The 140,576-nt window shown below is 41.5% G+C and overlaps 7 protein-coding genes and 1 long non-coding RNA gene across 11 annotated transcripts; 3 read left to right on the plus strand and 5 right to left on the minus strand.

Annotated features, from left to right (window-relative positions):
* Positions 1 to 345: 345 nt before the first annotated feature.
* Positions 346 to 4,185, plus strand: bcl2l10 (BCL2 like 10). The gene is made up of 3 exons (XM_041938478.1): positions 346 to 434; positions 1,301 to 1,771; positions 3,214 to 4,185. Exons 1-3 carry the CDS (start codon positions 402 to 404, stop codon positions 3,334 to 3,336), a joined length of 627 nt encoding a protein of 208 aa, XP_041794412.1. The 5' UTR covers positions 346 to 401; the 3' UTR covers positions 3,337 to 4,185.
* Positions 4,186 to 6,444: 2,259 nt separating this feature from the next.
* Positions 6,445 to 9,898, minus strand: LOC121606387. The gene is made up of 4 exons (XR_006006839.1): positions 9,751 to 9,898; positions 9,435 to 9,529; positions 8,900 to 8,976; positions 6,445 to 7,980 (listed from the first exon to the last, which is right to left on the minus strand). It is a non-coding gene; the product is annotated as an uncharacterized LOC121606387 (long non-coding RNA).
* Positions 9,899 to 11,268: 1,370 nt separating this feature from the next.
* trpm7 (transient receptor potential cation channel, subfamily M, member 7) lies at positions 11,269 to 51,272 on the minus strand. Of its 2 annotated transcripts, XM_041942662.1 has the most exons (40): positions 51,129 to 51,272; positions 41,679 to 41,758; positions 40,494 to 40,532; positions 39,222 to 39,429; positions 38,661 to 38,874; positions 37,279 to 37,403; positions 36,980 to 37,151; positions 35,370 to 35,544; positions 34,176 to 34,299; positions 33,506 to 33,578; positions 32,155 to 32,255; positions 31,530 to 31,664; positions 31,354 to 31,407; positions 31,120 to 31,260; positions 30,713 to 30,847; positions 30,305 to 30,582; positions 29,970 to 30,198; positions 29,261 to 29,416; positions 28,712 to 28,855; positions 25,444 to 25,572; positions 25,063 to 25,314; positions 23,415 to 23,589; positions 22,385 to 22,511; positions 22,094 to 22,272; positions 21,772 to 21,904; positions 20,532 to 21,334; positions 19,363 to 19,457; positions 18,463 to 18,559; positions 18,271 to 18,347; positions 18,131 to 18,168; positions 17,986 to 18,014; positions 17,562 to 17,615; positions 16,404 to 16,448; positions 16,136 to 16,201; positions 14,661 to 14,944; positions 14,130 to 14,212; positions 13,543 to 13,748; positions 13,225 to 13,276; positions 12,711 to 12,817; positions 11,269 to 12,257 (listed from the first exon to the last, which is right to left on the minus strand). In XM_041942662.1, exons 1-40 carry the CDS (start codon positions 51,129 to 51,131, stop codon positions 12,145 to 12,147), a joined length of 5,730 nt encoding a protein of 1,909 aa, XP_041798596.1. In that variant the 5' UTR covers positions 51,132 to 51,272; the 3' UTR covers positions 11,269 to 12,144. The 2 variants fall into 2 exon arrangements, with proteins under 2 accessions (XP_041798596.1, XP_041798605.1); XM_041942671.1 differs by lacking the exons at positions 11,269 to 12,257; positions 12,711 to 12,817; positions 13,225 to 13,276; ... (17 more) ...; positions 25,444 to 25,572; positions 28,712 to 28,855 and having other exon boundaries at positions 29,287 to 29,416; positions 29,977 to 30,198.
* A 1,262-nt stretch (positions 51,273 to 52,534) lies between these two features.
* zgc:123258 (uncharacterized protein LOC641502 homolog) lies at positions 52,535 to 64,820 on the minus strand. 3 transcript variants are annotated; one of them, XM_041941803.1, is made up of 17 exons: positions 64,615 to 64,820; positions 63,317 to 63,427; positions 62,695 to 62,877; positions 62,160 to 62,249; positions 61,890 to 62,023; positions 61,360 to 61,511; positions 61,161 to 61,257; positions 60,718 to 60,819; positions 59,424 to 59,505; positions 59,054 to 59,128; positions 58,670 to 58,726; positions 58,051 to 58,104; positions 56,715 to 56,814; positions 56,221 to 56,301; positions 55,493 to 55,653; positions 53,802 to 53,835; positions 52,535 to 53,110 (listed from the first exon to the last, which is right to left on the minus strand). In XM_041941803.1, the coding sequence occupies exons 1-17, from the start codon at positions 64,666 to 64,668 to the stop codon at positions 53,070 to 53,072; spliced, it is 1,608 nt and encodes a 535-aa protein (XP_041797737.1). In that variant the 5' UTR covers positions 64,669 to 64,820; the 3' UTR covers positions 52,535 to 53,069. The 3 variants fall into 3 exon arrangements, with proteins under 3 accessions (XP_041797737.1, XP_041797756.1, XP_041797746.1); XM_041941822.1 differs by lacking the exon at positions 58,051 to 58,104; XM_041941812.1 differs by lacking the exon at positions 53,802 to 53,835 and having other exon boundaries at positions 52,536 to 53,110.
* Positions 64,821 to 73,621: 8,801 nt separating this feature from the next.
* Positions 73,622 to 77,687, plus strand: LOC121609205 (gonadotropin-releasing hormone II receptor-like). Its single transcript, XM_041940815.1, has 4 exons — positions 73,622 to 73,746; positions 74,886 to 75,489; positions 75,991 to 76,195; positions 77,161 to 77,687. The coding sequence occupies exons 2-4, from the start codon at positions 74,941 to 74,943 to the stop codon at positions 77,685 to 77,687; spliced, it is 1,281 nt and encodes a 426-aa protein (XP_041796749.1). The 5' UTR covers positions 73,622 to 73,746; positions 74,886 to 74,940.
* A 3,446-nt stretch (positions 77,688 to 81,133) lies between these two features.
* wdr93 (WD repeat domain 93) lies at positions 81,134 to 87,266 on the minus strand (the record flags this gene model as incomplete). The annotated part of the gene is given in 15 exon segments (XM_041940100.1): positions 81,134 to 81,242; positions 81,430 to 81,616; positions 81,815 to 81,971; positions 82,082 to 82,142; positions 82,256 to 82,457; positions 83,779 to 83,910; positions 84,129 to 84,218; positions 84,339 to 84,409; positions 84,633 to 84,786; positions 85,104 to 85,188; positions 85,741 to 85,826; positions 85,910 to 85,988; positions 86,314 to 86,378; positions 86,648 to 86,849; positions 87,159 to 87,266. Coding segments are annotated over 15 exon segments (1,788 nt in total), but the record flags the coding sequence as incomplete, so codon positions are not given.
* Positions 87,267 to 88,983: 1,717 nt separating this feature from the next.
* LOC121605641 (RNA polymerase II elongation factor ELL2-like) lies at positions 88,984 to 116,732 on the minus strand. The gene is made up of 12 exons (XM_041935644.1): positions 116,589 to 116,732; positions 115,919 to 115,966; positions 101,210 to 101,337; positions 99,972 to 100,135; positions 97,613 to 97,857; positions 95,318 to 95,442; positions 94,709 to 94,823; positions 94,051 to 94,528; positions 93,345 to 93,396; positions 92,706 to 92,877; positions 92,535 to 92,579; positions 88,984 to 91,866 (listed from the first exon to the last, which is right to left on the minus strand). The coding sequence occupies exons 1-12, from the start codon at positions 116,724 to 116,726 to the stop codon at positions 91,756 to 91,758; spliced, it is 1,821 nt and encodes a 606-aa protein (XP_041791578.1). The 5' UTR covers positions 116,727 to 116,732; the 3' UTR covers positions 88,984 to 91,755.
* A 19,153-nt stretch (positions 116,733 to 135,885) lies between these two features.
* On the plus strand, positions 135,886 to 137,795 carry LOC121607044 (small EDRK-rich factor 2-like). Its single transcript, XM_041937706.1, has 3 exons — positions 135,886 to 136,041; positions 136,871 to 136,979; positions 137,365 to 137,795. Exons 1-3 carry the CDS (start codon positions 136,035 to 136,037, stop codon positions 137,435 to 137,437), a joined length of 189 nt encoding a protein of 62 aa, XP_041793640.1. The 5' UTR covers positions 135,886 to 136,034; the 3' UTR covers positions 137,438 to 137,795.
* Positions 137,796 to 140,576: the final 2,781 nt, after the last annotated feature.

The raw sequence follows: 140,576 nt of genomic DNA on the forward strand, positions 1-140,576 counted from the left end.
TATTTGACTGGTCAAAATTGATCGATTATCCCACTAATCATTGTAGTGCTACCCTGCTGCCACTCACTGAAACACACACATACACACAGCTTTCTATATAGCTACATATTGGGCCTATATTAACAACTGAATGCATTAAAAACAACTCACGTTACAAACATTCCAACAAATTCATACTTCTCATTTTTCGGTGTGAACAATGAATGAATCTACGATCTCCAGTGATGTAGGTGTCTTTTCCACGAGTGCATTATGACGGTACTTTTGTGGGGGGTTTTTTGCGGGGGGGGGGGCAGACGGAGGCGTGAAGTCGAACCGGAGGCGGAGTCGGATGATAAATGTGCAGCCCGTTGAAGGGAAGCTGCGAGTGAGTGTAACGAGGTTCTCCTTCCGCTGTCCGTATGTGCAGAGAGCAGTCTGATATCGCTGGGAGGGTAAGCTTTTGTCTCTTCCGCGCTCGGAAAACTGTGCTTTACCTGTTTCAGTGTGTGTCCCTGTGGAAATGTAAACCTCTTGCCTCGCAGAGGTGTTCGCACCGTGCTGTTAAACGGCGCTGGAGGTGCAGACGAGCCTCTCGTAGCGCAGCTAGCTGAGCGTAGCCTGTGTGAATGTAGTCCTTTGTGTCCACCATTGCTCCGGTGACAGATCAACGGTTTGTTAGCGGAGAAAGACAGCCGGCTAGCTGCAAGTTCGCTAGTGAAAACCCCGAACAAATGGCTCATTAATGTTACGAAACTCTCACAGTGCAGTGTTATTTTTGTCGGTGTGTCAAGCTATTAAGTTAATGTAGCCGTATTTAGCTTCCTGCATCATCTTGTATTATTAGCTGAGCTAACGTTAACGCAAACTGCGTCTCTGCCGTTCATAACGCCATTGCTAGCGCTGCCGTTAGCCTTTAACGCTGCACATACCCGGTCAACTTTTACGTTTTTGACGGTTCAGAAGCCACAGACGCACGGACAAGAGTTTACAATTGGCTTTTATTTGTGTTTAACAGATAAACATACTGAAATTGTCAAGTAGTAATATAAGAATAGCGTTACTATAAGCTGATGCGGACTGGCGGAGTTTATGGGTAATGTAGTTGACTGCATGATGTGCTAAAAGGAAGTAACAGCTAATGTTCTAAAGGCGAAGGACTAAACTAAGTGGAAAGGGTCGTTTTTCAGGATTAAAAAGATTGTTCGGTTTTTTTTTTTTCATTTAAAAGGAATAAGTTGAAGGTTTGAACTGTTGGTTTGATAAAATCAAGCATTTGAAGGCTTCCCTCATTTAAGTGAAGTCTTATTTCCCCCTGTAGAAAATGTCGTGTGGGCTGTGGAAAGAGACCCTGGCTCTGGCAGAGGACTACCTGTCTCTGTGCTGCACAAGCCCCCGGCCGGCCCCTCCACCTCCCAGCGAGTCAGCGGCTGCCATGAGGCGCCTGGCCCAGGACATGGAGACGCAGCACCAGGCTCGCTTCCACTCGCTCGCTCAGACATTCCTGAGACAGTGCGGGCCGGACACCTGCTCCAGCCTCAGGAAGGTGATGGAGGAGCTGGTGGGAGACGGACACTTTAACTGGGGGAGGGTTGTTTCCCTTTTCACCTTTACCGGGGTGCTGGCCAGACAGCTGCTTGAGCAGAAGGGCACAAACCCAGGGCTGGTCCCTGGGCAGGGGCAGGGGCAGGAACTGGGACAGGGGCCTGGAAACTGCAGGGGACTGGCAGAGACCATAGCTGATTACCTGGGAGAGGAGAAGAAAGACTGGCTGCTGGAGAATGATGGCTGGGTAGGTTGTCACATGTCTCCTCTGAAACTGACTGACTCACCCAGATGATTGTGCTGAGCTGATCAAGTCAACATATACGTTGTAGATAAGAAGTGTTTTGTGAGGGCAATGGGCTAGTTTCAAACAGAACTGTAAAAATCCCAGTAAAACATAAAAGTGAAAGTGATGTTTTTAGCCTTCTGGCGTTTGGAAACTACCTGGTGTGACAGGATTACGTTTGCTTCCTGCTCGGTTATATATTCAGATGTACGTGTAAACGTGGCTTAAAATGTGGCCAGGGCTTAGTTTGGATGCAGCCTTTCTGACTTAACTGTTTGTTGATGAGAGGAGCTCTCAAATGTCTCATGTGGCTGCTGTGATTATGTGAATTGTAGAGTAGCAATTGGCCAGATTTTGAGGAATGTATGCTGCAATAAGACAAACCTCAGCAGTGTAAATCCAGGACTGTGATGGCCTTTAGATTATCAGAGTTTTTTGTAATGGTAAAACAAAACGCTGTGTTGTCAGGCAGCATTGGACTGTGTACTGGAAATCAAAAGGGCAAAGCTAATTTTAAACCTGTTTGGTGTGGCTTATTTCACTGGAAATACTTAAAGGGATAGTTATGATGGACTCTTGGTAGACTAAGGTCCCTGAAGCCTCACCAAACCGAACACAACTCCACTTGAATGTCTGCTTTTGTGAATGGGCTTGCCCTGGCCCCCTTCCAAACACCCACGTAAACATACACACACACACACACCCCTCCTTTCTTCAGCTGGCAGCTGGTTTCAACAGACACGTAACCCGCGCAGCCAGATGGACTGTAGTAACAGTCAGAGCTTTAGTGTGTTGAATTTGGCATTAGCGTATTGAAAGTTGCTGTCGTATGACCAGAAAAACAAGCAGCTGTAAAGCAGCAGAACACCTGGAGCTGAGAGCAGGTGCACTCACACACTGTCTGTGTGTGTGCGTGGCCGTTGGAGGGGCAGAGCAGCGTCTGACTTTTTTTTACTGTGTGGTCTCGCTAAAGTAGCAGCAGCTACAATTAGATCGTAAAAAATTGCGTACAATTGAATAATTTCTGCATATTCTTGAGACGGCCACATTTTTTCTTTAAGTTCAGCTTTACAGTTCCACATAATTTCTTTCTTTACTGTGCTGTCAAACTATTTGAAAAGTCGCAGATATCAGCAGCATCCTCGGAGGACAAATGTTTTTCTGTGTTTGTGGAGAAGCACGGGACTGTCACTGACTGACATATTTTCCAAAATAATTGCCACCAGCCCTCAGCTAAAGCCACTGTTAGTGGGAATCAATTTGGCAGCTCACACTCTCTCTTTTGTTTTGTAAAACCCGCAGTATATGGAGAAGAACTGAAACTGGCAGATAAATATTCTCTCGTTAGTAAACCACCATCTAACCATTTCTTGTGTTCTGTTTTTTTTCTCTGCCTCTTACAGGAGGGGTTCTGTAAGTTCTCCCGCAGTGCCAGAGAGGTGAGTCAGGACTCGTCCATGAAGACGGCGCTTTTTGCAGCTGCTGGTGTGGGTCTCGCTGGACTCACCTTCCTCCTGGTGCGCTAGCTAGCCTTCTATGTCATTAACACATCCTCATCCATGTTCTCCTTTCATTTGACACAATTAAGTAGACATTTGAATTATAACATCATGCTGCAAAAACAGGCTTAATCTGTAGTGAATTCAGGGTTGTAATTTCAAGTCATCAAATGAATGTTTGCACATACTCAACCCCCCCCCCCCCCACACACACACACACACACGCGCACACACGCCGACATTTTGTCACTTGCTCCTTAAGATTGTAAAAATTATTTCAATGCCTTCAGAAATTTTGGAGTAGGTGGCATCAGTTTGCATATCTTAGACAGGTTAATTACTAAAGCACAGGTTTCCAAGTTTGTATTTTCAGCTGCGCAGCTAAAAAGACTTCATTTCAATTTTCCCACCGCTTCTGGTTTTGATTTTGAAAATTGTCAGCTGCCTTTTTATTCACGTGTTTACCTGAGTTGTGTATGTGGTATAATGCCATTCTAGTGTACAATGTATAAATTAATATATTATATTTATATGAAATCAAACTGTAACTGTGGCCCTTTTTTCTAACAGCACATCCACAGCAAATTCAGTTGTTTCATTGTTTTCAAATCTGTCCTTCATTCATGTGAAATGTCTGTGATTTACATGGGTCAGCAGAGCTGAGTACAGCCCTGATGACGACAACGGTGCTATGATATGTTGTGAAATCAGTCTAACAAACCAGGGACCAATCTGACGTCAAACATATTGCAATTAGAACAAACCGTTGCTCTGGCATTTCCCCCCACAGATCTCAAACGTTATATTTTTACATTGTTTTATTCTATTTATTTGTCACTGTTTTGTTTTTTTTAATAAAAAAGATGCAACCATGAAGTTTGAGAGTCTTGTGTGAGTGCAGTGAAGTCTCGTTTTGCTTTTCTGTGTGAGCTACATGGTTACGTCTCCTTTACAACTTTGTTTTCTCCTAAATATCTCCACAGCAGGTCAAGAGGGCGGAGGGGAATATGAATAGTAAACGATTCTCCCTCCTTTCATATCCAGACATATTGTCATAAATAAAATATGTTCTGTTGTCTGCCTCTGCGCTGCTCTGACCAGCACAGTGCTCACGTTACACAACAAGGGCTGCATGCACAAAACATCTTCAGGCTAAAATTGGCTCCTAAGTAGCTGTGTTAGGAGAAAACAAGGCGTGACTTGTCTTTTGGACTCACAAGTTTTTAAGGCAGTTTAACACTTAGAGGAGCTTCTAAGTTTGAAACACTGCAAGTTGGAGGTAGTCCAGAGTCTACCAGACCTGCAGCATTCATTAATTTCACACTCAAAGTCCTTTTGCTTGTCCCCCCTCATCAGATTTAAGCAAAACTTGGCGTGTATGTTCAGGGGACAGCGTGGGACATCTCCAGAGAGTTTCATTGGGATTGCTCAAAGGAATGTCGAGTAACGAGCAAATATGTGATAGGCCATGCCCGCCAATCAATATGGCATATGTGGCCCCATTGAAGATTAATTGGACAAACTGTTAATGAATTATGTTTAAACAAATAATAATACTAATAATCAGCAGCACAAACACAATAGTGTTCTGCACCTTCGGGCCTCGAACCCTAACAAAAAACATTGGTGTAGCTGTGTTAGGATACAGCTTAGCATAAAGACGCACTGAGACTGTCAACATAATTTTACTAATGAATCATAAATTAAAGCTTATTAAAAGCTTTTTCTAGTAAATAATGAGATGGTTAAAGAAGCAGCTCATAGATTGACTGGTAGAACTGTATCCCAGTGTTGAATTAAAAGACTAATTTAATTACAGATAAACAACAATATATTCAACTAACAGAAGAGATTAAGTCACAAACTTGTCTATTACAAATGAACCCTGTGTGTGTGTGTGTGTGTGTGCCATGATACTGCAATGAGGCCATTGTGCCTGCATCTGTCTGACTTCTCATACACAAAGAGCCCATGTGTAGGTCTTTTCATTCTGCTGGAGCACTGAAACTGACCATTTCCCACAGTTTGCAGTTTAGTTCCAACACACACACACTGAACACACACTCTTCCACTTGAATATTTTCTCCATTAGTCACAGCACAGAGCGTCATTCACACTGTTTGAGAAACAGAGAACTGCAACTGCTTCTGATGTGGGGACCTGTGCTTCTTGTTGATGGTGTTTTACTCCACCAGTGAAATGCAAACCAGATCTCTGGTTTTATCATTACGTTGGCTTTACGGATTACAGGGGACACAGATTAGATGCACAGCAGTCCTCTGGAACTGCTGGACAGATCAAGCTAGAGGGCTTAAAGTTTAGAGCCACAGTGTATGTGGTATAGTATAAGTCTGGTGATTTTTTTTATTGTCAATAAATCCCATGAAAAGACTGATCCATCAGTGAATTGACCCTATTAGCAGCTATTGCAAAGCTGGAGTCACAAATACTCTGGAACAAAAACACCATTTGCTCCAGTTTGAGTGGTGTTTGCTAAAAATGACAGCTGTTTTCGGAAACTATTTAGCCTTTTTAAACTCTGAATCTATATGGCCGTCCGGCAGAGATCAGTGTGGCTGTAAGGCTGTCAAGACCCTCCATTAATAGTGATGAGGAACAAACTCTGTGACCTCAGGGCTCACCAACCCAACAACAGACAGCTGGTCCAGCTATCAGAGCTCAGTTTTTTTTTTACATGTTACAGCAAAGATACTATACTGAAGTACAATGCAGAGGTACTTTAAATGAATCCTTGCATTTTATAATACTTCTCGTACTCCAATACATTTACTCCACTACTACTGCAGATTCAAACCTAAAAACACACGAGAATATAAAACCTTAATTGTTTTTAAATCCATGAACTGAACTAACATTCAGTGGAAGAGTCAAAACAGGAGGCTCTGCATCGCCATCTCAGCCACGTCGGGGACGTGATTTGATTTTATCTGATGGAAACAGAAAGACGAGTGAGCGGGGACAGTTCAGGAAGTCTGGCTGAGCTCTGTGGAGGTGGATGATGGTATCAGCCTGTACTGTCAGCGCTGATGACCACACAGAGAGAGATTTGAATACAGACCTGCCCGCCGTGTAGACGTCTTTTCCAGAACAGAGTCATCCTCAAAGAGCAGATCATCTTTTTCAATGATATTTTATTGCTTTTCAGGAAAATGTTTTTGCTAGAATTGGTTAAAAATTAGATAAGAGCAGTATAACAGTACAGTATGTTTGAAAAATGAAAATAAATGTTTAAATGGTATCTCTAAATATGGAACATTATTGATTTACTGTTTATCTTGTAAGATGTCAGAATAGAGACAGAGATGGCAGCACATGCACAGTACGACCCCACCTCCAGGTTATAGTCCAGGGGGAGAAAAGTAGGATGTATATGGCCATTATGAATCTAAAATACATCTGATGTGTTAGAAAAGGGCAAGTCTGTGTTCATGATGTCAGAGTGTTTCAGCTGTAAATCTAGAAATACAGACAAGAAGTCGAATGGGGCTTCACCCACACAGGCAGTAAACACATTAATGCTGATGTGAGGTGTCCAACTTTGACACAATCATGATTTTTTTCCAAATCAGACAGGAAATAAGCAACGTATGTTATGTCTGACCACACAAAGATTAAAACAATAAGTAGATATTTTCAGAAATATGCGCATTCGCTTTCTCGCCAAGAGTTAGATGAGAAGAACGGTACCTTTTCCATACCTGTACATTGAATATGGAGCTACAACCAGCAGCTGGTTAGCTTAGCTTAGCACAAAGACTGGAAACAGCGAGCCTGGCTCCATCCTGAGGTAACAAAACCTGCCTAACAGCTCCTCTAAAGCTCGCTCATTAACATGTTTATCTTGTTTGATCAGAAACCAAAGTGTGAAAATGACAATTCACCTTTTTCATGGCGATGTGATGGACTATTTCTTATTTCTTCATCTGGACCAGTAGTGGGGACTCCAGGAAGTAACTGGTCCCGGCCAAGAATTAGTCCAGCACATAACCTCCCGTCAAACAGCATGTTGCCATTTTTATACTAGGGTTTTTGTACATATTAACCAAGATTGAACATGTTAATTAGTGAGTTTTAGAGGTGCTGGCAGTTGGATTACGTTGACAGCCAGGCTAGCTGTTACCCCCTGTTTCCAGTCTGTATGCTAAGCTAAGCTAACTGATTGCCGGTAGCTTCATATTGACCAATCAGACTGGAGAGTGGTATCAGTCTTCTCATCTTGCTAACTCTTGACAGGAACGCTAAATAAATGAATTTCTAACTATTGCTTTAAATTTGTGCCCCACCATGTGACAGACCTCAGACTTTAGGAGACAGAGAAAAGCTAAATATGATTGATTATATTTCCTGATTTTCCACTCCTGCAGCTGTATGACAGACGAGAGGAGAGCAGTTCCTCAGGCCCCGGCCGGCTGAAAGCTTCTGGAGATGCATCGTGTGCACACCACGTGTGTTTTTTAGTGCGCACATTCATGAACAGAAGGCAGATCAGCGGCTGGCTCCTCAGAGCTGCTCTCATCATCGCCTCGTCGGTGTCTGCAGCAGTGTGAACGCAGCTGCTGTTTCCTCCTCCATCTTCTCGTGGTATGTGCAGATGCTTTAAGTATTCTTCACTTTTCCTCCGTGGATGATCTGCTTCACCATCTCCACCACCTGGTCATGAAACATAGTGTGATTTTGTAGAGCTGTACGGCTGTTTTTTTTTTTTTTTTTGGCTCATTTGTCGCCGTGCTAGCAGCTCTGGGGATCAGCCTCAGTCAGTCACTTTGATCCAAACTGAACTATCTTAACAAGTGAGGGACGGATTGTCATGAACTCAATGGCCCCCTCAGCATGACTCTTCATCACTGCGCTGATCCTCTGACTTTTCATCCAGCGCCACCATCATGTCAAATTTTTCATGTGCGCAATACTTTGCTTTTTATCTAAATGAGCTGCAACTAATTTGCAGATATTAGCAAATTTTAACATGCTAGCATACATCTCCTAAAGCATCGTCGTTTTGAACATGTTAGCATGCAGACATTAGCATTTAGCTCAAAGCACATGCTGTGCCCAAGTACAACCTCACAGAGCTGCCAGAGTGACTGAAGACTCTTGTTTACTTTGGAAAATAAAATAGGATAAATAATAAATTAGATTATTATGTATATTGTATTCTCTCTCTATTTATGTGTGTCCTGTGACGTCAGGAACCACATCTGTGATCAAACAGACTCAGTCCTGGCATTAAGACTGTCTTTTTTTTTATTTGCCACTCTGGATTACAGGTAGTTCAGCTGCAAAACAACTACCTAACTATGAGATACCAAAACAGAAACTAAATGATCAGTGCAGTGCGTGGGTGTAGAGCAACAAAACCACAATCACATCGCAATCACACACCTCTGTGAAGAATGCAGTCAGGTATGAGATGTTTCCCGGCAGGAACCAGCTTTGTACCAAAATAACTTTCTCAATCTTACTTGAGATGCAGATGTTATTCTGACACATTAGCCCGTCTGTTATAATATGAACAGCTAATCATCACATAGAAAGTGTGTGTGTGTGTGTGTATCATGAAAACACTGACCTGTTCAGGAATTGGAAACATTCCCCTCTCAAGCTTGGAGAAGATCAGCTGACCGTTCACCTCCACCTCAAAGCTGTCTGTGGGGGTGGAAAATAACACAGAAAAGACGAAAATGCACCCAAGTCAGTTCAATGTAAAGTGGTCCATGACGTGTATTTAAACTTATTATGTGTGTTAGCATTAGAAGCAGTAAAGTGGAGAATAGGCACAGACACATAAAGACACATAATAAGAAATAACAGAACAACTGCGACAAAGGAACAGGTTAGGAACCGATCTTGGGGACATTAGGAGCCACTATGTCTTTAAAAGGTTTGATTTAGTGACTCCTGCTTTGTCATGAGGAGGTTACCTTTCTTGTCCCTGAAGGATAAGTGTTTTTTTTCCTACCACTGCATCTGTTGTTTGTCTTCTGGAGGCAGCAGACGACTGCTTGACACATCTACATCTTAGAACTATTCAGTGGTTTTTGCACCCCCCTCTGTGTGTCCTGCACATGTGGTTTAACAGACAATAAAGCTGACTTCCAGCTTACTTGCTCTCCCTCTGCTTCCCGTCACCTGCACACCAGGAACCTGCTCGAGATCGCGGGCTAGTTGCTGGTAGCGCCTCCCATAACCTCATCCTGAACTGCAACACAAAGCATGGTCACAAACACACTTGTAGGCTCACTGAACTCACAACACTGAGAGAAGTATCTGACAGGAATATGATGGATTACAATCTGTGCCTATATTAGTAGTTACAGTTTGTTTCAACTGGGTTCCTTAATTCTCCATTAACCCTGTGAATCTGTTTTACTGCAGTGTAACTATGAGACTGATCATCAGAATAGAAAGTTAGGAACTCACCAGTATTCAATGGTAACTGCAGCCATTGTTTTGCGGCTCTTTTGAAGTGTGCAGTCGCTGCCGAGCTGGAACCTTTCAGCCTGAAGAGGAGCTGAATAACATGCAGAGTCATCATGAGTGGACTATTTTTAAAGCAAACCACACCCAGTGGGAGGATAAACGTGCCTGCTTCGTTCATGCATCATAACTCAGTCTGAACTGACCAATCTTAGCATCAACTGTTGAAGTAGTTGAAAGCAGACGACAGAGCGCCTGTATTTGACGCTCTGGGAACGACGGTGAGCTGTAATCATTCCTCCTGTTCATGCTGGCTCATGATCCCTTCCTCATGTGCCAGAGGACAAAATCCACTCATGTCTAGTCTAGTCAAACAGTGAATCTGCAGTTAGTCTGGTTAGTGCAGCGTTCACATGCTTTGTTGCTGTAGCTCAGCAGTGAAACATAAAGAGGGAACTTCACACCAAATACCCAAACTCTGCAGAAAAGCTCAGGCTGCTGAAGCCTCATATTAGCTTCAGCTGAGCTGGTCTAATATTGTACACAGATAGACTTGAATTAAAGTGACTGTACAGAGGCAGCATTTATAAAAAAAAACAAACAAACATAGTATCATTGCTGAGTAGAGACAAAGCTCATGGTAAGCTCTTCCTCTCCCAACGAGTGTCCACTGTTGATCGTGTCATGAAATTTCTCCCTTCACAGCAGAGATAAGCAGCACAGTGCGGCACTTCATCACACAGGTGCGCGGCTCAGCGGTCTATCAGTTTGGCGGGCGGCAGCTGAACAGAGGTTGTTGTGTGTGGACTCTGATACCAGCAGCTGCAGGAGTCTGAGGCCTCTGTTCAAACAGCAGACCCACTGTCTCCTTCTGCAGGCTCAGGAGTTCACCCTTTACCTGCACTGCTCCACTTAGGGTGAGCTCAACGCCATGGCAACAGTTTGAAGTGAAATATACTTTACAGCGATATCACCACTAGGGAAGCAGTTTGCGTGCATGAACGCACAGGCTGTGGACGCGCATCGTACACATGGCATTTCTTTTAACAAGGGGCAGCAAATAAAAATGATTTTCTTTATTCATTTATTAATTTAATTATCGTTTTATCAGAAAATAGTGAGAATTACCTATCAACTTCAACTTCCCCAAGTTTAATGTGCTCAAATTGATCGTTGTATCTGAGGGCAATCCAAAATATGTCATTTAGTATCATAAATGAAGAAAGGCATCCAAACCAAACACATTTTTTGCTTAAAAATCAGAAAAACGATGATCAAACCACTTACGGATTCAGTTTCTAACAATTGGCTAACCAATTAATTGTTTCAGTCCTATTTTTTTTTTTTAACCACACTGAATGTCAGAGGCTTGGAATAAAACCTTTCAGACATGAGTGACTGTATCTTCTTCACAGGCCACAACTGAACAGCTGCAGGGAGAAATATGTGAAGTATTGAGATGTTAATCTGAGGAGCACGTGCACTCAAACAGTCATTCTCTTACAACGTGAGTGATGTTGCTAAAGCTTTTTAACATTTTATTTGTTTAAAATGATATCCAGTACAAAATGTATACAGTAACACCCTTACGTTTGCCAGCTCCCCTGAATAAAATATTTTAATCTGTTCAGCTCATGCCAGATAACAGTATCTATAAGATACACTAGATTGTGATTTGCTCATACAATAGTTGATGACAAAGATATAGCAATAGTACCTTTGTGACAATAAAAACTATCAACAATATTTTAGTGGACACACTTTCAATACAATAAAATTACATACATTGTTCTGTAAAAGTTGCATTGCAATCTGCCCATATTTTACAAGATTTTCAAATTCATGTATATCTTTTCATTAGCTAAGAGACAAAAAGTTGTGATACAAGTTTTTCTACATTTATAAAAATGCTCTGGTGGCAAACTGCAGTGTTGCAGTGATTGAATCCCAGCAGGCTGTCCTTCCTCTCAGAAGCTGCTGTAACAGATGTACAATGCACTTAGATTTGTTCTTTTTTTTTCTTAAAACAAGGCAACTTCTCAAACTTCATAATAAATAATAAACCCTCTGCAATGATACTGTACCTGTCCATATATCCAGTTCTCATATATATGTATTTTGTATATAGACAAAATATGTTTAAAACCTTTTTTTTTTTCCTCATTTATGTACTAAAAAACAAACAAAAAGATGGTTGAATTGTGTTCGACACAGCATTTTGGCGGGACCGACACAAACATAACTCAGTCTGCATGCACTGGTTTCCATGGAAACACAGGTGTGATTCTTCCAGTTGATTGGGCGTGCCTCTCTGCTCCTTGGCTTTGACTAAAAAAAACGATCAGAACAGTGTCGCTTTGTGATCATTCACTCCCTCTCTTGAGCGGTTTAAGCCAATCACAGCATCAGTCTCATTGATTGGCGGGACTCTTTGACGCTGCCCCCCGGGTTGGGAGGGTCTTCTTGTGGGAAGGTCACCTTGTCTGGTGTGTAGTCGTTCCGCTTTAGATCTGACAAACAACAAACGAGTCAACATGCTGCATCAGACTAGAATATTTCATATCTTCATATTAATCTGCGAAAGAGGGAATGTTTCTCTGCAAGTGACATCACAACCTCACTGGACCAATCATGGCCCAGTACGCAAATAACACAAGAGTGATGTGGAACTTAAACGTCCACAGCACACTGACTACGGATGGACTTTACAGTGAAGAGACATCTGTGTTCAGTAGTTTTGAAACAAACTATATGGACTTAAAATAAGGGACAAGCAGATGTCACTTAAGAATTTTAGCAAAACTATATCAGACATGATTAGCAATCAACGCAGAGTATTATTGTACATCTTGAAACACAGCTGGAGAGAATCTGGTGCCTTGAAGCCTGAGGATTTTGAGCACATTTGTAATGTAATCTAGTAAAGGAATCAGGTAAGCAGGTAAACGGGTAATATTCCTCACCAGGAAGTTTGAGCTTCCGACAGCAGGAGTTGCAGTGGTGTTTTGCTCTGAAGTTCCTGATGGCATCATCCCCCAGGTTGGCAGGTCCAAATATCATATCATAGGATCTGCGAGAGTGAAATAGTGATTGTTTAGTAAAATTACTAGAAAAAACAAGCTTTTTAATTTTTTTTTCTTTTTTCGCTGAATCATTTGGTCTACAATATACATGTATAGTTTACAGTGAGTGTCAGAAAATCATGAAACATGCCTGTGACTACTTCATAAGTAGCTTCCAAAACCAAACAAATACAGTTTATGATCACACAAGGGGTAAAAAAGGAAACTTCTTCTGATTCTGATGAAAGTGAGAATCTGGAACTAGGGAATATTATATTTTTGCATAAAAAAAGATTTCTGTGATTGATTATCTCAATAGTTGCTGCTGATTAGTTAGCTCATCAGTGAATTGTCTCAGCTTTACAATAGTGTGACACAAGAAGCTAAAACAATGAATCAAAGGTAAAAGACTTACCCCTTCTCACCACTCTTAATGACTGACGGATCTGTCAGAATCTCCCCAACACCTACACACACACACGCACACAGGCTTCATCATCATGACATCAACTATAAAACATCGGTTTAACTATGCTAAGTGCACAGGAAGTCAATGGAGAAAGGCCACTCATTAAAACTCATTTGTAAGAACAACAAGCTCATTTGTTTTGCAGTCTCAGGACTGATTCATGTGAGTAAGTGCCATTTAAACAGAAAACTTCTCCTATAAATAACTTGACTGCATTTTAAGGGCTTCAGTGTGGCGACATGTAAGCAGGCTGTGACTTTTTACCCTGCAGGTCGAGCACCAGCAGCTCTCCGCGGGTGTACTCATAGGTCCAGTGGCTGAAGGCCAGCATGGTTTCCTCCAGGAGGCTGGTAGGGACGATCTCGTCTCCGTTGTTGTTGTTGAACTTCCTGAACTCCCCTGTGATGCACTCTTCTATAGCAAACCACTGTCCGGCTGAGTGACAGTAGAGCAGAAACACCTCCAGAAACCTGAGCACACACAGGACTCAGGTTTCAGGGCACTGACCCACAGGAAAGGACATGCTTGCAAATAGAAATCCAACAAAATTCTCATCTGTTAACTGATTTTTTTTGATTATGACGAAAGAATTCTGACTTTAAAAACTGCATCTAAAGTGACTTTACCCATCATGCATTTAGAATGATGAAATATTAATTAGAAGTTTGATATAAGGCTGCAGCCAGCTATCAGTTTGCTTAGCACAAAGAACAATAGCAATGTCAAACCACGATGATTTAAACACACACACACACACAAAAAAAAAAAAAGATATGAAAATGAGGCCATTTCAAGGTCCAGTGTTGTGTGATTGGGATTTCTGTGTCTGCAGACACTGTGTGCGTGCTGACCTCGGTGAATAAGGAATAGTCTTCGGCCTGATTTGGTTGAAGGCAAATGTCAGCTTCTGAGCAGCTCGTTGTTGTTGAATTTCCTGGAACGACACAGGAAAACAGCACTTAGACTTGACACTAAAGGCCTCACATTAGTGACTCATATTTTAATAATGCAGTGGACACTCGTTAGTGTAGGTGTGAGGGTTGTGAACAAGAAAGTGCGCACTGTGAACACTGAAATTATACTTGAATACAGGCCACAAATAAGACGCTTTAGCAGTTTTGTGGTTGAAAGGTTTCTGTCGTAGCACAGTTTTCTAGGTTTACGTATGTTTATGGTAATTACTGTTGCCTACACTAATATGTCTTTATAGCAAAAAGCAAGGACCTGATAACTTGAGTGAGTCAGATACAGGTTATTCAGGACATTAAACCTCCAAATAGCTGCAGAGAAAAGAGCTCAAACAGAGCAACACATCCTGCAAACTTTATCTTACTAAATCCACAGCGAGTGAGGTGTACAGCGGATGTGACTGTGCTCCCTACCCTGAGACAAAGGTGCAGCACAGTGTCCTCCTTGTAGATGCTCTGCCAGGTTTGGACCACCTCGGGAAGGAAGGATTTGACTATATACAGGTGACCTGGTTTCAGGATGTCGTACTCTGACCAAGTGCAGAGCACCTTGAGGGCACGTCTCAGTCCTCCGCCCATCTCCTCCTTGCTGAGAAACTCTATTTTGGCACAGAGGCCCCGCTGGGCCCAGGAGGACATGCTGTTGTTGATAGTGTTGGGGGAGCTCTCCTCCAGCCGGTACACAGTCACTGGCTCTCCTGAAGGAGCACAGAAGGGAGGGGGAGGTTACACACACTGATAAACGCAGCGTTGGTTTGATGTTGCTGGCTTTGTATCATTCCTGTTGCTGTCTCAGTAGTACTCATTGGTTCAAAGATGGTCCAATCATGCAGTATCTAAATGTTTAATTAGGTTTTACGTAACGTCTATGACAAAGATGCTCAACCAGCCAAAAAGGCAGGAAAGATTTAACAGCATACATCTGTTACACAGTTTAGCTGCGAGCCTTAAAACTTCAAACCCTATTTTCTCTCACTCACTTCACTCAGTGTAGTCACTGCTCTTTGGCTTTGTAATGCAGTGCAGATTCTTATCTGTTTATTCATTTATTTTTATTTAACCAGGAAGTCCCTGGAAATTGAAGTGTAGACACCTGGCCAAGATGGCACACTAGTTACAGTTTAATTAGAAAGAAGACACAGCAGGCAGGGAACACAAACATCAAACACGGAAGGAAGAGACCAAACCCAGCTCACATACAACAGCTGATTAATGTCATTTTTATGAGTTCTTGAACATTGTTCAAGACCGATTAAACAAAACAATCAACTGAAGGCAACAAAAAGCTGCAGGCTGTGGTCGGCCCGGAAGCGTTTTCCAACAGGAGTCTACGGGATTAATTGATAATAGCTAAAACGTTGCTTCATGGTGTTTGAGGATGATAACTGGTGCCGTGTTGCTGCCTGTTTCTGAAACGCACCGGATGATGCACTGTTTGAGAGCACACAGTGTAATCACCTAACAGCACCATGATGAAATGCCCAGAAACTCCCTGGATCGCATGACTCACAAGCATTTACACTTCAAGACATTCACAGTAACGACAACAACAAACTGTGACAACACCACTGCCACTCAAAACTGTAACATGAAAATGATGAAAGCCAGTAGTTCCTCTTCAGCAGGGAGATGCACACGAACTGTGAAGCCACACTAATTCTACAAAACAATACAAACACAGCACCTATTCTTTGCTCATTAATAGATTGGATGCGACTGTGGAGTAAACAGCTGCAGGTGTGGGAGGACAAAAACAACGTAGAAACCGCATCTCTTATCTGGCTCCATACTTCCCCATTCTCCAACTGCCTGCTGTTGTTTCTTAGAACCGTCGGCAGTGGTTTCACCTGACCGGACATGTCTGGGAATGCACCGTGATCCACACCTACCTCTGGGGGGCACGGGGGTGAAGGGGATACTCTGGGACAGCCTCATCAAGTTGTTGCGCTCCACAGCTACAGGGGGAAAAGTCCATGCACACAAACACACACAAATATAAAACACACAAACAGGTTAAGACAAGTTCAGAAGAAGAGTGAACAGAAAATAAACATTGAAAGCAATATTTCATTATAACAAAAAAAACTACGACAGATTTTGGAAAGCAAAATAATCTAAATGAAAACATTTTAATGCAACTTATTCTCCATGTCTCACCTGAGTACTGGTAGCTTTCCATGGGCTTGAAAGGAGAGCCAATAGCTGAAGAGAGAAAGAGGACAACTGTTAAGCTTTTAGCAAAACCAAGTTGATGACATTTAACAAACATGCCAGTGGTAATCATTAAGCTAAAATAGGACTTTATTAATCCCCAGCCCGGGAACTGCGGGTGTTACAGGCAGCAGGCAACAGCATAGGAAAAGAAAATGCCCAATTAGACAATCATTTGGGCATATTAATGCAACAAAATACCCTGAGCTACTGCAGCATCCATCAGCACCATCACCATCCACCAACAGATACCTGTGTACTACTTCATAACAACAGAGGCACAAACACAGCTCAGACAGTTTGAGTCCCTGTAAGTAATTTCTGTTGCTAATAGTGAAAATGGGGTGGGGGGCACTGAATGTTGCCTTGGGGTAAATAATGATGGCCCCAGATAGACCGATCAAATCACAGAATTCTGTACAAGAGTCAAGTACTGAAGTTCAGGACATCAGTTGTAGAAAGTCAACGCCTTACTTCTCATACACTGATCTCTCTCTCTCTATCTGGCACTCAGGTAAAATAAACCCATCGTATCTCTGCAAATATCATTTAACCAGGCCCGTCTTTTATTATCATCCTTTTATTGGTCTTCCTGTCATTAAACAATGCAAAATATTAGAAGTGAGGTTGCCTGGTTCACTGAAGCTACTATCACACATGCATGTCTATCCCGGAAATGCTCAGGAACATTTCCCGCATGGGGTCACGTGTGAATGGGTGCAGGGATCAATATACATGGAAATTTGTACCGCCGATTTCCCACCTCAACGTCTTTCACTCTGCATATGTGCTTCTGGCCTTGACCCAGCTTCGACTTCTGCTCAATTTTATTGTGATGGGAATCCAAAAGTGTTGCATTACCGCCATCTGCTGCACCTTGCCGCCTTGGTATGCATGAAAGGGCACGAGCCGGAATTGTTCCAGAACTATGTGTGAAACAGCCAACTATCCAATTCATTCTCAAAATAGTTGCTGATCAATTTTCTCTTGATCATTTAACCGGCTGACGGACTAATCAGCTGTAAGTGAGGCAGTCCTGCTATGAAAATAATAAATGTCACTGAGCCGGTTGCGCTGTTTGCTCAGTCGCTGTGTTTTACTCACAGTCCTTTCTGGCTCCCAGGTGGGTGTGCCGTGGCGTGTAGAGAGAAACCGCGGCTGTAACCACAGAAGAAAAAAAAGAATAGTGATGCTTTCATGCTCAAACATGAGTGAACATACATGTATTGTACAGCAGAGTTCACACTGTGTGTCCTGAAATCACATAATCAATCACAAAGTTCAAGTTTTCTAAAATGACTAAAAGATAACAAATGCTGGAGAAAAAAAAGACTTTTTATGCCTGTTACAGGATGGATTGTATAACACACTTGAAGCTTTGGGGGCAAAGTAAGAGAAAAAGTCAAATGTCACTATGATAACATCGTCCGTGTAAATGCTGCTGGACCAGCTGATCCAGCCAGAACAGAGTCTGACCCAAGCCTAAACCCCATGGATGGGGGAGCTGCAGTAAAACTACACATCTTACCACTGAGTGTATCTTCCCCAGGGGGTCGTCTGAGAGGGAGAAGAGAGAGAACACAGAGACATTAGTTTGTTTCTGGGTGTGTGTGTGTGTGTGTGTGTGTGTGTGTGTGTGTGTACATCATGCTGGCCAGTGAGAGGACACTTACAGGCTGGTGGCTTGGGCTGATTTGACCTGTACTCTTTCCTGGTAGAGAAACGAGAAGTGGTTAAATGACGACGAGCTACAGAATTGTGTTTTGTTTTCTTTGCTTTGTGCTGAAAGTACGCACATAGACATGAGTCTTACCAGCACTGCAGTCCTGGGGTCCTCGTGGATGAGGATGTCTTCAGCTGACACTCTGCTCCTGTCCTTCTTCGTCAGAGCTACAGAACACAATTAACAATTGACAACCATAATGTGTTATCAGTGAAAATGTAAGAATAGCGCTGCCGGTTTTTGGGCTGTTTGGTACAATTTGTGTTAAACTTGTGGGCTTACTGGAGTCAGGATGGAGAAAAGCCGGGTTTCTGTCAAACTCCGTGAAGCCAGCGTAGGAGTTGACTGCTCTGATGTGACCGTGACTTTCAGGCTGAGCCTGTGGCCCCAGAAACAGATCAGGACAAGCAATGAGACAAAAAGTGGGAGGAGGTAAACATTATTCTGAAACACTGATAAACTGAACACTATATTTCCTAAAGTTTCATCGTGCCAGGCTGAATCATAAAGTATGGCTGCAATAGACAAGATGGTAAAAGCAACAAACATAAAACACACAACGTCATGGTTCAGGGTTCAGAGTTCAGGTGCACCTGAAATAAAGAGCACCTACACTAAGGTCAGAGCAAATTATTACATGCGTATGAAACATAACGGCCAGCTTATTAAACGTCAGAGAAAGCGAAATTAACCTGTGAACTACACTAATTACGAGATGAGATGCACCAGAATCCGGTTCGGCTCAACAGGTGATGGATCGATCATTCACATCGTTGGTTCACAGTCATAAATCAAAGTCACAATGTTGGGAAAAAGAAAACCACAAGTTGGGAAAAGCAGAGACTAAAAGCCCAATAAAATCACAGTCAGCTGCTGATGTGTGAAGAAAGGAACTGGCTGAGTCACTACCGGTCAGACACCAGGCTAAAGCTAGTCTGAGAATCACTAGTTAGAGTACTAGTTTAGCAAACAGAGTCTGCATGAAGTTGAAGTTTGTATTACGACCTCTGCTAATCAGTTTCCTTGGAGAAACCCTGTGGTTAATTTACATGTGTCACATTTTGACTGTCACATGATAATATGACAGAAACTTTTCTCATACGACGAAACAAGTATTTGGTTGATCACGCACACACACATATGCAGGCGCGCACACACACACGCACAAACACACACACACACCTGCGATCTGGTCTGTGTGGCTGGGCTTTGCTGTCCGCTGGGGGTGGAGGTCTCTTTGGGTGCGGAGTGCTGGAGGTCCACACTGTCTTTGTGTCCTGAAACCAACAAAATACTGTCAGTCCACATTATTTAAACTACCCTATCACTCTGTCATATACTCAGAATAAATACAATAAATGTATGTTCTTTTTTTCCTCGTAATTCACATTTGCATCCTATAACAATATCCCACAAAAACAACAAGAAAGAACGATTTTCCAGAAGTATTTGACAGAGATTTGTTTACTGCTCCCATTGTGAAATCTAAAGCAATCGCTGTGTATATGCATATGCAGTACGTACACTGTATGTGCATGTATGGATATGTGTAAATATAATCACAGTTCAAACATGTGATTCTTCTTCCCCCCAACTTCACCTGCAAAACCAATTTTTCATCAATTACAGATCATGCTGAAAACCTCAACCAGTCAACCAATCATTCATGCTGCAGTCACATCATGAAAACCTCAGAACCACCCAGGACCAGAGAGTAAACAAGTCAGAGAAGAAGGTTCACATAGAGCAGAGACAGAAAAGGAAAGGCACCCGCTAAAGGTCTACAGGGATCCTGATCTGGAGATGGACAGGCACCAGCACCCGGCAGACGCAGCCTTTAACTTAAGCTTGGAAACTCAAACCTCTCGTTGTGTTCGGCTCTCTTGCCGTGTTCCTCATGTCAAGTGTGAGTTCTGACCCACTTTGATCCTCATAGCAGGATACTGAAGGGGCAGGTCCCGACATATTCCATTCCCTGCGCCTTCGTCTGCCGGGTCTCCTGGGGGCCACGGCAGGGGGATGAGCAGTACCTGACAGGCTGTCACCCGGTGATGATTCTGCTTCTGGAGCCAGTGGGACTTCAGTGTCTATAGCTTGTCTACTCAGAGAGCCTGAGCTGCCATCGTCATCGCAGAACGCCTCGTTCACATACCCCCAACTCACCTCCCTCTCCCCCTGTCCTAATCCTTCTACATTCTCAGGCTTTGCAGCGCAAGCAGGCAAGCAAGCAGGCCGAGCAGAGCCCGAAGTCTTAGAGACAATGACAACAGTGGGATACACACAAACATTGTTTTCATGCTCCACTTTTATCTCCTCATCAACACCAGACTCACTCTCAGTCTCATACTTACCCACAAACGCCCCAAACTCGACAGTGGTGCTGTCTGGCTGGAGGGGCTGCTGGTAAAGCCTAGCTAGGGCGAGTTCTGGGTGGCTGGAGCCACTGGGCTGGGAAGGGGTGCTGCTGATGTGGAACTGAGCCCCGGGAGAGGGCACGTTGGGCAGGCTGGATGGGGAGTCGGAAAGGCCCGGCTCTTGTGGACGGGTCAGCTTACTCTGGGTGAGAGAGTGGCCGCGGAGACGCAGCTCCGGAGGGGAAATGGCCACAGCACTTTGGACAAAGGCACTGGAGCCGGCACTGCCCGAGGAGCCAGCCTCTGCAGCAAGGTGCCCGAGCCCAAACAACCCCCTCCTCTCTGGACTCAATGCTGGGTTCAGGCTGGGATCCAGCCCCAGTTCTATTTCAGGGTTGGGCCCAACTCTCCGGTTACTTTCTGCCCCAGCTCCTCCCTCTACACCAAATCCAAAAAGAGAATCTGCCATGTTGGCTCCTGCCTGGGGAAAAGACGAGCCGAAGTAGGCCCCCACACTGCGTTTTCCTATCACGGACGATTTGGAGTGGGGGCCAGCGTCTGTTGCCACAGGGGCGATGCTGGGGACCACGTTCTTAGACAGGCTGAGCTCCCGGGTAATCTGATTGTGAACCTTGCTGGCCTCTGAAGCCCTCTGAGCAGTGAGGGTCTTCAGAGTGTCCACAGTCAGTGCTGAGAGGTCCTGCAGGTGGCCGATTTGGGAGTCCAGTGTGTGCAAAGAGCGTTTTATAAAGTTGACCTTGTTTCCAACCTCTTTCAGCTGCATACACATGGTTTCAACCCTGGAAATGACAAACAGTAGCTTCAGTTAACCACAAGTCAGCTTGTTGTTGCCTACTATTGTTAATGTTAAATGAAAATGTGAATATTATATTGTTAAAATGAAAATGGACTAATTTGGTCTCTAAAAAAATGAGTCCCATACTCACTGACTCCTTTGAAAATGCATCTCTTTATCTTACTAATTTCTTTTCATTTTAAATGCTGCATCTTTTGGAATGTTTACTTTTTTTAAGTGTTGCAAAATGCCATTAAAAAGGTGCCATGTGGAGTTTCTGACCTCAGTAGCGCTATGGAGCAGCAACGTGCTACAAACACAGGGGAGAGGAAGACTACTAGTTCCTTAACACGGCTCTAAACAATGCTGCATTTAAAAGACTGACTGTGACCAAATGTTTGTTTCTCCGCAGGGCACCTATAAAAACGAGAACAGTCCCACCTTTCTGAGGTAAGACGTATGCGCTCCTCACTCCCCGAGTGAAACTGATCATCCTTTTCATGAAAGTATGTCTCCACACACTGCTCCTCAAAATCATGAAGCTTCTTTTGGTCTTCCTCTGTGAGAAACAGCTCTGAAAGAAAGAAACACTTGTTGACTTGCTAATTGATTTTCCTTATCTCACCCAATTAAGCAGCAACTCTTTCTCATATCGTTTTGTTTTGTACCCATAAAACATTTAAATCCCTGACGTTTGTTTTTGTAAAATATTTATGAATGGATTGTAGGAGGCACGAGGTTTCTGACAGTAGTGTGGTCGTACTTGGTCCGTAGGTATTCTCCTTCTTCCTCTTTCTACACATACAGAAGAGGGAGTAGATATGGCAGAGGAGGATGAAGGGGGGTGGGAGGACAGGCTTCTCATGGTAGGCCATAATAAAGTGGTAGCGCTGGTACTTCCACACCAGATTAGAAATGGACTTCACTTGCAGATACACATTGCTGGAAAACAGAGTACAGAAATGACACTGAGGATGATGATGCTGTGGCCAGTGAGTGCCTACATTATTCTGCAGGCACAGCTGGATTTAGCAGTGAAATGTTGCGCACTCACTTGAAGAAGGCGATGAGGAGGTTGACCATTAGTATATACTGTACAAAGAGGTAGACTGCTTGTAGGAGAGGAGTCAGCCACACTCCTGCCGCACACAGGTGCTTTACTTCACTGTTATTGGCACACACTGTGAAGAAGAGGAGCCTTTTATGATATGCATGCACATACATCGAAATATCCTTAAGATATGTGCCCTCAACACACCGAGGTCTTCCTCCTGGGCACAATCTGTAATTAACTTCCTGTCCTGTGTTAGTACCAAATCTGATTCTACCTCATATGAATGCATTACAAAGAGTACTGCCTTTAAACCGTAATGAAACATGAACTGTTTCATTACAAAAACTTGTTTTGAGATTTATTTTATGTGTTTACTGTGATTTGTAACTAAACAAATAGCTAAACTGTGCTGTAGGTAGCATCATCCCTGTACATTAATGATATATTAAATAATTTTTTTTTTTTTCAGAGGAATCTTTTGAGAGTTTGTTCAAGGTCATAAGACACTGAGAAACCACGTGATAAATTTCAATGGTGCGTGAAATGTTGGGATGCCTTCTCAGGTTATGCGGCGCAGACAGGGGTTTTGTTCCACCTCAGCTTCAAATGTCCCCGACTCAAGTGACGATCACTCAATGGTTGATTTTTATCTGTAACCATTTTCAGTTGAGTCGAGGCAGTCCATGCTGTGGTGAAGCAAAAGGCCATGACCTCCTCAAAGAGAGCAGCTTTTGGATGCTTCTCTGTATGAACCATGTTGTAACCATGTTCTGTAAATTTGTCTTTGGAGATGAATAATGTATGTGTGTATGTGTGTATGTGTGTATGTATGTATGTATGTATCTATCTATCTATCTATCTAACTATGTTGTGGGAAAGAGGCCGTGAGGGGGAGCAATGATTAGGCCATCGTGGGTTTGATTTCCAGTGCTTGTTTGGAGTGACAATCAGCTTTCATGCTGTGGTAACAAGCTATGAGTAAAAATGCTCTTACCCTCATAGTCTCCCCTACCATCCTCATCGTCCTTACCGTCGATTTCATAGGCATACACTTCCCCGTACATCATCCAGTACGGCTGGAAGACCACGTCTTTGGCCAGCGTCCAGCTGGGCTCCTCTCCTGGGTACAGAATAGCTTTCCTGGGTACGCCATAGCTCAGCAGGACTATCGCCATTATTACCACAATATAAAACATGTTGGCCACCTGAAAGAAATGCATACTGAAGGTATTATCACTAATTGAAATAATAATTGAATTATAAAGAACATTCCACCGAGTTTCTTTAGTGCACACGTCTACTCTGGGGATCCAAAATCAGCACTAACTCACAAATTTTGCTAAGAAAAAAAACTTAATTAGGCCCCTTCACTTTTTATACAACAGTTCGTTAAATAACGGAAAAACAAAAACAAGGTAAACGTTCCTCTGTTCTTTGATTGGGTCTGCTGCTGCTCCTTTCAAATCAATTGTTGATTGGAGCTGTAAAAAATGTCTGTATTGAAATCCCCAGAGCAGACGCAGTAATGTTCATAGGTTTATAACTACTTCACAGCTATGAAGGTGTACATGATCGAAATCTTCTAATTAAATCTAGTTTCACTTAAAGGTGGAGTTTGATACTGTGGGAAACACACTTATTTGCTGTCTTGCTGAGAATTGGATCCAAAGCTACAGCTAACAGCCGGTTAGCTTACGTTAGCATACTAGACGAAAACAGGGGAAACAGCTACTCCTGTAAAAACCACAACTCATCATTTTTGCACTTTATGTGCGTATGTGTGTTGTTACTTAGTAAAATTTAGAAGTGATGGATTTTTTTTAAGCTTCGGAAAGAGCCAGACTTCCCCCTCTTCCAGGCTTAATGCTAACATAAGCTAATCTAAGCTAGGAAAGGCGATGCTAAAATAAGCTCATCGTCTGCTGGTTCTAGCTTCATATTTATCATAACTCTGCAAGAAAGCTATTAAGTGTATCTCAAAAATGATCAAATTACTTTCTCACATGATCTTAACTTCATTTCATCCAATATTCAGTTGAAGGAAGGCTATCTCTCAAATATAAATACTTGATTACAACTATGAGGTGGAGTCAGTGGAAAAAATAATAGCAGGACTGGTCTGTTCTAAAACTGATGGGGCTGCTCAGGATAATATAGTAGGTTACAATACCTGGTAACATCGTGTAGATGATTAACGCTGTTTAAACGCGAACATTCAAATTGATTTAATAAAAACATCAATATTAAAATGAGCAAGTTGTGTATGCAAAAAAAACACAGCAACAACTCTTAAAGTATGCTCAGACTATTAACTAAAGAGCTACAAAACAAGTGATGCCAGCTATTTTAAAGTTGACTGCAACACTGCCATGGCCTAATGCACCATACAATGATCAGTAATAGACATTTTCATTGTGTTTTTTTAGTCTATGCGACATGTTCTTGACATATTACAATTTCGGTTACATCAACAAAGTGGTGGAGCATTAAATGCTAACATATTATTCCTGTTTCCTTATGTCTCCCCCATGTGAAGACTATAAAGCGGAATTGAAATCAATTTTATTTTCTCTGTAAATGTGAGAGCATGCGTGGCTGGAAAAGCCATTTAGACTGTGTACAAAGACATCTGCTTGCTCTCCATTATGCAGCGGAGTGTCACACTCACAAGAACTCACCATTTTTGCGATCATCATCACATACGGTCCAGCTTGCTGGTTGACAGCCAGGATGTCCAGGAGTCGCACGTACCAGAAGATGATATTTAGACAATACACCGTCCTCCCGGGGGCAAAGACCCTTTCTCCACCCAACCTCAGGCCAAAGCCAATAAAGAAGGTCATGATGGCCAGAAAGTCAGACACATTAAAATAGTCACTGAACCACACTTTAACCTTCTGGCTTATTTTACCGGCTTCAGACATAAACATCTGCAAAAAATGAGAGAGTGGAGAGAGGAAGAAAACTGTGAACTAATGGCATTATATTATAATAATGAAATTACAGAGCCTGACAATATGTGTCTTTTACAAAGGGGCTATCAAGTCTGTTCCACATACCTCTCGAATTTTCTCAATGGCAGAGGTGAATATGTAGAGGATCACCACCCACTCCTGAGGAGAAGGCCATTCAGGCATTTTCACCAGGACCACATAGGAGTAGAACATCAAGAAGCCCAGGTAGAAGAGCTGAGACACAACAGTAAGACTAATAAACAACGTGATATAAAACACTTCTTCAAATCAAGTAAAGCATGAAGTTTTCTACCTGTGGGTGTCATAAATGTGGATGCAATGCAGATTTACAGCATATAGGATATGTTGGACGCAGATGATGACTGGCTTGTGTTGACAGAGAGCCTCTAAACTCAGACAGTTTCAGAGAGGGGCTTCCTCTCCCTGAAATATTTTGAGACGAGGTTAGATGAGGCCCTCCGAAGGGGCTGAACCTCATCACGGCACTTTGAATCTGAGCACTGCCATTTTGACTGAGCCCTCTGAGCCCTCAGAGCTCAGCTGGCGGTTAGCTGTGTGGATGAGGATCGCGTGTGAGACAAGAGAGACTTCAGCTTCTCCGTCTCAAGTGAAATTCACAGTTCCCGACAAAGTCTGCTCTCAGAAAGGAGGGGTGAGGGGGATTATGTAAGAAATTGAGATGGGAATTTTTAACCGGCTCGTCATAAAAAGCTGCAATAATTCATGTTTCTAATGTTGAACTGTTCGTCGCTGTCATCAGCCATTATAATTTTATGGTAATGTTGCTCAGTTGTTCAGTCCACCACTTTGTTACAGACTAAAATATCAACCTTTGGACATTCATGGTCCACAGAAGATGAATCCAACAAACTTTGGTGATCCTTCAGTGCCACCATCAGGTTGAAATTTGCTACACGACACCAAGACGTTGAGCATGGGAAACATTTTACCTGCCTCACATCAACATGTTGGCATTGTTATTGTGACCACATTAGCATTTAGCTCAAAGCATGTGCTCAAGTACAGCCTCACAGAGCCCCTAGCATGGCTGTACACCATACTATACTTTTTATTAACTCATAGAGTTAATATTTAGATAAATGGCTTTCACACATAAATACTATAAAACTATTTACATCCCAAATAAATAAGGTGAGAGATGTGTTATCTCCCACAAGCTTTTTTACTTTTCTTGTTGACCAAAATTTTAGATTTGACCCAGGCTCACTTAATTTAGGTACTTAATACACCTTAAAGTATCTTAGTTCAAGTGGAAACTCTTGTGTTTTTATCTTTTCCTGTGGAGAAACAAGTGCAAGCCACATGACTGTCTCCCAGTGGTACATGAACTCTTGTCTGAAGTTCACACAAAAGAGTTCCCATCTGTTTAAAGCAGTGGTCAACCATCCTGCAGACTGTGGGAAAGTTTCAAAATGTCCATATAGGTTGGCTGGTTCTTCATATAACTTGGATTCGGCCACTGTTTCAAAAACTGCTGAACCATGACACGTGAGGTGTGAACTGCTGGAAAATCAGCCCTTAACACTCCCATCTGATGGGCAAGTCATTGTTGAGTGCTGCATTGATGTGCTGTAGGGGTTGAACCAGGTACAACTGATGTAGATAAGCCGATGCACAGGCTACATTACATAGACCAGCAGTTTCAGTGATGGTATCAGCTCCTCTCAGTCTTAAAGAGCCTGAAAAACAGCCCTGTCCTTGCAAATAAAACCCTCAATGTCGACTCCCAGGCTCCTGAGAACCAGCCCCAGGCTTGTGTTTATATGTAAATAAACGTAAGAGCAAGTGAGAGAAGATGAGTGATAATGCTGTGCATGCGTGTGATAGTACAAATGTGTATACAAGAAAATGTATTTAAATTAAACTTTAACTGCAGCCGCTGCCTCTTTCTTAACAAGTCTGTGGTCCTTAAATGAGTGTTAAAGTTAACTTCTAAAGTTAAATGCGTATGCAGACATTCATGCTATTGATCTCAGATTTTCTCCAAACAGCCAACCAGAAGGAGTGCACTGTGAAGCACTGGCCTCATTTCCCTCCTACTCGTGAGCACTGATAGGGTTTAATGGAGCGCAGTACTAGTGGCTTTAGTTTTGTAAAGAAAAAGGGGACATGACGATAGACCAGCTTGACAGGAAACACACTGCTATGCCAGGGAAAGCCTATGCCAAAGTGCTAGAAAGGATATGGCAACCAAGGCCCGGTCTAGAACAAATACGTCTCACAAACAACTGGAGTCTTAACTAGATGTTTGCTGTGGATTGGGAAATGTTGTATCATCGTGTTCCCTGAGCTTTCCTGTGGGTGGTGCCGTGGGAATATCCATCCACCCATTAGGTGTTAAAATCCATGGCTTCACAGAGCTGCGTTTTCACTCTTTGCGCCTCGCTACCTTCTGTGTGGGTGTCTGATAAGACAAGTTTGCACCTTGTCCCCTTCTCCTCTTTGTGCCATTAATGGACTATTGATCACAGGCAGAGTCTGCCGGGCTTTGTGTCAGACAATGCTGGTGGAGAACCTTTAGCATCAAGCAAAGATGATCTTTATTCCTAGCACCACAAATGAGCACATTTAGTAGTAGGTACTAAGGATCAATAGGAAATACAGCAGGTAATAAAGTAATTTTCCACACTCCTTTTTGCATTTCTGCCACATTTGAAGATGAGACAAATTAGACTGAAAAAGGATTGAAATGTTTGAGATGCAATTTTCACAACTGACAAAACAACTACAGACTCACCCTGTTACTCTCTGTCTTCATTGTGACTTTTGAACAGATGTAATTGGGTCAAGCAGAGGTGGAAAAGGAGACTGAAATCTCCAAAGCTGTTTCAGGAAATCAAGTTTACTCTCTTGTTCACTCCTGCTCTCAGCTCATGGGAAACCTTCCTATTTAAGTAGCTTTTTTTAAACCAGTCAGGAACCCAACAAAACAACTAAATGTGCACATCACCCAGTGCTTCCTTATTTTGTAAATCTAGCCATACTGCATTTGACCAGTAAGTGATGTTTAGCAGTGCAAGCCACCCCAATAGTTCCTGACTGTTCAGAGAGCAACTAAATGTAGTCCCTTAACGATTGGATTTCTGGGAAAGTTCCCGGTGGATACGCCCTCCAAGTAATAATCTTAATAACATATTTGTATCTCTTCAGGATGGCTGGTTGGTTGAAAACAAAAACAGCCTGTGTTAAGCGACTGCTCCTGGGTGACAACATCCTCTCTTTGAAGATCCTTTTATCCAGAGTCCTATTCAGATAAACCACCACATAATAGATAGTTGTATATGACCTAATCTACTGTATGCGTGCGTGCTCTCATCTGTAATCTCCATACCGTGTTGGACCAGAACTTGACAATGGGAGCGTGGTAGAAGGCATAAATTTTCCTGGTTAAGGGCAGCTTCCTGGAGTGAATGTGCGGCTCCGTGTCGTTCTTGGTCTCCACGTGGTCGTGGGATCTGGCCTCCTTGAACACATCCTGCAGAGAGATTAAAATGGCTCAAATTAGACAGCGGGCCACAGTGTGGAGCGAAAATGAGAGAAAGAGGGAGAATGCAGAGTAGAGAGGAGAATGTGAGCGAAAGAAAGAAAGCAAATACATTGCAAAAGTTAAAACAAACACACACAAAAAAAGGAATTTTAGGTCAAAATGGCAAAAAAGAATTTATCAACACACTTTTTCTGTGAATATCTGTCTTTCTACTTTCTACCACAACAGACATACAACTGGTTCACAGCTCATTAACCCTTTAACATCACATAAACAATGGATGATTTATGAACTTTTTAACTCGTGTGATGACTGCTGGACTGCTTTAAATTTAGGAAGACACAAGATCTTCAAAACAAAAAAACAACTGGATAAAAGAGTGGTAAATGTAACCATTTGGATGTCTTCAGCTATGTTCTGGAAGTTGTGTTCGCTGTCCTCCATGGTCATCTGGTGGTCGTCCTGACTCTGAGGGATGTGAGCCATCTCGGCCTTGGATTTGTACTCCAACAGCAGGATGGCAGGAGGCACCAAAATACTCAGAATCACCTAGAGACAGATACACACTCATGTGGGTGGATGCTGCTTTATTTGTTGAAGGTGTCCTTTGAATTACGCACAAAGTAATGAATCCCCAAGTGCTGTGTGATAGCTGCACATATACAGCATACCACACTGTCCAAGTTTTGTGGCATTTCGCTAATTTAAATTTGAAACCAAAGTGCTGTTTTTACAGTGCAGAATGGAATTTAACCTAGATCTCAGGAAATGCTTGCACCAGGAGGTCACCTGAGATTAACAAGTTCATTCCTACAACATACTGTTTATTCCTTGTGTCCGTGAATCATCCAGCTAACTGGCATTTCAACACCTCAGTGAGCACTGAACTGAGATTGGGATCAGATATGAAAGCAGATCCATGTTCAAACCCCCAGGATCACTGCGCCTGTTGCAAAGGCTCCAGCAAACGTAATTATTCAATCATTCCAGGAGGGTTTAGCATTTGTATTAAAGTGTACACAGACAAAGCATGGATTCCAGCACTTATATTCCCCCAGCTTCTCGTTTGCTTCCAAAAATAAAATCTAAATGGAACATGAACCTTGTACCAGGAGTTCTTGCGCATGTTCAGCCGTCCCATCCACATGTCTGACAGCAGCATCTGGGTGCAGGTATGAGCCACAAAGGGCCGTAGGTGGGAGGACACGGCCAACTTCAAGCAGGTGGAGTTGCTCCAGTTCTTCAGCTCGTAGGTCAGCAGCTTCATGGCCATGGTTTCATCCTGCCTGAACGATTGCTCCAGCAGGTCCACCGCTAACGTCCCAAACTCACTGAAACACATCAGTACAGTGGATTTAGTTCATATCTTTGCTTTCATGGAGGAATGTTAGAATTTCACAACCAGCTGACATGTATCTAAGCCACAGACAAACTTACTTTGAGTACTCCTTGAGCTCCTCTGAGGTGTCATCCACCACGTCGCTCTTCTTGGCCTCGTAGCCCATAGATCGGCAAAGCTTACAAGCCACCAGTGCCTTGGCCATGTTCTCCTCTCCATGCTGCCAGAAGAACAGTGACATTTTCTGCCTCTTCATCAGCACAGCCCACACCAGCAGCTCATTGAAAGGGTAGGGGAACCGCCGTGTCTCTGGGTCGTCTATGTCAACGATCTCTTCCTTGCTTCTCTTTTTGTTCTGCTCGGTGGTGGACTCAAGCTAGGAGGAGAGGGAAGGTGGAGACTTTCATTTTTCCCATTTTGCAGTTCCTCCGTAAATGCAGAGACAGATTTCTACCACTTGAGGTTTTCAGCAGCCTCGTTCCTTTTATTGAACAACAGGCGTTTACCTTAGGTTTGTATGGCTGTGCAGTTTTGATGAAGTGGTTGTGCCTTGTCTTCTCCTTCTTGTCAGCCTGCATGCTAAAAGACTCATGGCTTTTCCTCAAATGAGAACCAGGACCTGCAGTGTGGCGCCCCGATCTCTGCGCAGCACATGAAAACATTTTCAGATTTACCTGATTTATCCTCTACTGACTTCTATTACAGTTCACAATACGAGTTGAAGGCCTGACATTATTAGTATATTGAATCAAATGTTACTGTTTTTTATATTACATCCACTTGAGATGCCAGGTTTTAACTCCAGTGCATTGCACCACTTCAAATAAAGTTCAGTTTCAAATATCAACACCATGAAAGACATTTTGCACATTTCCACAAAGACCCTGCAGGAATTGCAACTGTTTCAACTCACCCTACTGTTGCCATGGAGATTGTTGTAAATGATTCGGAAGCGTTTCCTGGTGTAGTTGCACCTGTAAGTCCCGCCCATCAGGTACTCAATAACCAGGCCCACATCAATCAGAGTAATCTTGTAATTTGGAGGCAGATGACTCTGCAGGAAGGCGCAGAAAAAAAATGGTGAATGAGGCTGAACAGACTCTGGTTAGCATCAACTGATAAAAACAATATGAAGTGAACTGACTACCTGTTTCACATCTCTAACCAGGTGGAGGAGAGTTGGGTTGTTGGTTGGTTGTTTCTGCAACAGAAGAGAATACAAAAAGTTTTACACTCAAAACCAGTTCTCTATACAGTATATCTATTTCTTTACAAACAGCTCATCATTTTTACTTAATGGCTGGTGCGTGTTCATAATGTTACCGTGTTGTAGAGCTCCTCCAGCCGACTGATTGTCAGGAAACGGTGCATGCTCACACCGTTTTCTATGAGCAACTTGACAAAGTCCACCCTGTCCATCACAAGGGCATCCAGCATCGCCTGCTCCAGAGAGCTCACCTATACACGCAAACAAAGATAACATGCTGTTATGAAGGACATTTTTAAAGCAAATCGTTATTTATAAAACAAACACAATGAGGGAGAAGACCAAAATATGGCCAAATTAAAAAAAACAAGAAAAAAAAAACAAGAAACAGAAATAAATATTATACATCCTTTCATTCACGCAAAAAGCCAGGATTCCCTAAGTTTTAAAATAAACATGAGCACTGAGGGCAGCTTAGGAAGACAACTGTAAGAGGGTTCATGTTACAGTCAAGACAAGCAGTTCTTGGCAGCCTGCCTGAGTCCAGTCCCTTGGCTCTTCAGAATGCAGATTGTGGTCAGCAGAGATTCTTGGGTCATTTTGGGCAAATCTAAAGGTTTGGAGCCAACGCTGAGCTAAGCACACATCCCTGGAAGCTTTGCCAAAAACACACACACACACACACACACACACACACACACACAAACATACACACATGGACAAACAAACACGCAGACGTACCAGGAGCTGCTGTCCGTACACAAACACATGATTCTTGGCAATGTCTACGCGGTCCCAGGCCAGAGTCAGGACCAGCTGATCGAAGGCAGACGCGTTTGTGCCTGAAATACACAGGTACAGCCGTGAGTAAACACACACGCATGCACAAACATATGAATTTCCAGGCACGTAAAGCCTTATTAACTGTGTATTTCCCGTTAGCCAGCAAGCAGGATTAGAGGGGGTTAGTAGAGCAGGGCCAGGGCAGTAATACACTCAATTACACACTAATACAGACTACAAAGTAAATCCCTCTTCAGTCTACTGCTCTCTTCCACAGTAATCTGCCTTATTGTCCTTCAAGAGCCATCTGAATATAGCGATCATAATCAGAGTGCACAGAATTAATTGTGTGGATGTCAAATAAGAACTTGGTTGGACTCAAATTACTAAAAGCACTTCCAAATGACCCAAGCTGTCTGCTTAAAAATCCACATGTGAAAGGGAGTATGTATTCAGCTTTTAAACAACACTGATGGCATTCCCAGTAACTCCTTCACACTTCTCATTTAATATGCAGCCTGCTAAATGAATTGAATCGTAATGGACGAGAGAAGGAGCAGCACTCAATATTCTTTAAGAGGCTTGACAGCTTTCGTAGCCCAGGGTCCTTTTGAGGATGAGTTACTGTTTCACCAAGAACACTTCGCCTTCGGCTGGCAAATATTTGCCTGGGTGGACACTTTCAGTCACGGGCAGTTTGTCTTTTGAGCATCTGAGATTGTTTCTCCAGACGATCAATCAGCTGCAGTCACTCACAAATTCCTTGCTTTTTGTCTAAATAAACTGGAACGAGGGTGAACAGCCAGCACACACTCAGTACGGCACACCCCTCCCTCTTTCAGGTGAGACATTTGTACCATACTTTAAAAGGAGAACGTGTGTTCACACAGCAGTGGGACAGAGTTAAAACAATCATAAAGTGGGTGTTTTTCCTCCTTTTCTACAGAATAATTGAAACAAAGTGAGAACTGCTCAGGTGAGCGTCAAACTTTTTCTCTTGGTCTACCAGCCTGTGGAGATGAAGAGGAGTAAGGCATGCAGCTGGGGGAACTGACTGTGTTGGAATAAAGAGGCCCTGTGAATGCGAGCAACATGATCTCCTGGGGAACACAAAGAGAAGGGCACACAGGGGGGAACTCTTCTCAAAGCATATCTGTATCAGAATGAAAACATGACCAAGTCTTGAAATCTTCATCTCCAAATGCCAACAACTTCAGCATATGAATAGACTGAATCAATTTTATGTGACTTTTACTCTCTCACAGAAGCTGAAGAGGGAAGAAGGTTCAAAGAGAAGTCATCTACTAACCTTGGAGCAAAGCCCTCAGAATGGCTACGTCAATGTCCTGGTGCTCCTCAGAGCTGATGTGAAACACCGTGATCTGTTTGCCAAGAAACGAGATAGCACTTATTAACATGTTCCCACAGACATTCTCCAGATGTTTAAGAGTTTCTGATACGTGATATGTCAATCTATGAAAACAAACAGTAGGACCATCAGCTGAAGTCGCTGATGTGTCAGTAAGAGGCCAGGATTTTTGCATCTTAAAATTTAAGCACTTTCAAGGTAAGATTTTTGGTTTACATGAGTGATTGTGCAGATGAAACGTCAGATTATGATGAAAAACAAGCATTTTTCCAAAAAGTATATTAAAATTATTGAACACTTAGTGACTAAAATTAAGCATTTTCCATACTTTCAAGACTTTGTCCAAACCCTGTAATTCACAGGGCCCCTGGGGCAGTGCTTCAATTGCTTCTTTTAGCTGAAACCTGCTCTATGTTCTCTTACTTCACCTGAAGCTTTTGTGTTTGTGTTTTCAGGAAGTCCTTTAAATGACTCTGACCTTTGCAAGATTGTTTCACTGCTGCACTCACTGCCATTGAAATGGAAATTAAAAACTCGAACATGAATAATAAGCAGTGTATGAAAAATATTAAAATATGTGATGGAAAAATTCAAATGTGCGTGAATGTACCAATTCTTTGCTTTTCATGCACTCCATCAGAGTCTGAAAGAGGTGGATGGCATCGCTCTGGCTGAAGTTGAAGGTTTTCTTGATGGTTGCGATGATGTCAGTCTCCACTCCATCAGGAAGGCCGCTGTAGAAGGATTACAGTATAACATGGTTGCAGTCATGCTGCTCAAACCAACACAGCTATAAAACACTTAAAGTATAGGTTTGATTCCAGCACACGTCCTGTCTAAAAATCCCTCAACAACACCGTGCAGCCGTACAATCACTTGGTGCATTTAAATGCTTTATTTGTGCAATTATGTAATTTTCTGTACTATTTTTATTTTTAGATTCTATCTCCCTTTTCCTGTTAACTAACCTTCAAAGGAAAAGTAAACCTCATGTTAACCCCACTGCTCTGGATCTGTGCATGTTTCCTGTGATCAGCTGTAACAAAGGCCAACCTTTTTATGCGAACATGCTCACAGCTGGATTGGAAACTCCTGGTCTGACAAGACTGACTGATGGACCGATGGAGCTCCTATTTAGTGTCAACTTAGCCGGGATTGTTAAAGTTTTTGCAAGCCAGCTAACAGGGGGAACAATGGAGAAAGGCCTGCACAACTAAATCATCTCATTCTGTTTTAGAAGCAACATTTCAGGCCTCAGGCCCTTTCTCAGGCCTGAGGAATAGATGAAGGAAGTGATGAACATCTATTTCTGTCTATTTCTGTCCCAGAAGGATTCCCAACCACAGCCCAGTCTGTTATAAAAAAGCTAGGAGCCACCAACGACGCTGCCATCAAAGGAACCGAAAACACAACAAAACAGGAACATCACTGTCTACAACACAGTAATGATTCATCACGAACAGCATCGGTGCCATTTGGCTTTACAAATGTTCTAACTTTAACAACTAAATATTTAATAAAACATGAAATGAAACCTTGATTTTACACATTTTAAAAATTCTCTGTATTCTCTCTGCTATATGTTACCATCTCTGCTTAATTGTTAACATTACTGTTTCTCCATTCATTCCCTCCTTTCCCATCATCAGTCATTTCATTTGTGATTACACTCAAACAAATCAACATTAAAACAATATTTGTTTGGCAGCACCCCACCCACCCCTGTCCTCTGTGTGTGTGTGTGTGTGTGTGTGTGTGTGTGTGTGTGTGAGTGTGTGTGTGTGTGTGTGTGTGTGAGGCCTACCCTCCCTCCTCGGTCTGCTTGTGGACGTAAGCCAGTATGTCAGCAGCACGGCCGGTCCCCTCACACACCACTACTGGGACAGGAGGGCTTTCCTGAAGGTACTCCAGCACAGTCAGGATCACATTGGGACCCCCCTCAAAGATCAGGGCCACGACAGGAACACCCTGACCGATTCCTACAAGGAAGAAGAGTGTGCTTATAGCTTCATTTTCCATTATTCCCTTCAACTCTAATGTCATTCACATAATACAGCTCCACCCAAGTGACAGTTTGTGAGAGGTTGTGGAGATAATGGCCAGCTCGCTGTTATCACCCAGTCTCCACCAGGCAAAGACAAACTGACTTCATAAGAATAACATCTTGGACTTTAGTTTAGTCCTATAATGTCTAACAGAGGAATTAATGCTATAAGCAGCAAAGTCACAACTCAGCCACTTTTGTATGTTCTCTTGGTTTCACTTCCTAAGCCTGACTTCTTGAAGTAAATTCAGCTGCAACCCACATGATACTTCACTGGTGAAAGAGCCATACTAATGATTATTTACATTTCATTTAATATACCTGAATATTCAAGAAAGTGGTCTTACCACAAAACATAATGTACAATGTAATGTACGACGACATTTTAGGCTGTAAGTCTTATTACCTCGTTCATAAAGTCAAGTATCATAATCTGCTGTATTTATCAAGAGGTACTCCCACACAAGTTAGAATACACATGAAAATGATCTGTGCTAATCAGATCTGACGCTGCTCTTCCAAGCAAGAGTTCCAGGCAGAGTATGAGTATGGCATGCTGTATTAATAAAACATCACGTGACTGTGTTTGAGCAAACTGTTGTAACACATTACAGCCAGCACAAAGCGTCAAAGAAGAAGAGATTATTTATCAATAATTCCTTTGAGATAATTCTATGACCTTGACCTTGAAACATGGACGTCCACTTGATGTGGCAAGTATATAAACTGTTCTTGTCTGTGGTCAGTGAAGACTGATCGGTTAAACTCAGACTTAACAGGTGAGAAGTGTTGTGTTTCGGCCTGTGGGTGATACTGCACTCATGTTCACTTCAATGTTTAACATCTCACAGAACTTAAAAGTGACAATTTTAAATTTGATGCAAATCACTAATGCAGAGAGCAGAACACAGAATTTAAGTTCAGTCTTTCTTGTCAGAAGGGGGCGCTCTATTAGCTTGGAGTGGAGGCGTACATTTTACTTTACATTCAGTACAGTGTGGACTTCAATCTTTCTGATGTGCAGCTTAAAAGCCCCAACAACAAAATCATAATAAATATAAGACAAGAAGAAGATTCATCGGGACAAAAACAAACTCAAGTTGAAGAAAGTTTTTTTTTTTTTTTTTCATTTACATGAGTTGTGGATTTCAGTAATTTAATGGGCTAAGTGTTGTGTTTTGATTGGGAGTAGATGAGTACATGAGTAAGGGGATGTTTTTGCCTTTCCAAGACACAAAAACAATGTCAGTGCATTATCTCAGAAGAAGATCCCCACACTGCTTTAGCAGATCCAAAGTGATCCGTTATGATCTGCTGGTTCTATGGAATCCAAGCGAACTGTTGAAGTTTATGTTTCTGCTTTCACTTACGCGCATGTATTCTCTGAAGGTTGATGTGCTTCTCCAGGTCCCGCCGCAGATTGACCTCAGCGCCGTACTTGCCCACTGTCCCATCATCCACCAGGAGGAAATGGGAATGCAGATTGTTGAGAACGTTTAGTTTGCTGAGAGGGTTCAGCAGCGTCTGATACGGAGCGATAATCTGAAGTGTGGACATGAGATGGCAGTGAAGAGGAGAGAAATGACTTCTGTGCCTTCACAAAGCAACCCAAACTGACATCAAAGTAGCAACATCAACAACAAATTAGATTATAAGAGTTGGGTCTTACGTCTCTGCCAATGAGATCGTTCCTGTTTTCTATGACTCCCCAGGGTGCGATCCCGATAGTGCAAATTTTCTTTGATGATCTTGAACAGTGCTCTTTAAGGGCGTCTCCCACATGCTTCGCGACACCTTTGAGAAGGATGCATTAAACAATCAATAATCTTTTATTATATGATGGACAGGAGTCTAAAGTTTCATTGCTATGTAACCTTGCCATACATACAAATTCAGACTGGCAGTTACATCATAAAACTGGCCCCTTAACATGTATGTTTCCGTACAAATCAATGACCAGTAATAGTGTGTCGATCCCATTAGCCATGAATGTGAAAAGAAAGAGGCCAGACACCTGAGGCTTCTATCTCCAAAACACTGCATATGGTGCAAGGCCACATCAAGTACATTAGTCCTGGGGTTGTTTGTGAACCACAATCCTCAGCTGATGGATCTCATGGATTCAGCAGTAATTTGTGAGCCAGGAGACCATCCCAACTGGCCAGGGTGCCAGCGAGGCATTAAAAGTAATCACTGGTCTGGGTAATTGACCCTGTGAGTAATGATTTTAAACACTATGATCAGACCACACCAACTTAACGCCGCGCTGTGGCTGCAGACACACCTCGGCCACGACACACAGCCAAATGACACGCTTAGAGCCCAGTATTAGAAGTTCTGCTACATCAGCGCATCACACTGATGGTGTCTGTGTGTTTGTGCAGGTCTGTGTATAATGTAAGTGGGAGTGAGTGGTCATTTAGGGAATCTGTGAGGGAGCAGGGGTGGAAAATAATTAGTTATTAGCTGCTATATCTATTCAATAACAATAATACCAGCTCGTCACTGAACCCAGAAAGCATTTTAAAATTGACATTGTGTTGTAATATTTCATTAATTTCCACATTACAATATTTACTCCTTTCTCATTTGCTTGTAACGTTTCTTTTCAAAAGAGATGCAAAGCACCTCAAACCAGTCTAAGATCATTCCTAGCCTGCAGAGCCACAGTGCCAACAATTTTTGGCCTGCAGTTTCAAGCAAATCTGTGCTGCCTCCACGCAAAAAGGGCCATGCCCAAATCTTTTTTTTTTGTTCACACGTCCACAAATAAAGCAGCTACAAATGCTAAACATGAATCTGTGAGTTTGTGACAGAACGACAAGGCAGCTCCATCCATTATAGTATGATCTCTGATTCTAATACAGCTGAAAACCAACATTAAATGCATTTGAAAATAATACATTCTGATATATTCTTGTAAATCCTCTGCTTTCAAATAAGAAATCATATGACTTTGACTGTCAGGAATACTCGGAAACTTGCTCAAATTCACAGTTTTACAGCCAGCGTATCCACAGGATGACTAAACTAATCCCTCTGACTACATACCTGTGTTGACCCCTCCGGTGAGAATCCAGGCCCCGGTGGTGACTGCAGCTTTGATGAGGCCCTTTCCCACCACCTGCTTGATGCGTGGGTGCAGCTCAAAGTTCTGAACTCCTCCATGGACAGAGATGAGGATCTTAGGAAGCTCCATATGCCACTCCTTCAGCATCAGCCGCAGGATGCTCTCTGGCCGCGAGTCGTAGGACAAACGCACATACTGCCAATGTTTGCACAGACACGAGAGAAGCACGTTCACATGAGCACATAAAGCAAAGAAAAGCAGCATAACCTCACATTTGAAAAGCAGAAACCAGCAAACATCAGTTAATCTAAAGCTAAATATATAGTTAAATTACTAATAGATTATAAAAAAAAAGCTGTCAATGCTTCAGCACAAGACATTAAGAATCTACATTGTTTCAAGCGTGCGTTGAGGAAAACACATAAAAATAATTTAAAACCACTTTGTAAGACCATTTTTACGAAATCTGCTGAACAATTATCAAGAATCACTCTTTTTACATGAAATACATGCCCGCCGCGCAGAAGAATTTGCCCTCCTACCTTGGCCCTGTATGAGTGAGACCCTCCCTGGAAGTTGATGACACCATAGGCGTCACAGGGGCTCGCCTCTGTGTGTTTTTCCACCGACCACTCCTCCACCGCGGGCATGGACAGGTTGGGGTTTTCACCCAGCTTCATGTCCGAGTACTTCGTGGCCAAGCTGGCTGTGAAGCCAACATGCTGCCGCACCAGCCGCCCACAGCAGCACCTTGAGGGTGAACAGAATCACTTTTCATTGATTGTTCTTAACAATAGTGGATTTAAATGATGCGTTCAAGTACAAGACACACTTCGTGAATGTCAGTGTCTTGAATTTTACATGTGGACTCACAAACCATAAACCATAACCTAATCACGCGTTACAGGCCAAGAAGCATTTCACTAGCTAACTCAAGTTTGTGGTTTTACAGGTTACGTTACATTAAAACCAAATAAACAGGAACAATTCTGTTTCTTTATTACATCAGCTGCTATCGATGCAGCTTTAGCTTCACTCTTTTACCACGCTATCAAGGATGTAGCTACCAAGTGCATATTTAAAAAGCACTTTACAGGATCCTTATTTTAAAACTAGGGAACTGGAAACAGTAAATAGTCGTCTGGAGAGGACGTTTTCAACCAACTTTTGGAGCTACCGCTAGCTTAACTAGCTAGCTAGCTACAGCTGCTACATTCTGCTTGTTATTTCAGCTGATAAAATTCAATGTTGCTGGATTGAAATGAGAGGCCTGCCTGTGTCTACCTCTGTCTGAAGTAAAACACTCATGGTTTCAAGAATCATTAAGAAATACAAATGGGAAATCTTTGCCTGTTATCACGGTGAACTGTGAGAATGTATAACCTGTATACTCACATCAGCTTTTAAACATTCAAATCCAGATTTTCATCCTCATAAAATATCTTAGCAATACAAATCAAAAATAAAACTTTTATCCCAACAACCAACCATGATGACAAGGTCTGACAGATATTCAAGACTGTAGGGGTGCTTTACTTTTAATGTGCCTCATCAATGCATTATAAACTATAATTAATGACCATCCCAAGCATTTTTGTTTCTTCACCTCCTTTGATCACCTCTGGCGAGCAGGTGCATCCTGACACACAAAGCCTGGAAGTTAATTGTTTCCTGAGGAGGGTTGCTGTTCAGTCGAATTACACTGTAAAAGAATTTGCCTGCAGGCTTTTTCTAGTGTGAAGTAACCGGTCAGCGCTGTCAGGCTAATCCTGTCAGGTAACAAAGAATGAGTGAAACAAAGACAGAATACCTACCGGACCAGCTGTTGGCAAATCTGACATCCTGGAAGGCATCTGGAGGGAAATTCACAGCAACATAATTAATCACTGATTTCAGTTGAAATTAATTATGACCTCTTAAATGTGGAGTACATTTAGACGGATGATAGATAGAAGATACGAAGACAGACTGCTGGTCTGATCTCTCGTTGTTAGAAAGAAGTTCTCTGTAGACACTGGGGGACATTTTGGAAGGTTATCTGTCAGCTGGGCAGGCAGCCTGGTTAGATTGGCCTTTAACCAAGAGAGCATTATGAAACCTGCCAAGGGGACTCTCACTGTGATCGCAGTCACATGCAGGCCTTTGGCCCGCCGTTGCGTGGGCCCATGTTCACAAACATCTCCGAATCATCTTCGACTAGCAGCACGTACTGTAGTTAGTGGAGAAAAGCCAGTGGCAAATAATTGATGTAAAAGAAAACACAGGGGAAAAGAGTAACCCAGTATCATTGTGAGCTTACAAGAGGAAAGGAAGGAATGCACCCTCTTAAAAGTGTAACTAAAAACAACATACAATGGAAGTGGTCACATTGTAAATGCATGTAACTGTGGGAAACTACCTAAAATCAAATAACCAAGAATTTTACTCGCAAAATGTTTCTTGCGTTTACTTCTTTAGAACTGGATGACTATTATACCAGCTGCTGTACCTTTTATGAAGGCTGTTTTGTGTGTGCTTCTCATGCAGACATGACACATTGTGAATGAGCAGCCTGCATGCTAAGTCAATAAAGGACTTCCATACAGTTTCAACACTGCTTTGTAAGATTCCAGTAGGTCTGCAGAAAGAAATGTCCATATTTGAGATCCCAGAAGTTCTTCACAAACACACACAGAACTTTTCTTTTTAAAAAAATGGGATTCAGATTTAACTGAAGTCCTCAAAATGATGAAATCCAAACTTGTGGCCGACTGATAAGAAATTAATAAAGAATCCCATCCCTAAGATTGGAGGAAGATACGATGCACAGCTTCATCACTGGTCTTCCCTCTCACTTAAGACTGTAATCACAGTGACAGACATAAACATTAAAATTATGTAGAAACAAACTCATTTACTCCTTGGAGAGTAGTTGTTAGGGTTTGGGCCTACTTTAACACACCATGCAATTACACCGTTTCCATGGCTATCACCACACGACACGCTACAGACACACATACCTGTGGGGGTCCTTTGACACTGGAAGTATGTACACACATTCCCTCTTGGTGAAAGTGCTTTCTATCCAGGGTTTCTGGGACTGCGAACAAAGAGAAACAATTGCATATTGTGAGCAGTGCACAGCAGCTGGAGATGCTGGTGTTTGTGTTTACGGCTGTATTATGTTTGCATTTAATCATTCCAGGCTGCGAGGCAAATTGTTCCCTGAGGAATGCTCCTCTGTACAGTAATTGAGTGTTTGTACAGTGCTGACACTACATCCATTGTAGTTTCACAAAGACGAGGAAAAGGAACATGGGGATAAATCAAAAGTGGTAATTTGTCCGTTTTTTCTTCAGCTAAACCAATTTTCTCTGAAAATCATAAACTCCAAACATCCTGAGAGGGAGCTTGTAACCCTTAATCCAGGATTTAGGCTATGAAAATAAAGGGGATTAGAAGGTTTAATAAATGGGAAAAAAAAAAAAAAAAAGATAAAAATTTAACTCTACAAAATGAGGATGACTCCAGCTCAGGAGGCACTTTAGCTTCAGTCTGACAATGTTTTAAACTGCAATAAAACAATCTCATCCTGTATCACTGTCCTTTTAAAGCCAGGATTTATGCCAGAGGAATTTTCAATTAATGCCTAATGCCTTATTGTTCCTCCAGCAGCTCAGAGGGACCATGAGCGATTAGCACCATTAATCCCTCCCAGCACAGAGAGGGAAACCTGCAAACACCGTCACCTGCTTTACACCAAAGCGTTTCAACTATTCCTGAAACTCAAACAAAAGTATTGCAACAACTGGGGAAGGAAACATTGTGAGTTACCAGCAGGTTATTTTCTGCTGAAACTAGCTGCAACTGAGTCTCACAAGTTAACCTTTCCATGTAGACAGGATAGAAACAGAATTGGCTTAGGATAAAGGAAGAGTGCCAAACTTTCCATCAAATTATCTATTGCTACAGGCACCCTCTGGTGCCAAGAGTCCCATCCATAGCACACATGGTTTGTAAACAGCGGTTTTACTGAAACATCTAAGCAAACTGGTCATGCCGCCGCTTGACCAGTGACACCGAGCCACTGAGCATGTACCTGGATGTCCTCCTCTTCATCTCTGTGTTTAAGGGCTTTGTACAGGAACATACCAAGGCTCCTTCATGCATCTCCCGGACAAACCACAGTCACCGCAGCCTCCCCTGAGCACCGGATCATCAGCAACGAATCACTACGCTTCTCGCAGGCTCCGTCTCTCACAAGATCTGAACGCAATTTCCATAGAGGTCTCAAAGTCTACAGCGATGCTGTTACCATACAGATCCGGCCTGAGTTAAAAGCTGAGTGATCAGTGAGAGGTTGCAGCCTCCAAACTCCATCCACTGTTAATCTGTAAGAAGCCACTCAGGGGGCAGATGAATGTGTCTGAGACCAACTAGATATTATACTTAGGCTCGGGAGAAAGAGACGAGGGAGGCGGGGGTGTGGGAGAAGATTAGTGGATGGGCAGAGGCCTCAATGATATACAGTATACCTAGTTGTCTAGTGAAGACACACCACCAACCGTGATTCATGCAGTACACACAAAACCTCTCCCAACAACTCAGGCCCTGCACTGACGCCTCAAGAGGCCCCCTTTATCTTGATACTCATTTCCAAGAGAACAGCATTAAAAAAAACTCAATCCAGATCAGACTGAGGGCAGCAAACTAATGTTAATCCTAAGTGCTACTGTAACATTTCTATATTAGTATTGATGTTCACGTCACATTAGGTCTCCCCTATGGAAAAATACTTAACCTATAGTGGCAGCACAACTGGAGAACATTTATGAGTTGGGAAATGATCACATCATCAAACACAAACATCTCAGGCATCAGAAAGGTTGCTTTAACAAAATAGTTTTAACTTCATTTTAAAGTGTATACCTACAGCTATTTATTTACAGGTTTTATTTCTGTTTTATCCTGTAAGCAATTGACATGTCTTCAAGTTTAGATCTATTGTGAGCTGGCTGATGATCTGATAGGTGTGATGTTTTTTGTGGGTGTGAATTATTATCCCTTTCGACATGAATTTATGTTTTTGCTGAATGTTGCCATGAACCCTTGGTTAACCACAGTGCAAAGACAAACCTTCAATTTAGTTGGACTTTATTATTAAAACCAACACTGGAGGTTACAACAAAAATGAATACTCCTGGAAGGTAAGATAATAATCCCTGAATTTACCAAAAATAAAATCTTGAGAGTTCAACATTGTGGCATGTTTTTTATGCTGATTTAAATTCTTATTGAGAGTTAAATAAGAATAGCACGCTCAAGTTTGTCCCTTTAATATGAAGCCAGAGCCAGTTTAGCTTAAAGACTAGAAACAGGGGGAGAAGCTAGCATGTCTCTGTCCAAAGGTCACAAAATCCACCCTACCAGCACCTGTGAAAGCTCTGACTTAATGCTAAGCTAACCATCTCCTGGCTCCAGCATACATATTTATGTTTGTTTATGCATTCATATTTAACAGACAGACATGAGAGTGGTATTAATCTTCTCATCTCTTTGCAAGAACGTGAATAAGCATATTTGCCAGAATGCCAAACTAATCCTTTATGTTTTTTATTTTAGCGCAAAAAGGAACATGTATCTCCCAAAGCACATCTTGTACACGGTCATTTCATTATCAGTACAAAACGGAACATCACATTACTTTTTTGCACAGTATACTATCATTACAGTCAACAATACACTATGAGGACTTGTATGTAGTGTACACTTTACAGTTCACAGCAGGGTAAACACAGCTTCGTCTAATAACGTTAATTAGCAGGTTTGATTCTGCTGAGTGCTGATAGCAATGCTATTGCTAATGCTTGCTTTTTAACCAAATTAAACATAGCAATCATCCTTATGAGCTGTGTTTATATGTGTTCATAAATCTTACTCTGTAGCCCACCTAACTTCTGTCAGTTACCTTGATATGATAGTTACTGTATACCGCAGGTCACTGACCTAATCAATGTCTAAAATGTAATTCACTGCATAGTGATTCACTACCTGTTGAACTAGGGATAGATGTGAGACACACCCTTAAGACATAAGGAGGGTCTCAGTATTGTGCTGTGAAAGAATTCTTTCAACAAAACACACTGGTGTCGTCCCCATCCAACACGATCTAACAATGTGCTAATGCGGCAGATAAAGGCGGGCTGTGCCCTGCTAACCTGTAACCATGGTACCTGAGAATGTCAGGCAACAAAAGACTTGAGCACTTTAGAGCCCCTGCCAAAAACATACACACACTCTCCCACTTCCTCGCTCCCTCCCTCTTCCTCTCTGGCTTCTTTCTCGGAGCTCCAAGTTTTATGATTACACTGTTCCTGTAGGAAATATAATCCAGCACCTTTCTACCTCTCTGGGGTCAGCAATGTAGGATGCTGTTAGTTTTGTTTATGGGCAAGTGTGTGTGTGTGTGTGTGTGTGCGCACGGTCATGTTCATCTACACCAGCACGTTTGTGGGAGCGAATGTGTTCCTATTGCTGGACACAAATTTGATCACATTGGCACCTCCACACACACGCACACAAAAACACATACTGAACTCAGAAACCTTGTGAACTGAGCTCTTCCTTCCCCCTCCTTTTTCCCAACAATGTAACCATGCTGGCTGGTCAACCCATCATTCCTCTGGCCCTGCCTGACGTAATACAGGGAGAGATAACATCTGGCTTGGCAAAAGCTATTACCCATTAGAAAGAGTGGAGGATATGGGGTCAGCACTTTAGTGTGAGCAGCAGCCAAAGAGAAGAGTGGTTCAGAACCAACAGAAAGAGCACAATTCATTTTTACCGTTTTATTTTTTTTCCCACTATTTACTTTGAGAAATTGCGATCAAAGCGTGCTGGCTGCTATACAGCTTTGAGGGGTTTCCCATTCTTTGCAATGAAGGAAAGAAATAAGCTTTCTGTTTGAAGAGATAAGGTTCAGATTTACAGGAAAAAACTAATGAAATGGGGCAGCAAATTTGTGCAACTGCTTCACCTTTCTCATACAGACTTGATTATTATAGATTGTTGTAAGAATTACAATGGAGCCACTGGTATGGCAATAGTTAGATAGTAAGCATGGACACAGAACTGGGGCATCCTCCACGGCACACTGAGCTGAGGCTCTTGTCAGGAGTTTTTCCACGCCATAACCTTAATTCCTCCCCGCTGTTTCTATTTTCATTACGTCACATCACATGGGGACTGCTTTGTACCACACAACCCCCCAGAGGTACTAAAAATCTGGATACAGACACAGACATTGCATATATTGAAACTGAAATCAATTCAAGCTGAAATCAATCAGGCACCTGACAGAAAAGTAATCAGCAACAATGAGTTAAATTAGTAATTTTTCAAGTAAAAATGTCAAAAATTCTATGGTTCCAGTTTTTTTTAAATGCAAATATCTGAGTTTATTCTTTCAATCATTAGCTTCAAGTCTTCTTCAATACAGCATCATGTTCATTTTGCAAATTATGGTGCCGTTAAGAGTGAAATAGATGCAAAAGACGGGTACTCTTGAGGGCGTGGCTACAAGGGTCGGGCGACTGGATTAATTTATCTGCAGTTACAGGGTTTGCAATTAGCACCCGTCACTCACCAAATGCAGGTCAATTGTTGGCAGTAGCAGCAAAAATCATTAGGCCATCTGCTGCTTTGGTGGACAGGGGAAACAGTATGGTTAACATGTGACTGGACACAGTTACACATGTGAAAGCCACTTGCAAATACTATATAAGAGCAATGGGAAAGAGCATTTGCTTTGTCTTTTCTCAGTTCATTGTCATATTAATTAGTCCGGCATTAGATTTCTTGTGATGCAGACTCTCTGGTATGTTTTAACATTATTAAATCAACACTACACTACATATTTTAAAGCAAGCTCTAGTTGTCAGGTCTATTTTTATAACAGCTATAACCAAACCACGTATCCTACAGTACAATTACCCATAAGTGTCACTGTACACAGCAGTTAAAGCAGTTACCTCATGAATTCTCTCTGGGGCTCTGTCTGACCCTGATGGCTGTTACTTGCATTCAGTGGGATACTTGAAAAACCTCCTCTAAAAAACACCTTTGAAAGATACTAAAAAATACAGAGCTAAAAGAGTCATTCACACATCAGTTCACTGATGGTGAACAAAATGAACGAGTTACTTTAAAGTACTGGTCTTTCTCTTCAGCAGTGCGGGGAATGGGGACTCCCACCTGCACAAAAATATTGGCAATCGCTAGTTGCTGGGCTGACAACCAGTTGGCATATGTTAACACCTCAACCAAACCTAGTGGCTCCCTTGTTATTGACAAGTCACTACCACAGTGTGTCCTCAAATTGTCAGTCAGATCCAATCAGGATAGAAGCATAGCAACCTCCACAGCTCCCCCCTCTCATCCAAATATGATCACAACTGGCTCAAAAAAACCAAGTTGGCGACGGCCATAATGCCAAATTCGAGGCTTCAAAAAGGCGGTCCAAAAACCAGTGGGTGGCGTCTCAGTGGCTACGTCCATCTTTTATCCCGTCTATGGTCACGACTCAAGTTTATAGTGTCATGAATACATTAATATGTTGGGAGCTGTAGCACGTTTTTCTTACATGGCCAAGGCCGTGTTTTAACGGACCTTTTATATGATAACTTTTATATGCTGTGCAACAAATTCATGCGATAAAAAGGATAAATGAAACAATGCTCCTTATTTTGCACACTTGACACTGGTTACTCAAACACAGGAAGGTCAGGAGAGCTCAGAACAAAATCATTGGTGGAGGTCCTGTGTGTCTAACCGTGAGGACACAACATCAGCACAATCTAAAGTTTAGTCATTAAATCATTTTCTGCAAATGTGAAATCTTTGCAATACATCTCACAGCAGACAGATCTCAAGTCCGATTTTAGTGAACTGAGTGTGGCTTATATCCAAGTCTTAGGTTTACAGCTCTGGCCAGTACCACCTGTAAAATGTCTGTGTTAAATTCCTGGTATAATATATTGTGCTACTAATACTGCTGTCCCTTTGATAAGGACAAAGCAGGATCAAAGTAGGCCTTTATATTGGATTCATTAAAAGAGATTAAGATCACACACGATGAGACATTTTAACACAGATAGGTCTTATCAATTGGCAATCCTTGCCACATCTTCCAGCAGTTATTCAGAGCTCTAGGCCTATAAAAGAATGTTAAATGGCGGCAAAGAGTTCATGAGAGCCTTCAGATAAGTTCCCTGGAAGGCTGCACACAGAAGTGAAGTCAGTTCATACAGTCATGAGACCAACGTGTGATGGCTCTCCAGCTCTCATGCTTGTGCCCCCTGGACATAGCTCTGAAAGACACAGCATGGGCTGATACCATGCTGGCATGCCACCCCGAGTCCTACCCCCAAGCAGCTGTATAACCTAGAAATGTAAAGCATGTGATATTGTGCTGTTTTTTTAACATCTGGTGCTCATGTTTAAGCGAGCCTATGAAAATCCTGGTTGACTCAGTCTAAGGATAGGAGATAGCAGCAGGGACAGTGTCAAGTTACTGCTTCTAAGCCTCTCTGCTTAAATAACAAATAGGGACTACTAGAAAAGCATAAACAAGCACAAATCATATAATACACTCAGTCCGTATTCTCTCCAGTAGTCTTTAGGTAGTACACAGTGCACCCAAGTCAGCTGCGTGGTTGACTCGGAGCTGCAGCCCTGCAGAGTGAAGAGAAGCAATGAGGAGGATCTGCTGGACAACAACTACAGGGGAGCACTCCATTCATAAAATCAACAAACTGAGACTGTGACGGGGTTTTTTTTTTTTTTTTTTAATACCCTGTCCAGGGCCACTGGAAAAACTTTATCAGTCATCTTCAAATGAGCCTGTGCGTGTGTGCGAGTGTTGCAAATGGATTGGAGCATGAGATAACAGAGCTCTGAAAGGCACACCACAGTCACTCCACAGGCTAAAACACACATGCAGTTACACACTCAAACGCACACAGTACACAAACACACAGACTAGTAGTGCTAGAGTCTATTCTGGAGCACAACACAGTGATGCAAGACCATTTTCTACCAGCTCCCAGAGCGCTAAAGCCCGAGCTGATGACCAGTTCAACCACCCACAATTACATAAGAGACTGTGACTTGCAATAATAAAGTTCTATTAGCGATTGGTGGCATACATAAAAAAAACATGCTGACTACTCTGACGAACCAGTAATTAGTTCATCAGGCCGCAATCAGACTCTTCAGAGCAGCAGCACAGGAGTGCCCCTCATCCACTATTAAGCTGCGGCATGTGACTGGCTCAAGCCGGCGCTGTGGGAAATAAGACGCTCTGCACTGAGGCAAAAAGCACCGGCTGCTCTGGCGTCTCAGCAAATAACATACTGCGGAGGAGATATATATCAGTGCTGCAATATGAGATTAGATACACTATCATCTGAGATTTGGGTAATGATATTTCCCCTGTCTTACAAGCCACAACACAGTTAAATGAAATCATCTACTGAATGTGTCCAACTGTTCAATTTGAGCTACAACCCGATTCCAAAAAAGTTGGGACGCTGTATTAAATCTAAACAAAACAGAATGTGATCATTTGCTAATCCTTTTTGATATATACTCAATTGAAAACAGCACAAATGCAATATATTTAATGTTTTATGTCATCAACTTCATTGATTTTTGTAAATATCAGCTTATTCTGAACTTAAAGGTAGCAACACGTGTCAAACAAGTTGGGACAGGAGCAACAAAAGACTGGGAAAGTTGTGGAACGCTCCAAAAACACCTGTTTGGAACATTCCACAGGTAAACAGGTTCAATGGTAACAGGTGATAGTATCATGATTGAGTAATGAGAGGAACATGGACAGGCTCAGTTGATCACAAGCCAGGATGGAGCGAGGTTCACCACTTTGTAAAAAGGATACCACTGTATGGGCTCAGGAACTCCTTGTAAAAACCGCTGCCAGTAAACACAGTTAGTTTGCAAATGATCACATTCTGTTTTTATTCACGTTTTACCCAACTTTTGGGGTAAATGACCAACAAATGTGTGTGTGGTCACCTCAACCACATTACTAATGACTTGTTTTGACTTTTAATCACTGAAATATGACAGGATTTTGAAAGTGAAGATGACTGAGAAATGAGTCTACAGCCAGAGATTTAGCCACACTCTTCATACAGAACATACTTTTATTACCTCTGGGTGTATGAAGCCACTGTGGGCTGTGTTCCAAATCAATGAGCAGGACTGACTGATAGCAAATGCCTGATTTTTGCGTCAATGTGATCTTTATTTATCAGGTCTTGGCGTCACTGGAGTCACCCAGATCAGATCACAATATATCAATATCATGATGGAAAATGACATCTTCTGTTTTAGGGGATTTTAACCACGTCGTCCACTCCTAAACTATCAACACGTTGTTATTATCCGAGTGCTGGGTATGAGTTCAGTATTACCCAGCCCTCACACACAGCGTAACAACAACACTGTGTGGTTAAGTCTGACTCACAGCTTTTGGCTACAAGGCATCTTCTCTTTCCATTCACCCTGAGCTCCTCAGACTGCTACACCAGAGAGGACCAGACAGGAAATTCTTGGGAAAAGAGGAGGCCGTGCTTGACACGAAGAGGAAGAGGAAAAATTACAACTTACAAACACCAATGTTGAGACAAGTCCTCGCCGATGTGAGCAGCGGGCCTGAAACATTTTCCTCTCACCAAATAGCAAACGGACATGAGTGGGCGCACTGTGGTCTAACAAACGTCTGAGACTATAAATGCGCTATTTCAACATCACTTAACTTTTCTCGACGCTGGCGGAATAAAGGGGACTCAGTCTGAACGGACTTGGCAGCCATTCAAGGTGGCATTGACTTGTTACTGCCGATGACAGTGTGTCTTGTCCGACATCTGAGACAGCTGGCAGAAATGTGTCTTAAACAAGAGCCGGCTGCTCTGACTTACAGCCTTTTGTGTGTTTAGTATCAAGAGGGCTGTCTAATGAAGAGAAGCTCTGGGTGTTGTTTTACAGAGATGAAACCGTTGCTAACATCAGCCAGCTACCGCAGCTGGCGTAGCTAGTTAGCTTCGGTTAAGTACCTAGCATTTAGCGCTAGCGAGCTAGCTATTTAGCCTGCTAACGTTACGCCCGTGTGTGATTTTGGGGTTTTCTTGCTAGACAGTGTGTCACCGTACACACTTCGCCTTTCACGTCCGAGTCGCTGTGTTTTAGCAGTGCAACCAGACAGTCAGCAAACACAGCAAAAAGCCAGCGGGATCCCGGCTAGGAGCCTGACAGGCAGGCAGGCAGCATGCACGGGGGGGACCTGCCACTCAAAAACCCCCGATCAGTCACGACGATCCTCAGCGCCAATTTGAGCAGACTATAAAACGCGGAGGAAATGATCAGACAGCTCAGCGACGATCACATACCATTCTCTTCACCGTTGAGACTCAGGAAGAGCTGTGTCGTGGCTTTTATCCATCTATCGGCGGTGCTCTCGGTTAGCCTTGGAAGGAAAGCCCGGTGGACGTTGGAGAGATCCGCTTCGGCTGCACCTCCAACGGAAGGTTGCTTTTTCATAATTGTGCGACTCCGAACTGACGCTGCGTGACGAGCCGGCTGACTCAGCCAGGACACCGTCACATGGCTGAGGCGGAGCCAGCGGCCACATGTGCGCTTTGTTTTACTTCCTAATAAATACAAACAGGCAGAAAAAAAGGCCGAATATTTTAACTTCCCTCTTCTGTCTCACTTATGTAGCCTGGCTGGCCGGTAATATTCCGACAGACCTGCTATGAGCTCATGAGTTCCTCTAAAAGACAGCACGGTCCCACTTTCTGAAGGGTAACAGTAGTAACTAATGTCTTTAAATCATTAATTATCATATATTTGTACTTTACAAATCAATCAGAAGCCACGTGTAAAACTCCCCGTGGGAAGTGGTAAACCTCAAACAATTGCTATCTATTTATGACTATTTAATTCATCAGCAAGACCCCTTCAATGGACCCTTACCCTCCAGTGACAGCACCTAGACCAAATCCAATCAATATACAACACCTGTTACCTGCAGACTAACTTTGCTCACAGTAAAACACAATTTATCAATGACCTATTAACATTTACAGCTGCAGATTTGATGTCTTGTTAGAAAGTAAGAAACCCTTCAGCACTTTAACAGCATATCTGTTATATTACCCAACTAGATAATACCAGAAATTGGATTTTTTCTAACATAAAGCCAGACTGTTTCAACCTGGCTATCACTATCTGCTATTTAAGGCTTCTAACTGGTCTATAAAGCACAAATAAATTATTAATTAACCATCATCAAAGGCTCGCGACGCGAACCTTATTAAGAACTGGTAGCCTGTGGGGGTTGTCTCAGTTTTATAGATACTAAGTCAACTGATATCAACGCTCATAAATGCCCCATATCACAAGGAGAACAAAATCCTTGCAGAATATTTCATATCTGCCTGTTGAACCTTTCTTGCCTTTTGTTTATCCTGATTCAGAAGTATGAATCTGATGAGTATGATGAGGGTTTTTATGAGCAGCAGTTGGACTGTGTTCATACCAGGCTGCTCCTCCTAAATGAAGCCTTCTGTCATTGTACGTTCAACATGACATTCCTATGATTAAAAAAAAGGGGTGTGGACTATTTTCTGGGAATCTCACAGAACATAAAATCTGCTGGAAGTCATTTAAAAAAAAGAAACTCGTCTTTTCTCTCATGCATTTAATAATAGCCATATGGATTTTTCTTCCCCCCAACAGACCAAGTCACTGTCTTTCCAGAGATGTGCGGTTTATCTACAGGAGGATTATATTCACTTAAGTATCTGTGTGGAAGCTACATCAAAGCTAGAAATACACAGTCAAGAAGATTAAATACAAGTTGTTCTTTTTAATGTAAGGCAATGAAAGAAATCACATCATACAAACAGGTTACACAGAAACCCTAATACAGTTATCAAAAATGTATCAATATTGTGGCTACAAGTAATTAAACCCCCAACCCCCGCCCCTGATGAAACAACCGTCAAGCTAAATATTATAAAGTGCTTTCTCATTTTGATTTATGCGATCATCACCAAGGCAAAGTCATTACAGTTTTCTGAACAAGAACCTAACAGACCTTTCAGGCACTAAACAAGCTTTTCACTTAAAACATCTCTGTTCGCCCTACACAATACTCCTTTCTCAATAGCCCTCTAACCAGCAATCACAGCAGTCAAATTAAGCCATACTATTCCATACTGAATCTGTTGATGAATAAAATGTGTTCCCTTGCTTTGCAAATGTAATATTAAAAGGTAAAAAAAAGAAAAACATCCAGCAGTTGGGTCTATTCACAACACTGCAAGTCAGCATTTTTCTCCTTCTATGGAGCAGTCAGTTCTTCCCTCTGAAGAAAAAAAGAAACAAAAAGTTAGTAATTCTTCTATGTTTTGGTTCACCAAATAGCAATGATAGACAAAGAAAGATTTGTGATGTGTTCTGTATTTAGACAATGACAGGCAAGATATACGTCCGACAAACACAAAAACATAAGATAACAGATAACACATCCCAAAATCCATGCCACAGCTCTCACAGTTAAACTGCAAGCAACAACATGCAGAGGGCGACACGAAACTGGTTGGTAACTGTGTGAAAGATGGAGTGAAACAAGTAGCCCTCGCTGGTTGGAAAAGATGGACGGATGGAGAAAGGGAGTGATAAAACAAACTGCAGAAATAAAGAAATGAAGTTAATGCTATTCCAGGGCCATGGCCTTAACACAAGCGCACTTTGGAGTGTGACTGACAAACACAAAAGAGGATTATTTTCAATCATCTAGAGACACCTACTGGTCAGTTAATGCAAAACACTGTGCTGCCAAACTTGGGTTCTCCGAGTTCTACGTATTCTAAAAACATAAGACATCTGTTGTGTCTTTGAATCTAACACTGACCATGGAAATCAGTGATTAAAATGCCACAGGAAAAAAGAAAAGTAGACAAAAAGAGGCTGGTAAGAAAAGGCACTGCAGTAAGCAACGCTGTAAAATGGCAGGAGAGATGCAGGGGTGGGGTCAGGACTGAGGAGAAGCACACCTGGCAGCAAAGGTTCCCTGGATGAGTCCAAGACCTGGTGAAGATGAAGCCAGGTTAGAATTATATCCCTTTCCTGCTTCTTTTTTTTTTTTACTCTCACATACACACACAGCGTTATTCACAATTCAATACACATCCTAGTTAATGTAGAACCTGAGGGTGAGAAATGCATAATTTCAACTACAAACTGTGTCAGTCTCTACTTCAATACAAAATCAATATCATAACATCCAGACTGCCTTTGATTCAGCTCATGCCAGCTGGGTATGTAAACCTACAGAGACTTGCAGAGTCAGTCAATATACTACAAGTGGGCGACTCATTGTAGACTTCTCAGGTTGAATCCTTTTACATATAAATGAACATCGGTTACATTCAAGCTCTTGCCAAAAGAGCTCACAAAACACTGATTCAGCCAATTAACACCAGGCAAATCTCTCTGCATTTCACAGTTCCTTAGCTTTTAAATCTGGTGTCTGTGGTGCAGGTGCACCAGTCGTGATGTGTTTTATACCAGGCAGCAATGATTGGTTTGCCAGAGCTGAAGAGGGGAGCCATGGTAGAAGCGGAGTATGCTACAGCAACTATTAGCATGGTGGAGCCTTAGGTGTCATAAGCATGTTGCCAGCGTTTGTGTAATTACTTTCACTGCCAGAAGGAGGAGACAAAAGCTCTGCACAGCAGGTTTAAGACTGCAGTGTAGTTTTTGCACTACACTGTATAACGACAGTGTAGTAATGCTGTAGTGCTTACTCAGTACTTCTAGCTGCAGAAAGGTAAGTGATGTAAAGTGAAGGTTAGAAGGCCTTTGCAACATAACTTAAGACTTAGTAACAAAAGGCGGAAAAAACACAGATCAAAAATTGTGATTTCTTCAAGATCACTCAAAATACTAAAAATATCTGACTTGTGCTGTGGACAATGTAGTATATACAAGACCGAAGCAAGATTTAACCTTAACAGATACAAACACTCATAGTCACAACTGAGTTTACATAATTTTCTACATCAAGACAAGAAACAGTGGAAGAACAGGGAAAACTGCCTGGAATGACATCTCTTGAGGCCGCCATTCAATACACACACTAACTTCTTTGCGGGAGCCTGAGGTGGCCCGGTGTGACCGGCTTCCTCGCAGTTTACTAACACCAACAGTGAAGGTTGTTGCAGTTTCGCTTCAAACCAATTGCAAACCAAGAAAAGCTTGTTCTGCAGAAAGTTGTGCATTGCAGTGATGTTGTGAAGACACATAATGAAACAACAAACCCTCAGGGCTGAACAGGAAATGCCTTTTGTTGTTGAACAAATAAGATACTTTTTGCATTATGTTATGCACTGGCAACTCAGCACTAAAGCATGCAAGCCTTGCTCATATTAGTAAATATTTACAATGTCCTCCTAGTGACTAGCAGTGAGCATGTGTCTTGGCAATTAGTCCTGCTCTGTACTTCACTCTTTGGAATAGCACTGTGCTGACTTAGGTTCCATGAACTGGTGTATTACAGACGTATCAAGACATATGACCAAATTTCCCCAGCTGGGGATTAATAAAGTCGATCTTATCTCATGAAGTTCTTCTGAAATACACTGAAAACTGTTTAAAAGCACAGAGGAAGTACCAACCCATCCACTAAATACCATTGCTATATCAAACCTGTTTAGAACCACTTTGAATTCTCTGGTCCTCTCACCTCATAGGTAGTTCCTGCCCAGAACTGCCTCATCTCTCCCCTGCATCCAGCCACCACGGCAGAGGTTATCAGGGTGAAGGGCACCAGGTAGAGTAGGGCAGGCTGGCCCATCCCCGACAGCAGCATCACAGCAAACGTCATTATCATTCCCAGCAGATAGGCTGCAAGAAATGAGAGATGTGAACACGTTCAAACACAGAAGGAGAGAGACCAAGTAAACCTGAAACTTGCACCACACACAGATGATAATCAGAACTTGATTCCAGTTAAAGCCAGCAAACTGCTTTGTCAAAAAGAAAAGCCCAGAGAAACGTAGTGATTAGCAAAACCGATGTCAGCATTTCACTAAGTACTACAAAGCATTAAAAGATCTTGTGACACACATGTTCAACTAAATATTTCCAGAGTGTGTAGGTAAATGTTATGAAATACAATCGAAAAAGGCATGTAGATCAGTAAGAAGAGTGTGTGCAGCAAACCTAATATGGATAGAGGCAATGTATGAAAACTATATGAAACATGAAATGAGCAGTATTTTAAAATACAAACAAAACAAATGGCAACATGCTGTGCATTTATTCTTACAACAATACTGTAAAAAAAAAACAACAAAAAAACAAGTCCTTTTCCAAAGACAAAAGTCAAATGACTCTAAACCATATATCATATTTAGATGAGGTCATGCACAGTTATGTTATATGAATAACAAAATTGTACCGAGTGAGTACCTATGCAGCAGCTGACAAAGTAGATCTTCTTGCTGCTGTTGATCCAGACATCAAACCTGCTGCAATAGGCAACCAGGAGACCTGTTGGATCAGTGAAGATGCAGAGGATGAGGGAAACGCACGCCACCACAGACGCTCGCATATTCCTTCTCAGCTCAGAAACAGTTCTGCCATCAACAAAGCTTTTTTTTCCACAGTTGGTTTAGCGAATTTAAAGGAAAAACAAAGCAAACACAAACTTGTAAGTACCTTAAATTACACACATCTCATTCAGAATAAACAAATGAGACAGTTTTTATGACCTAAAAAGAGCTTTGTTGGTACTGATCTGTTCACAGCATGTATTTAGTTTCGCCTTCTCTTTTCCTCCACTGGCTCATATGTGTTGGCATACTGCGGTTAAACTGACTGAAGACGAGCAGCCACGGTTGTATTCAAAATATTTGCTAGGGACGGTCTAGCCAAACACTGACAGTGCCACTTAAAAACCTCACCTGGAACAATGATGTCTCCATAACCCAGAATGGAGAACTGCATTCCACACAGGTTCTGAGCCCAAGCTGAGAACCGTGGGACACGCATCACCACTGGTAGCTGAGAAAATAAAACATTTTATGTGTTTAAAATGACATAACAGCTCACAATTGTTGTGAATGCAGCCAAACACAGTGAGCTGTACTGTTACACTGACTCAGTCTGACTCTTCACTGCATAGTCATGTCCCAGAGCTGTAGCAGACACATTGGTGTACATTGCTTTTACAATATTACACTGTATTTTGTAACAGCCATCTCTGCTACACACTACCTAAGTGTGCTTGCTGGCATCGTCTGTCACAGATGTTTGAAATCAATTCCGTTTACTTTGAACATTGTTTGAGACTGTGACATCAATCTGTTGTTTCCACAAATGGCAACAAACATTATGCACACGATCACACAATACGTTGCTGAACACAAGTTTGTTAAGTACATCAGTGTGTACTATTTATAATTTCCCAGAGACAACTGACAAGACAAGAATATAAGTTCTGCTGCAGGAGCAACCCTGAGAAAAACACTGCTTCAGCTGTCCTGCAATGGCTTAACATTCCCTTCTGAATCCTCAGGGCACTTCTAAGCGCAAGGAAAAAAATTTAGAGTATTCACACAAAAGCAATCTTTTACTGGAATGAAATCTAAATATAAAAACCCCTCTATAAACAAACCCCCTGAAGGTCAAATCAATTTCACAATGACGCAACAAGATAAAACATTTCTCATAATCTGATTCAGCTGGAATAGACCTGCTTTGCAGTGCAGTCAGGTGACTGGTCAGTACGTACCACTTGACAATCATGGGAGACTCAACATGTGTGTCTTTCCCTTGCTTCACATTTCACTTTAGTGAAAGGGATAGGGAAAGTAAGTACCATATTTTCATAAGGAGGTTAATAGCCATAGATAAAAAAATATATAGTTTAAAAAAAAAAAAAAACATGAACATGATGGGCGGCAAGAACAATGTGTAGGTACACACAACTGGTCCATTGCATTATTACATATATTATCTTAATTCAAAGAATCAAAAAAAATAAGTTTTTTTCATTTCTCTTGTTAAACAAATTTTAACGTTTAGTTTGGGTGTCTTTGTGCAGTACTAGAAGAGCACATTAAACAAAATAACGGCCCAGTACAAAACTTTCCTCTTCATCTTTTTCTCTTACATACTATTTTGAAAGAAGTATAAAAGTGGGATTATGCTCAGGAAAGTCAAATGCCAATAACTTCCCACGCACCTCAGGATGTAGCATTGAAAAATGGAGTGGATGGGTAACAAATCAAGCCTTACTTTCTCAGAGGGAGTCTGGGGTTCAGCGGGGACCTCCACCATGTTACCTTGCGTCTACGACAGAGCCCACCCAACCCCAGCGCACAGTTAGTCAATCAATCAGTCTGTCATTCCCCTCAGGGCATCAACAACAAGCAGTGCAGGTCAGCCAGGATGTTAATAAAGCCAGGACAAACTTGTCGGGAAATTCCACCAAGCTTGTTGCTCAAAAAATTCCAGCACTCCCTCAAAGATCAAAAACTGCTGCACACTTCTTTTCCTGAACACAAATTTACTCTGCTAATATATTTATTAACAGAATGATGTTTCGGCATTCAGTCTCCTCATAATGTATGAGCTATACTCAAAAAAATATCCTAGAGTAGTATAAAATACCTAAATTAATTTAAAGAAAATGTTTTAACAGTAGTGTTCCAAATATAAAAGCATTCATTTATTTTTGTAGTAATTTTAGATATCAAAATTTAATTTTTTCAACCATTCCAAATCTTAAAAATCCTAAAAATGGTGAAAAGAATTATTTGGAATTTAAGATTTTGGGAAATATTTAGAAAAATGCCTACAAAGAAAATTTGGTGGAGTTCCCCTTCAAGGTAGGATGCAGTGCAGAGGGACTTACCTTCTCTCCAGATGCATCTGGGCCCAAAGCAACCTGCACCATGATGCTAACTCCATTCTGTTGATAACGAAAGAGATACAGAGGATTCATATTATGTTACTTGTTCATTTATAAAACCATCACACAGCACACTGCGGAGCTGTAAAAACATCTCATATTCAATGATATTAGGTAACAGTGGCTGTATGTGTGTTTCCCTTTGCAAATCATCACTTGTTCTCTTAGATTCAGCTTTTATGCATCAGTGAAATTTGGTCACTGGATGCCAAAACACTTTCAACTACGGCAGTTAAGACTGAAATCAGTAGCAGTTAAGTATTTGGACAACCCTACCACTCCAGTCCTCAGAATAAGCATAAACAAAATAAATAATTATACTCATACCTTTGTGAAGAAAGGAGTGATGAAAACGAAGAAGACATCATACACAAGCAGGAGGCTCAGTAGAATCACACAGATCTATGAGATTTTGAGGAGGGGGGAAATGACAGAATTAATCAAACTGATAAAAAATATATATTTTAACACTGTTAGGGTTAGGGAATTACATTGATTGCCAATAATGATAAATGCACCAAAGTCTGTCTTGTTAATGCAAAGAGGAGAAAAACTAAATATATATATACTTCAAGAAATACAATGACTGTACAAATACATCTTATGCCTAACAAAGTACAAAAGAAAGATTAAGCAAAGATAGAACGATGATGGAAGCGAGTGTGCTTCTCAGATAGGAGCTGCTGTTGAGATGTACCTTGAAGTTGGACAGTGAGATGGTCTTCATGAAGTTGAGGCAGAAAGCAATACCAAGGAGGTCCTGCAAGATCCAGATCCATCTACAAGGACACAAGAAGCTTGTTTGGCATGTGTTTTTAACTTTAACAAAACCTAGAGTAACATGAAGGAATGCTAATTGATATTGCAGTCACATTTCTTTATGTTTTACAATGCAAGTCCACAAAATTTATCAGTATTCAGTATCTTTAGAGAGTTTAAAGATTTGTTTGCCATTATCGTCACCAAGAGACTTTGGCTTCAAATGTTTTTAACTTTCAAATTTAGAAACTCAAACTTAGCTGTCTGAAAAAAGATGATAAAAATAACACAAACAAGTGATGATCAGGACATTGTGACAGGAAGACTGAGAATATCAGAATATCAACTACTATTCTACAGACACTGACCAGTCGCTAAATGTAATGAGACACTTGAGCTGTAATAAGCCTGCCAACATCATTAACACACAACCAAGTTTTGCTCAAAGAGAGGTCTTGTGAGATTTGTTGCAGGAAGACATTGGTGGAAAGGTGAGTGAATGTCGTAGAGAGGAGTGCCAGGAGGAGTTTATTGTGCTGGAGCACAGAAAGTGTTATCTAAAAGGTTTTAAATGCCATGGCTGAATATTTTGCTGATTTCTACGAACAAGTGAGCAACAAGTCACCTTTTAAGAGACTTAAGAACAGACTTCTCCAGACTTGGTGAGACAACAGTCCGGATCAAGCGAAAGGTAAAGAGAAATGTTTTGTCATTCCGTAGGGTCCTATCCATAATGCTGTGAGACACATAAACTAACAATATGAGCCTGCAGTGGCAAAAACAACCATTTTTAGTGGATGCTTAGGATCGTTTGAAAGCGGCAGTACGCTCGCACTATACTAGAACAATCAAAAATTATTGTACCCATAATCACTTACACACAAAGATATGGCAAAATAGGGTCCAGGTCGAAATATACCAAAGCTTCCCATCAACAAATAATATCCTTCATACCTGGTACCACGGGAATGGGAATAAAAATCCCTGCAATTATCTTTCTGGACAAGCTGAGTTGACAATTGGCTATCAACATTTAACACTAACGCAGGAAGCTGGGAACAATGATTTGGGTGTTGTAATGTCAAAAGCACTGCTGCTGCAATGTGGTTGTTTACCATATAATTTAAACAAGAAGCACCTCATGCTTCATCCTGAGGCAGCCACTTCTGGGAGTGAAACAGACACAAGGATTATGGTTGTGTGTTTTGTGTGCATGTGTCCCCCTACGTTACCTGTCTTCATTTCTGTAGACTCCCCAGATCACAGCAATGCAAATGCACACAGCAGCCAGTATGAGAGACCTCACTGAGAAGTTCCAATTTCTGACAGAGAAACTAGAAAAAGGCACAGACAGTCAAATAAAGGCTTTCAGCAGTTGAGGCTGGCCTGCCAGGATGTGATTCAGAGACAGACATGTTAAAAGTAGGAAGTAACACACTCAGCCCTGTTTCACATCTTCCCACTGTGACCACAATGTCCATTTTGTTTCAATGGAAAAAATGATCATACATTTATGGAGAAACCCGACCAAGAAGTACAAAATTCACACATATTCACCTAGGCTGAGCTGTTCATGAGGTAGTGTTGATACACATCTGTTTTGTTTATATTTACCAAACACTAGTGGAAAATGTGTGTGTAGCTATGTGTATATAATGAAGAGTGATGCTCATACCTGCAAGTTCCACAACCAATTTTTTCCATCACTGCATCTAGACAGCTGAACAGTGCAGAGGCAGATGCCAGGCAGAATATAGCAATAATGACGTAAACTAGGTGGGGAAAAAAAAAAAAAAACACAGATTACATTGACAAAAGACCACATATTATTACTCCTTTAGAGTAGCCAAGAGCTGTTTTCTGTCCCAACTCACCAAGGGTGTTGTAGAAGAAGTACATGAGGACCAGCATCCCACACATCAGGGCGACAAAGAAAACCACTTTGAGAGGAGAGTACAAGAAAAGCTCTCCACTGTCTACTTTGCTATCTCCTCCTCCCCGCTCGGAACCACCATTCAACCGGTCCCTGCCACAAAGAAGAACACTTGAATTTTTTTGGTATCTATTTCAAGCCTAGTGTTTATCAAACTGGAGTTTTTTGGGGGATAAAAAACAAAAACAAAAAAAAAACAAAAAAAAAAAAAAAAAAAAAGACCTGTAATCTGATATGATAGCACTGCTATTGCTCATAAATATGACCTTTGGGAAAGTATCCAGTACATTAATTGTTGACAGTGCCAATATAATCTACTGCATGTTCAGCACTTCACAGTGATGCTATCTGGTTAATCAGATTGTTGTACAGCATACAAACAAAACTTTATGTTCTTCTAATATTTGCTCTATTTTCGATTGTATCAAAATGTACAGATACAGCTCTGTATGTACAGCTGCAATATCTCACCTCTCACATGCCCCGCTCCAGTAGCCACCCAAGGCAATCGTGACAATGGCAATCAGTAGCATGACTGCAATGCTTGGATCAATCTTTGAGTGAGGTGGCGCATAAAGCTTTACCTCCATATCTTCACCAAACACCTGAGGGCGCAAACAACGATTCAACATTTAATGAGCAACTTTGTATCCAGTTTGACATTCTTCGTCAAATCTTTTATAAAAGAGGTGCAAACGAGACCAAATTAAGTAAAAGCAAAAAAAGTGAGGCCTCTCTGACCTGCTGTGCCTCCAGGAAGTCCCTGTACCTCATGAGAGCCAGAGGAATGTGGACCTTTGCATACTCAGACTCATTGGCTGATGGAGTGATCTGAAAAGCCGAGTAGTGCAAAAGAGATTATTATTAAAGCAGACTTGGGGAAAATGTTGTATCTTTCCTTTGGTGAGTCATTTTAGGCATGGCATATTGTCATACAAATATGTACAAGATGTCATAGTGAATCAAACATGATGGCAAGAAACAAGAACATTTGTTTTACATAGAAAATATATATATTTAGATGGAAACCACCACATCTATACCACTGGCATGTCACTTCCTTTTTTCTGAATCACTTCTTACATGTAACATTTGCATATCTTGACACTAGCATTATGATCAGATACAGACCTAAAAAAAAACAAACAACAAAAACAGTGCAGATGATGGGCCTCTATAGGAGTTAGGTAACAAAAAAATATAGGAAAGTATCAAATCACACACCCCTGTGCTTAATCCAATAGCACAAAAATACAGACTGAAGTTAATGGCCTACCAATGTTGTGTTGCTGGCAATGAGCAAAGTTGTAGCTCCAAGGCTCTGAGCAACCAGAGCTTTTTGGCTGAAATTACAGTCCCCCCTCATCACCACCAACGCTTTGCCCTTTACCACATCTGGACTGACCCCTGAGCCGTTACACAGTAGAGTGGAGGTCATATTCACCAGTGGATACTGCAACTGGAAAGGTGAAGACAATCAGTGAATTAACAGGTAGGATAGAAGGACTATTACCTGTCATTCCTCCAATATTACTTTAGGAAACAGGAAAAGACACACAACAATGGCTGTTACAGTAAACACAAGTGCTATTTCATGTTAAGGTGTTTCTGGTTACTACACTAACCAGAGTTGCAAACCACCAGCCATCGGGTAATAAATACTGGCTGTAAGGTGTACAGTCACATTTTGACATTTGTGATTGTTTAATAACTTCATCTCAAGTTTGTCTACACCACTGCCCACTTTGGCAGGTAAACACTCATCGTCTATTTCTGTAAATATAAAAAGACACAAAATGGACTAATGTCCTATTAAGTCAATGAAAGTCAGTACATTTCCTGTCCTGATACTAATATGTCACAAGAGAATAATGCCTAAATCAGTGAGGAAGACTTACAGCAGTATCAAGGGTTTGTGACAGGGGGGTCCAGGAGTGATTGTGGACAATGCAGTACTCCCTGTCTGTCTCTGCATTTGAAATGTGCAAGATCGCCTCTTGGCAGTTTACCTGTGGGGGAAGAAATGTTATTCTTTTAAGTTCCACACAAACGTAAAAGTGCTGAAGAAAACGTCGTATATCCATAACATACTATGTTGGCTAAAGGCGTGAAAAGAAAGCAACAGATTAATTGTAGCTGGCCTGACATACAGCGAACATGTGCTGCATCCCAGTGGGCATGTATTTGGTGCATTGTATGTCAAAAAAACAAATATACATTCAAATTAAACCATATGTGATGTTGTTATTGTTGATGGGTGATGGTGACAAATAGACATTGCTTATATTTTAAGCGGCCTCAAGGCCAGTAGTAGGTTGTGAACCACTGATCTTGAAACTGGGGTGCAGCAGATCAATTTCAAGTTTTTTAGACTACTGGGTTACACATTCATATTGTTTTAACATCATTTGAATGACAGCATTCGAATGTACAGTTAGGACCTGCCCTACAATGAAGTATAGTCATTTAAATGCCCTCACTTCACCTCAAAATGAACAAACCCATGAATGCAGAGATGTAAAAACAATCAGGCTGAATTGAAGCTTTAAGCTTCTTTAAGCTTTCAGTCTACTGTTGTGTTCCTTCATTAGTTTTTTCACCCCATGATAGTCACTTCCAAGTGGTGACTGCTAATCAAACACTATCAACGTAACAGCAGCGACAAATGAAGAACTGTGCTGTGATTATAAAATGCCTCATCTTTCCGCATGAAATAAATACTTCCTTGTTTGTGACGTGATGGGGTCGTCGGGGAAATCACCCTCTGCCAAACCTCAACATATACTTTTGCAAAAGTTAGCTGGCTAAATGACATTTTAAACGTCTATGTGCGGCCTGCAAATTAAATGTCAGCCTAGAAAAACTGGTCTCTAGGTTACATAATGTCGTTCCAATCGTATGACTGTAATGCAGCACAAAAACTCAGTTTCTACCCTTGACCACACTAGCTGAGGCTAACGTTAACGCTAAATTAGCTAACGTTAATAACCAACGGCCACTTGTCTCGTTGTACACTGGATAACACGGTGCTTCCGCTACACAAATTAGCACATTTTATTGCCTACATGCTAGGAATATGATTTAGACAGTTAACAGTATTCACGGTAAAAACGTTTTTCGATGGCAAGTTCAGCTATCAGGCCCGTCAGTTGCTAACGCACAGCTCAGTTTCTGTTATTATCGTCCATCAACTTACCTGCGATGCCAAGAAAATGACCGACAAAATGACGATTCTGACAGCTCTTTCCATTTTGGTAACATTCGTTTCTTTACAGAAACTCGAGGCATCAACACTAATTGACTTCTATGTGGCACGGAAACACTATTAGTTCGCTAAGTTACTCGTATCTTCATTGCTTTTGTTTCACTCGTCGTCAGCGGCTGTCAGTTACTTCCTGTATTGGCTCGTGACACATGACACGCTGACCCACTGTTTTCTGTTTCACCTCGCGGCGTCTCAGCAGCGCTGTCGCCTACATGCACTGACCGTGAATGAACTACAGCCGTAAAGAAGTAAAAGTAGCAATACCACAGTGTCAAAATTATCCATTATAGTTAGTCATGCACGGAAAAGGTAACAGTTCATGTTTATGCTGAAAATAATGGACATTTTTCACAGCACGCATTTTCACGTTATGATAGTTACAGGTGTTATTAATTTTAACGATGACTCCGTTCTATTGTCCGGGTAAGACCATAATGATCTCCAGTTAGACCTTCCACTCGAACGGCTTCTTTTCTGTCCTCCTCCTCTTGCTCCTCGTCATCTCCATCACTCTCCAGACTTTCGCAGTCATTCCCCCCTGCGTCTTTTTTGCTCGTTTCCTTCTCGCCTCTTTTCCTCTCCTGTTTGTTCTCTGTCTTCCTTCTTATATATTTCCTGCTCCTCTTCCTCCTGTCTTTATTTTTTCCTTTTTCATCTATCTTGCTCCTCTTCATCCTCTATCTTTTTTCCTCCTACCTCCTCTGTCTGTTTCCACACTTCTTTCTCCTGCCTATCATCTGTCCTGTCTTTCTCTGTTCCTTCATCCTCTTTTCTCTTCTTCCTCTGCTGTCCAGTTTAATGTGTATGATGTACAAAAGCATGACGAAATGCCTGGGGCATTTTTGGTCTCTATTTAAAGCGGAAGGTCTCTATTACATTTGAATAATGTATCATAACGTGTTTTTTTAAAGCTTTTGTAATGGTAGCATACATATATACACATTAATCAGATTATAAAAGACATGATGTGCATTATTCAGCAGTCTTTCTATTATTCAACTCTTTAGCAGTTTACTTTGAAAATTACAATGCATGACTTAGAATTCATCTGTACACAGCGCTGATTGTTGTGACCATCATCAGGCTCTCCTGCACACCAGTTTGTGAACTTGAAAGGTGTACCATCAATCCAGAACCATGCATTTTCCTGGACAATGGAATAGATGAGTCATGTAGAATAAAATGGTCTTCATATCAGTGCTGTCAGACCTTCACGATGAGCTACCTCTTGGCAATCTAAGCCTCCAATCAATATTTTTTTTATTGTCTGCAGTGCTGTCTTGTACAACGTCATTTCCAAAAAAGTTTGGATGCTGTGTAAAACGTAGAAGAAACAGGACGTGCTGATTTGTAAAGATTGAAACCCCATATCTAATTGAAAATTGCACAAAGACAACATATGAAATGTTGAAACTGAGAGATTTCTTTTTTTGAACATTAAAAGACTGGGAAAGTTGTTTAATGCTACAAGAAAACAGCTGGTGGAACATCTCACAGTTAACAAGGTTAGCTGGCAACAGGTTAACCTCACTGCATGGCTGGGTATAAAAAAGAGCCTCAAAAAGAGGCAGAGTATTTCTGAAGTAAAGGTGGGGAGGGGTTCACCACTCTGTGACAGACTGTGCTGGCAAATTGTGCAACAACTTAATTTAAATAAGTTCTCAATGTAAAACCACAAATACAATTTCATTGTCTACAGAACATAATGTCATTAAAAGATTCAGATAGATACAGTAGATTAGACTTCAAGGTTTAAATCTTTGTCCAGCCTGTGTGACCTCTCTTTTCATTTTGCATGGTCTATTGTCTAACAAATATGTAACAGCTGACAGAAAACATAAACTCATTCTGCAGGACTACAGATCCTGTTCAGTTTCTGCTGGGCATATTTAAAATACAGCTTGTAACAGACCAAACAGTACTTACAGACAGGCTACAAAATATTTAACGCATCTCTCTAGTTATTCTTTTTTGTCACCAAACATTTATGAAGATTTGATCACTGTTGCTATGGAGACTGTATGATCAGTGAACTGCAACATTACAGAGTTCAGGTTACACTGCAACCTATCATGGCTGTAGGTGACTCACCTGTTTGGCTATTTATAGGTCAGACTTGAACTACACGTCTATCAACCTCACCATGTCAAATGAATGGCTAAATATTCATGTTAATATTCAGTTAGCCATTACATTTGACACCATTACATACTGACACAGTATACATTTAAAAGGTGTACAGCTGGTGTCATTGTTCAGGTTTTATGGCCACAGTACTGTTTTGGATCATGCTCACTGCTGTTCTCAGCCTCTAAAATCTACAGATCGCAGCTACACTCCTGTTTGAAAACATGTCTTTGAAAATACACACACACATGTACATGTCACTCTGAGTTTGCAGAGTTGGTTATTTTTATGTTTGCATGACTTGTTTTGCATACTGTTCACTCTTGTCACAGCTGATGATCTCTCACTGAGTACTCCCTATTCTGCCCTTTGCCCCTTTAGCTTTGCTTGAGTAGCCTTACATGTATGACTCATTCAAAATCACCCATTCAGAGTAATGTGACCAAGGCTGAAGATGTTTTTAATAGTGATGTATCCTCCTCAGGACCAATTAGTTAATAGCCAGTCTGCTTGCTCGACCAAGATGTAATCGGATTCTAGTTAAACCTGATTTTCAAAATTCATCAGTTTCACATGACAGCGTTTTCCATCATCTTAAAATAAAAACATTTCCAGTGTGTGTTTACAGCATAAACATCATCTCCAATGTGGATTTCCCACTTTAATGCACATCATTATTTTACATTCCCTCTTACACATGCAGATTCATTTGAAAATGACATGTCTTTTTCAATTTTCCCACATCTTTATGTGAATTAGAGAGGGACATGCCATCTGTAATGGATTAGTATGATCATAATAACTGTCACTGCATGGCAGGGAAAGGCTGAGAAGCAAAGACTAACCATATGGTGATGGATTTTCAAGTATACGTGGAGACTTCCCGGCTCAACCCTGAAGCTCCACAGCACCAAAACTTGATCAACACAGCAGCTGCCTCGCTTTGTGTGACCCTGAGCTGAGTACCCGGCCTGCTGCAACTACCGCTTTGGACTGGAAAAGTGCCTCTTTCAAATCTCACTGAAGCTGTAAAGGCACACCCAAACTGCACAGCTACTGTAAATCTGCAGTATGTTTTGTGTCGTTTATTTGCCATTTGAGTCTATATGTTTTACAAATGATAGCACTCGCTTTCAAAAAAAGTATTCACATGAGCCAAACACAGAAAGTTAAACTGCGCATGCGTGCCCATCTACCCCCACACACGAAGACAACCCCACACAGATATCCAGCTGAAGTCTTTGGGAGCCATGTGGCGCAGATTGATGTATGCTGATTCCCTCTGGGTGCAGATTTAGAGTGTCTAAAAATAAATTCTGCAGAAGAAAAAATAATGTATTATGCAATGGTGAATACACCGTTCGCTGAGCCTCAGCTTGCCTAATTATTGACTAAATGATACTAATGGGACTAACAGCAGGTGGGAAAACAGCTGAATTTCATAGGCTTGTGAGGACAACCAGTCGTTACAGAGAAATGCTACTTGAATCAGATACATTTTCTCTAAATAGAATTCAGCTAAAGCCCATGTCATGTGGGTAATTATTTTTATTTGTGTGACTTGCATTTCAGAGTAAATAACTTGAGGTTAGAGCAAGCACACAGAACAAAACATAAGCGAACTTGAGCAGGGAGAAGTCTGCTGCTTGAAGACGAAGTTCATCATTGAAAACATGCAATAATAAAATCAAATTTACTGGCACATCAGAGGAATAATTTGACAATTTGGGTAATATGCATATTTTCTGTCTTGCTAAGAATGAATTAGATGAGATGATCGATACCACTCTCATGTCTGTGTGGTAAATATGAAGCCACGGCCAGCAGCTACTTAGCTGAAGACTGGAAACAGGGGGAACAGCTGGACTGGCTTCGTCTAAAGATAACAAAATCTGCCTCCTGGTTAAAACCGTCCAAAAACACAAAGTGTTCAAAAAAAACAAAAAACAATTAATGGGTTGCCTTCCTACTTGGTCAAAATACACAAAAAATTAATTTGCAAGCAAATTTAAAAGAAAAAATAACCCAATTTCAACCATTTCAAAGTTCTTCCATGATTTTTTTAAATTATTGTTAACTTAACATCACTAGAATCTCCTGGAGGATACTATATGTTAATATTATGGCCATCAAGTTTATTATTTTCAATGTTGTGTCTGGGAAATTGTACTTTTTTCTTCAGTGTGGTATGACAGAGGGCTACTGCTGGTAACCCAAAGTGAAAAAGCAGAAATGACCTGTGCATTTGTACCAGTGTACTGGAAGTGGAGTAGCCTACTGATGGATGAGTGGTGAAGTCCTCTGCCTCTCGAAACGCATACCGCAAACATTATGCCCCTGCTGGCCAAGGATCGATGCCTGCCGGAGCCCTCTCCCCTGTGTCTACTCTCTGCTGTGAGAAAACAGGATAAATGTTTTTTTCAGTTTTACACTAATGGTCAAACCGCCCTCTGCTGTGTGCTCTCTACATAAGACAGGATAGGCATTTCAAGCTGATGGGACCGGTGAATGCTTCCACTCCGGTTCAAGAAATGAGGTGGGCCTATGGGCGAACACGGCACCACCACTGACCCAACTCAACCACAAAAAAAGCTTTTACAACGACCAAATTCATGGGATTTGTTAAAATAGCAGCAACACCAGCAGTCCCCACCCCAGAAACCTCCCTTCTGCTGCAGACACAGGAGCTTTTAAGCACTTTAGTCCCAGGTCAGGTGCACCTCATTCAGCAATCAGATGTAGCACACCTTTACAGAGCTGGAGAGGACAGGAGAGGAAAGGGACAAACAGCACAGGGAAGACACGACCCCTACACTTTCTGCTCCAGTCAAGATGGCAAGGTGTCAGCTCGGCCTGCCTGTGTGCAGCAGGGAATTAAACGCTGCACTTTCATGCATGAGTTAATCTACTGATGGGCCTTTCCTTGACTGTGAAAGCAGTTCAATCAAGCTGTGCAACAGTTAAGCCTCTATTTCTATAATCATTTTGCCTAACTGAATGTATAATCAAGATCAGTCTTTTAGTCTTTGCGATGATGACATATGATACTTCACATGTAAAATGGAATAAAATATTCAGTATGAAAATCATCTTGAAGAGATCAAAGTCAACATGTTTGGCTCTACTTTTTCAAGTTTACATCGCTGACATGTGGACCACAATACTGAAAGGTCAGCTTTCAATATTGTGTGCTTTGATTGTGGCTGGCCAGCCGACTGTTGGGAATATAGCTGAACTACTTTAAACACACACCTCCTCTTGAAAAGCCCATTTAGCAGAACTTTATTTGGTGCATATTTGCTTTTCTTCCATCTAACTTTAATTCACAAGTTCAATAGCTCTTCCTTCCTTTTTGAAGGTTAAAAACATGATAGAGTGTGAACTGTTTGTGATTTGACACAGCTGTCCTTCGAGGGCTCGTAATGAGTGAAGCCGGAAGACTGAAGTGACACGTAACAACATGTTTTGGGTCAGCATGTTCCCTTCCTTCCTGGCCGTGAGTTTAACACCACATTACTTTCTGTTCTAAATTGGAAGCATGGAAGTTAATCCATCTCGCTAAATCAAAACAGACCCTGCTTCATGTATACAAGGACTTCACGAAGGAAGGGGACCATTTACTGCTCTGTCGGTCCCTTGTAGGTACAATGTGTCATCTACTGTGTAAATTAATGAAACTTAGTGATGCTGTTCGGTAGATTTGGTTGTGTTTGGACAGAGCCAGGCTAGCTCTTTCCCTGTTGTCAGTCTTTATGATAAGGCACGACAATCGGCACCTAGCTTTAGCAACATATTAACTGTACAGATGTAGAGTGGTATCAATCTTATCTAAAAATTTTATTGAACAACTCCAACTCCAAAAAAATGGATGCTGTGTATAATGTAAATAAAACAAAACACTATTGCAAATAAACTGTGTACAGTGACAACGGCTTAACAAAGAGTTCCTGAGCCCATGCAGTAGCATCCATTATACAACCATGTGTTCACAAAGTGGTGAACCTCACTTCAGCCTCGCTTGTGAACGACTGAGCCTCAACCTGTTTACCTGTGGAATGATCCAAGTAGGTGTTTTTGGAGCATTCCACAACTTCCGCAGTCTTTTTTTTGCTCCTGTCCCAACTAAAATATTAAATATTTGTACTGTTTTCATTTGAGTAAATGTTAAAAACAGAGTATCACATTCTGTTTCATTTATGTTTTTTTTACACAGCATCCCAACTTTTTTGGAATCAGGGTTGTGCATTAAAGGTTAGGAATTTACATGGTCTCTTATTATCAAAATGTTGTTTTCTGTGCATCTACATATAAATTTGATTCAAGCATATTTAGTTGTCAGAAAGGTTCAATCTAATGGCAGCTGGAAATACAGACAGCAAAGTATCTGACACCCTTTTACAGTAATTGTAAGTGCATAATGAGGCTATTAGTGCTGCCTGATTAATTAATTTGTCCTCTACGCTTCAATGGTTGTTAATTAATGGCCTCACCTGATGACGTTTGGTCATTATGAAAAACATTCAGTTCATACAGCTTCAAGGTCTTAAAGTAATGTAAATCACTGCCATTATGTATAGACATCTTTCTTTGTTACATTTGTCTCCCATAGTCTGTAAATGAAGACATCACTGTCCACCACTACACTCACAACTCACTACTGCTATATATAGAACAAAACTTTATCGACAGGACACAGATCTCTCAAAGGGGCCTCACCCCAAGGCATTGTACTTAAGCACAGTACTTCACAGTCCAGTCCAACCACAGTCGCTTCCCACCAGAGCACTTTAATAGTGTTGAGAGTGCACAGACACATCTCCACGCACAATGAAGTCCACATTTCACTGTGTAAGTATAGCTCTGCATATACTTCAGAGGATGTTGCTTCTCTATTGAGAAAATGTCCCCAAGCAATCCTCAGATTTTGTGGTTTATTTTCTGGTCACATAACAAATGTGTACAAGAGAGACAGACAAGTACAAGAATAAAGTACTAGCCAGACTTTATGCAGCACATTTCACATGGAAGCTTCACATAAGAGTTCCTAAAAATGGAAGTAGATGTAGGGCGTCCATGTCATTAAACAGATAAAGATGAAGAAACAGAACGCTGTTCATAAAGTACAGCGATCAGTACATATAAATGAAAAACAAATCATGTACAATGTGAAAGAGAAGACAAAACAGGAGGCCCAAATATTAAGATAATACAATTAGAAAGTTATTGTACTACTAAGGCAAAAAAAAAAAAAGAAAAAGAAAAAGAAAAACAAGATCACACATCCTTGACAGGTAAGTTACTGAAAAAAGTAGCTTCACCAGATCTAGTGTGGTCCACAGGTGTGAATATACAAGCCTGTTAAAGGGGAAGACAATTCAACCCACAACCTTTAAATCTCAGGACAAACACTGAGGACTAAATGAAAAATGCAATAACTCCGGCAAAGGCCATTAAAATGAGACTGGGCTGAGCACACTCCATCACTGTCCTGTGCAAGTGATTTGAATAAAAATGAATAGAAATAAGAGCAGTGTCCTGTATGAATGCAGACATTAACACATTGCAGTGACAGACTAGTATAGAGAGGGAACCAGAGAAATGCAGACCACCCAGCCTCAGGGCAAATAACCAATTACTCATCTAGATGAGATCACAGCTGTCCTTACTAAGTCAAAGGAGAGATTCAGGATGAGATCTGAAGAAAAGACGGTCATGCTTTTGTGTGCAGAGGGACAGTTTAAAACGTTTCTTTTCACACCACAAAAAATTCTAACATGAATTCTTTTCTTTGCGTGTTTGCTGAAATATTTCATTTACAGACGTGACATTGATCATTTCAGGGAATTCATCGGACGATAACAGGAGATATAAGAGAGAGCCGTAACTCATAAAACATAAATGTGCCCGCATTTTCTTACACTTTCTCATCTAGCTCCAGGGTCTTTGATTATGTAGTTATGGCCTGATGGTGGCCCCCGCTATTAACCTTTGCGTTTTCACGTCTTTTAAACTGAAACAGATAATGAGGAGGAATGTGCTCTGGAAAGTTGAGAGTGCTTTAATTAACCCCTGGCTCCTCTAGTCTTTGCAGTGACCTGTGTTTAACTTTCAGTGCGACATTACCATGGAAACAGGGCCCAGTGGTTAGATTTACTCTAACATATTTATTAACACTGTGACCATTTTAGCAGACTAACTGGATGGCTGTCAGAGGGCAAAGCTCTGCTAGTGAAGCAGGTTTGTGAAGATATTCCTTTAAATCCATGCTGCTGTATGCCTTCAGATGAGAAGCTGCTCAGGTTAGTTTTCTATCTCCAGCTCCATTTGTGATGCTGATCATTCTCTGTCATCTTCAGATTCAGCTGCAGATCTTCTTCTTGTTTGCAGATGGATTTGTCATGGTCAAAAAGTGCTGTTTTCCAAGCAGCTCTGCGTCTCACTCATGAATCATGTCTTATGTAACGCAGTAGTTTTTACTGGAGGATCTTACACAGAAACATCCCAAACTGTGATTTCATAATTAATAATTAATTTTTACATTCTGATCTCTTAAGATTTATTTTATTCCGGACATTTACTGAAGGAAAACATGATTGGTGCTTCTTTTAACTTGTGCTGAAATATATACACTGACAAACACGTCGGTGTGTATGGAGCTAAGGTCAGACCACACCACAGGGGGGTTCATGCTCTCATGCCTCTGATTGGTAGCTGTATGGATAAAGGTGGAGCGGCTGGGAGCGCACAGGACGCACTGGATGGTAGAAGAGCTGGATAGCTGGAGAAGGTGTCAGTGAAACTGCAGGCGTGCAAAACGTGCAGCAGCTCGTCTATGGAAGACTAACAACTAACACGAAGCCTCCGTCTTGCTGCGATTTTGGAATATTTGGGGTCCCAGGAGTGCGCAGCCCACAGTCCTCTCTGCTGGATATGAATGTAAGTTGGCTTTGCGCACCGTCACTGAAGCGTCTTTGTCTTTTTGCGCACATGGAAATGTTTTACTGAATTGCTCAGAGTGTATGTCAGATCATTTAAAGTCGGACTGGCTGTGAGTCTTTGCCATCTGTGTGGAAAGTGAGCTTGTTGAGTGTGATCTGCCTGCAGAAAGAGGAAAAGTCTAAATAATCCCCGCACGGGTCCGTCTCAGTCAGTTATCCGCACGTTCTTCAATGCTCGCAAAGCCGTTTTTAAAACAAGCTTTCCGGAATTATTTTTTTTTAATAATCGTCAGATTATTTTAATGATCCTGTTTGCTTCATTTCGCTTAAAATACCACAGTTTAGCAGAATTTCTAGTAGAAAATACGTTTTTATTGTCTATTCTACAGGTCCTTCACTGCTATAATAGCTCCTCAGGTGAAAATAGATAACCTGGTGATCATCAGTTATGATGCTGGTTTTTTTTTTTTTTGACTGACAGGATCAGTATCATGACAGTGAGCCAGCTCTGTTCTGATGTGCAGGTGTGGGCTCTATAATACTAACTGATAACACAGAGGCTCTTCAGTGAACCAGGACACTGAACAAGGTGAACAGAAATCCATCTGTTTCCTGTTTGTATTTCAAATCACAAGGCAAAAACATAAAGACCATTTGTTTGTCTTGTTTCTTTGTTTGGGCTCCACAAAACAAATAGAGAAATGAATATTGTTATTATAATAACACTCTTATGGATTCCATCTGTTAATATATGCATCTTTCCAGTTCCCACGTTGTTCTGATGATTAATAGTAAAAAAAATCTTGAATATTAACACTGTTACAGTACATTCGCTCTGGGAAAACACGTGTAGAAGTTTATACCATATAAAATGATCTAAAGTACTGCATTCATCATTCCCATGTTGGTCACAGTTTGTTAGCTGCACATTTCCACCTCACTGAGCTGCAGTATGACTGAGGTTTCCACTTACAGTTTGCATGTTACTTCCTCTTGACGAGCCGCTGCGTTATTCACTCATTCATGTTTGTATTTCTCTTGTTACACAAATGCGTTTGGATGATCTGCGCCCACTTCACGGCCCTCGACTCATCCGTCTTGTGCGTTGCTGATTTCCTCTTCTTGCTTCACCCTCAGCGCTGATCTTCGTGGCGGATGAGCAGAATGTTTCTTCCTCTGCGTGCGTCAGAAAATGAACACCGCTCCGTGTGACTCTGCGGGGACCATGTATCACCTGACGGCAGACCACCGACTCAACGGCAGCTGCAACTCTTCCTCGCCCGCGTCCAACTGGACAGCGGGGGCTGGCGCCCTGCAGCTGCCCACGTTCACCACAGCAGCCAAAGTCAGAGTGGTCCTCACCTGCATCCTCTGCGGCATATCGGCCTTTTGCAACCTGGCTGTGCTGTGGGCGGCACGCAGCGATGGGAAGCGTAAATCCCACGTCAGGGTGCTGATCATCAACCTGACGGTGGCTGATCTGCTGGTGACCTTCATCGTGATGCCCGTGGATGCCGTGTGGAACATCACGGTCCAGTGGCTTGCTGGGGACTTTGCCTGCAGGCTGCTGATGTTTCTTAAGCTGCAGGCAATGTACTCTTGCGCCTTTGTCACCATGGTGATCAGTCTGGATAGGCAGTCGGCCATCCTCAACCCTCTGGCTATCAATAAGGCCAGAAAGAGGAACAGAGTCATGCTGACTGTGGCGTGGGGCATGAGTGTGGTGCTGTCAGTCCCTCAGGTAAGGTCAGGTGACTGATTGTCATTGAAGAAGGATAGAAATAGCTTTTCATTAAACATGATCTGCCCAAAGACAACATGGCCACTTCCTATGTTCCAATATAATTCTGCATTTTTTTTAGTACATGAATATTTTAATGGGATTTACAATTTGTGGCCTTTCCACAAACACTGCTGATTAAAAAGTATGAAATGTGTGGCTGCCAGTCTTAGAAATGACCATTTAATGTGCAGCCTGTGGTGAGAGTGTGAATGTAGATTAGCTTTGTGGGTCATGAGCCACAGGGGTTGGGACCCACTGCTTTAAGAAACCCACTTTCTGACCACAGACACAAAAATGCAAATAAAGTATTTCTGTTTTTTTAAATATCTATCTCTCTGCATGACTAAGTAGCACTAGAGGTGGGTGACTGACGACGTGACCACCAAACACCATGAGGAGTAGCCATGGATATCATCTCACACAGTATGACTCAAGATTATCGTTCCTTTCCCTCCTCAGATGTTTCTTTTTCACAACGTGACCATCATCCAGCCCGAGGACTTCACTCAGTGCACCACACGTGGAAGCTTCATCACTCACTGGCATGAAACGGCCTACAACATGTTCACCTTTTCCTGCCTGTTCCTGCTGCCGCTGCTCATCATGATCACCTGCTACACCAGGATCTTCTGTGAGATCTCCAAAAGACTGAAAAGGGACAACTGTAAGTTCGAGAGAGACTGTAATCGAGTCTCTCTTGCAGGTCTGTTTACGTCAGTGATTAGCATTCATATAAGAGAACTGCTGCCGCACAGTTCGACTCTTTTATTAGGAAATGTACATGGGTAAAAGCTTGGCTGAGTTTGGCCATTGGTGATTGAGGCTTTTTGTTCCTTAAACCAATCAGCTGGAGAGCTTAGCTGAAGTACACACACCAGGAGGTAACTTTCTGATTTTCTGATTAGTGGCTTCATTAGTGCATGGATGGAAGAGTGCATTCACCTACATTACAACGGATCCTTTTTTTGTCTTAAGTTTTGAGAAATCTGTCTCTGAGACTCTGCTGGCACCCTCATAGAATGGATGTGAACATCCAAAGGATGAATTATGGACATGAGCAGCATTGAAAAATTACATTTTAGCCCCTTGGCTATTAACATTGTGGCTTTCAAACAAGATTGTGTGGCGAGGCTCTAGGGATCATGGTCCCCACAGGATGAATCATACTGACCATGGTGACCCTCTGACTTTTCCTCTGGCGCCACCATGAGATCAGATGAATTTGGTACAGCTTTCCATGGACAGAGGATGAATTTTAAAAACATTGGTGATTCCTTGACGTATACTATACTTCAAGCAAATGTTAGCCTGTTAAACATCAGACTGTAGAATTGCTATAATGAGCATAATTTCTATTAACGCATCTGCAGAATCTGAAAGCAAGGGACAAGACTTTGGTATTGCAAATGTTCTGGTAACTGTTCATCACCACTGACCAATCACATGAGCGGGCTGTGGTTGCATGCAGGTAAACAGACCACCTGGAGAGCAAAAGAGGTAGAATATAATGGCAAAATACAATACAAATGGCAATACTAGTGCTCTATTTTGTGCATATTAAACATTGTTTGTTTGCATTCAAGCCTTTTATAATGCTTTGTGTTTATTGTTTCTGTCTTGTGCTCCCAGTGCCCTCCAATGAAGTGCATTTGAGGTGTTCGAAGAATAACATCCCCAGAGCCCGCATGAGAACTCTAAAAATGAGTATTGTGATTGTCTCTTCCTTCATTATCTGCTGGACTCCATACTACCTGCTGGGCCTGTGGTACTGGTTCTTCCCTGACGACCTGGAGGGGAAAGTCTCCCACTCGCTGACCCACATCCTGTTCATCTTTGGGCTCGTCAACGCCTGCCTTGACCCGGTCATCTACGGCCTGTTCACCATTCACTTCCGAAAGGGGCTCAGGAGGCATCACTGCAACGCCGCCACAGCGTCCGACCTGGATAATAACACGGTTATAACAGGATCTTTCACTTGTGCTGCCAACTCTTTTTCACTGAAAACAGAGGTGAGCCCTGCCGGCCAGGACAGGTTTATGTCGTGCAGTGATGGCCACAACAAAGCAGAGTCAACGTCCCCAAGAAGCAGCTTTTTTACAGCAGGCAATGATGCAGAGAGCGATTCTAAGCAGTGCAGCCCTGAGAGCATCGTATGAGGAGACTCCCTGACAACTTTTACTACTGTTGTATTAATGTTTTATTTATTTAGTGTCTGACTATGATGCGTGTGGGTCCTGTTTTCCTTGAATACTATGTGTCATTTTGGCTTACTTCATAAATTGTAACATGCTTCTGACCAAAACACAAAGACAGTTGGAAACTTTATATTTTGTAGAAGAGTGAAAGCTTCATAAAATCCATGCACCGTTTGCACTACACTAACACAACAAGCTCCTGTTGTAAAGGAATGTTTTATTGCTCGGTAAGTTGTAGCTTGTGTTCATCTTGGATTAAATGTATTTGCTGCAACTAGGAGTGTCTACTGTGAATCCCCTGCTGTTTTTCAGAGGTGAAATCAAACAGGCCCTCTGGGAAGAGGAATAATTCACACATATATATGAAATCGTAAGCATGCAAATTCCTGTTGCACGGCTTTGGTGCAATTTCTGTGCAGATTTCTTATGTAAACACACTTCTGTGTCTGTCGTGATGTGTAGCAGCAGGATCCCTGGGGGGAACTGCTGTCTATAATCAGTGATGAGTCACAGTGGCTGAATGGAAAGGCCATTTCTACCCTTGAATTGTGACAAATTTATATGCGGCAGAACAGAGAACTTGAAAATGATCCTCAGCTCTGTGGAAAAAGGAATAATTTTCTTTAGAACAAAGAATGACTGAGACAGGTGGGTTCAGGTGCAGTGCTTATATCGTTTCACCTGTGACTCTAATTGAGGCCACAAGCCAGAATTATTTTCAAGTGATATAAGACACAGAATCCATTATCTAAACTGATGCCAGTATCAACCATCTTTCATTAACTCTTTCTGCATGTATTCCTGTATATGTTTGTTTGCACACCAGTTAGTTACAAGACAGTGTGCGAGCAGGACTGGGAAAATGGTCGTGACTTTAAATCCTTAGACAAATATTTTTAATTCCTACGGTCTGCAGGTAATGATTATTTTTTATTATTAATCTATAAATAACTTTCTCAATCAACCGCTAGGTCTACAGTGAAAAACGAAAATCGAAATTGGTAGCAAAGTAGTCAGTCAACAAATTCATTTATTAAAAGAATAGTTCAACATTAATGGAAATGCACTTGTTCGCTTTATTGCCGAGAGTTAGATGAGAAGATTGACACTCTCCTGTCTGTCTGTTAAATCTGAAGACACTGGCAGAGGTCTGTTATCTTATCTTAGCATACAGACTGGAAACAGGGAAAAGCATCTTCATGAGATTACAAGTTCATTAGGCAAGAGTTGTTCAATCAGTACAAAACAAAGTTTTATGGAGGGTTTATCCTAAACTAAGCAAACTGGTTGCTCTTGTGCAGTTCAGACATGAGAGTGGTATACTGTAGACCACTCTCATATCTAACTCTTGGCAAGCGACATGACCTATTTCACAAAATGTGCAACTGTTTTTACCAACTTAATTTCCTAATTTAAGCATTTATTCATCTTTATGAAGAAATAAGCTCAAAGCTCCACATCCTAGCTTTTGCAGCTTTCAGCTGTTCAGCAGGTGGTTGTTTAGCTTCAGTGATGATCTGCTTTCAGGTAGCAAATTCCTGCGGCATTTATGCTGTTTTGTTTTCAACTTAGCTTTGAGTATGAGTGTGTTTATGCCATAAAAAAGGCTAATAATACACTTAAGCGGATATCTCTGGGAAAGGGAAAAGATAGCTTAAGTGGTTTGTAGCTGGGAATGTTGATGGCAGGTTTTTTTTGTTGTTGCATGTTATAGTAAAAGCAATGTTGACAGAGCAAAAATATCACAAACAACTCACTGAAGAACATAAGAGGCAAATGAAAAGTCAAATGAACAAATACAACAAACCCAAAAGAAACAGTGACAAGGACTAGAGTGAAGTATCTGCCTCGTTGGTTTAATTTATGAGGCCATTGTTTTTATTGATTCGTCCATAAATATCTGATGTTGACGGTGACAGTGAATAGAGCACCTGTGCTTTCATTACGCTCTCAATGACGTGTGGCCCTTTGGCATTAACCCTCAGCCAGGCTTTGTACAAATTCAAATGAGGCTTTCATGCACATATTAAAATCAGTATCAGTTCCTCTTGACAGAGAGACACCACAGTGTGATCTGGTGAATATGGAATACAAACGACGCAACAATGTAGATAAATGTTTCTGTGCCAAGAGCAGCAGAGACGACACACAAATGATCGAAAAAGCACACCGTGAAATGCACCACAGGTACATCCTGGCACAGGAATTCACATTATTGTTCTGTCACCAATCTAAACTCAAATTGGAATCAGGAATAGTTAGATAATGTCTAAGTGAGGTCAAGGGGGCAAACAGGAAAAGCCCTGAACAGGTATGTTTTTAAGAACGTTGCATGACAGATTTTAACATTTTAATTAAGTTACTCATATTGAGCAAAATCTCTGTACCCTGTCCTAGTTTTTTGTGTCTTCTGACATTAAAAACAAGACACATGAAACATTCAAGGGCCACAAAGGCAACAAATCCCAGCGTGCCATGACTGACGACAGCCCAGTCATAATCACCCTGAATACACTTATCCCTTTAAAACACATATTAAAGATGGTCTTACAGCACCACAGATATAAAAATGTTCCCAGAACTCAACACAAGAAACAATCTCGTTCCTTTTTCCACAACTCAGATTCTGTCTGATTTGTCTTACATGCAAATGAAAACTGGAGGCTAGGTTATGTTGGTAAAGTACAGTCACATTTCTACCCATGAGATAGATTTAAACAGGGGCCTACATTCAGTCTTATAGGGTGCATTTAGTCAGAGCCACTGAGTGAAAGAGTCGCTGTAAGAGGATCAACTGAGAATCAAAAAGACTGTTGATGTGACAAGACCATCTACATATTCATTAGGTATGAAACGGATGTCCAGTATGGACTGCACTGTTTACACAGCATCCATAGCCCCAAGTGCAAAACATAAAGTGTGTGAATGTATACCAGGCAGTATAACAGAAATCATTAGCACCAGCAAAATTTCAACTGCAAACTAAACATCGGTTACTGAATTGAATGCGACTCTGAACAGTTTATTAACTATTATTATTATATTATATTACATATTACATATTATTTATATGTTTATATATGAATTCAAATTCAGCAAACATATTTCAACACCTTTCCAAATATATTCTCAAGGCAATGTCGTAAGATGATTCAGACTTTAATGTAAATATTTTCACTTAATTTGAGCATTTATTAGAAAAAGAAACACACCATGTATACCACACTGCACTAATCTAAGCAATTTCACATGGCAAATATGATATCTGTGTGGAAATGAGCTTTCTGTCGCGGTGAATAGTGCAGTAAAAAGTGGTGAGATTGAATGAACATGCACAAACACACTATATACTGTAATACCTAAATAAATAAAAAAAAACCATAAAAAAATTTGTTTGCTGCAGCTTTTCAGGTGGCTGCAGCTCTGCTGTGTCTCGGTTGGAGCATCGTTGCAGTTTTCTGTAGCTGCTCCCAGGTCTGCGTGACAGCTTTGTTCCTTTCATCCACAGACCGCGCCCTTCACGGGAAAACATAAGAAACATATGAAATGACACTACTTTAACATTCAAATATGACTTGTTCGTGCTTTGTCCTTTCAGACAAGAGTCTGCATATCATCTGCCTCATCTTGGGAGTAAATTTTCAAAAATATCTGGACACCACATATTGAGACTAAAGTGGCATGAAGACACAAAGAATGCAACCTTTGCTGGAGGTAGAGATTGCAGGTTTCTTCTAGAGTGGCCCAGCTCAGTGTTTCTTGTTGCTGTGAAGAGTCTGGAAGTGAGACAATATGCTGCTTAATGACATCAGACTCTCCAAAACGGAAGATGAGAAGCTGACCCTGGCTTCCTCCTATAGAAGACGCACTGCAGCTGGGGTCCTGGTCACCTGCTGAGACATGAAGGCCTTTAGTTTCAGTGGTTCAATTTCATGTAACCTTGTTTGTGTCACTTTTTTGCTTACACATTAGCGTTAATATGAGCTTACTGATTCTTCTAGAACGACACCAGTTATTCCCTAATAATACTTTTTTCCTCACAATTGCAAAAAACAACAACAAACAAATCGACATGACTTTGGGTTTACCTTTTATGAAGAGAGTTTGCTGTTTGCTGTTCAAAGCATAAACAGGATTGCAGGGAGTAGCAATCAGATGAGATGTGGGAGGAATCAAGAAGCACACAGTGGATTTGTTGATAGCATCTTGGAGGAACATTTTTCCATTTCTTTGTACCACAAGCGACTAGTTGAAAAATAAGTAGAAGACGGCAGGATGCTAAGAATTGGAAATTATAATACTGGAAATTCCTTTTGTATTAAAAGCTTCAAACTTTTCATCAACAACTTCAGTACCGAGCCCTGCAGAAACGGCACCGATGCAGTGAGCGTTGGTAGGTCCCCGCTGTGTTTTGGCCTGGAGATACAGAACACAGAGTGTGAAAATGTTTTGTCTGATACGACTGCATTTCCTCTGAAAGGAAAAGTTAGATGCACACATTAAAGTATGAAAATATGTATGTATGAAACCGTTCAGTGAGCTGCACTGTGCAGGAACGTGTCCCTCGTCCTGTGGTGACTGCATGGATTGCTCCACTTTTAAACAACACCAAAAGATGGACTGTTGCTCCGGTAAAAGAATCATCAGCAGACACAGGCCAGTAATCCACAAACTGTATCCTGGACAAGGCACTGTCTGCTGCTGATGCTAAGACAACAGACAACGGAGACCCTGAAGGAAAGACATGAAAATGAGAATCAAACAGACATAAACATGTTTATATTACTAATCTCTGAAAACAATGTAAGGCAAGGACGACCTGACAACCGACAGAGGGAAAACACACTGCATGTATTGGAAGCTGCCTACTGTACTAGCAGTACGTACTGAATTGGCCAAAATGTAACATGCAGTATGTAGCATGTAAACCAAAGCAAAATCTGCAGTATGCCACAAATATCTGGATGTCGTATTGATTCTGTATAAATTTCCAGTATGCATCGAACCAGTCTATCTTGCCGACTTTGTCCCACAATGCAAAGCGCTGGAGTGTCCAGGTTACGATTTTTGATGCTATTTCATCACTAAATTCACTTCTGACAATTTCTGAGGAGAGAAATTTTAAATATTGACAGTTTTACAAAAAATTGATGTGAAATTGAAAAACCTTTTCTGAGCTGAGAGGTCACCGACTTCACTTAACCTACAGTCACACAGACCTGTGCAGCCAACACAGCAGACTTCAGCGACAATGGCGGAAGAAGGCCAGGCCCACAAGTTTAAGAGATAGTTTTAATAGCAAAAGATAGCAAGGAGGACGATCCGCTTCCACAGCAACAGAAATACTGAGAGGACGAGCTCCAACTTAGTGTTACATCTGCAGTGAAGTAAAGCGTCAAAACACCGTTCCTTCCAGTCATCAGATAGGCGTTACCTATCTCTCAGGTAAATGTTCATCATCGGAAGATTGTGAAAATCCACATTTAGAATGACTCTTTTTTTAGTGCATAGGGGGATGCTACACAGAAGTTGTGGTTTAACATTAGCTGTCTTATTGTTTACTTCTGCTTTCTAAAACTAGCTACGCCTGGCCTGGCATACCGCAAAATAAATCGATTTAACAGTTTCATACTGCATACTATTATGAAAAACACACACTGCACACACTGCTTACTGCGACATGTAGCCAGCGGCCTGAATACAGCCACTGACTAAATACACAAGCGAGGAGAGGCTAATGAGGGCCAGATGAAACCTGTCTGCAATCACAAGGGTGGAAAAGAGACAAAGGCAGGAAGTAAAACAAAACACGACACATGAGGAGAAACTCTTTCGACAGGGAATAACTGACCTAAAACCCAAAACCATGACAACAGCAGCATAAGCAAAGCAGGCTTGTGAACATTTGACTCCATAAGCTACAGGTCGTAGTAAAGCTGCAGCAGTGAAGCTCCTGAGTGCACTGAATTGAGTGCATGAATTCACCTACTTTGCTTGTGAGAGGAAAAATGTGTTATTTCTTTATTTAAAAGTCTAATTTTTCATTGCTCACCAGATCGCCTGTCCCAGACACACACCAAACCATCAGCGAGCCCAAGGGCTATGTAACAGGTGCATCTACTGACAGCAGAGCAGAGGATCTCTTTTGCATTTGGCCACAACACATCTGGCGTAGGTTCCACATCTGCTTCAAAAAGAGAAGGGTCGAATCTAAAAATGGATGCTTATTGCCCTCTCTAGTACAAAGAAAAGAGCACAGCAGACATGAACTCTTAACAACAGGCAGCACAGTTGAAAGATGTGGCTGTGAACATCACACAGCAAAAAAAAAATCTATATATATATAAAGAGACTATAAATATATAAATATCTATAATATATAATATAATATAAATATCCTACCTGGTTTGTTTGTTGATCCTTTTTGCAGCAGATACTGAAGAAGACTATGGCTGCCACTCCACCACACACAGACAGCAACAGGTAATCCTGCTGACAAACAGTCAGAGATTAACAATGACATTATTAGGAGCATAGCCTGACATGTTATTGTTTATCGTTGAAAATTCACATATTCAACATTAAATTTTCAAACACGTCTCCACTGCAAACCTGGCTGATACTTTGCTGTGCTGCCACCAGGAAACTGACCACAAGGCAGAAGAAAGTGGTGGGTGCATCGCCTGAAAAAGATTCCATGTAATTTATGTCTGACAGGAAGGGGGGGGGGGGGGGGGGGGGTGTTCAATCAATTACCATTATGACCATTACGTTTATCAGATCTTCAACAGAGCTATAATATATATATTATATATTATTATTATTATTATTATATATATTATATCATATATAATAGCAATGCTAGACAATGAGATGCTGATTGTATTTGTGTTAACTTTTTTGCACCTTTGGCTGGCATTTGTTTCCTTTGTTTTTCCTGCATCGGTATTGAAAGCGTGTTCCTACCGCTGATGACTGCCGGTGTTTACGTCCAGAGCCAAACAGTGTGTCAAAAAGTCAGTCATCTGCAAGACTTCAAGTGGACCATCCAATTCCATTCCTACAAAACAGCCGGAACATGGTGGGATATTGACTCGGTCGCATTCTGCCTGCTCACGCTTATTCTTTTACTTCTGTTTGGCACAACAAAGGTCTGCGTGATAGCACAAGGCACAAAAACTGAGACAACTGATGGGACACATACACAGTCATTTAAACAAGAGATACACAATCACTGACAGAGATGCGTACAGGTACACACACCTCTGCACCTACATTATCACTTCCACTTACACACAAACACAATATGGATTTTTGATCTGTTCCATTATACCACACTATTGTTGTATTACATTTTTGCTCTAGATACAATTATACCTGCTGGAATTTTGGGTGGCTTCATTTTAATCACCACTGCAACTGGAGACCATTTCACATCCACATCTCCAGATGAGTTTGGGTCCTGAAGACAGAAAAAAATCCAACTTCCTAAAGGTTTTTCCTCAAAGGAACAACAAAAATAAAGTCTTTTCATTCAATGATATATAGCTATATGAAGCTATATGTTCTATATAAAACTAGGAAAAGAAATAATTCCCAGCCATAACTGTAACTGTATTGTGACAGTTACACTGTATTATGCTAAATATGTGCAAAAACAAGAACTCAATGGAATGAAGAACACAAAACAACTGGAAGCTGGGTTGCAACACGTTTCAAACTTGGCGATCCTTCTGTGGGAGCTCCAGGTTCAAGCCCTGTTGTGTTCTTTCTGCCATGTGCCCGTGTTTGTGTGCATCTTTATCTTTTTCTCACTGTTCAAGATTCAACGGCTTATCTTTTGTCTTTGCAGTCAATTCAAAATGAATGGCTTTGATCCAAAATTTAGCACAAGCTAAGTTCAGACTCAAATTGAAGGTGACAATCAAAACTCACTCTGAATGCAATACCTAATGTGATGCCTAATACACAATTATGCTCAAACCAGCCTACCAATTACATTTCAGTACAGTACCTGTTTTTGTGATTGTGCCTTTTCTAACTCTTTCAGCCATGCTTCTGAGGGGAAGTGATAAACCTCGAGCCGGAGGGAACCGTTGCCTGACAGGTGTAAAACACGTGATTTCATTAGTTAAAATCAGCTAATAAACATGACTCAAACAGACAGCAAAGTCCTTACTTACAGCTGATTGATGCAGCTCCATAATCTCCCCCGTCAGATACTTCAAATGTCAAGCAAATGCTCCTTTTGTTGACATTTTCCTGATATTAAAGGGAATATTTGAATCTATTATGCTTTATTTCTTCACCTCCTTTAAAGGAATTACATAGATTCTAAAATGAAAACTATATCCCATAAATACACATATTACGTTTCTCAAAACATTTACAAAAAAATGTTTTCCATAAGTACCATTCTCAACCACACTTACAAACATTTTACAAAGTTACAAAAAACTTTTTTGTTGTGGTGAAAGTAAACATTCAGATTTCTTTCTTTTTTTTTCTTTTACACACACAAACTTTTTTGGTGGAGAAACAAAATATGACAAGGTATATCTCAAGAAATGACACCGACAATACGCACCATGGTGTTAATAACACTGAGGAGGTGAATGCCTTCACAGTGATATGCAAAGACTCTGGCAACACCTGCAGTGGAACATGACGGCAGCTGATGTGAGGATGATATTTTTAACAAAGGATCTGTTTCTACACCTTCTGGAAAAACTCTATTTCCTCTAATTATTAGGTGATATTGTCTCAGTTCACTGCAGCAATAGTTAATGACCTCAGGATCAAGCTAGAGCATTTCATGCGTTTAAGTAAGTGTCAATCAGGTTTTATGCAGGAGAGGGATGATAAACACAACAAGAGCTAACTAAGGAGAAGCAGTGGCTGATCACAGGCATACTACCCACCCATATCATCAACAGTGCCAAGCAGATAGGCCGTCTCAGCCATCCTCGTCATTTGAATCGATGCAATTTCTACTCGGTCCTGCAGCCACTCTGCAACGCAGATCAGAGAGGATGCACACCACACAGCAAAGCCCTGGGAGTGACCCAGACTGAGGTACCTGCCGTCTTCTGAGCACGCCAGGCAGTTGGTGCTCTCTGGAAGCTGGAGGAGTAACAACAGCAAAAAATTGATAGCCACATTTCCTTTGGAAAGCACTCACCTTTTCATTCAACAAGTTGAACAACTTATTTCTGTTAGAATAAAAATAAATGTTTTATGGGGCTGTTGAGCCTTCAGGATATATCTGCTACTGAGCAAAACAAATAATCTTGACTTGATTTGACATCATTCAAAATTATTCATAGTTCAGGAAGAGTTTTGACAGATGTTTTGTCAAGAACTTTACGCTTCTTCTCTGTCATGACCCCATTTCCAGAAATAACCCAATAAGTGTAAACTCCTCATCCGTACCTGTGTAGCACCAAACAGTTCCAAAGTAGGTGTTGTCTTTCTGGATGTCTCTGATTTACAAGATGCTTCCATGTCTGAGTCTGGTGTACCTTTTCTGTTGTGCACAGACAAAAACAATTTTAATTTTATACAAAGTACTTTATTTTTCAGTAACCTGCTGAAAGTGATGCCACGCTACACACTTATGCACTATTAGGTGCTTCAATCTGTAACAGTGCATCATATTTATAAGTTGGTCATGTGTTTTGTAAAGTGTGAGTCTGCAGCGTAATTAGTTATCAAATAAATGTAGCTAGTGGAGTTAAAAGTACAACATTTGCTTCTGAAAGAAGTTTCGTAAAAGTCACACAAAATAGAAATACTTCATGTATGTGTGTGTGAATACAGCTAACGTTATAGCAAAGAAAGTGAGGACTAACACAGGTAACACAGCCACACGCTATTTATCCATGGTGGTGCTTGACAATAAATACATGTATTTTACTGTCTGGGTCTGGCTGAAAATGAGGCTGTTGTTGAATCCAATGCTACACCACAAGCTGACACACAGCTGACACCATGGACACAATAAAGCTAACCAGTGATGTATGCTAACTGTTAGCGTAAACTGTTAGTCAATCAAGGTGGCTGTTGCTAATGCTAGCTACAACATCCAGGTGAGCAGGGAGGACGGAACTGGGGGACTCATGGTGACCTTTGGTTAGTTGTTCATTAGAGGAAAGAAAAAATCATTTCGAAATGCCATTTAATTTCTACAGAAATACTTCAAATCAGTGACAAGCGGCCTTACCTTAATTTGGCCAGAGTTTATAATGTTCGCACCAGCGGACTCAGAGGGTGCTAATGTTTCATGGTCGTCATGGCAACAGCGCCTCTAGGGGCGCACTGTCGTCATGTCCATCTGCGAGCACCCGGAAAAGTACTTGACAGGTTTTAAACAGCCATCTAACAGGTACACCCGTGAATAGGTCCAGGTCAACACAATCAGTTCTTCATTTTACCGCTGATCTCCAGAGTCAACTTATATTCGCCACGGTTAGGGTCCTGCACGTATGGACGTGTTCCGATACCTGCCCAACATCAGCTGCTTAGGGACCGTCGTGCAAGATCAATACGCACAATCTGAGGCACAAACTGCTGTTGTTTAATGCACGCACACAAACTCACAGTGGTTTCAGTTTAAAGTCCTAAAAAACTAATCTGAAAAAAGATCATTCATCTTTAGCAAGTTATCTTTGAAACAGCGAAGGACACATAATTACAGTTTTCTAATAGGTCATGTATAGTCCCTTTATAATGGGTTTATCGGTTTATTGGGTCAGACCTTATAAATGTTGAAACGTGTTATGTGAATATAAGTTAATAATCTGGTAAAAAACAGATTTTACTCAGTTTTTCTCCAGAAGTGTTCCATTAGTAAAAGAGAAGAAAAAAGAAAAAAAGTCAGGGTGACCATTTTCCCTAACGATTTTTCACAACCTGGCAACCCAAAAGCTATTCTTGTGAACGACTTTAAGCATTATTTTAAGGCATCAGGAAATTATTCAATGAAGTCATCTTTCACAATATACAAACCCTTTATAAACGTTGTTTGTATTTAGGGGTCACACAATCAGAAGAGCACGTAACAAAAATGACCAGCTGAATGTTGTGATTAAAGAAAACCTGAATGATGACGAATGAATTATGCAATTACCTGCAAAGAGAATTCCAAAGAGAAAGGATCGAAACACAATAAAATCTCAAGACAAAAATCACTTTGAGGTTTTTATTTTACTTTGCACAATTTGGAAAAGAGAAAGTACACATTTGTAAAACACAGCTCATAGTGCATACTCTCTTCTCTGACTCTGTGACTAAGATGAAGCTTTCCCTTCAGCTGGTATGTCGTACAAAAAAAAAAAAAAAAACAACAAAAAAAACACCTACTGTGCAGCACACACCGGCGCCTTTTAAATATTCGGCACCAGTCCAAAAAACAAAACACCTTATGAACGTTTTATTGTAGCTTGTGATAAAGACTTGCACAGATACATGAAATTCATTTAGTGATTTTTGTAAGAAATATTCTGACTTCAAGAGCAGAGGTTCTTTCATCGTACTCAATGACCCAGATAATCACGGTCTTTCATCAACCACTCGACAAATATGATATAATTTCCCCCCTGAAACCTTTTCATAACTGCCAGCCACTACCTGAAAGTGACTGAGTGTTGTTATTCTAACCATTGATTTTCTTTGTGCTTGAAATATCACAAGAATCACTGAAGACAGTCTTCCAGTCGAACTGCTCGAGGTGCTCAGAGCCGAGTCAGATGGGATATCAATAGGAACATCAGCCGCAGTACAAACCAAAGTGATGTTCCTAACGATAAATACCTGACCTTAGGTCTCAGTGACGATTCTGAGCAGAGTACCAGAACCAGAAGGATTACAAATGCGACTGATGAGTACGCTGTGTCGTCATAGCCAATCAAACTGTACACTACAGAACTTTTAAATTACATTATGAAACATTTTCTCCAGAAAGTGATATTCAAACATGTGAGAAAGCCACTGTTGGCATTCATCTGAGCAGTGAAATGGCTACGACAGGTTTAAATGTAACAGCTAGCAGTAATATAAGGCAGATAACAGATGTGAGTGAATGATAACTCCTTGTTGATATTGGCAGTTTGTTGGTGTTGTCCTAGAAAAGTTTCATCTTAAGGCTTCTACGTCATTGACTGCGTGAAAACATTCAGTACTAAAAATGCAACCACGGTGAACAATTACAGTCTGAGTGGAAACTTTGCCTGTCGCGCTTCCTTTTTTTCAGACTGGGTTTAGTGCACCAAAAAAAAAAAAAAAAACTGAATGGGCACTGATTATCAACTGGAAACTGAAGGATATAAAACCCTCCAGACTAGTGTTTAAAAAACCCAAGTACCACAACTGGTTATGATATCGGAACATAGACTTTTTACCAATATGGCTCTACATTTCCCAGAGGACCAAACATCCACTTCTGACTCTGAAATCCTTCAGTGTCCATCACAAAGTCCCCAGTTCAGTGCCGTCTCCCTTTCTGCAGTGCTGTCTGAATTGTCAAATGACTCTAATAATCCAACAGTGCAATACAACGTGAACAGCTACGTTTTGTACCACCATGCTTTGCGTAGTGTTTTTTTCTTCAGAGTGAGTGAGTGAACAATTTCAGACACAGCTTAAATGTTGGATGGATTTCAGCATTAATATTTAGAGGAGTCTGGGTCGCCCTTCACAACTCTGCCGGGACAGGCGAAACATACAACACGATCTTCATCAAACCTCCCACCTTCAGATGCTTGGATACAAACACTTTGATCTAACACGACCTGACTCTTCAAGCTGAGGAGACTGATAACACAGAGTGGAGGAAAATGCTTAAAATAAATACATCAGTAGTTCTAAGAATGGAAAAAAAGAGAGAGAGAAAGACACTTTTTCCCAGTGGGTTTAAATACTTGAAGCAAGACTTGCCCGATTAACAATGTTAATAATCGTCTTTCCTCACCACGTTATTGCAAAAGCCATCAAGGCCAAGCGTTTTGGTCCCTTTACCAGCCATTCTACAGAGAGAGATGTGGTAAATACTTTAAACACAAGTGCATTTGGGAGACAGCATATACCTCAATGTACTGTATTGCAGCAGTATCTACATGAACCTCTTAACATGTCCAAACATTTGGACACTTTCCAGTTTCTTCTCATTGGATTTAGCTGCTTTCAAAATGGTATCATGTATTTTAAGATCATTGGATTTAGTTTACAATACATTAGGATCCCTTACTGGCTGTATTGTAGAATATTTTCAGTTTAATAAACCACTATGTATATTATTGAGTCTTATAAATATCTTTTGTGCTGAGGTGTGAGACTGTTGGACGCGTTTCCAATATAAAATCAATGTCTTCGAAGATTTTATTAAAAATCAAGTTTCAATATTTTGACGTTAATGCAGCAACTGCTTTATAGTAGTCCTGCTTCAAAAACAAGTGGAATGATCTCACCTCATTTGCATAATAAGACATGAGATGAGATTAAATGAATTGAAGCATTTAATTTTTTTTGTTGCTTCAGTTGTGTATCATGAATAAAATAACTCTGACATGGAATTTTTATGCTGCATATTGAACTTGAGGGGGAACCATGCCTGGAGCAATCTTCGACTTGAAGCCACACTTGCTACCGGTTATATATTCCCAACAAAATGGCTTACACTGACACTGGTTTCAAAAAAGGCTCGCAAAAACTATAAGGGAAACAGTCACGTCATGTCATTAATGCAGAGACTTTTTTCTTGCCTCTCTTTTGGACATTTCACATCAAGACATCGCTCAAGAAATGATAACTTCACAACAAAAAGACATACAAATACCAGAGAGAAATCTGCTATTGATTCGTATCACAGCATCATCCGCGGTCCCAGCAGAAGCAGTCCGTCCTGTCGTCTGCAGTTTTATCCAAAACCCTTTACATCGCTCTCAATAGAAATGCCTTGTTCTTGTGACACCAACAGAATGTTGTTTATGCAAAGACTCCATATAAAAAAATCTGATAAAGGGGAGAGCCACTGCTACGAAGAGGCCTGAGAGACATCATAGTCTATGATGAGCTGTTTGATGTAGGACAGCTTCTCATGGAGATATTCGCAGCGTTTCTTCTCTTCCCGGTAGCCTGGGAACTTCTGCGGAGAGAGGAGAGAGCTTTTTAATACTTCTCAGCCAGCACATAAACAGTTAGCCCTCAGCCAAGTGAAGGATAATACTTCAGGATGAGACATTTGTGACGTAATGATGCAGAGGTGGAAATAAAGGGAGCAAAGTGCGGGACAATCGCAGAGTTTAACAAGACCTACATCTCCTTATGGGCTCGTCTCAAAAAACATGTTAAATACAGCATGTTCATGAGGTCACTCATGAGTAATAATGCTAGCTTTCATTTGCTTAGATATCTTTCAAGTCTATTTTGTGCAACTTGAAAGTCAATAATCTATCGTGCAAACTATCATAGACGGTGTCTCTGCTCATAAAAATAAAAATCATTAATTTCAGTTCATTCAAATCATTGTTGTAATTTACTTATTTATTCAAAAGGAAGTTATGACCTTTTCACCCTGATATGAATAGAATGCTCTGTTTAAGTTATCATTATCATGGACAAACTTAAAAATACTGGTGGGGGTTTTTCAAAACCCGGTATCACTCGAGGTTTCTGCTTAAATTAATGCAGGTTTCTGAACATGTTGGATGTGATATGGAGCTGCCACACAGGAAAATATTCACATGTGACTTAAGATGGAGATGAAACAACTCCAGAAAACAACCAAATAAACCGTCTAAATGCTTGACTTACCTTGCGATACTTGTTGTACTTTTCTAGTATTTGGTCTTCCATTATCTAGATGGTACAAAACACAAATTATTTAATTATAAATATTCATTTAGTTGCATCAAAAAACAAACACATAGCATTTAATGCAATTGAGAAATGTGTGCCATGCCGTCAGATCAGATCTAGTGATACCTTATATTCTTGCGTGCCAGGGGACAAGCTTTTGATCTTGGATCCTAGCTGAACAAACATGTGAGTTATGGTTGCGATCCGTGAGTGGAGGTCTTTGTATTCATCATACTCTGCACAGAAATCCTCCTGGTACCTCTGACGCTGCTCCAAACTCATGATGGTGCCGTACGTGCTGCAGGGGATACACAGACACACATCTGCGTTAGAGTTAATGGCGATGAAACACTTGCAGTAATCCTCCAGGACAATATAACTGGTCTCATTCAGTGGATTAAATCATGAAGAAAAAGTCTATCCTGTGGATATATTTCACACTGTGTCATTCACTCCTAACTCTTAATGTTTTACTAAAAGAGGCAATTTCCTCTCATTTTCTTTTCTTTTGGTGTAGTACCTCTTTTTAACACAAGGTGGCAGCACAAGGCCACACTGTCATTGGAGACAACTGATGATTTCAGCTATATATTTAAACAATGGCAAGAAATAAAAAAGTCATGTCTGTCTACATGTGCACGTTTAAGTCCGCTGTTTGTTCTCAACACATATTTTAACAGCCAAGACATCTTACATGTGTTCACAGGAAACTACGGCACATGGAACAATCACAACAAAATGATCTGAGGACGTGTTCACACTCACAGCACATAATCCGGCTTCTCCTCAGAGGCCACAGCATTTGTGATGTCAGGATCTGGAATAAAGGCACCAGATGAAGGAAATGACATTAGCTCAGTCCAGTCACTACAATCATCTACATGATACTTGTCTCAGTGTGTTTTTCTTCTGTGCCTGTGCCTGCCCGCCTCTGTGTATACTGGCTAAGAGCTTGCGGGTATCAGGAGACATGTCTGCTTGGAGACCTGAAGCTCTGCTCGAGCTGTTGTTGAGTCAATCAGCCACATAACACTTTGAGGACTCAAGAGAGTGATCTTATGAGTACAAACACAGACACGCTTATGAGATAACACTGTATAAATGCAGCAGTTCCGACAAACAGCTGCTTACTGAGACCTCACGCACAATTACCACTGGTCATCAGCAAAAAGTATGCGTGGTTAACCAGGTATTTTGAAGGCAACTGTATAGCAGAAACAGTGTTTAGGAGATGGGCCCACTGCCATTTTTTTTAATAATCAAACAGAAAAAGTCAGAGAAGAAAGAAAGTAATGTCTCTGTCACATAGAAGTCAAACTGACTGACAAAATGAGGAAAGAGTTCATCTTGAAATATAAAACACCCCTCACCCTCCCCATCTCTGTGTTGGCTTCAGGATGTGATCAAACAGTACAAGACAAATGGAGGCTAATGTCAGTCACAAGAAAAATCTACGTAAAAAGGTCCTTACTGTCAAGTTTGTCTGGTTTCTGCTTGAGATCAGGACTCTTCTCTAACCATTCGCTGGCCTTGTTGTCTTTTAACCTCTCACGCTCCTTGTCTTTGTGCTTTTTAGACTTCTTCTTCCTGTGCTGGCTGCTGGCGAGCTGCTGGTGGGCATGATCACCTTGCAGAGGCTGGTGGCTGCTTACTTTGCGTTCTTGGTCTCTGCTCTCTGAAACAGGTGTGTCAGAGGTGCTAGACAGTTTGTGCATTAGAGGAAAGCCATTGTGGCCCCCTGGTAAGCCATTCTGGTTACCAGGATATGTACTTGTCATTTGAAACTCAGTCTTTGTGTGGAAATTGGGGTTGAGGGTAGGAGTTGCAACGTTGTGTCCTTTATTGTTCATGAGTCCGTTTGCTGTCGGCTGCTGTTGCAGCCTCTGGTCCGCAGGTCTTTGTCTCTTAACAGCCAACCTTTCCGGTGAGTCAAAAGGCACGGGGCGTTTCTGTGAAAGGGAGAAGAAAAAAGAGAGAAACCACTCAAATCATCACGAACAACCTGCAACCAGCCAATCTACATACATACAAAATACCATTCACAGCTTTAAACTGACTTAAAGAAGCACCAGGTTAAAAACAGATTTCACTCATGTTCAAAGTCAAATAAAAACAATATGGCCGTTTACCACTGCAGGATTTTTCACTGTGCTGTGATGTAGTGTCGCATCCTCTGAGGTCTTCGGTATCGACATATTTGCTTGAAGATTCCTTGATGGGTGGCTGACGTGCGGCTGCAGCTTCCTGTTCAGGAGAGAACAAGGCAATTTGCAGATGAGACAAAAAAAAAACATTACCAACTACTAATTAAGAAACTACTTCTAACTGGCGTCACTGAGAAGTTATGTGGATTTACAGGAGAACTAATAAAGCCAAGTATGAAAATGAAACAGACTCTTAGAGTAGCAGGTACAGGCACGTTATGTTTCTGAGTGTTCAGAGAGGTGTGGGATGTGGAGGAGAGAGGAAAAGACGGCAGAGACTGGAGCTTCTGCCTTCTGAGAGCTGTGAGAAACAATCGTACCACTAAACAGGAACGTTTTCATGTCCAGTTACGATCTTGTTCACAACAATAAACACTAAAAAAACACCCCGGACACACTGAAACACATGGAGCCACTTGTATGAAGTCAGTCACAGTGAAATAGGCTGTATAATGAGAGAGGTAGACTTAATTCGTTTTATTGAGACATCAGAGAGGGCATCTCCTCTTGGTGTGGCTCGTGCCTCTGACCCACCTGGCCAGCAGCCTGCTGATCAGCTGCCTCTCCTCCTCGCTGTAGCCGGGCCAGTCCCTCTGCACGTGCTTGTAGAAGTCATCCCTCAGCAGGAAGCTGCTGTCTTTGGGATTCACTTTTGCCACCTAAAATACAACATATCACACAAAGTTACTGAAAACTCCCACTTCTGTCTAAGTTAAAGTCCGACTTCATTCACACCTGAACAGGAAGTTGACATCAACTCTGACATGCAACAATCCATTTGTGAGACAAAATACAAACTCTCCTTGCTTTGACGTTATCTTTAGATTATGTCAATTCATGCTCTGGGATTTATCTGCATCTATCAGAATTAAAAGCAGAAAAGCATATTTATACTGGACATCCAGCAGTTACAGAGCAGCATCACTCATTTTGAGTTGTGTTTGTGGCCACATAATGAATGTGAGTCGCTCACTTTTATTTCTGGTTTTGGTCTCTACCAACTTCTGAGGGAAATATCCTCTTTAGCAGCTAAATGCTCCACTTTGTTCACCAGCTAGTTGCTAACTGTGTCCGTCTGCTGAGCAGGTAGCGTATGGTGGGTTTTTAGAGCTCCTCACTGTAAACAGCCGCCAAGTGCTGCTGAAAAACAACACTACAAGAGCAGTGAGAGCGAACCAGAAGAGTGAAGTTGTGGCTGGACAGCTGAGCAATCTATGAACTCGCTAATAAAACTCCATAAAGCCGAAGGGAGCTGCAGATTCAGGTGATAGTTCTCTGCAGGTTCATCACTATGAGCGACCCCTTTCACACTGTCACGTTTTCACAAAACCATATAACAATTTAAAACATCAATTACAGCTGCTTTAATATGTCCATTAATGGCTTTGTTTTGATTGCAGTATGTCTTCATTATTATTCATTTAGTTAACTAATGACTTATTAAATACATTCACATGTATAATGTAGATTATTTATCTACATTGGTCAATAATTGATAACATGTTTTTTGATAAGACCCTTTTTTTTTAAGATCTGCCGTCTTAAGCAGCAAGACAGAGAAAACACATTCTGTGGCACAATAATATATGAGAACCTGCCAAGTATGCATGGACCGGTATAAATTTTGAAGGTCCACATATTTGAAATGGTATCAAAACAAGGTCCTTCCTTGACTTCATGTACAATAAAATCACTTTTTATAATTACACTTATTCTATTCCAGCATTTAGTCTGTAAAGCATCTCATTTGGGCTGGTTTTGAACTGGTGTTATCAGGATAAACTGACCACCACAATTGTAGAAATTACAGTTGTGTCTTTTTTTAAACCAACACAATGTTATTAGTGAGTCAAACAGTAAAACTGCCGCAAACGTGCTGAAAGTGGCACATCCACATTCCTGAAAAGTAAAACTCTTTTTCTGCGATTCTGTTCCCAGCCGAGAGTCTCGGGCTTTAACCTCCTCTCTAATCTCATCAGACTGCCTTTCTCTGAGGACATCTATCTTTCTGGGGGCCTCCTGACAGAGCGGCCCGCCCCTCTGCAAACACAATCTCAGCAGAGACAATTACAGCACCGACCTAATTACACACACGCACGGACACAGAAACCATATGCATGCATGCACACACACACACACACACACACACACACACACACACACACACACACACACACACACACACACACACACACACACACACACACACACACCAATGATGACAGTACAAACATCATTTAGGAATTACTCAAAAATGTATACAGGAAAGTCACATAAGGTAAACGTTTCTAAATTAGATAACAAGTTCAATTAAAGCACAGCTGGCTCCTGGTTTCTTCCAGTACATGATTATATGTTTGCTAGCTGGAACGTAGAGCTCTACTTTTCAGCTCGTGGGTCACATATATGCTTTAAAGTCGCCATTTTCGACCCTGCCAAAATGTAGCTTTCTCTTGGTTTGTTGTTGTAAATGGAAACAGCGGCGTGAAGCATCACTAGCTGCTACTATATGATGGATGAATGCAGTTCTTTGTTTTCGGTGTTCTCAGAGAGGATACAATGATTTGTTTTTAATGGTGTTCAACGTATTTTACAATGTATTAATGGGTGGCTGCAACATTGTAGTGTTTATACGCATCCATGTTGGGTTTTCACCCCAACACACCCACCAGACAAAAATGTGTTTTGTGTGTGTGTGTGTGTGAGTAAAAACAAACTGCAATGCTGGGCGTTTAACTTGTCTATACCGGTCGTGCATAGGGTGTGTATGTGCATGCATGTAATTGTTTATATATGTTTGCATGGATGCATGCACCCCCCTCTATGTACCTCCTCCAGTATGGCACCCAGCTCGGCCTTGTCCTTGGGACCAGCTCGTTCTCTTTCCAGCCATAGCAGCAGCTCTGGTTTCCTGTAGGGTTTGAGAGCTAGCAGGTGGATAATCCGCTCCCTCAAGGGCTTCTGGGTCGGCATGGCCATGGTGCCATTCCTGCGGTTGTTGATAGACGGCCTGTGGAAGCTGCTGTCTGACGCAGACAGAGGAGCTGGCTTCTTGTGGAACTTGACACATTTATCTGAAACCACAAAAAAGTAGAAAGAACAGGATTTATGAATAAGTAATACTCAGTCATGCAGTGTATGGCTGTATTTGTATTACACTGCTCCCAAACTGGAAAAAAAAGAGAGATTGTCTACATATAAATTCTACACATAATTACATAACATAACACACATAAGTGACAGGAAATCTAATCTTTGGAATTTAGAGACTTAAACTCAAGCTCATTAGAACTAATTCGGAGGTCCTGAGCATGGAAAATCTCTGACAGGAACTCGGTGAAATGTGTCATTCAAGCATTAAAAAAGCTTTATGTGACAAGAGTCAAAGGCAGGAACATTTCTCAACTGTCAACACTGCTTTCACCTGTTACACATGTGTGCATACTCTCTGGGCTGCACTATCTTGACAACTGGTTGAATAATGGGGACACATTCAATAAATACCTTCTACTAACCTTTACCTCTGGATCACATGCTTTGCCTTTAGATATAAATACCCCATTGATCATTGCTTACATCTTTGTTGCAGACAGATGGGGCATGTTGGAGCAGAGAAAGCTATCTCTCTGTACTAATCCCATTACAGGTTAATCTGTGCTTTGAAGGTCAGAGCGGGGCAGTGGTACAGGAAAAGAAGGCTTTCCTTTCAACCACAAAAGTAACGTCCTGACAAGTGATAATAACTCTATGCATTATCATTACTCCACCAGCGGCCATTAATCATTTTATCAGTACACAGAGTTATATAATGATGGTATTTAATTTATGGGGCGTCAGATGCGTGCTTGTTTTGGTTTTGGCATGCCTGATAATATGCACCGTGTTCATGAGCACCTCCTGAGGCTGGAAGGGGAGCATAGAGTGCAGTTATTAAATGTTTCCCTATGGGCATATATGTTGCCAAGTCACCTGAAGACCTGATGTTGCACAATCCACACAGTCTAAGTTTGGTCTAAACCACCCGGAGTTTCATTTCCCCTGGAGCACCGACACAGGGGTCCAGAATCATGCCAAGACACAATATTGCATAACCACAGCAAAGGTTGGCAAAAAGAAAAAAGAGCAAAGAAAGAAGTAGCTCGTCAGTTCATGTCTCTTCTCACGATTAATATGCTGTAAGGTATCCTTGATGATTAAGATCTGACACGCACACACACATAAGCACTACTTACCTAACCTTAACCCTCAACCTAACCTTAACCTTACCCAAGTCTTCACCCTAAAATTTAATGATTTACATAATGGGGACTTGTGTTTTGTCCCCATAAGGAAGACGAGTCTCCACAATGCGACTGTGGAAACAGATTTGGATATCTGGCCAGCGCTGAATTTGTTGGACAAAGTCTGTGAAAATTCAAATGTTGGAGCAACAACTTATCACCTGTGAATGTATACTTTTCAGTTTAATGGCAAACCTGGTGGTAGCTTATTTAACAGAAGCTTGTGTTTGCAGCATTAGTGAGACATTACTAAACATGCTTGTGGTGTCACACTGTGGGAAAATTTGCTTGAGAAATAAAAAAAATTGAAAAGTTGTTTGCTAAAAAAACAAAAAAACAAAAAACATTAGAATTTGGTCTTTGCAAATCAGAGTATAGAGATGCTCTTCAGTCACTTCTAGACTTTTCAGTAGAACAAACAAGAGGAACCTCACTTTGATTTGGCCTTCTACCCCTGAAATGATGGTTTAAAGACAGATAAAGACAGATTTGACCAATACTACACTCTTTACAAAGACAGAGAGTCTGAAGTCTAAATAAGTCAAAAGTTTTAAAAAAAGGTACAAAATAATAAAGATGAGAGACAGATTTTAGTCTTCTTTGTACAACCAAAAGTGCAGCCTGCACATCTGGTTTCATTACACATCAAAATAGGAAAATATCTGGCTTTCAGCTTAAAGCAATGAATACAGCAATATTTTCTCATGAGAGGCAAATATTCCCATTACTTTTATAGGTGCTATTATATTTCTATTTTTGTTTTTATATGGCATCGTTGTATCCACGTTCAATTTGCTGATCTCTCTCCAAGCTTAAAGCTGTTTGGCCTCTCCCCTTGAAAATCTGCACATGTATCGTCCTCTGATCCTCCTGGTTTTGCTCCACAAAGACCCCTAGTCTATTCTTACTCAGATGTGTGGCTCCAGGTTTGATCTCAATTGCAGAGCGGCTCCAGCTGTCCTTCTCCACCTGAGACATCCTCTCACGGGTCATCTGGTAGGAGTCGTCGGTGGCACACACTGTGATCTTGTCCTGGATGATGCCTTGACCTTCCAGCTGCTCGCGGCCGTCACTGCAAAACAAAAACACAGAGCCATTGGACCGCGGGGCTTTCTGCTGGCTGTGCAGTCAACACAGTAAAGACGCCATGTAGCATAAAGTGGCTTTGTGGTGGGAGCTGGCTAAGACAGGGTATGGTTACTGTATGTTATGTCACAGGCTAGATATAGCTCTGCAGCCTGCTACGTGTGAGAAAGCCAGATATCCTGGTTCAAAGCAGGATAGAGCCTGTGGAAAACCACCAGGATTAGCTTGGCTCCAGCCAGCACTCTTGCAAAACAAGGATCATTTTGGACAAAAGTAAAAAGTTTTAAAGCATGAACCTGCGCTGCATTAATGCTGTATATAAATCAAGGATTTACTGTGTTGCCAAAATCGGGTTTTTTCATATTTTCAAAAATAAGGAGCCTTTTCCCTACAACACAATTACATACATGGCCAGAGATCATTTCGCCTCTTTATCCTCTAAATATCAAAACAAATGTGGGGGCAGGATCAGGATCTTGCCCTCATGCTGTTACGCTGTTTCTCTTGGCTCCGGCAGCTGACTGGAACCAGAACAAGTTTGAGTTCAGACCACAGTTAGCCATCTGGCAGCAGGAGGCAGCAACAGAGCATAACCCTCAGTTTCCAAGCATATCCACTCCATAAACAAGGCAGCACAGGTCTCAGTAATGAGAGGGTCAGCCCAGAAATATACAAGAAATTACAATTGCCCCATCCTGTGTTCAGCAAGCAGTGAGCTAACCGTCTCTCACGATGCCCTCGGAGGCCTGTGCACACAGAGCTGAAAGACTGATTACCTACGAAGATGGCAAAATGCACCATAACCGGCAGATCAAATCAAACACCTGCATCTAAAATTGCTGTGACTGACAAATTAAGCAAATTAAGCTTCACTTCATTAGCTTTTTGCTGTAAACATTTGTCAAAATCCTTTGCTGATTTATGGGCGAAAAAAAAAAAGATTTCTAGATGGAGGTTTTTTAAATTTTTTAAAAGAAACTAATCAAATAGCACTTGAAATGCTCTTTAAGGTAAGGACTAACAGCACGAGAAAATGAGTTTCAGCTGACTGACTGCATACCTTGAAACATACTGATGGATGCAGTCGAAGCTGGCTTGAGGTTGGTCTTTGCTGTCGCTGGATAAGTAGAAGGAGAAGACGCGAAGAGCAGAAGGTGACTCTGGTGTGGGAGCTGGGATCTTGATGTACTGTGCAGAAAAAACAGAATAAAAGTCAGATTTTACTTTATACATACAGGTCAACAAACATAAACATTGTTGCGTCAGCAAACAAGTGACACAGCAAAGTTAAATGAATCTACAGTCACTCATATGTCAGTTTCTGTAACACTTTTGTCTGTACGAACAGCTTATGTGTATACAGCCTAACAGAATAATTATATTACTTCACGGGCCTGGCGTCAGGCCAGCTGTTTCACTTGTGAACGTTTCCCTTAAACTTCTTGAGTTCATGCATCTTTTGTTATCTTTCAAACTGTCATCTTATTGGAGGGAAAAGCAATTACCTACTCAGCAGAATTTCAACGACACTCTCCGATGCCAAATACACTGTAGCCAAGAACACAGGGCCATCCAACGTCAAGGTTTTTGCAATCAACATAAATCAATAAAGTCTCTTTTTTCACAACTGAACAGCTCCCTGCAAAGACCAGACCAAAAGAGTAGCTTACGAAAAGGCTGCATGGAACAAACAGCATACTGACATTTTTTATTTCTAGAACTGTACCAGTAGTGGAGTCGACAATATACACACATCTTGTGGGAGAAAAAAAAACAAAACAAAACAAAAGGAAAAAAAAAAAAAAACGGTCACATGACCATTGAAATCTAACTGATTTATCCTCTTGGCAGCACAGATGTACTCCACAAACATGATGGCTGTCAGCACAGTAGATTATGAGATATGTTGTTTGCTGAGTTTACATTTTGGCTTGATGATGGCACAAGAGAAAAGTCTGGAGAGTGTCCAAAAACTAAAGTGTTCATCCTGTGGGGAGCAGGAACATGCTAAGGATCAGACCCAGAGATCTCTTGGGTCAGCTTGGCCAGAGGAAAGGTCAGAGGTTCACCAAAAACACGGACGTGTCTACTGAGGAACCTGAGTATCCACAGCAAAGTCCGTGAACACTGACACCTTGCTGTGGATCAACACGTTGGACTGTCAGACATACTGACTGACCAACGCTTACTGTTCCTGACCTCTCCCTGCTAGTTGTGCCAGTAGGAAATACCATTAGAAATCAATCTGACCACCAGAGAAAATTCACCTTCACCATGTGTTGCACTCTACCGTATGTCCACTTAGGCTGTCTCAATGTTAAATCCCAAACATTCAGGCTGGAGTCTGCATTGGTTTGAATGATGCACACAAGCTGTTTAAACATTATGACATAAAAAAATGAAACCCCCTGTTTTTTTTTTTTCATCAAAGACAAGTACTGTCTGATTAACGCTCCACTGAGGATGGAAAAAGTGTATCGAATCCAGAGTCTTTGTCAGAGCACAGGAAGAAAGTACACGCATGACCTGATCACTGTCGCCAGGGGAAAATCTAGGAGATAATGAGAACTTGTGAACATGCAGCGCAGCTGTTGAACTATAAAGCACTCGGTCTGGTATGGATGAGGTGTGGAGAAATATTCCCATTAAATGAAATCTTAAGGTCATACATGTCTTAAAAAAAAAAAGGATTACGAAACACTGCAATCCACCACTTGCACATCTTGTTTTCAGAGCATCTCAATGCAGGCTTGCATGTGTAAATATCATGAGGCAGGCACACACACACACACATACACACACACACACACACACACACACACACACAAAGGATCGAGAGTGAGACTTCGTGCCGCTCTGTAACTTTAAATAAATCTCCTTGGGTAAACAGTGTTTTTAAGAGTCCGCTCCACTGAGGCGTCCATGAGATCTCCTGGCAGACTCAGTGGAGCGCAGCAGAGCCAAGGCTGCAACCTCCAGGGCAGACAAATGCACACACGAACACACACAGAGCCATGTAATAACAGATCAGGAAAAATGAGGATCAGAAAAGAGTCAGAATTTACTCTGATTTGACCACTGAAAAAGATGTAATTGCATGTTTCTGAAATAATTCTGAAATACTTCACTTCGTCACTGGTATTTTCATTTAGCTTTATGGGAAATTTGCACTACAGAAGCACTACAGGAGTCTTGCACATGGGTGAGAGGGTAAGAGAGAAATGGATCCAGAGAGAGAGACTCTGAGTGAGGAACTACAGTGAAGAAGCTAAATCTCAAAGTGGAAAGCCCCCGTGCAGAGGAGATCCACGCTGTCATCACAAGTATTCTTCACTGCCTCCTAACTGTGGCGGGGGAGGTCAGCAGTTTCACAGCAATCCCATTCTTCATGCTGCGGGCATCTTTCTCGGGCTGAGAAGCAGCTTTAAGCGATAAGTTATCATCAGGGATTTCCTCCACTGTCTCCTGCTGTGCCTCTCTGCTCCCACGTGGCTCTGGTCTTTTTCAATGCACTCAGTCGACCATGTCCACGTCCTCCTCAGATTTTCTACCTGTATGTATGTGAGCCTGCCACACAATTTACTGTTGCCGTTTGACATTTTAATATTAACACTGAGCAGGAACAATATATTTCACAGCACGTATTTGTTCCCCTTGTAATTTAAATAGAATGCAGTTTCACTGAAGCACAAGACTCTGAGACTGATAGATAGATAGATAGATAGATAGATAGATAGATAGATAGATAGATAGATAGATAGATAGATAGATAGATAGATAGATAGATAGATAGATTAAAAAAGCATTAAAAATGATATACATAATAATAAAATATCAAAAGTAGAGGTATTTATTTACACCTTCATGTATACAGTGATCCCTCGCTATAACGCGGTTTACTTTTCACGGTTTCGCTACTTCACGGATTTGCATTGTGCATTGTGTTCTGCATTCTGATTGGCTAAAAAGTCACTCCGCTTCTTCTCTACCTGTGCGTCAATAACGTTGCAGTTTAATATGTACACGTACGTAAAACAGCTTGCCAAATTTACATTTCGTACGTGCAAATTCTCTTGTAATTTCGAGTTTTGCCTATCACTATGTTCTTCTCCCGAACAAACACACCTGCACCGCGAGCTTCAAAAGAAGAAAACACTGCAGAGCGGAGTCAGGATGCAGCGGCTCAGTCTGAAGAGCAGTGAAATACACCTAAGTCACTATTTGTCCGACTGTACTTTGTATTTTTTCATAATCATTTTTAATTTTCTCCCGTTTAATCCAATTACTCGGGTCGCGGTGGGCGGTGCTAATCTCCGCAATTTGAAGCCTTCTGTTCACATCGATGATTAAAATTATTATTTGACAGTACAGTACAGAAGTTATTTGTAAAAAAAAAACGTTTCTAAAGTACTTTTATTTGTGAAACAAATGTTTGAGCCTGTAAAATGGTTTGTTCTTTCTTTTCAATGATTAATAGAGTATTTAATTGTACAATAATTGCAAAAAAAAATAAAAGGTTTCTACTTCACGGATTTTGCCTATCACGGGTTCTTTTTGGAACGTAACCCCCGCGAAAAACAAGGGTATACTGTAGTTTAATATCCTTACACCACTGACTTTTCTCAAAGCTGCTATAATCAATATTTCTACATCAACACTTGACACTTGACCCAAGTATTATGTAAAAGCAGTTGCTCAAACTGACAAACAAACTTACCTCCCCATTTTGCAGTTCCCCGCAGCCATACAGATCATTTTAGCCTCTTTCAGCTCACTGTTTTGATTTTCTGAGCCACACCTTCACTGTTTTGGTTCGCCCTTTGTGCTCTCACAGTGTCCTGTGTGAGGCAGCAGCAGCAGCTGTTTTCGACAATAACAATCTAAAAACTCACTGTACACTAGCTCCTCAGCACCATATGGCAGACAGAAAAAGTTAACGATTAACTTGTGAACACAAAGGAGCAATTGGCAAATAAAGAGACGTATTATCCTGAGGAGCTGGAGAGTTCTAAAACCTTCGTTTGCAAAAAAGCATGTCAACCAGCTTTAAGGGATAATCTCAGCATGTGTCATATGCTGCAGTGTCAGACTGCCTGACCCACGACACCACTGCACTTTTTTTCGAAGGCATGTCACAGGATTCTTGGACAGAGAGCTCGGAAAACTCCCAGTGATGGTGTCCCACTTCTCAAATGGTTGTGTGGCGCGCTACAAAAAGCCCCTCCTGCCTCTGTAGTGGTGCAATTCTTCAGCCATCGGTTACTAGCATGCAGACGTGCATTATTCTTAATGAGGCATAAGCTGAAGTGTTTTTCTTGCCCTATTAACAGTTGTGCTGCTGTACTGTTCGTGCTGCGAGTTGCACCGATGTTTGTGTTCAATTTCATTCTAGGACAAACTGCTCCGGCTGAGTTCACATCATGGCTTATATCATATCTCTGCCAGTGTATCAGTGTCCTGGTATAAAGACCACCACTACAGGAAACTCAGTTTGTTCCGTTACAATGATTACAGTGATACACTAATGGGAAATTATTATCAACACTCACGATGATATCTGACATTTTTTACCATGAGTCAAACTGTGAATCACAGCTGGGAGGTTTCTGACCCTGAATCTATATAAGAAAAACACCACTTCAGCAGCCACAAAAAAAAGGTATTTGACAATATTCCATATGCTGCAATGTTCGTTTTTACGTGTGCCACTATCGCACAGTATTCATGCTTTAAAAAAATACATTTTTTGAGCTGCCGTAAGAGCATTTGATTAAAAAAAAACAAAGATAATCACTAATGCCACAGACTAATTTGTGTCCCAATCCTGAAAGTCTACCTTCCCATTACGCTGATCGACAAGTAAACAGGGTTGTCACTTTACACATTTTTAATAATTGATTCCATTTCTGTTTCTGAAGGTTATATATGCTGAGCATGACACCACAGGAATAAATGTTTTAAAAGGCTGAGAACTCTGAACTCATAATGTACTCATAACGCTGCACAGCCCACATTCAGAAGGCTGGTTCACTGCTTCTGTGCTGTCTTTTAAAGTCACTTCAGATGCGCTGATGCAAGCGTGCAACACAGACGTTGGCTCTATTCTCTTATCAGCCTGCTGCACATGTCCGTACTTGCACGCTTTCACCACAGGAATTTATACAAACTATATACAGCTGAGCTCTGATAGCACTGACAGATACAGTGCAGCCTGCATGCAGCATGTTTGACACAACTCATGTTTTAATGTAATAGTTCATGATTCTGTAATGTTTGCCCGTGGGTAGCCTTTCAATGACACACACTTATAGCCTGTAAGCTGATACTGGATGGCTCATTGTTTGTAAGAGGCAGAGGTCAGAAAACATGTTGTGATCACACTGGAGAGCTCACCGAAGGGATTATTTCTCACCATGAGACCGTTTTGTGAACATTTCACAAGACGATACATGCACTTAATGACCACTCAGCCATACCCATGAACTAAACAGTAATAAAGTTTACAGCCTTGTTGTTTCAACAACCAATGTGGTGAAACAAATAAAGATGGTGATATATATACACAAATGTCACAGAGTAACTCCCTGCTCATCTTCGTCAGTCCGAGCAATCTTACACCTACAAACCTGCACAAGCAATCTCCTTCCTCCTCCTCCTCCTCCTCCCCCCAATTGTGAAACTTGAATTAGTTGTGAAACCAGAGAAACAGCTTCATAGTCAGAGTTTCATAAACCATGATTTTCAAACTGCTCCTCATCCATACAAATGCTAAAATAATTAGTCAAAAATCAATCAGTTGATCCAGTGATAATTATTCGTAAAATCTGCTGATAATCAACCGATCCTTTAAAGTTGAAAGGTGTCGCTCGCAGTGGAAGACCCACAGATGAATATCACCAGAATGTTAGCATGCTAGCAAGCTAAAATAATACAGTGCACATAACGTTACCTTCTATACATCAGCATGTTAGCTTTGCCATTGTGCCGTGTAGTCATAAGTTAATACATGGTGTGGTCTTGATAAACGAAATCTTCCTCGCTGTCCTCCTTGTTGTCTCCATAACGGAGATCATCCATAAGTGTTGCATTACCGCATGATATGCTGGATTGTAACATCTTCACAGTGCGAACTATTTAAAGTGTCTCCAAGTGACTCCAGTCATGACATTGTCCATTCTTCAACCTAGACCCAGATTTGTTAGTGTTGTGTTTACAAGCTACTGCACTGCCCCCAAGTGGCCAATAATAATAATAATAATAATAATAATAATAATAATAATAATTGCGAAAGTTTCAGTCATTTAGAAAGCAAAAACTCTAAACATTCACTCACTCCAGCCAATCACAAGTGAGAATGTATTGGCTCTTCTTAGTCTTAGGTCATTTAAATTTGAATGACTACAGTTTTTGGACAGTTGGTCGGACAAATCAAGCAATATGAGGAGGATCACTTTATCTATAATTCTAACAATTGTTAGTTGCAGCTCTAATACCCATAACAAGGAGCACAGCATATCATGAACTGGAGCAGGGCTATGGCTAAGGTCCATTTGGCTGTGGTACTGAGAAAGTAGAAATTTCAAAATGAAAGGCAAATGCTGCTCATGTGGATTAGTGCAAACAGCCTGGACAGATGGTGAAAAGCCTTGTTGCCTGCTTTGAATTCCTCTTCCAGTGAAATCCAACTTTCACGTTAAGTGCGATTAGCATTTCCTGGGAGGTATTAGGACAGCAGAAAGGTGAAGTATCGCTGAATAATCTGGACACTTGCCATTGCACAGGAACATAGTATTGGAGTAATCTGACATTAGTGTATACTGGTCTTGTTTAAACCCAACCCTGAAATCCGCCTCTGAACTGACCTGAATGTGCAAGCTGTTTTTTTTAGCAGTATTAGTTACTGTCAGTGCTGGAAAGCCTGTGAGTTCACACACTCTATTTCAGGAAGAGCTGCAGATGTGAAGTACTTCTTGGTGAAAATTAAATGATTTTTCATACAAAGGCTGCGTCACTGAAGTCAGTGAGGACATTTCCTCCAATCTGTCTCCACGGTAACAACGATTAATAATTTGTTGGCTCTGTGTTCATTGGGTTGCGCTGTGTCCAGTCACAGGATTCCAGCTGTTGCAAATGTCCAGCGGAGCAGCGACCCAGGAGCCACTCTGGCATTTAGCCAGTGATGGCTGCTCGTATGGCCTCCACGGCAGACTTCTAGACCCCCGCTGTGCAAACTACAACAAACACTCTCGTTCCCAGCCGCTGGGGCCCACACCAGAGCCCAGCACATTCTCCTGAGAGGCACACATGGCGATTCAAACCCAGAGAGGCGCTTTAACAAAGGACTTGGCACTTAAAGAATTCAACTGACCATGAATAATGTAATATTTATTGTCTTCCTTTCAAGTAAAGTATTCAGGGAATCTGTGGGTTGCTTCTCATCTTCTCATCTTGAATGAAGCGAAAAGAAAACTGGAACCACAAGACAAGCATAAATTAAGTCACTAAGATGATCAAATGAAAATATGCTTGCTTGCAAGGTCCATGCTTAAGAAGTTAATGTAATAACACTTTTCCTACACTTGGGAGTGACTTATGACCTCAGTAATGCTCAGTGACCCCCAGAGGCCAAAAGGCAAAGAGGCGACCTAGAGGAGCCTGATTCTCACATGTGTTTCAACATATAATTCATTCCTTTAAACCAAACCATCGGCCCTGATTCCTACGAACTTCACATGTTCACCCAAAGACAAACCAGTCGAATCCCTGAACCTACCTGTCACTCTCCATATATTCTCCATACGCCCATTATTAATCGAATTAACGCAGATAGGACAGTCCTGGTTGTTATGTTTTTTTCAATAATTCCTCATCTGTCTTTATCAACAAAAAATATCAAGCGTTCTCATTTTTTTCCTGAGCTGTGAAGTCAGCCTGTCCATCTGTCTTTTCCCTTTGTCTCCATCAATCTCTTTCGAAGGCGTTACTCTTGGCATGTGTCCGTGTGTCCATCTGTTTTCTCCGTCTGCAAGCTTCACAAAACTTACTGCCTCAATACAGTTGTTTCAGCTGGTGTTACCGAGTCCTTTCAAATTTTAGAATTTCCATCAACATCAGCTTTTCGAGCAAAGGAAAATTATCTGAAGGCTTATTCAATATGCAGATGTTGGTGGTGACACACAGGGATTCGAGCAAATCACACAGATGTAAACACGGAGTTGACTTCAGTGGTTGCTGGTGGTGCCAGAACATAAAAGAATCATAGAGGTGTCTCTCATCCCAAACTAAAAGGAGCAGCCAAGCCTCCAGGAGAGATGTTAGTCACTCAAACACAGTCCTGTGAAGAGGCCCAACTAAGTGAGAACACCTGTGTGTGTGTGCGATACAAACCACACAAGATCATACTGCCATCGAATGTAAAGGAGCTACATGGGAACAGGACACTCCCTCCAATCCTCACACGCATAAATCAGCACATATCCATTCCCTCGGGCCACCAACGCTTTTGGTCATGATCTCTCTCTCAACGTGAAGAGATTTCAACTTTTCACCCCACCTGCTTACGCAACAGAAGACAGCAGCAGCAGCAGTTTAAAGCCCGGAGAGTCGTCACTTGCAGTTCTTGGTTTTCTGAGCTGAATGGCGCCTCTGTGTGAAAACCAATCTGCGATTGTGTGTTTACACTGACTGCTGCTACTGCATGCCTGCATGTGGGTGTGTGTCTCTGGTCAAGTCAAGTCTAGTTTATTTATATTGCGTGTTTAAAAACAACCGGAGCTGGCCCAGTGCTGTACCAATAAAAGTGAGCAGCACAACAAATCAAGTAAAATGACATCAGTCCAAAAAAGGCACAAATAGTTGTAAAAAGGCACATTAATAACAGAATACAACATGTTGAAAATTTAGTTTTAAATGCATTAGTATTATGTTCCCTTTAACTCTCAAATCTTTGACAATTTTCTTTACTATCACTAGCTAGGTTTCCATCCAAATTTTGACCGAACTGACACTGAAAACTGGCAAAAGAAAATGTGATTAAAACCTGTTTCCATTTACTACTGTATGAGATTAATAAGAGTTGGTTTGTCGAGAAAAAAACATCGATCTTCTATTGCAGATTATTGCATTTTGTGTTAATAGATACACCAATTTTTTCACCTCAGCCAAATGTAAAAACTTCTTTTAGCGATATTTCTATTTCTATTTTTGGGAGATTTTTTTGTATTTCCTCAGGTTTTTTCTTGTGCGCACAAACTGAAAACGAGCATAAAAACAGGTGGATGTTTCAACCTACCCACTAAATCCAGCATCATCCACCACTGTGTTTCAAAAGATTTCTGTTGTATTCGTGTGACCAATGACTCGTGTTCACATGAGCCGTTTGATTTCTGGTTTACGGGAAACACCAGCACACACGACATATAAGGAGAAGGACGAAAGAAGCTCAGTCTTGTTTATCAAGGAATTAAACGTACTTTTATTTACATCACTAGCAACTACTGTGTTTGGGCCTCACGCTGACCGCGGACACATTTAATACCTGAAAGCAGCTTTAAAGTGTACGAGTACCACAATATTTGACCAAGACTGACAATCACTTAATTGGTTAAATGTTAATTGGGTTGTGGTTCCTTTAATTTCCAACACCTTGTTAATCTGTTTTGAGTATCACTTTAAAATGATTAAAACCTAATTAATAGTGTGGTGTGCACATGCTAAGCTAGAGTAGACAAGAGTGCACAGAGTACTGAACAGTAAGTCTGTACAATTAATGTAAAAAAAATAGTATTTTATATTACATTTACATTCATTATTCTTATGTTGTTCAGTTTTAAGCTTATAGTTTCCATTTTTGTTATTCTATTATTTTCTTATCACTATTTTTAAGGACACACAAGCTTGTTGAGGTAACCTTTGACCTTACAAATTAATTCAACAACTTTCATTCGTCTATAATCACAAGACTACTCCAGTGGCCTGCGCCGGATTTGAAATTTCCACCTGACAAAAACTTGCCAAATAACAGCAGAAAGCCACGTTGCCGTTTTCACAAAAATTCAGCAGCTGAAGTTTTGACACAATGAAAGTCATGACTGTCAGCATGTGTGGCGACACTCTCTTAATGAGCCACAGTTCACTGTCAGCTGTCATAAATGTCTCCACGCACTGGAGACGCAGGACGGGGAGAGGCTCATTTTCCTGGCGTTATCAAACTATAAAGTCGATTGAACAAAAACTGTGAGAGACTGCTGTCGGTGCACAGGGCTTACGTTTCCTGCTAGCTTTTGGTTGAATGTGGGGTCTGGGTGTAGATCTCATGCAGCCTATTGTTTCCACATCCTCTGCAGCCTGAGTAATGGCCTTCTGAAAACAGGCCGTCTTTTGTTCTGGCCTCCTCGGCTCCAGAGTGGGATGCCATGGCACTGCTTCCCCTTTCTGGCTGATAGGAGGAGAGGGAGGAGGTGCAGGACGAGGAGGAGGAGGAGGAGGAGGGAGTGAAACCTGTCGCCACCACCGCTGTCTGTTATCAGCAGGAGGCAAGTCACTCTGTGCTCAGTGCTAATGCAAACTCTGTGTACATATATGTGTGTGTGCGTGTGTGTGTGTGTGTCTGTGTGTGTGTGCTAATCCAGCATGAGCAGACAGAGGCTCAGCTCCAGCTCCTCTCGCTACTGCCACTGCTGAAGAGGGAGAAAGGCCTAAGTCGCTATCAGCCTAACATCTCCGCCACTGTCTCACACTCACACTCACACTCACACTCACACACACACACTCAGACAGCCAGCCAGCCACCACCCTCGTCCTCACCACACTTCAGTAAACACTACTTCTCATCATCTCATCACAAACAAAAGAGCCGAATCGTTCCCAGGGCCGCAAGTTGACACATGCCATTTAAGACGAGTCCCCTCCACAATGGAGGACAGCCATACAAAACACAATGTGTGTCTGTGTCTCTGGCCGAGTGGGAGAACAAGGGACGGGGGGCAGAGGGGCATATGAAGAGAGGAACGAGGGATTTTGTGTGTTTTTGCGCGTGTTTACGATCCCGCAGTCAGTCAGTCAATGCTTGGAGCTGCGTCTTCTCTCTAGCTGAGTTCCACATGCTGGCACTGGGTGATTAATGTGGCTGCCTTGAGTGGGAGACAGTGCATGTAATCAAGCCCCAGCCTGTAATCACCTTCTCCTCCTTTTCATTTGCAGTTTCACAGAGGGGCAGAGCTGCTGCCGGAGCTGCGAGTTCCAGTACTGGGGGGAAAAGGAGGCTGGGTATGAAGGAGGAAGAGCAGGAGGAGGGGGGGAGGATAGGAAGGGTGCCACAAGCATCCCCCGAGGTTTCCCCCTCCAATGCGAGGAACGATACGTCTCTGGCAGGTGCCTGAGGGCCAAACTGTCAACTTCAACAAATTGTGGGTCACTGTGTCTGACAAACCCCACCCCCCGATGAAGCTAGGTGGGATCTTTCAAGGGTGTGCGTGTGTCTGTGGGGGTATAGGGGGGTGGGGGGTGGACAAGTGCCCTTTTATGCCTCATTAGGTTATGGTGTGGATTTTTTTCTCATGGGGGAATTAGACGGTGCACGTTCCTCAGCCAGCCAAGATGTGCTCCATATCTCCAAGCTGCTTAATCGGACAGAGAGCGTATTTTTCCAGAGCTGCAGCCGCCGCCGGATCTCTGAGGGCCGCTTGTCTTTGCCCCGCGCACACACACACACACACACACACACACACACACATACACACACGTTCGCTAAATAAATATGTAATCCGGTCGGCGCACAAGATTTTCATTCTTGGCCTTTTAGAAAATAAGTAGCAAGCCACAGCCAGCGGTGTTTAAAACATCATAATCCCCCAACAATCTCCCCTTTGTGGGCACACGCTGATTAACGTGACCTGAGAGAAAACAACACACGCTTATAACAGGTGACTTCACAACATATACACTGCACTGAAGAGATTACTGAAATGCAGTGAAAGCTTTTTTTTGCAACACGCAAGTACGCTCACATTCTTAATTGCCCTAAATTTGTTTCCAAAGGGGCTAATTTTATGTTTCAAGATGATTTCTGCACATATTAAGACTGCCTTTTTAAAGTGCAGTCATTTAGATAATGGGGCAGTTTTTATACCTCCGTCTTTGAACATTCAGCTTCGGCTGTAATGGAAGTAACATCAGTGGTTCCCATGTTTAAAAAGTCTAGACTTAGCTCATGGTTAAACAACTAAATGTTTATGATGGAAGATGTTTGCAGTGTTCTCCATTTCAGTCTCCACTCCATTAGATCCACAGCAGGAAGGTTCCCATCATGTTGGACACAAACAAACCCTCGGGGCAGGTCACAACACATCTGGACCGACTGTGTGCGATTCACTTTGGGTGATCCAAAGAGAGCGACGACACACAGTCTGCATTTCCCCGCTCATTGTTATTCAAATCAGAGGAGACAACACACAATCAGAGGGGGACTCTGGGGATCTTAGCATAGGCAGGCTAAACACACACACAAAAAGCCTACACACAGATATTCATAGTAAAGCAAGTAATAGAAAAGTGCAGGCAAACCAAACAAACAAACACACACCACACACAGAGGGTCCTCAGGGGATCCACTCCGGTTCTGCCAGGCCAAAGACTGCTGCACAATGGGCAGAGGGGGCAGGACAGGAAAAAAAGAGGTGGCACATGAATAAATCATGCCTTTAGGCCACACAGGACACAGCATAAACACACAAACATAAAAAAACAACCCACACCGGCTGTAGCAAAGAAATGCAAGCATTTCACACACAAGAAAACACATGCATACATGCACATTATGCAGTTTATCACTCACACACACCACTTCAGCATACAGGCTGTGTTTCTCTTTTTCATTACACACACAGAAAAAGTGGGACTCCAACCTGAGAATGGGAACAGGAAAATTAGCAGGCCAGAGTTCATGTCACCTGCCCAGCTATTACTGCAGCAAAAGTGTGCCACACACACACATATAAAAACACACTTTCATGAATGTCTGAGTCAGGCAGACAGGGAAAGCTAATGCAAACTGAAGTCACGATGCCTCACGCTGTAATCAAGAGCATTACAGCTCCTGTAATTACCTCTAAACATTCATTTGGCTAATAACTTTAGCTCTCGGTGCCACATACAGGGAGGGGTGTGAAATTCCCTGCAATCCCTCAGCCATCACAACAACAGCAGCGGTCCAAACGTGGACTGTGATGGTGTAAATCCTCAGTTTCAGACCCAGTCCTCAAACAATACAGTATTCAATACAAGCACTCTGTTACGTTAAATCTCACCAGCTCGATTCCTTGTTGAGAAAAACTACCAGATGTAGCACAAAATCTAACTTCCTTTCTTTTATTTCAACAGGTGACATTTCCCTCTTTGCCCGGGGTACAGGACAAAGCCAGTACACTTCCTATCCTAAGTACAGCAGAGTGATATCCGCACAGTAATTTCTCCAATAAAATGCGGCTGAATCCAAACACGAAGCCTTTCGTTTTATGGCCAACTGCTCAGCACAAACTCACATGCAGCTAAATGCGCGTGAGCTGTGAAGCTGCGGATTCTAATCTAATGCCGCACATATTCCTGTTCATGTCCTGTGTCTTGCTGGAGTCGCTCGTCACATCAGCAGGGCAAGAAAAAAACAAAAAGCAGCAGCTGACCAACTGACCCCTGAGCTCCGACACTTGACCCCGAGCAGAGAAATGCTCCTCAGGCAGACACTCCTGGAGTAACATGACAATTTGTGCATGAGACAATTTGGAGACTCTACAGAGACTGCTATTGACAGGAAAAAGAGATAAAACTGACTGCCTACAAGCCATTTTCCAAGTGCGGCACTCTTTAGGTTAAAACTAACTCAGCCTCAGACTGACACACACACCAACACCACGCACACTTACAGGTTTAATCCAGTCTGCAAACCACACAAGCCCCCTGAACCACCACTCGGCTCGTCTTGTCATGGCAGGAAGCGGGTTGTGACTCTTTTCAACCAGCCCATGCAATTAGACGGAGACATTAAGTATTCCCCAAGGACGCAGCTGCTCGTGACTTTTGTTAAAACACAAGATTCAGTCTACGTACTGCAGATTATGGCTCAGTGACAAGCGCATTACTGATGTATTTGTGTCTCAGTGCACTACACACAGTGAATACACACCCACACATATGCAGTATTTAAGTCTATTATCCCAAATGAGAACAAGGTGCATGAGTCCAATCTCTGTCACTGAAGGCTCCTCATTTGACTTATGATAACTCCTCTCCCCCACTGCTGACTGGCTCTGTCAGTGTGTGTGTGCGCACTTCTCCCTCCCTCCCTCCCATCTTTTTCCCAGCGCCACTCACTGACCTAACAAAGCCTCTCCACAGTCACCAGCCTGACCCAGTAACCTGCATGCCTCCTATCTACTGGAGACGGCCAGCTATAAGCTCCCATCTGAGCCGCAGTACGGTGGGACGTGTGAGCCAACAGCAGGCCTGATGAACAAAAGCTTCTCTGTAGCTGTACAAAAAGTTAATTGGAATATGTTCCTGCTTTAAAAAAGAAATGTCACGCTGATACGTCGCCTTCTAAACAAAAGCACATGTTTGTCATTCTCTAATGCTGCTTCTGTGTTAATAACTCAGCTAAAGCCTTGTGGTTGGCTGACAGATAAAGGGTTTAAAGGGTGATGTGTGCATCTGCACCTTTGTTTGTTTTTACTGTTAGATTGGATTTGATGACAGGATTACACTTCATGAAACTTACCCCTTGGTTCCCTTTGAAACAAATCGATGGTCCGCTTGGTAAAGACCCCTGAGGACAGAAAAAGACAGAAAGAAAGACAATGTTTACCGTGGCATGGCCACACGTACAACAGAGAGCTCTGCAATCTAAATGCGTCCAGTAAACACTGCTGTCATGTGTTTAAATGTAAGATGAAGTTGCACAATCAATAATGCCTGTGTGCTGTTAGTGGCCTCCACTGGAGCTGTAACTGAGTCAAACTAGTCTAGTTGTCAATCAGCTAACTAGACAGGCTGTAACTCTGCTTCACTTTGAGGCACAAGGTAGCTTTCCAGCAGCAGGCTGACGGGCTCGTCTGTCCGACACTCACAGGGTTCAGCCCCGGTCCGCTGTGCAGCCATGGAGCCAGCTGATGCAGGGCTAACGCAGCTACACTGGACTACTTTAAACCACTCTCGTTTATTTATGCTGCGCGGACTCGCTCACGTTATTAAAAGAAAACAAACTGGAACAACTTGATAAACACAGCAGAACAGGAGCTTCATTTGACAGAACGCAAGAAGGAGACAATTTGAAAAAGAGAAAAGAGGAAAAAGCTCAGGCGACAACTTTGATAATTTATCTCCAAACACGCACGCGCGCACACACGCGCTCACACACACACAAACACACGCGCGCGAGGAAAAGGTACCTTGAGGTTTTGGTAAGCCTCCAGCGCTCTGATAGCCGTGTCCGTGAGCTTGACGTGGTACAGCGTCCTGCTGGAGCTGTTTTTGTTGTTTTTTCCACAGGAGAGCCCATAGTGGTGCTCCTGCCTGAGCGCAGCCATCGCTGCCTTTTCTCTCTGCCCCGCAATTAAAGCTGCTTTCCTCCGTCGGCTCAGCGCCGTCCCGGCGACGTCACGCTGTGGGCGGAGCCACGGCCACAACAGCACCGTGAGCTGAGGGCTGCGCGAGCTCAGCGGAGCGCGTGCACCGTGTCTCCACATGACATTTAGTCTTATCAGAGGAAGGGTCCGGCTACAATTCTGCGCTTTTCCCTGTTTTTATTTTCACATTTCTGTCTCCGTATCTGCAGGGTTGCTGTGCAGGATTTGCATCTGCGTTCTTCCATCTCAAAGCTGCACTTTTTTTTTTCATGTAAACACAAACATGTTGAGAAATGTGTCATCACATTGTGCAGGCTCCATTTACTGGCAGTGAACTACGTCAGGAATGACCCCACATGATGATGACCACAATGTCTTAATAAAAAGAAGTGTATGTTAAACATGGCAGCCATGATAAATGACGCCTTGTGTGTTTAACACATGAACACTTTACTGATTTATTTTGTTAAACAAGACTAGGCAAGGCTTGCTTTACCAACCTGCATACGAGATCTGTTAGTGAGATTTCAGCTCATTTCCAGACATGGAGAATTTGTAAAAACAAAGTATGTTTTGACAGTTTTTGGCACAAAATGAACTGGAAGGTGTTAATGTTATTCACAATTCACAGTTTCAAGCTTGTATTTGAGAAACGGCGTGTCTCTCGGCAGGGACATCTGTCCACAATAGTTTTATTGGATGTTGGAAAGGTCATCATCACATTGAGCTCACATGCAGTTGCTTTACAACGTGTGTCAGTCACTCAATAAAGGACCTTCAGTCCACACTGCCTGTAAACTTTATAAAATTCTGGCTTCGAGGGAAAGAAAGACACTATTAAAACCCAGTATTAATAACGTTAGACCTCTCACTGTGTTATAACAGATTTTTTTTCTTGCCCTGAAGTGATCACCAAAAGTCAAAGGTCAAGGTCCACACACATTTGTTAATATTGAGAACATTCTGAATGTGGATTGTTGTACAAACTGTTGATGATAAATGTCCTCCCATCCTTGTAGCCAAATAATTCAATTACATTTTAATAATACAAATATTTAAACAAATGTTTTTTAATCAAGTTCTTAATATTCTGGAAAACATCATGGGGAGGTAAAGAAAAAGAAGAGAAAAAAGAAAGCAAGCGTCAGTCTCAATGTGGGTCAGTTTGCAAATAATCTTTGGCAGGAAAGATGCTTATCCTGAGGGGTTAATGGGCTTAGTTACTGTCATTTTTTTGACAGTCTGCCCAACTTTTCTTTTTCTGGTTGAGGCCCAACAGTGAAACAGCAGCAGTTCAAACTGATACTGAACCCACTGCTGGGTAGACCTGCTATGTGTTGTTGGGAAAATTCCTGCGTTGATTTTTTTGGTATCTCACAGACCAGCAAACATGACTAAGCTGAATGACGGCAAATCTAAGCAACTTAAGTGTTTGCATAACTGTGAGAAAGCATACGAGTGATGGTGGAGGTTGGCAAAGCAGATGAGTCTGACAAGTAAGCCTATTTAGTTAAATTGCTAAGCTACTCCCTGAATGAAAGTACGTAACAGGTGGGGGAGGGGTTACTGGAGGTCAGCAGAGAACAGGTGGTGTTGAATCTTCACGTCTTGCACTTCCATGAATCCGAGATTTGGAAAAACTGTTTCTTCTAATCATCATGCTGTTCTCTGAAATCCAATAAACCTCAGCGTTCAACAAAAGATAAATTATATGTGAAAATCAAAATCCATAGGTGACTACATATTGTGTAATAATATTTAAAACAGCAGTCCTTCCCCCCACCCACTGAAGCACGTAGGCTTGAAATCACCCTCCGACAGCCGAGCAGTGGGAGATTAACCTGTTTCAGCCCCTCCCTCTTCTTTACCTGGCTCGTCTGTCTCATCCACTCATTGTCTGTGGTTTGCCATCTGGTGCATGGGAAACCGCTAATGCACACCGACCCCCTGGGAGTGACGTTTCACACCTGAGGTCAATGACTCCCAGGACACCTGCAACTGGTAAGAAGCAGTTTGTTGTACTATTGTCCTTCATGTTCCCCTGTCTTTAGTGCAGAGCGGTGTGTGTTCAAAACCTGTAATCTGTCCACAATGTCTGGTTAAATAATACATATGAAATCACAGTCTTGTGGAGAGAACATTATGGTCTATGAAAAATGATATCTCCATACATGGAAACATATGGCTGCCGAGTGGAAGAAGGTGAACGGACGTAAATAAAATGTGGAATTCTACCAGGGCTTATGGTCTGCATGAGGCTATGTATGTGAACGATGAAGCTGCACATACATTTTCAATTATCATTCGTTTTTAACATGCAGAGCCATTTTTAAATGCAATGAGTGTGCATATAGAACCACCTATTTGTTACTCAGTAGGTTACTCTTAGTGCAGCCTTGGCACTTTTGATTAATTTTGGCTGTAGTTTGAAACTAAAAATATATTTAAGATTTTATCACATCCCTAAAGGAAGAATGAAGTTTTGCTTGAGGTATAAGTAAGAGTATCCTTGGAGGGGTTCCTAGTGAGGTTTGGATACTTTACAAAATTAACAAAAAGGGGGGGAAATAAGCAGGAGTTTGCTGCATCTGTTAGTGTCTATGTGTAGAACCTGTCAAATGGTTCTGATGGCATCAGTTTTTGTTAATGGTGAAATTAGACAATCACAGTGAAAACTGCTGTATTCTATGTTTTACTTTCAACCCGTCTCAGTGTCTTCAGGTTGGTGCTCCTGTCTGCAGTAGTGTCTTTTTTGATCCTACTAGTCTGAGTCATCAGAGACAGAACCTTTCAAATGTTATACACGAGGGTTTTAATAAATGTTGAATGTATAGAATATCAGGTGCCACCGATTTAGCATTGGGGTCCTAGAACATCGTCAGACTCATGATAGAAGGTTTAAATAAAAGGATAAAAGTTGATGCTGCAGAACCAGCGATTGTGTTTTTTTTTAATTCCAAGATCCAACATTACCCACAATGCAACTTGATGGCTATGCGAGTTGCAGCTAATGTAGCCTCGAGCTGATAGCCTCAAGCAGAGGTGAGGAGCCGGCTACAGAGGTCTGGTGAGTTCACTTCTTTCTAACTCCACACCCAGGAGGACCTGGCCAACACCGACTCAAGTGACATCACTTGAGGCAATTTACCAAGCTTCCCTCTGGAGACACAAAAGGCACTTTTATCAATGCTAACACTTTTCACATACAGTAAACAGACTTTGATGACCTTTAAGACATCGATCATCATCAAAATTTGCAAAATCTGCTTGTTCGTTGTGCAAAGTGTAAAAATTACTGTAACACATCTGCAGTTCTTTATGTACAGCATGTGTCCACCATTATGACAGGTATAAATGTACTTTCTTACATGTTCAAACAGGAACGATAACAGAAAGTCAAGTCTTTGAAGTTGTAAAAAAACATCTAATGTGTGTGCAAATATATAATTTAACAAAGTGATAAAGTTAGAGGGCATTGGCACTGTCAACTAGATGGGCGTGACCCAACAAACCTGATCAGCATTTCTCAGAAGTAGACGAGTGAAATAGTGAAATGTGCTGTTCCCTTCGCTCTCTGCCAAATGCATTTGAAAATAATGTATTCATTAAAAACATCAACGATTGCAGCTTTAGAGCCGTCTATATGGATTTGCTTTGAAGTAACATTTTTCTACTTGAAGTGTACTTCTATAGCGGAGAATATGCTGTCACAAATATATGCAAACTCATATGACATGTTTGTCTGCATTCAGTGATACACAAGGTACATCGCTGCACATTTCACTGTGAAAACCCAGTCAGAATGTCACAAAGAGTGCAAATGACTCAAAGCCTCAGGCTTAGAGAGGGTGTGTAATGTGCACATTTGTATTCCTTTGTGCTTACACACACACACACACATACACACGCACGCACACACTGTTATTTCAGCTGGCATGGATGTATCTGGCAGATCAAGAAAACACTTATGAATTTGGGAAAGGTATTGGGTTAGGCACTCTTTTATGTGAGACTAATGTTTCACCTGGTGAAACTCAACAGCACGTTTGTGGTGTTCTTTCACAGGCTGAAAAATGTGCTATTCTTTTTTGGGCAAGAGAGTAAATTTGAATTTTAATAGATATAAATGATTATTTTAGTTGTGCTATATGAAGGTCAACATTTTATGTCCAGAAAACTGCGGACAGTAAATATTTTCTTAACCATTGTTGGTTGTGGTAAAGAATCTCAGTACATTCCCAGAAATACAGCACCTAGAAATGATAAACAACCTGTCACTCAAGTCATGCATATCCTTGCTTAATCACTCTTCAGAAATGCTGAATTAAGAATGAAAAGACTGCATCTGCTTCACTAGAACATGTGAATTAACAATGAATTTGTGTTGTTCTGATCTTCAGCACTAACAAATAGTCAAATCCCACGAAGACCTCCTCAACATCACAACACTGAGTCAGCACAGATGATCATTTTGGCTCATTAAATCAGACTAGAAACTGTCACATGATGATGTTCTCTTGCTTGTCTGACTGTGAGAGAACTAGATGCTGGTTGAGCTCTTATGGACAGCAGTTAATTGACTTGTCCCAGCAGCATGTGATGGTTGCAAATGAGCATGAATTACAGATAATACCACTGTTGATTTTCACACAGCATTTCATAAAGAGGGACAAGACAAAATGTTAAGACAATGCCTCATGTGTATTTAAAACCAGTTATACATTAAAGTTTACTACCATTATTTAAATGATTTGTTTCTAACATGTATGTGCACTAAACTTTGAAAATGCTTGAAAAGTGCTTGAAAATTAATTTTAAAATGTGTCCTACAGAATCATATAATATATTCAGTGTAAAATGCTGTTATATATTATATATAGAATACTATAAATCAAGGTTTCATTTGGGGTAAGTAAAATCATAACTGTTCTGGAACTGTTTGTAAATTTGTAGTACTTCAAGATTCAAGATTCAAGATTCAAGAGTCTTTATTGTCATTGCACATGTCAATGAAATTTTCATTGCAACCCCCATGTTAGATGGTAAGAAAGATAAGACTAGAAAGAGTGAATAAAATTAAGATAACTACAATAAAATAAAATAAACCAACATGCAATAAAAAAAAAAAAAAAACTTGTGTATGTGAGTAAAGGCTGAAAGTAAAAATCAGTTGGGAGTCCTAACAGTGTTGTTTCAGTCCACACTCAAGGCTCCTGTGTTTCAGAGGTGGAGGAATTTCAAGGCTGCGTGTTACTTGCGAGGCATGTTGGCAGTCGACCTCTCTATCTCTCACTGAAAGCTGTGGTTAGCAGTCAGGGTGTCTTCCTGTGCAATCTAGTCTTAAAAGAATAGTTCAGCATGTTGAAACATATTCAGAATATTCACTTTCTAAGAGTTAGTTTAAGAAAAAATTGATACGACTCTCATGATAGTAAATATGAAGTTGGAAGTAGCAGGTTAGTTTAGCTTAGCACAAAGACTGGAAACAGAGGGGAACAGCTAGCCGCCTGTCAGCACCCCTTAACAATTATCACATTGTATCTTACCAAAGTTTAGCGGCAACAATTTGCCATTTTTTCGCTGGTTATGCACCAGGCTACCTGTTTCCTGTCTTTATGCTAAGCTAAGACAACTAGCTGCTTTGTCCATCTTAAGCACAATTTGTTCAGCAAGATCTTCACAAATGAAAACGCTTTCATGATATTTAAAGCGTAAATACAATCACCAGACGTAAAAAGCTAACGCTAGGCTAAAAGTGAACTACACCTCTGTCACATGACTTCAGCATCACCATCGCCAAGCTTCCTCCTGCACTTTACTATACACACTTTAAAATCAATACATCTACAAGCTGGAAAGTTTGAGTTAGAACAGTTTGCAAGAGCCAGAGTTTAAACACAATGACGCTGTAAAGGGGGACTAGCGAGTACATGACAACCTGTGTTAACAATGTCCTCTTTTAAGACATGTGGAAGCTTTAAAATTCATATATGCAGTATTTACTGATGTATTTTTTATTATTATTACTGATGTATTTTTACAGACCTTATTTCAGGCTTTGATTCAAAAGAGCCACTGACTTCGAAATGAGGGAATAGAAAGTAGAACAATGCTACCTCATTTCCAGGTTCGAGGGCTCATTCCTGCAGCACTGCATTGCTTTAAGGAATGTGATGAGACCTCATCGTTTGCTCTGTTAGGCATAACAAAATTAGTATCATGTTTTCTTCAACGTGGGTCCAAGGAGAAAAACTGCAGCCGCGCAGCAGAAACGCACCTTGGTCAGACTGAAAACCCACCGCAGCTACATGAAAGATATCGTTTCATCAAAACAATCTTCCTGATCACTGCACAGGCTGTAAAGTACGGTGGCTATAAGCTCAAACTAACTACCTGCTTCCTCCAAAAAAAATTTAAATAATGAAAAGAAATGTGGACGTGGTCAGAGTCAACTGCAACCACAGAGAAGCGGACTTACTCAGCAAAGTATGTGGATTATGTCCACATCTGAGATTTGCACATTTGTTTTCACTGTCTTCAAAGTGAAGGTGGGCTCAAGTTTTCCCACGAAGAAGCACAATCAGACTTTGGATTCAGCTTTTCATTCCCACTGATTGTGTGTGTGTGTGTGTGTGTGCGCGTGTGTCTGCTCCATCACTCACACACCTGCATGCACACACTCGTTGCTAAGCAGACCCAGGTGTTTGGTGTTTTATTGAGATCACAGGCCCTTTACAGCCACTGGTTTTACAGCGACTGTACAGGTGTGACTTATCATTGCACGCATGAAATGAGACAGCAGTCAAACAAGGGCCGCCCTGGAAAACATCCACACAGCGTCAGCGTCCTGCAGAGCTTTTGCGCCTCCACGTAGTCAACTTTTTTAAGTATTCAGAATGTTGTTGGCATCGAACGAGGTGCCATTAATTGTTTGGGTTTGAACAATGGTCATGACACAGAACATCTGTCTATACGTCGCCTTGCTTCAGCCTCTATGCATTTCCCCTGTTTTTGTTTGCTTCCCTGTCTTCAAAACAGATTTGCGCAAACGCTCCAGCAGAGAATACTAACCGCACTTTGCTCACAGCAAATTCTCTGTAGTGGCGCGACAGTTAATGTCTGTGTTTTTACAGGGTAATTGGCATAATTGGACAATTTCTGATTAAAATATCAGTCGGGTCTGGGATATCCAGCTCTCTGCCACCACACACATTAGGCAACAATGAATGGCGCCTGCCAGTGGAACAGGATTGGGTAATTGGGAGCAGGAGCCGATTTCCCATAACCACAGGGGCACAGTGACAGAGCGATCCAATAAAAGTCAGACACCAGACTACTGAAGCATTTATATCAAGGGACCAGGAAGAGGCTGTGTCTCTGAAACCATGTTTTGACGGAGCAGCGTAATGTAGTGACCAGACTTTTACACTCTGATGCCTTTAAAATCCAAAGAGAATGTGACTTAAAATGCATCTGCAGTACCCTGTTGGGGATTTTATTGTCTCAGAAGAACTGGTTCAATCTTGGATCCTGCTAGATCTGAGCCACAACAGCTAGATCAGTTTGAATTGTACACCAACAAGACTAAGACTCTACAACTATGCTAGCACTTCTCTCAGGCTCTACTTAAAGAGGGTGGTGTTTTTAGCGAAATGCTAACGTCAGCATGCTAACAAGCTCACAGTGGAGATGCTTACATGCTAATCAGTCCGTTCTCAGTTTAGCATGTTAGCACGCTGATACTTGGCATTTAGCACAAAACACAAACCACAGCTGAGGCTGGGGGGAATACGTTTTTGGTCATACACCAAATATAAAAATTTTGACCTGAGGATGACATCATCAGAGTGATTAAGATTCATTTTGTGGGCACCATGAATTTCATCTCAATCCAGTGAGCAGTTGTGGAGATATTTCAGTCCTGACCAAAGTGGTGAACTGACCAACAGACAGAGGTGGAAATATTGAACAGAATAACTGTTCTGAGACTTTGCAACAGTGAAAACGAACGCTACATCGATGTCATGAGTAATTTTCACTGTGTGATTGTTAATAGTAATGCAGAGACGAGTGTATCCAGGTATTAATCAGTGGACATCACTTGGTCAGCAGCTCATATTTCAACCCTCTTGACTCTGTGTCAGGGCTGTCAAAATGTAAAACATGTGAGCAGAGCCCTCTGGATGACTGCTTTTTAACACAAGAAAAAACAGATCAGTGTGTTCTTTGTGTGTGTGTGTGTGTGTGTGTAGCCACCACATGATGCCGTTCTCTTTGAACCTTGATTAAAGTCATCGCGTAGTCAAGAGCTGCATTATGTATTAGTACTAGGTAATCACACTTGAAAGTCAAAGGACTAGAAACATACAAAGGAGTGGCGTAGTGTCTAATCTCAGAGTTTAATACTTCTCATTGTGTGCCTGTTGTTCAGATGGATGATTGGAGCCGCCTCATCACAAGCTTTCTGGGGGGGAGGGTACAGTCATTCTGCCTGCTATGGTTTCCCTGCAGTTCTTTGGGGTCACGATGACTCAGTCAGGCCACGGACGTCATTATATTCAGGGCAGGTGCCTTCATATTGCCACAGCTGCATAGTACCGCCAAAAAGGAGTGAGAGCGAGGGAAAGAAGGAGTGAATGTGCAAAAAAAAGAGCAAGACCAGGGAAGAAGGAAGGGTGAAGAAAAAACAGAAACAAATCCAACCATATTATTGTAAATATATCTTTTTTTCCGCCATTTTGATTTTGGATGATTACCACTGATTTGGCGAGTGGTCAGCAACACAGTCACATATGTGTAACTGGAACTAAAAGAGCTAAATTGAAGCTGCAATAATCAATATTTTTCTATGTACTGTTGGTCAACTGAGTTTGTGAAATGTGAAAGGTGTCAATTGTAGTGAGGAACCCACAGAGAACAGTTCCCTTCAGCTCCACAGAACGTCTTCGTGTCTGTCAGCTCATTCTTCTGGTTTCACCAACGTAACCGTGTTGGTTCTCTGTCTTCAGCAGTGTTTTTTTGTTGTTTTCAGTGAAAAAGGTCTAAAAATTGACTCCACACTAGTGGTGAACAAACCAGAGCGTTCAGCAGCTGACAAAGAGTCTCATGTTTTCTCTCAGGACTTGGTGGAGACCAAAACAGAGCTGAAAAGCAAGCACACTTTCTTCAGATTGACACAAACACAATTACAAAATAATGATGTAAATGCACACCAAATGTTGGTGCAAATGTTCACCATATCAAGTTCAAGGTGATAATATGTCAGTGTTGCATTTGGCAGTTTGAAGATCACAGTTCACAGTTAAAGATGCTGTGAGCAGTGTTTATTACATTTCACACCAACATGTATTTTGAGTATCTTTAACACATTATTAGCTTTGCCATGTCTAACATCTGTTTTGTGGAATTCCAAATGATGATGGTTAAAATGGTATGAAATAATGAGCTCCCTCACAACACGCACTGTGTTAAGTATTCATCATTATGCGCATTACACAGGCTTTTAAAGCTGAGGAGCCCTGGGAGCAGGAGCCAGACTAAAGGAGCAAGCTATGACTACTTTCACCCTTCATAATATTTGTCTCGACATATCCTCCCAGGGAAAAGGCACTGTGAATATTTGTTACACCTCGGACCAACAATAATGGGCTTTTCTGTACGGAATCAGTCTACTGTACTCACTCCCCTTTGCACTGGTCCCAGGAGCCTTGTCTCGAGATGGGTAGGGGGTTCCCATGTGTCCTGCCACTCAGCTAATTGCGGCCTGGTAAAGGCAAGTTGCCATGGAGGAGGCCCTCACATATGGGATGCTACTTTTAGTGTCGCTCTTTTGGGAACGCTCGCAAGTTCGTGCTGAACATTTTAATTTCTATTTCGTGCATAGAGGAGCACGCTTTGACCCCCGGACTTGGTCAGACAACACATTATATAAACCAGTTTATTTCTAGCATAACCTGGCCCTTAAGCTCAGGGGTGCTTTTAGCTAAATGCTAAAGTTAGCATGTTAACATGCTCACAGTAACAATGCTAATATGCTGATTCTTGGCAGGTATGTTTACAATGTTCATCATCTTAGTTTAACATATTAGCATGCTACCATTTGCCAAGTAGCACTAAACAGGAAGCACAGGAAATGATAATTTAAACTGATTTACCAAATGTTGTAAACCATTTAATTCAAAACAAGAAAAATGTCTGGGGAGCATGAATATCTGTAAAAAGAATTCAACTGATCAAGCGACATTTCCATCCATAGAGCCACACTGCAAGCATGACTAATAATGTTCCCCATGGCTTCTACCTGAAATCAAGCTTGACGTCATAGGCTGTTGTGTCCCGCTATAAGTTACATTCAGTCACAACACGTCCACCTAGCATGTGTTGTGCAGCATTTACTAAATACTCTCAAGGCCATACAAAAAGTGAGTGCAAGACACAGCAACGAGCTCAGTGGAATCAGTAACATCTCACGCTTACAGAGTATTTTCAGTGAGTCGGCACTGCACGTCCTCTAGATTTCACAGAGATGGAATAATTCTCCGTACTTTGCATGCAGAGTGTGGAGCCGTCAGTCAGATCGTCTGTCGCTGGAATCAACCGAGATGAGTCAGCCAGGAGACAGCAGTGAGCTCATCTACAGCGGGAGGACGGAGAGACAGAGAGGAAAACAGAGAGGACTTGAGCAAAAAAACAAAACAAAACAAAAACAAGCAAATATGTTTCCAAAAATAAAGGAGGACATGATGGCGATTTTGACAGTTGGGGATGTTTAAGATGGTGCGTGTTAAGATTTGTGTTCACTGCACTTCTGGTGCAACTACCCTGTTTGCAAATCAATTTGATGTTGGAACAGTCAACCTTGTCAGAGGCACTTGGAATGATCCAGCACATCATCCTCTGTTATCTACTCACCCCTATATTCTGGACATCATGCATTAGCTGAGAAATGGCCGTTGCCTTGGCAACCATTCGAAAACACATCATCTGGACAATGTCATGATTTCATTTCATTATCGTAATGAGACCAGTCCTGACGTAAGCCCAGTTCGCTCAGCGTGCTGATAATGTGGCCATAAAACAGCGCTATGGATTCATCTGTAGGCTTCGTTCTTTTAAGTCACATGTTTTAAATGTAGAACCGAATCAAAGTGCAAAGTAGCAATGCTGAGGACTGTTGCTTTTACAGTTGATTTACTACCACATTCCTTTGTTTTGTGCTGTTAGTGACTCAAACCAGGATAGAAACACAAGACAAACACAGTAGAGGGTAGAATGTGCATGTGGTGTACATTTATAAAAATAAAGCCATCATTTTCTCCTTGGATGACTGCTATTGTTCCATGCCATGTGACAGAACATTCAGCTGAGCTATATCAGGGGACAGGTTGTCACGTTTAGCTGCACACTACGACGTAGTTGTGTAAAATCTGAAGAATACGTGCAGAAAACTAATTTGTGCATCAGTAGCGCAAATTGAATTTGTTCCCTTTTTCCTGATAATCTCACAATGCTCACTCGCTGTCACAGCTGGCACTGTGTTTCTGGCAGCATCTGATTCAAAGGATAAGGTCCCGCTCACAGGGACACCCCAAAATCTGAATCTTCATTCAAAATATTGCTGATTGTTGCTCAGTAAGACAGACTGACAGGTTAGTACATTACGGCAAATTCAATTAATCTGGGCTGCATGTCAAATCATTGAAAGATATGTATGAGACTCTTGCTTTTTGTGGAGGCCTTTTTCATGTGTTTCTTTTGTTCTCATGCACCTGACTCGACTCGACGAGGAATCCTGAAGTCAAAAAAGATTTCTCTGTGCTTTCAGAAAGTTACATCCACAGTCCTGCAGTGAAATTCAACCCAGCCTAATCTCCACCCCTGCTGGATTGTATTTAGTGTTTCCACGACACAGGGTCAACCGGTGCAACATCTGCACTCCAGGAGAAATTACCTTGACGTTCACATCCTTTCTTTTGTCCTCAAATAACTTTTGATCAAGTAGACTAGTTGTCCTCAGGCTAGGCAGTTAGACCTGAGATAAAAGGTGAACAATGGGTCTGCTGAAACGGCCTCTAAATAAGGTGAGACAGGAGTAAAAATACTCCAAAATAATGGGAGAAGGTCATTTTGTCTGGCTCCATCACCTCAAAACGGTAAACTCCTCTTTCACGTCCTTTTTTAATCTGTGCAAGAGACAGGTGGACTCTAAAGCTCCTTTCTGGTTCTTGCTTGGCAATATTTTACAGTTCAAATTCATAATTTAATGCCAATAATAGTGATGTTATAGTAATGTCTTAGCTGGAAAAAGAAAAAAAGGATTGTGTCTTGAGTCATTTAAAAGTCCCATCACATGAGCAAACTGAAATATCGGTGTGTTAAAGACATTCTTCTATGTAATCAATAACTCTCCCTTCAGGTGGTGCATCCATGGATCAAGAATTTCCCTCACTTTGGCAGAGAAGCCAATATGCAACCATGCCCTATTTTCCCCAACAATGTAACACATTAACCCAATTGAACGTTCCTTTCCACAATGCAAACTGTGTTTATGTTGCTGAAAGCTTTATGTTCAGTGACGAGGAGGACAAAGAGCAGGTGAAATGAATCACTGCATTGCATAATATAGAGGGTGATACCCCTGAGAACTGCACGTATAACTGCATTTTTTCCAGGTCTCAAGAAACAGTGAGTTTGAAAACCTCTCCACAGTGACTGAACTCAGAATATGTTTTTTATTTTCTTCATTTTGTCATATGGAGATGAACCAGCTGGCCTGTGCCTATGATTTAAGAGAGAACTATATTATACGGGACCATGTTTATTTTTCGTGTACAACCATAAACTCCTGGATAGTTCTTTGGCTTGGCAAACTCTTTTAAGTTGTACTACTTAAACCAAAGATTTACAGCGACAGCCAAACAATAACTGCTCTTTTTGTGGTTGGGAAGTTGAAACAATGTGCAGCAGCACTGCCAGCTACTGTTAGCGAACAATTTTTAGCCACGCTGTGGCTCTAGGAAAGTCTGTGTCTGTCCATCAGTCCACCACCCCGGTCCAGACTGTAGCATGTCAACAACTATTGGATGGATGGCCATGAATGCTGGTTCAGACACTCATGTCATTCAATAATCATTGGCCAGTAACTTTGTTGATCCTTGGCTTTTCATCTATCACCATCAATTTTTAATTTGTCCAATACTTTGGTTTATGACCAAATATCTGTAGAACTAATGACAAATCAGCTGAGCAAACGAGACAATTAGCAAATGTTAGTATGCTAAAATGCTGAACTAGTTTGTAGTATTTGTCTACTTCAGGTAGGCCTAATAATAATAAGGTTCCTGCAGCTCTTGGTTCATGCCTGCTCTGTTAAACAACTGTACTTACATTATTGTGATTCTCATTATTCTCTTGCACGTCGTCTTCTACCCTTTTGAACTTCTTCTTCAATTTCTCAACTACAGCAAGCAACCTAAGTCACTGTTACAGAGAACATGTCCCACATTTCCCATTTACTGCCTTATGATGCTAAACTAGGTGTGAACATGGTAAACATTTTGCCTTCTAAATCAAAACGACACATTAGTCTGGTTAAAAAAATCTACAAATAATGCACGTAAAAAGCTACACATTTAAAAACATATGCAGCATTAGGTGAACATACCTTTCAGTTTATAATACAAGCAAGTTTAGATGTTTAGAGGTTTTCAGTAGCAAAGAAAAATACCCTGCATTTACAGTAGTTTGCAATACAGCACAAACAACATAACAATTTCATAGGCTCATGTCAAAATTAGCTCCAACAATCAGGACACGAGGGACATTAAGGCAATGCAGAAGATGGGATCAGCAAGTCCCATCAATCATTCGTGACAGCATGCAGGACTGTGGCAGCGTGATGGATGACAGCGGTGAAATGAGACAGAGAAGAATGCACCATACGTCCAGCTTGTCACACTAAGTTTATACTGCCACACATCAGTGCCGCCACCACTTCATGATCAGCGTTAGCAAAGACTGCTCCACACAGTGCAGTGTAGCCTGTGCATGACGATGGCGCAATCAAATGTTGGAGGAGAAATTAATGGTGGTTGTCCTGTCCTCACGTCACAACGCCATGATTTCATGAATCATCTATCACCAGTTTGGACTGAACAAAGAGGAATACAAAAACAGCAGTACAAACACAATTACCCCTTAAAACAGCAAATAGTTAAACATGCACGCACACTTGCTGCAGGCCCAAAGTGAATAGTTTGCTTGCATGTGATCATGTGAATGGGGGTCTGTCACTAAGTAGTCAGCATGGAAAAGTGCTGGAGGTAATGAGAGGGCAAGGACTCCTACTATTAATATAAAATCCCTGTTAAATGTAGATTAGGCAGTTAAATTGTTTAAACTTAGCAGCATGAAATGAATGGAAAACAAAATTTTCCCTCCCCATCATCTCCACTTGATTAAATTGGAGACGCGAGTGGCAACATGAGGAGCCGCTGAGCTGCGAGGACAACATTAACGCTTAGAGGCTTTGTAAAACCAGAAGCAGTCAACATTGTCAAAATTACCAGGTGGTGATAATTGGCACTGGGAGACAAAAATAGTTTGCTTCAAGCAGGATGCTGTCACTGAAAGCAGCTGTGGGGGGAAAACAAGTCAGAGGCAGACATCCTGGGTTGTCCTGTGTCGCCAGCAGCCCAATAAACTGACCACAGTGTTCGACACGCTGTTCTACACACTCTTAAAGCGTTCATGCTCCAGCACGCAAGTGGCATGAAAAAGCCATTGCTCTTCATCCACTTGATCCTCTATAATTAAATTCAACTTGATAGTTATTGCACTAATACTCAGGTATACAAAATAAATATTTCTTTTGTGTCCAATTCAATTTGACGTACAAGTCAGGACTTAGCTCATGAGAGACTGGAACTGGACTGGAAATAAATGCATTTCATCTGTGTATGTACAGTCAGTGCAATCAGCTATAAACGTCACAATTGTCAATATCGTGTCTCTTCTAATTCCTGTGTAAATGCTGGATGATCAGAATTATGCAAAACTGAATAATTAATGAAAAGGAGACGTCATGTATCATTTGAGAAATCTCTAAAAGATTTGTTTGTTTGATATAAGTTGATTTGTTGAAGCATTAATAGCAGCATCTTGGTCATACCACTTTGGTCCAAAATTTATAATCTCAGCAACTATTGGACTGCCATGAAAATGTGCACAGACATTCATGATCCCCAGGGGATGAATCCTGATGACTCTGGTGATCACCTGTCTTTACCTCCAATGCGACCAGAAGGTCAAAGTTTTCACTTATCCGGTAAATATATCTCAATATCGTTGGGATGGATTTGGTGACCCCTTAACTTTTCCTCTGGCACCGTCATCGGGTCAAATTTGAATTTGTTGCACTTGCAGAAATAAGGACACTCTATATTAGTGTGTTTACAGTACATCCCTGTCAGTGCTGTGTGACCACCTGTCACAAGGACATTTCTAAATGATTGCTCATTATGTTATGAGGAGGCACGTGACTCCGACCTCAAGGCTTTGATGCAACATGACAAACGACAGAAGCCAGAAAAAACGTCTGGGCTCCGTGTCCATCAGCTACAGTGAGTTTTTAGCCGAACATTCATAAATTAATAATATGCAGAGGGCTGCAGGCCAGAACGAACTTACAGCATATAATTATATTCAAAGAAGACCTTATTCTTCACCCAAATAGACCGTTGGCTAGACAATCACAGCAGTAGTTTGATGGCTCATTGTATTCAAACAGTAATTATGTCCTTAAAATATAGTATTTGTCTTTCAGCAAGAAACCCAGCCCTGTCTTCATTCTCCTCCAACAAGTTCACTTCCACCGCTATGAGCACTTTTCACGATTTCTGTTCTGTTGTATGCAATGTGCAGTGTCATTATCATCTGGACAACCATGAACTTAAGTTCTGAGTTCTTCTATAATACATACATATTTTTCTGATTCTGATTCTTCAGAAATATCTTCCTTTCAAACGTGTCGTGTTATTTAACTAAACGTAGCTGTAGACAATCAGAAGTTTCCCTTGAAATAAAACAGACGAGCCAACTTCATTCATAATACATAGTCTAAGTGTCTGGCTAGAAGCTCAGTTTTGGGCAGACATGACTCAGTCATCAAGCCTATTTAACTGCTAGACAGTCAATAAAATCACCATACCAAAACTGCAAGGAAAACACTGTGTGGTTCTTATTGCAGAACAGAAATAAAAGTCACTATTAAGGGGATTGCATTTCACATTTTCAGCCAGGGCAATAATTCAATACTAACAGTGGAATCATGCTGTGTCATCAATTTGTACCTCTAAGTAACAAAATCAGTTATTCTGTTTTTTTTTTTGTTTTTTTTACCCATATGTCAGTTTTGGATGGTGTAATACACAACACTGGAACACAGTCAAGTGTGCTGATAACTCAAGTATGTTACATGTGATCCAACTATCTATTGAAGTATTTCATACTTTTATCATCTTTCTCTAAATAAATACTTTTGAAATGATCTGAAGCCAATTTGCCCAGACTGGCAGTATAGACTTCCCAGCATCCCGAGTGCCTTCATTTCCAGATTTACTTTGGTGTAGTCTGCCACCTGCTGGCTCTTTTGAAGTAAGCCTTTAAGGAGACGGCTGTGAATTGTGATTGACGCTGATGTCTCACTGTATCAACTTGATCGCACAGAAATACGAGAAATGACCACAAACTCTGACCGCTGCTTCCGTGATGTTCACACTACGTGTTGGCACGACATAAAACTGTCAACGAGGGGCCTTTTTTAAGGTGGACACATGGATTTTTTGGTTTCATAAAGCCACCTAGTTATTGTTGTTTTATAGTTTTAAAACCTTATTTTTTCATTGTTGTGTGGGGAGACGGGCTACTTGGGGTCCATTTGCACATCAATAATATCACTCTAATAGTTATCAGCAGTCAGGAGTCTGATGTGATAGGTTTGTTGTGTGTTCCCAAAATGTGCACAACAAGCCGAGCTGGTCCCAGGAGCAGCTGAATCAGAGACAGAAATCATTCTCACTGATACCTCTTTCTCACTCCTCCTCATGTGGAGCTTCAATCCAAGTTCATTCCCAGCAATAGTTCTTCTCTCTAGTTCTTCTGGCTGGCCAAGGCATTTTTGTTTAATTATTGGTGCTTTCCACTGCGCATCACTGCCCTTTGAAGTTTACTGGTCTTTTCATTAACTCTATATACAGTGAATATCTGCACTTGACAGGTAGGACAGGTACTTGACATCATTCTCAACTTACATCTTTCATGCTCATTAACTGATGTCGTCATGGGAGTGGACATCAGACGCATTCTTGTACCACTTGGTTCCTGACATCATTCTACTGGAAGGCACACTCACAGTTTCAGACTTCTCTCGTTCTGTTACCATTTTATTCTGCAGGTCACTTAACGTCACAAAAAAAGCGTAGTAACATGAATACACAGAAAATATGTAATTATGATGATAGTAAATGTAAACTGAATGTAATCAAAGTTATTGAATAACCATGAGTAAATACAGATTGAACATAGGATCAATATTTCCCACAGTTGTTTATTGTTATTCTGACTTAATTTATTGTCAATGGTGTTCTCTAATTCAAAAACTGTTGTTAATTTTATTGCCATGTGACTGCATGTATTGTGCCTTTCTCCTCTGAAAACACTGACTGTTGTAGGAGAGCTTGAGCTTTAGTTTAAAGGAATAATCTTTTCTCTTTTTTCCTCCTCCTTTCCCCCACATATGTGTGTGTGTGTGTGTGTGTGTGTGTGTGTGTGTGTGTGTGTGTGTGTATATATATACCAGCTACCAAAACAACTTTACATGCATACTTTGTGTGTTGCGAAGACATCACCAAGAAGGAGTTGTTGTAGTGGTTAAAGTTTAAGTCAGAGTTCAAGTTGAATACGAGAACTGTAACTCTGGAGAGTTACCACAATCTGGGACAGACTTGAATAAACCATGGCCTCTTTTCCAGAGGATTTGACTGGCCAGTGGAATGACCAAGTGTCCCACTCATGTAGGATGTTCACAACCACAACAATAAATTCGTGATGAAATAGAGATAGAGTGTAGCTTTGATGATGATAATTTAAATGAATTTTAGCTAGTTATTTCTGGCATTGAGAAGGAAATGGATACCATTTAAAGCCCTTCACACAACAGCAGGTGCTTCCCTTCTTCGTAGGTCTACATATAACATTTTACTTGTGTAGGTACTTGCTTGTGTCAATTGAATGTGCCATCTGATTTTTGTGTATTGTGTCTGTGTTGTTTGTACTTGTCTGCCACGTCCCTCAATTCTGATGTGAGGGTCTTTGATGATCCCAATTAGGCCAGGAACCTCATGGCAGCATTAATTAGCAATGTTTATCTCCAGGAGGTCAGGGTGAGGCTTTTCATGATAAGCAGAGTCTGTAATGTAAACATTGTCATTAGTGTTGAGTGATGTGATATAAAAAGTCAGTTAGACCTTTAGTAATGCAACTGTTGAAAATGCTTAATTCTAACTGCTGCTGTCATCACATGTAGGCCACCATGGCCATGGAAGACCCTGCCATTCCTCAAAGAAAAAAAGAGGACAACCAGGAAGAGATCCCTCACCAATCTGGTGGTCACAAGCAGACGTGAAACACAACGTTCTGTGTCAGGTTTGTTCTTTACTATACCACAGTTACTGTGGTCGAAGAAGATATTTCATGAATTAGGTACTGGGTAACAGGATGATAACAAGTGTTGAGATGTCACTTTGACAAATGGGTGTTGCAATGTTTTTACAATTGAAAATAAATAAAGCCCCATGTATTCATAACTCTTTAGGAACCCATTCACACATGCAGCTACATTCCAGGAACATTTCCCCCATTTCCCATTTATGTCTTTACCAACATGACAAATACATGTCAGTAACCGAAGAGACACCCACCCATAAACGATTTGAATGAACTAATCCACTCGACTCTCTGTTATTGTGCTGCAATCATTAACTGATCTTTATCATCTGTGCTCTGGACTCGATCTTTGCCTGTGTGCTCCGCGCATGCGCAGTGCAATCTGGAATGTTCTAGTTCTCGCACGGAAGTCTCGCGCATATTTGGCAGCCACAGCGGCGCAACCAAAGCATAAACAGCGACTGGAGTGGAGCGACGGCAGGGGAACCAACGGCCCTTTGGCTGAGCTGATTTGGATTTCGGGCGGAGGAAGCGTCTATTACTAAAATGACCAGTGGGTATCGACATATTTTTGACTGTAAGACATTCATGTACTTAATTCGATTGCATGTAGTCTGTGGTCGCTGTGTTTGCCGCTCGTTATCCTTGGCCACCGCCGACCCGGGTTACGTCTATTTGCTGAGATAGACCTTACATTTTTTCACGGAATTGGTGTCAAAGCAGTATTGTCGCCTTGGCTAAAAGTCACTCACGCAACTGTCTGTGCTGTCTTAGTCCATTTAAACAGCGTGGATGGGCTTCTGCTGACAATACAGTGCGCCACGTAGCTGTGTGTTGCGTTGTGTGCGTTGTACGCCTTTCAACGGTCATAGGCCGTGTTGTTGTCCAGTTGTTAGTCTAAACCTCGGCCTGATGTAAAACCACAGTTTGCAGAGACATAACACTGATGTTCGTTTGGGGTTTTTTGTATCAACGAGGCTTTTAGTTGATCGAACATCAAACTCGACCATTCTTGTTTTTATGTCCTCAAACGTGGCTCGTCTTTAAATACCCGACTGGAACGACAGCTTTGAAGACGATGGAAGAGGCTTTGCTGCCCTCTGTGCCGTCCCAGGCACGAAGCTGCCACGTCGGCTGCTTGCATATTTTGCACCAATTTTTATTGATGTCATCGTACAGGCGTGCTTCACATGCACGTCTGCCATTTGAGATAAAAGGTCTTCAGGCGCTCACAAACTGCATTTGAAGTGGTTCGTGCTCCCGGTATTTTGGAGTATTCGGTCAGGACTTTAAGGGTGTAGCGCACATACCCGATGTGTTGCTCATTTAAGTGCCGTTTGCTGTGTTATGATCTTTTTTTTCTTCTTTTGTGTGGCACGCAGGAGGAAACCAACGTGAGCTAGCACGCCAGAAGAATGCCAAAAAGAGCAATGAACAGAGTAAAGGGAAGAGGGGCGACGATGGGCTGTCTGCTGCTGCTCGGAAGCAGAGGTGGGCAACAGTCCGCATGAGAGTAAAGAAATGGGAAGCACACAGTCTTTAGCTGTGGCTTTTTGCACAACTGTGTGTTTTATTATCACTTCTATGTAGGGTGTGTGGGCTATTTCTCTCTTTGCTCCATGCAGTTATGTACTTTCTGTCATATAGAAACACGTTTTTATAACCTTCTCATGGTAGTTTGACAGCATATATCTCATATTACCAGTGCTGCAAAAATCAACCTGACAGTACATTTGGGTTAAAAAACAATAAGAATATTATCTTGGCCCAATTACTGTGCTTCATAAGCAGGATATATTACTTGCAATGACAGAGTCTGCATAGCAAAGTCCATTCTCTTTAAATGTCTCTCTAAATGTCTGATTTTCTCCCCAAGGGATGCTGAGATAATGCAACAGAAGCAGAAAAAGGCCGACGAGGGAGGGAAAGGAGGCACCAAGTCCAAGTAAAGAATGACGTTGGAGACGAATTCAACTCAGTGTTTCAATAACATCCCATGTTCAGCATTCTTCCTGATACTTCTGAGAATGGATCTGTCATTTTTGTCTAGACTCAAGAATCTAGGATCCTACATCCTTCCCTTTTGCAAATGACATTGCTTGTTGGATTTGTTAGTTTGCTTGGTGAAATTATGTCTGAGCGACTTAGCGGTTGTCCCATGTTGGTGCTGCATGCAGAGGAGCATCAGTGGTGTAAGCAGCGGGAGAAAGAAACAATTCTTGACACAAAGCATCCACGTAACGGTTGTGTATTTTTGTACAAAAATGTCCCCTGCTGGTTTTAAATAAAATGTATCTTTTTAGTTCATGCTTGCTTGAGTTATTTTGAACGTTGGTGTTGGAAGACAGTTTGTGTAAGGTTTTGACACGATCTGTATTTCTGTTGCGGGAGCATTTAATGGCTTTTTTTTTTTTCTTTTAAATTTGTTATACCTTGTAGCATCTTTCTTAAATGACATCACATTCACATGCAATTTATCGGAAACTTATTATTGCAGAGGGGAATGAGGAATCCTCAGGAAATAAACTGTTACCAGCTATTCCTCAGTGTATTCTGGTATTTAGGTAATTAAACTTGGTTCAGTTTCTCACAGAAATTTGGCTAAACTGTTAAATAGTTTGCATTGCAAAAACTTGAATGTGAGTATTTTTTAAAAAACAAACTTGGCACCTGAATAAACAGTTGAGTCCACAAATGGCATTTGTAACTTTTCCTTTAGAAAATGTTGGTATTGGTGCTTGATCACTTGCAGATTTGCAGATGCACTCAATCTGTCAAAAGAGACAAAGACAGCCAACTACTTGTTTTTTTTTTTTCAATCAATTTAAGCAAAGATAATGCAATCATTTACCAGAGACCGCCACCGTATTTCCTCATGTTATCAATGTGGTGACTTTACAGAATAAACAGCGGTTGTGTCTGTGAGGCAGGTACAGTACAGTATGCTCACAGCTCATGGCCTCCTTCCATAAGTATGCATGCATCCTAGAAAAGTACAGTAGGCTATTATGGGCACAGTACAATGGACACAAGCTCATGCTGAATGCCTGCAATACACAAGAAGACCCAGCATGCGGGTGAGGATGGCAGCGAGACACACGACAATGTTCACCAATTAAAGTTTAGTCTGCTGAGAGGAAACCCTCCACAAGGCCAACCACTGAAAGACCTGACAACTGACATACAAGTGTGCAGAGTGACATTCACATTACAGTCACATTTAACAGCATTTCCATACATATTGATATTAGTAACACAGAACAGCTCTTTATAGATGCCCTATTTTCCGTAAATAACACAAGATATAACATCCTGCCCACATAGCTTGTGGTTAAGGAAAGGATACATCTGTGTTCTGGCTGTGTTGTGTAACACTGGAGCCTGCCAAAATTACTGTCATAAAACAAAGTGTGCAGTCACCCACAGTAGTACTGCGGTGTAGGCTTAGTGACCACTAGGTGGAAGCATACACCAGGGTATTTTTTTAATCTGACTGCTGAAGGTTGGATTGGTCAGGATGGTGAAACATATAAACTGTGTTTGTCTGATCTGGTTATTCTGTAGGTTATGTGCTCCCTTTGATTAAACCAGTGACATGAACACATATGTTAGAGGGCTTATGGGTCAATCCAAGATTCATTCATACCATTGAAATGAAGCCAACACACACTTTGCTTCATTTCCATCACTTTTGGGGACATTACAGAGATTTACTTTAATTTCCTGCAGGCTTAACCTAACCATAAGCATAACCACTACTTGCCTAACTCTAACCCTTACCCTAACCTAACCTAAACCTAAACTTAGGTCAACTAATTTCAACTAACTTCATAATAAAATTTGATGATTTACATTATGAGGACTTGCGTTTTGTCTGCATTAGGAAGGTGAGTCCCCACAATGTGACTGCATCAGAAGATTTTTGTCCCCACAGACACACACAAGCTGCTCAAGCACTTCTATTGAAGAACATTTGTCGTCCTCCAATGTAAGTGCACATTGCTGATATTTTATAGTGTTCATAGAGCTAGTAATCCACAGCTCAGCCTATTTCTAGTCAATAAGCAGTGTGTCTACTTACTGAGTTTGTATCCTCAGTTCTCAGATTACAGGGCGTATAATTAAGTCACCAGTTTAGCTTTTTTCCATCGCAGATAGCAGGGCAAGTAGCTGAAGAGCTGAATAGTGATGAGGAGCAAATGCAGAATCAGCAAGTTGCTTAAATTCAAGAAAATTCGAACCTTATCCGCTATCATCCATGATACTCTGCTTACAGCTTTGCGTAGAGCTCACTTAAATTCCAACATAAGGCCCAACAGACTGACTGTTGGTTCTGGCAAGTTCTTATAAAACAGACTCAGAGAGGAGCTCAGCAGTAATGAGACGCAGAACGCAAAGAAAAGACGAGAGTCAGCTCATTTAATTACATTCATGCACGAAGCCTCATCCCTTTATGCCTTCTGTGCTGAATGTGTTGAGATAGGGGAGCACTGGGTGAAATGCATTGTTGTAGCAGAACTGTTGCTCTCCTCTTTACAGTGCTGAATAGTCCAGTGTCAGAGCTCAAACTGGAGAGGGGATGGCTTTACATATGCTAAATATGGCCTCAAATATCCACAGTGAAGACATTTTTAATCTAAATAAAGTCAAATCCTATACTGTTTGTAGGTAATTGTAGGATATAGATATATAGATAAAATTCAGTGGAACATGAATGGTTACTGAGTTGGTCCAGTCCCGTTCCTACGCTGCAGATAAAAAGGCTTGATAACATGACATTTTTATGACGGCTCAGTATAGATCCACAGTTAATGTCCCGCTGGCTCAGAGCTCAGTAGGGCTGAAGATCTGACTTGAGTTTAGACTTGGGGCTTCATCACCTCATTCTTCTCTCCAAGATCCGTCACATTGGAGCACACAAGATCTGGTCCAGACACGCTACCCCCTAACTAGGTCAGTAGCTAACAGTGTAACTCTGGTTGTGACTGTGTGGCTGGCCACTGTTAGAAAACAAGGTCCCAAACATACCTTTTGTCACCTGGGCTGAACAAATATTTTCTGAGAGTGTCCTCTCATTTCCCCAAATTA

Source organism: Chelmon rostratus, chromosome 1 (assembly GCF_017976325.1).
Source record: "Chelmon rostratus isolate fCheRos1 chromosome 1, fCheRos1.pri, whole genome shotgun sequence".
NCBI lineage: Eukaryota > Metazoa > Chordata > Actinopteri > Chaetodontiformes > Chaetodontidae > Chelmon > Chelmon rostratus.

Bases quoted from the DNA above. Each gene is read 5' to 3' on its own strand.
- bcl2l10 (XM_041938478.1), top strand. From the start codon at position 402: ATGTGCAGAGAGCAGTCTGATATCGCTGGGAGG. The intron at 435-1,300 runs GTAAGCTTTTGT...TTCCCCCTGTAG, and splicing joins AGTCTGATATCGCTGGGAGG to AAAATGTCGTGTGGGCTGTG. The intron at 1,772-3,213 runs GTAGGTTGTCAC...TGCCTCTTACAG, and splicing joins TGCTGGAGAATGATGGCTGG to GAGGGGTTCTGTAAGTTCTC.
- trpm7 (XM_041942662.1), bottom strand. The intron at 30,199-30,304 runs GTAAGTTTGTCT...GATGTGTTTCAG, and splicing joins GAGCTCAAGGAGTACTCAAA to TGAGTTTGGGACGTTAGCGG. The intron at 18,348-18,462 runs GTAAGCCCACAA...TGTGTTCTGTAG, and splicing joins TTTTCTCCATCCTGACTCCA to CTCTGACGAAGAAGGACAGG.
- zgc:123258 (XM_041941803.1), bottom strand. From the start codon at position 64,668: ATGGAAAGAGCTGTCAGAATCGTCATTTTGTCGGTCATTTTCTTGGCA. The intron at 59,129-59,423 runs GTACATCTCAAC...AAAATCTCATAG, and splicing joins TCTCACTGTCCAACTTCAAG to ATCTGTGTGATTCTACTGAG. The intron at 53,111-53,801 runs GTGTGCTTCTCC...TTTTTTCTTCAG, and splicing joins CAGGGAACCTTTGCTGCCAG to AGGGAAGAACTGACTGCTCC.
- LOC121609205 (XM_041940815.1), top strand. From the start codon at position 74,941: ATGAACACCGCTCCGTGTGACTCTGCGGGGACCATGTATCACCTGACG. The intron at 75,490-75,990 runs GTAAGGTCAGGT...TTCCCTCCTCAG, and splicing joins TGGTGCTGTCAGTCCCTCAG to ATGTTTCTTTTTCACAACGT. The intron at 76,196-77,160 runs GTAAGTTCGAGA...TTGTGCTCCCAG, and splicing joins AAGACTGAAAAGGGACAACT to TGCCCTCCAATGAAGTGCAT.
- LOC121605641 (XM_041935644.1), bottom strand. From the start codon at position 116,726: ATGGCTGCGCTCAGGCAGGAGCACCACTATGGGCTCTCCTGTGGAAAA. The intron at 94,529-94,708 runs GTAAACGGCCAT...TCCCTTTCACAG, and splicing joins CAGTGAAAAATCCTGCAGTG to AAACGCCCCGTGCCTTTTGA. The intron at 93,397-94,050 runs GTAAGGACCTTT...CCTTTATTCCAG, and splicing joins GAAACCAGACAAACTTGACA to ATCCTGACATCACAAATGCT.
- LOC121607044 (XM_041937706.1), top strand. The intron at 136,980-137,364 runs GTGGGCAACAGT...TTTCTCCCCAAG, and splicing joins GCTGCTGCTCGGAAGCAGAG to GGATGCTGAGATAATGCAAC.